Source organism: Diceros bicornis, chromosome 1 (genome assembly GCF_020826845.1).
Source record: "Diceros bicornis minor isolate mBicDic1 chromosome 1, mDicBic1.mat.cur, whole genome shotgun sequence".
In the NCBI taxonomy this organism is placed as follows: domain Eukaryota; kingdom Metazoa; phylum Chordata; class Mammalia; order Perissodactyla; family Rhinocerotidae; genus Diceros; species Diceros bicornis.
In genome coordinates this window covers 65,626,484-65,748,379 of record NC_080740.1, presented here as the reverse complement: position 1 = coordinate 65,748,379, position 121,896 = coordinate 65,626,484, and the positions used below count along the sequence as shown (strand labels likewise).

Here is a 121,896-nt window from a genome sequence, read left to right as displayed (position 1 = left end):
AGCGCTCCCTGCTGTACTTCTACTTCTAACAGAAGGTTTCTTGTGAGTGAGACAGATAAACAAAAGTTAGAAAGCAGCGGCCTCCAGTGGCTGATCTAAGCATTATTTAGATAATTTGGTACAGTTAGTGAAAAACCAGGTTTAGATTTGAGTCTTAGCTGAGGGTTAGGGGTTTGGTATTATTTTGAAATATCTAAAATGTTCTATAACTTGTTTCCTACATTTTACTGATCTCAGTTTTAACCTGGAGAGCAGGACACACTCTTTTAGTTAAAAGGGGGGTTAGCTGAGTTAAAAACAAGGTAATGAAGAGATGACTGAATGCAGTACCTAACATTCTTCCTCATGTAATAGCAAGAATTTTAAGTCTTGGAAGAGGGAACTTTGAAGACAGACACTGATTATCACTGGCACTGTTTTAGTGTTAGGAAAACTGGCTAGCATTCTTGCATTTCTAAGGACACTGATAATACAGAGGCAGCCCAGTGGGAATCAGGCACTTGGACTCTTGTCCCACCTAGCCTTAATCAGTTCTTGACCACGAGTGAGGAGTTTTCCCTCTCTGGGCTTCCATTAATCCCCTGTAAATGAAGCGGTTGGACTAGATAATCTCTAAGGCCGCTTACACCTCATAAAGACCATAATTATATATTTTATTTAGAAAGAGTTCATACAATGTTCCCACAGACATTCAGTTGAAGCAATTTGTTGAGGTCACTCAGCTAGCAAGTGGCAAAGCCATCCCTCAAACACAGGAGTTGCTCTAAAGCTTTTTTTTGCTCTTGACCCTGACCCTGTAGTACTGCATATGTCACTGCCATATCAGGCCAGTTTATCTCCTTGAGAAAGGCCATCTCCCGGTGACCCGATATTTGGGGAAGTTCTGCTGTTAGTGTTCTGCTGTATAGAGTTCTGCAAGTTGAACATCTTGCAGCTCAGAATTATAAAAACAAGAGATCAGAACTCGAATTACACTGGAATTTTACTTAGACACAACTGCACACATTCCTTTTCTGTGTAGTATTTGCTACTCTTCTTTAAAAAGAGGGATTCAAATCCAAGGCAAGAAAAAAGTTTTTAATAAACTTTATTTTTATATTCAAGATAAAGCATATACACAATTGAATGTGGAAATAAATAACTAGAAATGCTTTGGACACTTATTCATTTCCCCCTCAAACTCATTTTTTTTTTAACTCGAGTCTTTTTATTTATTTTAAGAAATATGGCAATTATAATACCAAGAGGAAAAAACACAAGTTTGTACAGAAACATATAGCCGCCTGACTATAGGGTTTAGTTGGTTTTAATAGTAACACAAAAAAACCACACAAGACACAAAGACTCTTCAACAGATTTACTCAAACAGCTTTGCTCGAGAAGAAAAAGGCACAGATTTTAAGAGGATGACAGTGATTATTAAGAATATGGTAAATGGAGGCTCAGCCAGAAAGTGACACTTTAGGAACTCTCAGGAAAAACGAACAAAATGAACTCTTCCCAATTATCTGCCTTCATTAAAATGAATTTTTAAATTAAATTGTATAAACATATGATATAAAGTTGGTACTTAGGAATTGTCTTTGTATATTTCCTCTATGTACAAATCTTTGTATACAACTTCAATGTTGCTTATACATTTCCTATATACCAAACTGAGCCAAGGCCCCCAGACTGCCTGCCCCGAGTCCCTGTGGAGCTCTCTGGCAGCCGGAGGGCCCCAGCAGCTTTCTGCCAGAATAGCTGGAAAGTAGGAGGGACCAGTTAAATGTAGTCATCTTCAACCGGCTCTCCATTGACATCACAATAGTGGATAAAAATTGCCACTACTCGCTGAAACACACCCTTCTTCATCTGACGCATCTCTGAAATTTCCTCTCCTATTGTTTCCATACAGATGTCTGCAGACAGCTGCCCTTTCCTTCGAGGAGCATAGATGGTGCCTTGGAAATTAGAAAGAAAAGAGGAAACATGTATGATTACCAGCATCATTTGGAAAGTCACTCTGATTGAGCTGGTCCATGAGATATGCCATATAGTGTAATGCAATGCAGCTGATGTATGTAGAGCTCATGGAATGGGTCCGCACTGGTTTAGTTATAGCCATGTTTGATGCCTAAGAAAGCACACATGATTAAAGGCCCACAGTGAAAATGCCCTAGAGAGGTCAGTCATATCCATGTACACATAGTCTGTGAAAGCCATTTCCTCATAAAATACTTTTTAAAAACGTCCCACAAATGGATATTCAAGTGTGCTAACACTTAGGAGAATTATATTAAAAAGTTTCTTCAAGTTTTCCCCCAAATATCTATACCTAAATCACAAGTTCCCACATACTAGCCAACAAGAAACAGCTCATATGTAGCAGGAGAATAATTAATACAACTGGAACAATTTTGAAACAATATACTTGACAAATTCTCCAATAAGGACGAACAAAATTATAAACATTTAAGTAATAAAAAAAGCTAGGTCGGAAAATCTGTCTGAAGGAAGCCTTCCCACCAACCTCCATATATCCCTACTAAGTCAACTGACTATCTGTTGTACAAATTTAGAGCTGTTTTTTCCAGGGTGAGAACCAAACAATAAAAGCAAATAAAAACACTTATATGGGAAGCGATTTAAAAACTACACTGCTCTTAACTCGCAAACAAAATATTAAGTATCTAACACAGTAGGATATACTCAAACTAGAGAGTACAAATGAAGTCAGGTCATACTTTCTTCATCATCTTCAAAATCGTATCTGGCGAAGCTGTTGGGTTCTGCTGCCCGTAGTGATCTCAACCAGGGGAAGTCAGAAATCATGGAATACGGAGCTCCATCGACAACACCTAAAACAAGAAGACAGATGAGCCGCACTACTGGTGTGGAGGTAACGACAGGGCCACACCCTGCAGTGCTTTGTAAGCAGAATGTAAAACGTGCTTTCATCCCTCATGGTAAACAAGCACTGGACCAGGAAGGAGACGTAGATCCCAATGCTAGCTCTGCCCCTATTGGGTCATGCCATCTTGGTCATCCTTTGCTTTCACTACGCCGCAGCTTCTCTCTCTCTCTCTCAAATAATGAGGTTGAGACAGCTGCCTTCAAGTCACTTCCATCTCTCAACTATAGCTAGTTTTAATTCTCTTCTACTTTTTGTTTCAACACTGCTTCTGATTGTTTAGGGATGGTAAAGACTCATACAAGGAAAGCAATATTTATCTGGTCCCTGCTACCTGCAGATATTCACAACACCCATTATTCTGATGAATTCTAAGGCTTTCACCCCTATCTTCCCTAGGGCATGTCTCTCCATCTAGTTAGTTAATAGCTATTCAGCTTTCCAACCATCGGTAAATGCTCACCTTCTAAAGTATAGATTTCTCTGCCCCAGGGGTACTTGGGGTACTTCTTTAAGTCATCTTCACTTCGTGTGGCTTCAGGAAAGAATTCATACTTAATGAGCTCTCTGGAGGCAACAAGAAAAATTAATAAAAATCACAAAACTGGAAATAATGCTGGGGCATGGGGTAGAAAGGAACTGTCAAATTTGTGTCAGGCCTAGATTCTAATGAACATCTCAGACAAAATATTAAATACCTAACAGAAGTAGGGTATACTCAAACTAGAGAATACATATCTAGTCAGGTCAAAATTACATTCTTCTCTATCTTCAAGATCATATCCGGTAAAGAAAGCAAGCCACTCTCTAATCAAATGTCTTATGTGTATAAGGTGCTTAATATAATGTCTATATAACAAATGCATGCAAGTCCAATTTTCTGATGATGTAAAACACACAGTTTTAAGAGCTCAATTTGATTTCTTTTCCATGCCCTAAGACTAAAGGAATGAAGTCAAAGGTACATGTACAGTCTGTTCTTGCAATTTTTTCTAAGTTTGAAAATAAAAAGTTATAGACACGTATGCTTCAGTTTTAAGTCCTCATTTCCCTCAGTTTTTCACCTATGTTATATTTTGCAGGTTTTGGTGCCTGAAAAGCCCAGATGAAATCATGTAAAATAAAGAACAACTAGGATTTCCCTAATTTTCAGTCATTTCCCTCGCTACGGGCCTCCAGGGGCTGCGGATTACTTACTGATTGATGTTTGCTATCGTGTCCATCCAGCTGCGAATGCGCACCTTATTCCGGACATTGGGAGGGTTACTGAATTCATGGATGATACATATGTGATAGGGGTAGGGACCACTAAACAGCTTCTGCTCCAGTGTGAGTGTGTCCACCTAGGGAAGACATCACAGAGAGGGCTTTGGACCAAGGAAGAGAATGCCTTAGAAATATATCTCCTAGAGCTTGAACAACCCTTCCTTGGGATTTCAGTTTTAAAATCTTTGGTTGATTTGAAAATCAAACAGTCACATTCAGCCCTGAACACAGCCTGCCATGCTGGGAGTGAGGCTTAGCAAATTCTTCCATCTAGCAAGCTCAGCGACTTACATCTCACTGTTGTATAAACGCCCGTTAAATCAGAGAATCTGGGCTCAGGTAACTGATCCCAGGAATCCACTTCTGAGTATGTCCTTTATAGGTTTAAGTACTGACTGCATCACAGAACTATGAATGTCTAGTACCACACACCCTCTTCACACTGGACTACTGCCATTCCTAAACACACATTTCCTTGCCCCCTTGTAGTCTTTGCTCACACTGCTTTCTTCTCAGGGAATGCCCTCTTCTCTATCTCTACTTATGAAATCCTACTCTGCCATCTTAGTGGCACACGTGTCTACCTCAGGGAAGGATGATGTCCTGTGCATTTTTCAGCCAGCAAACGATTTGTTTGTTGAATCAACTCTTTGGGGTCCAGGCTCAAATACTGACTGCGAAGGTTGTTTAATATTTCCTTTCAACTTCCTTTTGGCATCAAGCACAGAGTCTCACATACAATGTTTATTCTCTTATTTTTTTTTCCAGTTTTATTGAGAAATAATTGACATACATCACTGTATAAGTTTAAGGCATACAGCATGAAGATGTACATATATTGTGAAATGATTACCAAAATAGGTTCAGCTAACATCCATCATCTCATATAGATACAATAAAAAGAAAATGTTTACTCTCAATAATAATGATAATGATAATAATAGCAGCTACCACATGATTGGTTACTACACGCCAGCAACTCTTCTAGCACTTCACATGCATTAATTTAACCATCACAATAACTGTAGGTTTTTATTCTTCTAAATTTACAGATGAGGACACTAAGACAGAAATTAAGTAATCTGTTACAGGTCAGTGAACCAGAATTTGAATCAGGCAGTATGAAATCAGCATCTGTGCTCTTAACCACAGGCAATTTTTAATAAGTATAACATCTTGTCGAACAACAACTCCCCTCATCATATAACTTGCTAAAAACCCACAAAAGTCTAGCAGAGAAGCATTAATGAAGAAAACTGGCAAGGTAGTCTAGCTTGGTTAAAAGAACTCTGTAGAATCTTAAGAATCATTACTGTGGGTTAAGCGAATGAATAAATATCAAGTCCAAAAAGGCTGAAGACTAAAAAAAGAAAATACCACCACACCATATGTGTCATCAGAAAGGAGCGAGCGCGTTACCTGTTGCATTGGCCGTAGGTATATGATGCGGTTCCTCTCAGGAGGCATCCTTAGTATCTGGTCTAGTACCTGATCCATATTCAGTTTCTTGCACTGTGCATAGTCAAATCGGTTTACAATTGGTGCATTTTCTACTTTTAAATGTTTAAGTACCCTGCACCTGGTAGCTACAAAATGAAAACAATGGTAAGCTCTACAAACAATTTATACAAAGTAATAGAGCAATAAGCAGCCTATTTGGAATCATCTTTGGAGGACTGGCCCAGCTTTTATTAGCATAAATTACTGAAGATATAAACATCTTTAACAGAGGTCACACAGGTCAAGTATCACCACAAAATACAACTGACAGTTATCAGAATGACTTGAAAATGTGATTCTGTCTTGTTCAAAAGAAGGGGGTCAGCCTCATGCTAGAAGGGATGTTAAGGTATCTTTTCCTATCTAAGATTTTACTGGCAAGGAATCCAAGACCCAGGGAATGACCTGGATAAACACAAGAATTGTTTAGAAAATATTTATTGAAAACAATGAATGATGCTAACTATTAAATTATACAGTTTTAAGGGTAATGGTCAAATAAATCTGGAAAAATTCACATACATTATCTTACATTCGCCCACAGGAAATGAGCAGAGTTCATTTTAATTCCTATTACAAGTATAAAAGCAGAACCTTAAAAAAAGATCCAGAAATATTTGGATACCTTAAAGTTGTCAGTCCAATGTGGTAGCCACTAGCCACCCGGAGCTTGTTAAATTTAAACTAATTGAAATGTAATAAAATTAAAAATTCAGTTCCTCGGGCACTAGCCATAGTTCAAGTGTTCAATAGTCACATGTGGCCAATGGTTACCATACTGAACAGTGTAGATACAGAACATTTCCATCACTGGAGAAAGTTCTACTGAGGGTGCTAGTCTGAAACATGATTAAATATTCTTCCTGTTTAACATATAAAATGTGGGGTTATAGAGAAAAGTAATTGTGATATGATATAATAAACACATTTATTTTCTTTTAATTAAAAAAAATTTTTTTATTGAGGTAACTGGTTTACAACATTATATAAATTTCAGGTGTACATCACTATATTTCAATTTCTGTGTAGACTACATCGTCTCCGCCACGCAAAGTCTAACTGCCACCTGTCACCATACACACGTGCCCTTTTACCTCTTCCACTCTCCCCCCTCCTCCCTTTCCCTCTGGCAACCACCAATCTATTTTCTGTTTCTTTGTGTGTGTTTGTTGTTATTCTTGTTTTCTATCTTCGCCATATGAGTGAAATTTTATGGTATCTGGCTTGTAATATAATAAACACATTTAACTGCAATAGTATACCAACTTCAGAAAAATATCTCTTTCCTTTTTTTCATCTCAAATTTCAATTTGATCCAATTTTTATCACAGATTTCAAGCTGGTCCAACTCAAGAGAGAGAATCAGATGAAAGATATTATAAAACCATAAGGCCAATACACCTGATCTTTTTAACATTTCATAAAGACATCTACTATAACATCCTTGACCCAAATGTCATTATCTTCCTGAGCAATCTAGCCCTGTAGTAACTCTGATGTTTGAACACTGAGCAAGTCTCCTGCCTTTCAGACTCATTTTTCTCCTTCTGTGACATGGCAGGAGGAAGCGGAAGCAGCGCTGGGACAGGAAAGGAGGAGAGAGAGAAAGAGGACTAGATGGCGATAGGGTTCAGTGGTTCTCTGCTATAAAACCAGGCACGGCTAAGGTCAGTTCTCATCTCATTTAGCATCTCATCTGCCATTGACTTAGTCAGTGGGTGTCTAGGGACTGAGCTACTTATCTAAGATCTTCTGTCCCATGATAAGCTGAGCTGAACAATTTGGTTTAAGGGGAAAAGGCTGGGCCTGAGGCCATGTGATCCATCACTAAGTTAGAGAAAATATGGGAAGAATCATCAGAGTCAAGTGCAGAGGTGAAAACTGGTCAGATTCTCAGCACTCAGAGTAGAGGAAGGAATGAGAAGTCAACCAGCAGAGTGGGAAGGTTGAGAGTTAGATTCGCAGACTTTCAGAGGGTAGATGCTGACAGACTGAAAGCTCTTACAGTGCTGCCTTAAGCTAGGTTGGGCTCTCCTGCTATTATGATTGCTGAACTTCTGAAGGGCTCCTGTTCTGTTTTAGGAGGAAACTCCAATAGGAGATAGTCATTTATTAGATGTTTTAAGACCTTGTTGGTTGGAATGGAATAAAGTACTACCCCTTAAGGGTGAACACAGGGTCTAGGGTCCCCAGGTCTGGAGTTTTCTAGAACTCAGGAGAGAGGTAGTATTTAAATCTCAGTTTTCTTTCTCCTTCTTGGGATTCTCCTAGTTTATGACAAAATGTTTGATAAGGATTTCTTTGTTTTGTTTACTACCAGTATTGTAGAAGAAGTGCAAAGAAAAGAAAGCCCCTAAATTATTTGTTTGCAATACTAATGTAATACAAATTAACCTTTACTAGGCTTTTACTAGAGGTCAGACCCTCTACTGTATATGTACACACGTACATACGTACATACACACACACACACCAATCACTGCATTTAACCTTCAAAAACGCTTCATAAGGTGAGTACAATTACACACTTTACAGATTGAAGAAAAGGAACACGGAGAATATATAACCTGCCCAAGGCAAGAAACAAGTCAGATCTTCAAAATTTTACATGAATAGGTATCAAAAATGTAATTTTGAGTGCAAATGGAAAAATAAACAGATCATGTACAGGATACAGTATGTACCTAAAATTTTTAAAGCTTACACCAAATAATAGCCTATTATTTGTTCAGAGAGAAATATGTATACGAGTAAAGACAGGAAAGATAGACTGGAAAGACATATTAAATCCACAAGTACAGATGCTGGCAGATGATGGAATTGGCAATGAGGGACAAATGGGACTAAAAAGAAAAGTGGGGCTTGGACTGATGATAATGTGCCACGAAGTGAGGTTATGACTGATCATGGCAACCAAACACAAAGCAGTTTAGCACTTAAGGCCCAGTCATCACTCTCCTCAAAAAACATTTACACACAAAACATGTCCAATGTCACAGCTAGCAAAGGGCAGAGACAGGATTCAAGCTGAGGTCTCTTTGACTCCAAAGCCTAGACATGTTGTTAATCTACTGTGTCAGATCAGGATGCAATTCATGGAGGAAACCAGAGGGGAGGCTATTTGAAAAGACGCACCAAGTCTCTCTGTACATGGTCTCTCACAAATACTATAGACTAATTATTTGAAGGAGGACAGAATTACCAATAATCCAACATAATGATTCCTTTGAAAAAATAATATAGTAATGTTATTGTAGTATTTATGAGTTCTTAATTCTTTAAACTCATTCATGATGCTCTTGAATGACAAAGGCCTAAATACATACCATGGATGAACATCATCTTGGGACAGTCTTTTAGCACCAGATCTGTGATTCCACAGTTGGTCATAGTAACCCCAACAAGATTTTTGGATTTTAATACAAGGACCTACAAGGAGAAAAATTAAGAAGTTAGACATATCTTTCTGTACTTTTTTTTTTTTTAAGCTTAAATGTTTCCACTGGCACAAATGAGAAGCAGCTGTTACCAATTTCTTCTCTTTAGGACAAAGTAACTATATAAGAAAGGAAACTTTAGTCCCTTTACATCATTCAGGAACTTGGCTGGACTGACAGGTAAGCGAGAGTTTTTTTCTTCACCTGGACATGGTCATCCTCAATCACAGGATCACTGGTACTGGTAGACTTATCTGCCGTCCGCTTCCGCTTCATGGCATGACGTGGCTTTGTTTTGGCAACCTCTAGAAAAAGCAACAGGAAAATCCAAATTTTAGCCTTGCTTTCTTTCCTTCAAGAGAGCATATTCAATTGCATATGCATAAATTCCACCAAAGCAACTCTCCAAATCTATCACTTGGGTCCCAATGGAATACAGTCAGACTGCTATTTCCAACTGACTGTTCCAAAGCAAGATCGCCCTCCATTATCTCAAACATATCTACATGAAACAAGATCCCTTTTCATACCTGGGCTATTCCAACAATCTAATTAACATTCCCATCTCCAGTCACTCAACCCATCCGAAATACTACTGGTGGATTCAACTCAGCACTTCCCTGCTAAGTAACTTTACAGTATTTACTATTGCTTAGCAAATACGTTTCAATGCCTGACATTTGGAGCTATGCTTTAGCCCCACCTGTTCCCAATTATTCTATACCATATCCTAGTCATCTCCCATTGACAATGCCTCTGAAGTCATTAATCGTTCTAGCTCCTTCTGCCCAGAACACCTTTCCTGATTTCACCTTTTGAAATACTACTCATCCCTGAAAGGTCCAGCTCAAATGCCAACTGCTCTAACAAATCATCTGCATCTCCAAACATTATATATGGTTCTGTAATCCCCTGTATACTTGTTTCTCCATTTAAGCTAAAAGCTTCTTGAAGGCAACAACACTGTCTTATTTTATCTTTGTATCAATGTCAGCCACTTGTAATGAGCTAAAACGAATATTTATTGAATGAACTGGCACTCAACATTCACTGAATGAACGAGGGCATCAGTTACGTAAATGGAATAACAACAGCAAATATTTACTGAGCACTTACTGTGTGTCAGGCACTTTTCTAAGGGTTTTACTTAACTAATTTGATCCTTAGCCCTCTGGGATAGATTTTTTATTCTCCATACTTTACAAATTAGGATACTGAGACACGGGAAAGTAAAATAGCATGCCAAGGAGTAAGTGGTGGAACTAGGTGTCAAACCCAGGCAACTTGGTGGCAGTCACTGTGACAGAAAACCTGCAATCTCTTATCTGCCAAACCCTAGTTAGTAAAGCCCTAATTCATTTACTAGAATTGTTCTAAAACATTATAGTCTAATTATAAAATCAAATATGTTGATTTTATTTAAATACAAGTTCTAAATTCATCTATAAAACTCAATAAGCACATATATATTCTAAAACAAGACACTGCAAGTCACTGTCCTCATTTTTGATAATCATTCTGTAGCAGAGCACATTCTGAATGAAATAAGGTTGACCTTCACGAATTAAATCCCACCACACTGCTCTTTCAGATACCACTACTACATCACAAACATTCCACTTGGTAATTGTCTAACTTCGAACATGAAAGATTACAAAGAAAGACAGGGAAACAAGGTGCAAATATTGCAAATTCCCAAAGGCTTCGGGTTAGATGGGAAGTCTGGAGACCCAACCCAAGTGTTTTTTGACACATCAAAACCCTTTCCTCCACCATTTGGAATCTTTGTGAAACCTTACTATGCAAAGCAATTGGAAGCAGCTGCTTTGGTTGAAGCCTAAAAGGGAGCCCAAGAGTTCTACCCATTAAACTTCCTCCAAGGACCCTGAACCCAAGCAAAACCCTGGGGTTCTGGAAAAACATGAAAACTATTGATCTGGGCAACCCACTGAAGGCCTTCTTCCACAGTATTCCTGAAGAAACTTCATGCAAAATCTAATTATCTTCACTGACAAGAAATCTTCTAAAGGCAGCACATTTCACATGACAGCCAAAATTCACACACCTGTTACAACCAATAATAGGTCCTGGTTCCCTCTCTCAGTACCACAAAAATAAAAACAAACAAAAAACAAAAACAAAAAAAGGTCTTTTTCCATTCCTTCACGATAGTTTTCAAATAAAAATCTTCTTTAGCATCTTCCTTTTCTGATCCAATTTTCAAACTTCTCACCTTCCTCGATTGCTCTCTCCCCTCCTCTTTAACTGATCAGAAATATGGGGTTCAAAGTTAAATTTCCTGCTCTCCAGAGTTGCCCAATTGCCCAAATTGGCAATTTATATTTTCTAAGAAAAGTTATAAACCTAAGTCATACTTTATATGTAGATAACCTTGAAAAACAAAGGTTTCCCAATGTAGAAGGAAAACAGTTCATTGTGTTGGTTATTTTCTCATGCCTCCCTTTTTGTTTGGGGGCAATTCTTAGTGATTTCATACATCCATCAGCATCAACATACCTTATATGATGGTTATTAAGTTCCACTTATTAAGTTCACAATTATTCACTGAGCCCCATAATACCGTGTAAGACACTGTGCTAGAAGCTGGGAATATAATGGCAAACAAGTAGACACTGTCCCTGCCCTCATGGAGCTCAGAGTCTATTGGAAAGATAGTAAAACATGGAATTACAACATGGTGCAGTTAACACTGGTGTAGAAGGTGCTATAGAAATACAGAAAAGTAGACCAATCCAGTCTTGGGGTGTCAGGGAAAGAGGTTAGTATTTATGAGAACCATACCATATTAACCTTAAATGCTATTCTTTGAAAATCCCATTAGTTATTTTTGCAATATTTATTTTATAAAGAATTATACAGTGAGGTTAAAAACAACAACTTATAGGCATTTATTCCCCAAATAGGAATTCACAAGACAAATAACTACATTACCTTCTAACATGGTTTTAACACTACATAAGGCCATAAATTGAAAACCAAATAAAAAAATTCAAATGTTTTCTCTGAAGTGATTTAAAAAAGTCCATAACACTCAATCAAGTTTGTTCCTTTATTAGTTGGGATTTATTAGTTGGGATTTTTCTCCTTAAAACTTTTAAAGCAGAATGGCCAATAGATATCAAAAACACGCTAGATTAAAAACAACAAGTTGAAAGCCACCCAAATAACTTGTTCTTCTTTCTAAAAGAGATCCAGATAATGTTAAAAATCAGTACTTTGACATTTCTCCAGAATAACTGTTACTGAAAGTAAATGGACATTTGTATTGTTTAAAAAATATTAAGAAATAATTTGCCTACTAACACACATTAGCTACATACATTAGAAATCTTCTCAAATTGAAAAAAAAGTCACCAGATGACAGATGCAATTTACCAAAAAAAGTAAAAAACACTACATAAATGAGATTTTTTTTTTAATTCTAGGGAATTATTTAACCTAAGAAAAAGTTCTAGTCACTAAACAAGTCAGAGGAAATGGTAAAGGGGCTAGCGGAACATAAGGCAAAAAAGAAGTCAAAACCCCCTATGGTTAATATGAAGGATCTATAGTAAACAAAACAAAACAAAAACCCCCCAAACAATAACAACTATAAACCTTTACCAAGAGACATAAGACAAAAGGGAGACAAGACAGTCCCTAAATAGGAAGACTCAATGCTGTAAGAATGACAATTAGCTTTTCCGTTGATCAACGTAATGGAATTCCAAACAAAAACCCAGAAGATTTGCTTTTGGAGCTTGAAAAAATTATTATAAAATACCACTATAAAAATAAATGATAAATGCATGATTAGCGAAGCAAATTTTGAGAAAGAATAATGAAACAGAACACTGGAGTAGAATAGAATGCCCAGAGATAAACCTAAGTCTATCTCAGGTACATGATCAAAGAGTGTTTCAAAATGACAGGAGAAAGGATGTCAATAAACAGTACTGAGACAACTTGGTGACAATTTGGAATAAAAAAATGAAGTTAGTTTCCACAGATTAAAATAAAGAACTAAAATAAATAAATAAATGAAAAAAAGAATGAGAAGATGTGAACAATTATCTGAACCAGGCATAGGGAAGGCCTTCCACAGCATAAAAATAAAGAAATCACAAAGGTAAACATGTAGATCTGACTCTACAAATGTGAAAAACTGTGCAACAAAAGGTGTCATAATGGGGAGTTTCTTTTTTGTGTGTGTGTGTGAGGAAGACAAGCCCTGAGCTAACAGCCCGTGCCAATCCTCCTCTTTTTGCTGAGGAAGATTGGCCCTGGGCTAACATCCGTGCCCGTCTTCCTCCACTTTATATGGCACGCAGCCACAGCATGGCTTGACAAGCGGTGCATTGGTACACGCCCAGGATCCAAACCCGAGAACCCCCAGGCTGCCGCAGCGGAGCACGTGTACTTAACCGCTATGCCACCGGGCCAGCCTGGGGAGTTTCTGTTTAATGGGTACAGAGTTGCAGTTTGGGATGATGAAAAAGTTCAGATGGATGGTGGTGATGGTTGCACAACAGTATGAACGCATTTAATGCCAATGACCTGTACACTTCAAAATGGTTAACAATGGTAAATTTTATGTTATGTATAAAAAAAGGTATCATAAAACAATTAAAATTCAAGCTGGGAAAAGTATTTTTATCATATGGCAGAACTAGTGTTTGCAAAGCATAATAAAATCTTCAAATAAAACGTATTTTAATGAGTTTATACTACTATGATGTGATATAAGCACATAAATAATTTTTTTTTTGTCAGGAAGATCAGCCCTGAGCTAACATCCATGCCAATCCTCCTCTTTTTTCTGAGGAAGACTGGCCCTGAGCTAACATCCGTGCCCCATCTTCCTCCACTTTATGTGGGACGCCGCCACAGCATGGCCTGACATGCAGTGCGTCGGTGCGTGCCCGGGATCCGAACCCGGGCCACCAGCAGCGGAGTGTGCACACTTAACCACTATGGCACGGGGCCAGCCCAAGCACATAAATAATTAAGGTCTCATATTTACCTTACGAAAGCTTATTTTTGTTAGTTTAACTCCACATGATTCAATCAGCTCTATTTAGTATATAAAAAAAGCACTGACTCGGGCCCGCCCGGTGGCGCAAGCGGTTAAGTGCGCGCGCTCCGCTGCGGCGGCCCGGGGTTCGCTGGTTCGGATCCCGGGCGCGCACCGACGCACTGCTTGGTAAGCCATGCTGTGGCGGCGTCCCATATAAAGTGGAGGAAGATAGGCACCGCTGTTAGCCCAGGGCCGTCTTCCTCAGCAAAAAAAAAAGGAGGAGGATTGGCTGATGTTAGCTCAGGGCTGATCTCCTCACAAAAAAAAAAAAGAAAAAAAAAAAAAAAAGCACTGACTCTATGTTCTGGGGCTGATTTTAAGATTTAAAAATTGAGATGGAGAAAATTAAAATATATCAATATACATTGACAGGTATTCATGACAATAAAGGCAGGAGAGATTACTCAAAAATAAGGTCAGAAATATAAACAGAACTATGGTTAAGAAATGTGCTTGGGCCTGGCCCAGTGGCGTAGTGGTAAGTTCACAAGCTCCACTTCAGCGGCCCAGGGTTCGCAGGTTTGAATACTGGGCGTGGACCTATACCCTGCTCATCAAGCCATGCTGTGGCAGCATCCCACATACAAAATAGAGGAAGATGGGCACAGATGTTAGCTCAGGGCTAATCTTCCTCAGCAAAAAGAGAAAGATTGGCAACGGATGTTACTCAGGGCCAATCTTCCTCAGCAGGAAAAAAAAAAAAGAAATGTGTTTACCCCCCACCCAACCCAATGCCTTGGCATACACATTATAAATACTATTAATGAGATTTATATGGATATATATGTCTTGAATGTACCTTCACCAAAATAACTCTCAGCTACTCTACTGACTTACCTGCTTATCTCCTGGCAAACCTAACTGGAAGCAAAACTAGACTTCAGAAAAAATTACTAAGTACTGTAGAGGCAGCTATAGGGGCATACCCATATATGTTCCCCCAGCCCCAGGAACTTTAGGTCCTTACCTTTTGGCTAAGGTTTAAAACTTCACTAAGAGTTAAGACTTTCCCAAGTATGGGATGGGAGCAGAGTTTATCTATTGGGACTTAGACATCAGAATCAGTATTGTATTTAGGGTCAAGATACACAATTATATTTTTCTTAGAAGCTTAACTATCTGAGTTTTTCTCAGTTGGATGTTTTACAAGCTGTTTTGCATGCTTCCCCACCACCCTCCCCATGCTGAAAATTAGTTCAAAATCTGTATGATCATAGAACCCCAACATAGAATTCAATTTGTCAAACTGGCTTTATATCAGAAAACTTATGGAACGAGCTAACGCCCTTCTCAAGTCCTAACCTGCAATTGCTAATCCTGGCAGCATTGTCATACCTGACTCAGATACCAGCGGTACATGGGAGAGTCTGCTCCTGGCCCTTGTTAGGGGCCTCCGAGGGTAGTCTTCATTAGACTGCACGTCACAGCTCTCAGGCTGGGAGCTCCCCCTCCTGTCCTCACCTGTAGCCCCAGAGCCACTCCCATTAGTCCTCTCATCATGTGATGGGCCTGAAGACCCCCCTTGTGGCAGAGTCCTAAAGGAAAAGGCGGATCTCGTACCATCCGGGCCATTCACAACACAGGCTCGGCTGGTTGAAGGACGTTCCTCATCAGAACACCTGCTAGTTCTCCTTTGGGATTCCTGGGGCCTGTGACAGCAGCATCTGGGGCAGACAGAACTCTCTGCATCTCCCTCCTCCATGGCCTCAGAGTCCTCTGACCCACCGGGGGAGCAGACACACTGCCTGGACACATCCACTTCTGTAGGGCTAGGCTCGGAAGAGCCGCCGCTGTTCACCGTCCTTACAAAGTCGGGACTTTGAGAAGCAGTGCTGTGTGAGCTGGAGTTTCCCACTGTGTTGGCGGTGGTGCTGCTGCAGCTGGGATAAACATCCTTGTTTTTTTTCTTTTCAGGAATATCCCTAGCTGCTTTCATATCGGCTTTGATCTGCTCACTGGTGACCTGACAGCCTTTCTCACAGCTGCTTTCCTCGAGGGGAAACTGCTTCGACTGGCCCATCTGATGGGAGTTGTACCTCTTTCGAAGTGGAGTCTTGCCTTTTCCACTTACTGCTTATAGAAAAAGAAGAATGGCCCGAGGAAAAGAAAAGATTTCAGTACAAATTCTGGACAAAAGGCAAGAGTAAATTTGGAACAGGAAATAGTGAACACTAATTTTCCTGAAGTATAATGGTGACAACATCACTGAGCTGCCCAAAAATTCTCTATGGCTCCCTCATGCCCACCTGGTTTATACTCCTTAGCTCAGTCTTCAATGCTCACCATGATCTAATTACAAACTAACTTTCTCTTCTGGTCCCCTCTATATACATTCTACACTCCAGCCCAAACTCTTCTCTGAATATATCCCTGCCCTACCACCTGGGGGCTTTTGCTCCCACTAATTCTTCAGCTTTGGACTTCTGTTCAATCTCTTCTGCACCCCCACTCCAAAGCCACTGCAGTATATGCCCTGTAATATTATTATTGATGTTTCTGATCTGACTCTTTAACCAGACTAGAGGTTCCCTAGAGATCAACCATGACTTACTCATCTCTCTATCCCTCACAGTACCTAACACAGTACCTGGGGCACAGTAAGGCTCAATGAATATATAAAGGAATATTTAAACAAATAAGGTTTTGTCTGGCTGACAGATGATCTAGCTTCTAAATTCAGAAAGTAAACTTTCTAGGACGTTTTAGGTTTAAGTTAGCTGGTCACATTACTTTTCCTAAATTTCAGTTTCCATAAAAGCTCCTTTCAACCACAGTGTAAAGATATCTGAATTTTTAACAGGAATAAAGTAAGAGTTGAGTAATCAGTCAGTTAGTAAGTTATTCCAAGTCTAAACAATTGAGCTTTCCATATACAGAAGTGTATATATATTTCAGGTTCAGTGTTAAATGTATACTGAACATTCAAACATACTAAGGAGTAAGGTACCCAAGAAAAAACGAGTGGACAATTAAAAAAAATCTCATCTTTTGCTGAAAAGTGGTAAGCACATAGTTCTGAGAAACAGAGGAGAAGGAAAGACAAGGAAGAAGCATGAACCTAAAAGTTAAGAGAATTCTAATTTCTTGGTGAGGACAAAGGCAGAAGGCTGTTGACTAGATTTAAAGGGAGGCAGAGGTTTCTAAGAACAGACTTGAGGACTCCCTCAAGCACAACTAGCCACATCATTGGCTCAGCACACTGGACAGATGAGCACCTGGGCAAAGGCTGTTTTCTCACTGCTCTGGATGCCTCAGTCATCCTTACATGAGGCACAGGCCTCTTGCTAATCCCTGATGCCCTGATGCCACACCTTCCTAAAGCCTGCAGCGTGGGGCTCACAATGCTCCTGTCTTCTTTTCCTCGGGCCCTGATTCCACGATATTTCCCTCTGCTACACTTGCTCTCAACAGCATCACTCAGAATTCCCTCTCACTTGGGCTACTGCCTTTCTTGCCCCCTGTCACATTTCGTAACGAATGTTAACTACACCCCAAGTTGAGGTAGGGACACATTATATAAAGGCCAAGTCTGTGAGTTCTCATGAGGACTCCCACTGAATGGGGTCAGAGTAAGACATAATCTCTCACCTGACAATTCCCTGGACTGCAATGACTCTCCGATTTTTTCCTCACGCTCAGAGTAACGCCGAGCACCATTCTTAGGAATCCAGACTTCTTGGAGTTCCAGACTGTCCTCCTCATCATCACTCTCTGAATCATGAACAGTAATTGGGGTTGGTTTTACTACACGCTGAAGACCACTGGGTCCTAAAACAAAAAGCACAGACCAAAAGTTATTTTTTGCAGAAGAAAGGCTCCCACTCAAAGCGCTGTATCCAGGGATCTGGGATCACAGAAACACTTTAGCTCTATGTAGCCTCCCTCATCACTCGTTCTAATGGAATATATACTTGGATGAGATACTGTGAAAGTATTTGACCTCTAAAGCATTATGTAAACATTAGGTATGATTAATATGCCGACCAATATTATACATTTCTAAAGGCAAATTAAAACAGATGACCATATGGTATCCCCCACTTCAGGACCTTTACTATTGGAAAAAGTCACATAAATCATCCTAAAAATAATCAAAATCACAGTCATAATAATCATTTAAAAAATAAACTAAATATTTTCCCAATTTTGTAAATGTATAAATGAAGGCAAAGCAAATGAAGATGAACCTCAGACACCTGTGGGACTGGTGAGAACTCTCTCTGTTCTTAACTGAGTATAGGTCTATCTCATTGGCTGTAGCAGACACATTCCTGAAAGGCTAGATGCATGCTATGGTCTGGTTATTCGAGTATTTATATTTATGTAAAAAATGTTGTATCTACTTGGCAGTGTACATTGTAAACCTTTAGCTCTTATGAATCAATTCTCTCTGACAAGTGACTGATATTCACTCCATCAATAAAATGTAACGCTCCAAGGAACATTGCCTGTCTTTTTCCTGTCACATTGTACAATGCCTGGCACAGGGTAGGCACTCAATAAATATTTGTTGAGTAAGTGACTGCATCTGTAAAACACTTAAAACAAGGGTAAAGATATTTTCAATTCAAAGACAAGGTAGCATTCCATCAGACTAAGAGTGAGAAAACTAGATTCTAATCTCAATTCTGTCCCTTCATCACCAGCTAAGTGGTCTTGAGCAAATCATTCAAATTTCTGAAAGAATATTGGTTTCCCCATTTGTAAAATGAAGGCTTGTATTAGGTAATCTTTAAAGGCCTTATGACTCTACAGTGTGCCATAAGTCACCCAATGGCAAATGGAGACTAGATCTTGGTCTGTTTACTAAACCAGATCAACTTCTCTACTGCTCCTCATCCCCACCAAAATGATGGGAGAGGACAAGCAGAATATTTGATCAGGTTATTTATTTTCCCATCAACAATTTGAGCGCTTTCTTTCTCTATACACACACAAACACACAGGTGCATACACCAATATAGAAAGAGGAGTTATTGCTGCAGTTAAAAAAAAATCAAAACCAAACTTTAATTAGATATATATATATACACACACACCCATACATACACATGCAGCAAGGAGAACAACAATATCATAAGGCCTCAATAATAAAAAGCATATAACAAACCATTAGCTGTAATGTCAAAAAAATAATCATTCTCAGTGTTTTACTTTCTTCATTAGAGTCAGGCCCTAGATTTCAGAACCGTGAATACAGGAAACTACGTGATTACCTGCTTGTTCCTCATCGACATCCACAGGAATAACCGCCTGGCTGTGAGCTGGTATCTCACGTCCACTCTCAGCCACCACCTCTCCGTCTTCTTGCACCATGTCTTCCATCTCATTCAATGCTTAAACAAAAATAAACACAAAGTAAGACCAGAAGAGGTCTAAAAAAAACCACAATGGCAGGCAAAACTGTGACAGCTCTGAGAAATGAACAGCCCTGTGATTACTAGGCCCACTCTGGAAAAATAGCATTGTGCTTCAATAGACAGACATTAACAAGAAGTGTCCAATTATTCTATACGAGAGGAAATCACGGATGGGAAAGGACTACTTGGTGGAGAAATTCCATCACTGTAAGAGGAAAGCAGAGAGAAAGGCACACAGCTGAGAGAAGAGAGCACCATGTCCATTCCTGAAGATGTTACCAGGGATGGCTGTATGAGGCAATTGTTTGTCTCCCTCTAAGCTATTTGCTTGAAGGTAGTGAGAGCCAGCTACTGGAAGACCTTATGATCATCTTATAAGCAATTAGTCTTGTAGTATGTGCCAGCTAAAGCAGGATGTACTGGGCAGGCAAGCTCAAACTGTACGTTTCTTTTCGTACTCGGTAGAGGCTATGGTATCATTTTTGGCTAATGTGTGGCAAGGATAATTAACAAACACACTAAGTACATTTTTAACATTTTAATATCACTCAAAATTTTTATTTGCATTGAAGTCTTCATTACAGTGCCTATCACTGAATGGGGACATATGATTTGATTTATATTTTTCCAGAGGATAAGCACAGTGAACAATTTCAGACTGATAAGCTTCAATCAGTTTACTCTACCTTCGGAAGATAAAATGGTCACTTTTCCAAGAGGACCTAAATAAAATAATTCCCAGCTTTGTCAGCTTTTTACAAGATTAAATCCAAATCCCTCAAGTCAGTATTCAAGGTACTCTATCCACTGTCTTATTCCCTAAGCCTATGTGTCTGATCTCAGTTTGAGTTAGGACAACACCGCTACTATCCTTCACATCTATGGCTCGGGCACACTCCAGAGGGCAGCAGAGACTGTATCTACCCTGTTCAGTACTACATCCTCAATGCCTAGGGATGCTTGATAACTACTGCTGGGAAATACCCCACCCAATCATGTGAATGAAATGAATAAACCAACAAAAGAGAAAACAAGATCCTGTTCCTGAAAGAACTAAAGAATTTACTTAAGAAGGGGCCAGCCCAATGGCATAGTGGTTAAGTATAAGTGCTCCGCTTCGGGGGCCAGGGGTTCACAGGTTCGGATCCCAGGTGCGCTCCGATACACTGCTTGTCAAGCCATGCTGTGGCAGCGTCCCATATAAAGTAGAGGAAGATGGGCACAGATGTTAGCCCAGGGCCAGTCTTCCTCATCAGCAAAAAGAAGAGGAGGACTGGCATCGGATATTAGCTCAGGGCCAATCTTTCTCAGAAAAAATAAAATAAAAAAGGAAAAAACTACTTAAAAAAAAAAGAATTTACTTAAGGAGACAAGACAAATTCATAGAGTTAACAAAACAAGGCAAAATATGATTAAGCTAGAAAGACACCATTCAGGTAAATGCCACTAGAATATACAGTAGCAAGGTCCGAGATTTCATGGACACAATGGGAATATACAGAACAGCACATTCCCCACTTAAGTTTGGTCTCACATCCCAATTTCTTGCCCAGCTCTAGCCTTTAGTATCTACATTTCATTTAGTGCCAAAATGAGGACTGACCTTGCCTAGAAACCTTCCTTATAAAAGCCAATCAATTTTCTTCTTTCATTCAATTCTTATGAACAATTATGAACCGTCAGTAATTAATGTGTACATACTCTAGGTCAGGCTCTATGCTAAATACTTTTATATACATTATCTTATTTATCTCTTACAGCCATCTTATGAGGACATTATTACTAGTCTCATTTTTGCAGTTGAGGAAACTGAGGCTTAGAAACTGAGGCTTAAAAATTCTCATCACAAGAAAAAAAAGATTTTGTAATGATATATGGTGACAGATGTTTACTAGACTTATCATGGTGATCATTTTGCAACATATACAAATATTGAATCATTATGTTGTATACCTCAAACTAATACAATGTTATATGTCAATTATCCTTCAATAAAAAAAATAATAAGGTGTTAAGGGAAGACATCTCTAAGATTAACATTTAAGCTAAGACCTAAATATCAAGAAAGAGTCAGCCATGCAAAGATAGAGTGAGGGACATCCTAAGAAGACGCAGCAGTTAGCGCAATGGTAGGTGCCAGCTTGGCATGTTCAAGCATGGTGTGCAAGGTGGGGAGCAGTACAAGGTGAAGAAAGGCCAGATCATGTAGCACTTGATGGCCCGAATCAAGAAACTGGATTTTTTTCTAAGACAGTGGGAAGCTACTGGAAAGTTTTAAATAAGGGAGCAATGTTGTCTGTCATATGTTTTAAAAAGATTGCCCTGGCTGCTCTAAGAAACAATTTTAGTGGAGTGAGAAAGTAGGGAGACCAGCTTGAAAGCTATTAAAACACTAGGTAAAAAAGGTCTGGTACTGTGGTGGTACAACGGAAAAGAAGAATGGAGAATGATTGGAGAGATGTTTTAGAGACAGTCAACAAGACTTGCTAAAGGACTTGATGTTGTGGAGAGCAGGGAGGTGGTGGTAAAGAAAGGATAACATTTCAATTTATGTCTCCAATAATTAAATGAGACGGTGGTAGCTTTGGGCTAGGGAAGGTGCAAGTGATTCTTGGTTTTGATCTTTTTCTTTGTTTAAAATATTTTATCATTAGGGCAGTACATCTTTTTCAGAACAATTTTAACTTACAGAAATTACCTAAGCTATCTTTTAATCTAGTATCAATGTTTACCAAATGTTTTGTTCAGCTGAAATGTAATTTCAGCTGTAAAAAAATCCTGTTACAAAATATAATCATAAACCTTAATGGATGTGAGCTGATTTTACAAACATTTTAACTGGTGTCTTTTATATAAAACCTCATTAGAAATTTATAACCATCATTAAGCATTGTAAAATAAAGGAAAACTCATTGCATTTTAACAAAATAACTTGCATGCAACAATTTCTAGTATCACAAATACTATTTAGTGGTTGACAATTATCTGCCTCAGAACATAAAACAAAATGCATTTACTGGGATTTTTTTCACATTGTAGTTCACCCTCAGGCTTCAAAACTAAGGATTTTCCATAAATCAGAGGTTCTCAAAGTGTGGTCCCAGTCCAGCAGCATCAGCATCACCTGGGAACTCATTAGAAATGTACATTCTCTGGCCCCACCCTAACCTACTAACTCAGAACCGCTTATTGAGGCGAAGCCCAGCAACTTGTGTTTTAAACAAGTCCTCCAGGAGATTCTGATGCACTCAAGTTTGAGAACTACTGCCAAAAATAAAAGCTGCAAAGCAATTCCACTTAGTGGTTAATTTAAGTTAATTTGTGGGGTGGTAGTGAGGGAAAGGAGCAGCACACTATTTTTAAAAGCAGTAAGTAGGGGGATTATGTTTTAAATCAAGATAGAAAATTAGTTAAATGACGTATAGGCAAAACTACGCTTTGTGGTTATAATTACTTCAAAAGTAATTATATTAAAATAATTTGGCAATATACTTTAGCAATTACAGAAGCATGATTTTGACATATGGTAATTTTATTTTAGGCAAATGTGAATTGTTAGAAAATATGAACAACGATTCTTCTGTTTTAGAGTGCTGCAAAATGCAGGTGATAAACTTACATTTTCAGTTAATGTAACTAGCCCACAACGAAGCATTCTAAATCTTAAGACTTTTGGAGAACAAATCTAATAAAGGTAATATCCTTACCAAATCACAGAATTTCGGTAAATTAATACAGTACTCTGTAAAACAACAAAATCATACTTTTGTTGGAGTCATATATTACTTTAATGATAATGTTTACCAAAAAACACCATGAGCTACTAGAGTAGTTTGTAAGTAAAGCCACTTAACTTACACAAATTAAATGGCTTTTAAAAGTACACAATGCCCTTCTTTTAAAGTGAGTTACTTCATGCAAGCTGATGAAGTAAAATACAACAGGGCAATAAAGAGTGGGTGGTGCTTCATTCTGGGACTGCTCCAAAACCAAGTAGAGGCCCATGAATGAAAAGTTCTAAAATTCTACATTAAAGAAAGTCAACATGTCAACACGAATTTTAAACTAAAGCAACTTAAAAAATATTGTTAAATTTTGCACCTAAAGACTGGAGGCATCAATGTTCATCACTTTAACTAACACTAACACCCACTGATCCATTTTATTTTGAATCCCTGTATCACTCTATACTTTTTAATTTTTTTTAAATTTTTGTTTCTCTTTCTTTTATTTGAATTCTTTACACTCCTGGTTTTGATCTAAAGTCACAAAGCCTTTCTCCAGCTCCTTATTTTTATTTAAAAGAATCAATCTGGGGCCTGCCCAGTGGCGTAGTGGTTAAGCTTGCGTGCACTGCTTTGGCGGCTCAGGGTTCAGAGGTTCAGATCCCAGGTGTGGATCTACACACCGCTTATCAAACCATGCTGTGGCAGGCGTCCCACATATAAAGTAGAGGAAGATGGGCATGGATGTTAGCCCAGGGCCCATCTTCCTTAGCAAAAAGAGGAGGATTGGCAATAGAGTTAGCTCAGGGCTAATCTTTCTCATCAAAAAAAAAAAAAAAGCAACATAAAAAAATCAATCTGATATGTATCTAATAATAAATACAAATAAATATATTGCCAACTCGGAGAGACCTGTGGAACCTAATGTTTTACAGCAATCTTCATTTCTGTACAAATGCTGCCATCATCTTTGGTGTTTTAGGCTTCTTCTTGTCGAAGCTGTTTAATTCTTCAATCTTGGCATTTATGTAGCTCATTCCTTTGCTTCTCAGCCTTTAAAAACATTTTAAGATAGCGTATTTGACAATATTTTAAGATAGCGTATTTGACAATACTGTACCACAAGTATTTGGTTTATATGCAAGTCTCTTATCCACTGAAAACCTTAGATTCAAATGTTAGTAGATTTAAGCTGCATTGTTCTCTCTTAAACACAGTGTTCTTACACCTATTTTGGCCCCTGCTGTACCTGTTTTGGTCCCTGCTGCACCAATATGTGATTTCACAATGGAAAGTACTCTCCATTCTGTACTAAGAAGCCTATGGCCATGGAACTTTCCTGTGGAATCTGTAACCTGTCCAGTACATCAACTCCAACCACAGTTGGGTTCACAGGATTTAAGCAGTTTCTGCACTGCAGCTGCTATAACAGCTTCCCATGGATGATCTGTGTCCTCTAAAGTCCAGATCCTTATGGTGCCAGTGACCATAAGGCACTTGGGTCACAAGGTGAAGAGAGAGTACCTGACCTCGCTCCACCTTCTGTATCCCTAGCACCTGCTGGCTCTGCACTTTTGTTTTTGTATTTTGTGGGGAGGGTGTCGGGCAGAGATTTAGCCATAAATTTGAAATGCCTAAGAGTACTCATGTGGAAATAAAAAACATGAAGCTGGATATAACTGCAACTACTTCAAACTAGAAAGAGCAAAGCCAGAAATAAAGGTTTAGAATTCATTAGCATATAGTTGGTACTGAAGCCATGAGACTGAATGAGCTCATGTGGAGCAAACGTGTAGAGAGAACAAGGGAGATCAAGGACAAAAGCAGAATAGAGGAGGTGGTGCAAGCAAAGGAAACTGAGGAGGCATGTCTAGTGAGATAGGAGAAAAACCAGGAAAATGGTGTCCGAGATGCCTAAGAGAAGAAAATATCTCAGAAAGGCAGAAATGAGCAACAATGACAAATGCTGCTGAGATGTCAAATAAGATGAAAGTAAGAGAAATGACCACTAGCTTTCATAAGAGAGTCACTGGTGACTTTGCTAAAAGCCAAAATGGAGAGTTCTGTGGAGAACATGTGAGGTGAGAAAGTGAAGACAACGCCTACAGATGATTCTTAGGTCAGGACCTGCACAACCAGAGCTACCCTAAAGGAAATTATGCTCTATACATAGTATGCTTTCCATCATAAAAGCAGTTACATAATATCAGTGCACCCTATTTCTCATTAATTTCTGTGTCCAACAGAACGGGTGAAGGGACAACAACAAAAAGATGGCTAGAAGAGATTCCTTCTGCAGTTCTTAAGGGTCAACTGGGAAACTGGAGAATTTGGTAAGGAAAAAATTTCACTCCATCCTCACTCATCAACAGAGGAGCAGATGAAGCCTAATAACACATGGGTTGGCACACAGCAGGCGTTTAGTCAATATTAAAGAACTGGATGGATAACTACATAAGCCAAGCCCAATAGGTGTTTATTAGCTCATGTACTTAATTTGATGGGTGGTTGTTAAGACTTGATGATGAAAAGTATGTGAAAGGTGACCAATACAATGTCTAACCCATGACTGGTATTCATTTTTTCAGTTCTTGGAACATCCAAAAATGGTCCCCACGCTCAAGTTCAATGTACCTATCTATTGGTCAGGAAGATATTAAAAGATACTCCTTTGCCTAAATCCTGAAAGTTAAATCTCATTTAAGCCAGGCCTCTAGGGCTCATTGTACCCTAATTCCCATGGCATCTGTGAGTCCTTCCCATTCTGTAAGTACTCTTATAGATTCTATGATGGACAAGACACATCACAAAGACAGCTTTGAAGGAAGCAGATAGGCAAATTTCATCTACCCCTTCATTTGCCTTGTCAACTAGGTCCCCCAATGTGTACACTGACAAACTGAAATAAGGGGAGAAAGGAATAGAACAGTCAGAGAAATATGATCCAAAGTACAAATCATTTCTATCTGGAGCTCACAAAAGATCTGGGTTACCGTCGGCTGCAAACTGCTGCTCTCCTGGCTGCAGGTCTTGCCGGAAGTCGTTCTCCTCATCTGAGTCATCTGGGTGATGGTGATTGTTGTCGTGGATGTTGGCATTATTCTGGGCATTATTATCATTGTCGTTATTGGAGTTCTGGTTGCTAACAAGGGCCGAGGAAACCCCAATTCCTGTGCCTGCACTCAGACCAACTCGAGCACAGCCCTAAGGCAAGACAACACCACACACTTATTAATTCGGGTTAGTATAGAACAATTCATTTTTAATAGTCCTTCATTTCATCTTTACATAGAATATTTATATAGCACTTTATTTATGAACTACTTTCACATATGCATAAAGGACCTCATTTAAGGCTCATAATACTTCAAGTAAGATAGTGTTATTCGTCTTGATTTACAGATGATGAGATGCACAATGGGAAGAGATCAACCCAAAAGCACACAACCAGTAAGTGGTACAGCTAGGACTCGAAACCCAGTACACTCTGACCTCAAATCCTGAGCTTTCCCCCGTGAGAGTGGGAGGATAAAGTTTTACTTAAGTAGTTTTAAAATAACATTTTGTACCTCTGGGCAACCTCAGATTTCCCAGGATATACAACTGAATAGAAAAGATAGCAGCAAAGTGAAACATTTCCAAAATAAATTCCTGATCCTTATTTATATTTTGAGTTCCTAATTACAGATTTAATCTCCCAACTACTTACTCCAAGTGATAATTTTTGTCTTAGCCCAAATTTCCACCTTCACTCTTACCTTACCTTCAGTTTACAGAACTGACGGAGACAGCTTTCCACTTACTTTTTCCTTTTCCTACTCTGGAGACCCTTTAGTACTCATTTATGAGAACAAGAGCCCATGCATTATTATGACCTATGCCTTCACCGAGGCTGGAAGTAAAAAGTCCAATTATAACACTGTGTGAAGGCATATTATTAGAAAGAAAAAAAATCACTCAGGTTGTTTTGTTTTCTTCCTTGAGTATCAAAATAAACAACAAAACCTCTCTCAAATGTAGCTTACTTTGGGTGGTTCACGAAACATCTGGTCCAGTGAAATAAACTCCAGGCTGGGTAACAATTCAATAAACTGACCGAAAGAGTCCAACTTCAAAGCATGGCACCGCACTAAGTTGATATCAACCAATCGAGTCCATCTTGAGTGGTCTGTTGAAGAAATGACATGGCCAGAGAGAATTTAAGTAATACTTTCTCCATTACCTATGTATTTTGCTATAGGTCACAAAGACTTTCAAATCTTTTTTCTTTAAATAACTTTTCTCTTATCTTATGATCTCTAAAGCTTGATGACTCTAAACTATGATGTTTCCTTACCGAATTTCATTGTGAGAACCAGATGGCTTGGGAATCATTAACTTGAAACCAAGTCAGCCTTGATTTAAATGTGATCCACTCAACAACCTACATGCCTATTCAACGATAGGACACTAGTTAAAGAAACGTTGGTGCACTCATTCAATAGAACATTATACAGCTATTAAAAGAGTGAAGGAGAACTGAATATGCTTGCTGATAGGGAAAGCTCTCCAAAATATTCTTAGTGCAAAAAACAAGCTACAGGACAGTATAGACATAGTAAGGTCCTTTTTGTATCTATAAATCATTTTAAACGCTACACATATATAGGGTACACTATGTACAAAATCATCTATCCAGAAGAATATACAAGAAACCATGGATGTAAATGGTTACCCTTGAGAAGGGGAGACTTTTCATTTTGTACCTTTCTGTACTGTTTGATATTGTTTATCAAGTGCACGTATTACTCTTAGTTTCTAGTTTTTTTTTGTATGAGGAAGTCTGGCCCTGAGCTAACATCTGTTGGCAATCTTCCTCTTTTTGCTTGAGGAAGACCAGCCCTGAGCTAACATCTATGCCAATCTTTCTCCACTTTGTATGTGGGATGTTGCCACAGCATGGCTTGATGAGTGGTGCGTAGGTCCGCTCTCGGATGCGAACCTGGGCTGCCAAAGTGGAGTGCACCAACTTAACCACTACGCCACCGGGCCAGCCCTTACTTTTAGTTTTAAGTGTTAACAGGAGTTCTGAGTGATGGGATTATTTTTTGTTTTCATACTCTTCTGTATTTAAGAAAACAAACCAAAAAACCTAATAAATGTTATTTTTTATAAGTGATCTACACACCTGCTACAACCTAAAGTTTGTATTTCCCAACAACTTCTTGGTGCAGCTGGGCCATGGATAGAAGTCCACTTCTGGTGGGTGAGACATGGCCATTCTAATGAGTGACCTCAGCAGAGGCCCTGAGCCCTAAAACAGCCTGGAGACGGGCTATGTGAGGAGCTACAGCAACCCTGTGAGGCAACTCAGACAGCAGAGGAGTCTGTTCTGTAGATGTCAGTGAGGGGGGGGGGCTTGGTTTAGTTAAAGCGGATGTCACAGTGAAAATTCTCTAGCTCTGAATTTATTTAAAGGTTTGTGAATTTAGGTATTTAAGAAGGGCCTTAAGAGAAACAAACAATATTATTCCCTCAGGGAGGAATATGAACTCCACCCAGAAGGAAAAATACCAAGTGCAAAAGTCCTTCTAAACTAGGGATCAGGTGGGGAGGGGAGATCTAAAATAGCCTAGGACTTTAAGGCAATAGAACATTTCACTACAAGTTTATGTTTAATATGTCACCTAATTAAAGTTTTTTTATATATACCCACTTTGTTCTTTCAGATGATGTGCCATTTGAAGGTAATTCAGAGAAAACTACTATAATATCCCAGGCAACAATTCCCACACTCAATGTTATGTGCCTGGCCCATAGAAATATACATAAGAATCAAGGCAGTTGAATTCATAACCTGGACAGTGCAAATTTCTAGGCAGAGAATTTCAGTAGTTCAAAGAGGCACTGAATATACTTCGAATTCAGTTATCGAATTATATTCCCTGAACTTGTTCCCAGAACTTGTATGAACAATCCATGGAAAATATCTACATTTCACATTAGGAATGCAATTTATACCATACACAGAAAACAAAGATACATATTATTTCAATACTAACAAAATACAGCCATATTTAAGCCTATAGTACCTGAGATCCAATTGTACGGGTTATGTAGATGGGGGCAATTGTATATTGCCAGATATTTGATACAGGAAAAAACTTCATTGACCGCCTTCATCCCTATATCAGTGATGATACCAGGATTTTCTACCACATCAGCCAAACCATACTTCACCAGATCTGCATTAGCCATTCTGCCTAGAAAGAGAAAGCGATTTTAAAAAAAAGATTCCTCAGTGTCATGGAGTGTTGTCAATTCTTTATCTTAACATCCAGTATGATCACTCTCTGATCATTCTGTGTCATCTGTCTATAATCAAGTTCAGGTTCAGGAACAATTTCAGGTTAGGTATTCTGTACAAATGGTAGCAAAATAAGAATTTATGTTAAAAGTCAAGGGACAACTGGTAGGGAAAAATTATTTCCAATTGTTTAAAAAAGGAAAAAAGAAAGCAAAAATTCTTAGGGATATATTGTATTGGTTCACACTTACGGTGAAGTGTTAGTTTTACCTTTTAAAAGAAAATAAAATCTTAAAAGTGTAACTCTTCCACAGTATAAGGATCATGTTTTTGGAGTCAGGTGTGGCCACGTATAGAGAAGAATAAACTTTGGGAATGCAGATTCATTTTTAGAGTGCATGATATTAGTTAGTAAATACGTACCTATCCTCAGAAAGTGGAGTTCTAACTCAAACACACCCACTCTCTCTGCCACTGGGCTTTAGTGCCTACTGTCTCGTCAAAGATCAGGGGGGTGGGTATAAGCAAAAGAGGATCTTCCATTTTAGCATCATTTTTCCCATGTGCCTGCCCTTTACTCTCTGGATGGTCCACCTGACTATGAGCAATTTAGTTAGTTTATAGTTACATGTTCAATGTCCAGCAAGGTGCTGGGGATACAGCAACTCAATAAATGTCTCTCACAGTCCTTGCAATCAACTGACACAAAGTACAAAGAAATGCTTGCTCTGGTGAAGATGCCCTGCACATTACAGAGGTTTATACTTTTAGCCCACAACATGTTTAAAACAACCAATCTACTCCAAACTCTTCCAATTTCACTTTCCATATAGTTCATGGATTCTCTCCTATAATCTCAATTTTTGGTATTTCTTGCAGATTTCACCTAAATCCATTGTTTACAATTTAGCTGAGCATTTTTCTTTAGTCTCCTGGTAAAAACCTCTTTCTTGCCCTTTGGACTCGAAACTTGCCTTATGATCGGGTGAATCTTAACTCTGTAATCTGGGCACTGTCTGCATAAATGCTGCAGCCTAACATGACCAATCTATGTCTTACCTTCACCCCTTTGAGACTACCACCCTGCTCTTGGGGGTCTCCTGATTGTCACCCTCCTTTAAAACACTGATGACATCATCTAGGACTCATTTTTGTGTCTTTTTTCTTTAGCCCATACATCAGCTAAAAGTAAAAGCTACCATTTACTGAATGCTTTCTAAGTGTTAGAGATTGCAATAATAAAAATCCATGTTTTCTCATTTGTTAAATGGAGATAAGACCATTTCTTGAGTAGTCTTATCTCCATTCAACAAATGAGAAAACAGATTTAAGTAACTTGCCCAAGTTACTTAAATTAAGAAGGCTCAATCTCATCTCTCTCCCTGTGCTCAAAGCCCCAGTACTAGAAACTGCTCTATACTGCTTCTGGTTTTTAATGAGTTTGACATCCCTATCACCTTTACATGAAGCTCTGAGATGATAAAACTACATAAACAACCCTTCTCTAAGTATTCATCCTTGAGTCACTTTTCTTATATTCCTTATACGCAGCATCTGCTTTTCAGCACATACATTTCCCCAATCTGGCACTGTCACTTTTACCATAAATGTATGTGGGACAAAGGTGCTGTTTCTATTTATATTTTGCCAGATCCTTTATAAAAAAGGTGACACAAGTTTTACCAGGGGTCATCCTCACCTCCTGGAGAGATGCTTCAAAATCTAAATTACTGCGAAGGAAGAGATGAAGTGAAAAAGTGTAAGCAGTGACCTCTCACTCTTCTCTAGATAGTCTGTTAGAGGCACCTGGCACCTATTCTGATGCAGAGAATACTAGGCTGTTTTTGGAGTAACAGAGGAAAGTATGTATATGGCAGAAACGAGTGAACTGCAACAAATATGAAGAAAAGAATGGCTTATAAAAAGGTCAAAACTAAAGAGACTATTAAATATAAAAGAGACTATGAAACAAGTTACGTTGAAAAGTCTAAGATAGTAGTCAAAAGGCAAAATATTTTCCTACTGAAAATGTGTATTGAGGGGAAAGAAACACTACAGGGGAACAGCTGGTTATAAAGACAACTCTCAAAGACAATCTTTCAATGGACCTAAATGTGGCCATCTTGAAGATACAAAATTTGTCAATTTTTGAGATCTTGAGAAGAACAAAAAACAAGATTACAGACAGAACACGAATTACCAATCTAGTAATTTTGTTAAGTTACTACAAAGATACTGTAGAAACAGAGAATGTTAGCAACCTCATTCAAAACCAGAAAAGCTTGATATCAAATATATTAATTTTATATGAAATTACTACTAGTTTAGCATTTTAAAGCTATATTGGTGAAAAGCTGATCTTTTTCAAAGCTATATAGATTAAGTGATTCCTGTGTTAAACTGGATAGAAGATAATGATTTGATTTTTTAATCCTTCCCCTGTATTAATGAGAACTGCAACAAACAAAAAGTAAAAACAACAAAACAACTATTATTATGACATATATTAGAAATGAAAAAGGGCAACAGTCATGTTGTTTGACCTGGACTGTCCTGACCAGAGGAATTAAGCATTCTTATGTTCTTCTACAATGCAAATTAGATCCAAAGAAAAAATGCCATCTGGTTCGATAGTGAGAGTTTAAGGAAGACTTGTTTACATGGGGAAGAAACCAATTCTTGCAGAAATAAAAACATGCTGGTGGTGGAAATGTCCTAGCATGTCTAACATCATGTGGGAAAAAAGTCTGAATAATGAACTGACATGCATCAAACCCAAAGAAATGAATCCCCAATTGTAAACACATTCCAAAAAATGCTGTGAACAAGCCTTCCACAGCAATCGTCATTAAATGAATACTGACCATCATGTGCTCACACTATCTGGAAAATCCAGAACCCCCAGCGGGCTTATTATGGAAATGAAGAGCATGGGCAGGGAATGGGACCTCATCTGAGAGGACCATCAAAAGCTTCAAGAAGTGTGGCAGATCAAATTCAACAAATGGAACCAAGGATGACATTCTGTGAAAAAAAATGAAGCAGAATGGGAAAGAAACTTGGGCAGTAAAGTGGAGACAATATCAAATGTAGGTAAGGATCTTTTTTTGGTATATGTTAATCACTATATTTTCTATAATATGCTAAATCAGAGGCAATATGAAAAAAAAAATCACTGACACTTCAAGTTTAAATTAAAAGTTTCTTTTCCAAGAAGTGACAGCACCTAAGATTTTAAGTTGTCTTATATTCAGGAAAATACGGCACATCCCAATTCAGGTTTCAATTTGTCAAGTAAGTTCCACACAGCAATTCTAGGGAATAAAATAGGATAAATCTTACTCTGCAGCAAAAACTCATCTACATATCCCAGATGAAGGGTTTCAAATTGCGGGAACTCCAACTCTGCCATCTTTAGGGCAGAAAAGACGCCATCTTTGGTTAGGGAAGGCTGGATCCGAACTTCATGTAACCTATGAACAGAGATACATATCAGAGTAAAATGAAAGCCCTCAGAATCAAAGGTTCTTCCTAATGTAAGGCTCTAAAAGACGTTTATCTTACTAAAGTGTCACATGCAAACAATTCCCCCCCAATTAAAAAATATCAGAGATGATTCATTTAAAGGAGCATTTTGCAAAGTGTGAGCACATCTTAGGTGGTACATTAAGTTACATTAAATAATAATGAATCATACGGCAATAATTTTATATCCTTTCTAGTACTTTCTTAACCTGATTAAGTCAAGGTAAGAATCTACATCCAGTGCTAGTATTTCTTTAATATCTTTTTTATGCTAGCTGTTAAGACTCATTTTAACAAAGAATATAGTACTATAGTAGGTAACAATACCTACTTACTTGAACTTAGGAACAGTTTTATTTATATTCTTAATAGTCTATTGATGGAAAGTATTTTATTTTTGAATAAATTGAAAAACTGTTTAATTCAATTCAAATAAAATATTATAAAAGTAAAAGCGATATGTAGGAAACAGTAAATGTGGCATACAGTGATATGAAGATGTTAAAAATATAAAGGTGTTATAAGGTCAGGACTCTGAAAAAGCTGATTTAAAACACTGACTTCTGAATAGCAAATATCACCAATTACTAAAACAATTCAGAAAACCACAGAGGTTGAAACAATGGTTTCTGAGAGGGTTGCATCAACCAGGGCACCAATGCTGACTTCTGTTGGACCCTCAGGCACTTCTAGATAGTTGACTGCTTTTCTCTGAGACCACATCCTTTCAGGGCTTCCTGGGTCTGGGGCACAGCTCAACTGGTTATCATTATAACACAAGACTATAATAAATGATGCCCTACTGACATTTAAACAACTCCTTTGTATTTTAAATCCGAACAAGGCACGATCAAATTTCATATACACATTCCCCCAGATTTCTATAAAACAGGAAAAAACATACAATTCTAAGACAAAGACACATGTGAAGAGGAAACATACCTACGGGCAGCAGTGATGATGAGGTAACCAAGATCTACTTCAAGAGCATTTTTGCAAGCTCCCAAAACAATAGTGTGCAAATTTCTAAAACCACCTAAGGGAGAAAAGGAACAAAAACAATAAGCATTTCGTTTGACCACAGCACTTTTAGTAAAGCATTTATTCACACTCTAGATGATAATTGTTTAAAAGTAAATCTGTTTGTTTTTCCATTCAAATAAATATCTCAAGATGAATTATGATTACTAGTCATCTCCTAAAAAGAGATGAAAACAGACATTGTCACTCCAAAAAGACATTCTGATGGCATCCAAAAATTATTCCAAATTATTTAGTTTTTTAAGTAAGGATTTTCAGAAAGCCAGAAGCTCATGAGGGAATTGTAAAGAAAGCATCTTGCTATTCTGGCCAAAGTTTGAACCTCCAATATAAAATGAGACCAGCATTACTTTAACTTCACCTGTTTTTTTTCATGTTCTTGAAACATAAATACAGAGGAAAAAAGTACACAAATTATTAACCCATAGAGCTCAATGAATTTTCACAAAAGATTTGTTTTTAACGTTTATAAATACAGTCACACAGTATGTATAATTTTCTATTTTGTTTATGAGATTCATGCACATTGTTGCATATAGCCATAGTTTGTTCATTCTCATTGCTGCATAGTATTCCATTACATGAATATGCCACATTTTAATTATCCGTGCTATTGCTGACAGGCATTTGGGTTGTTTCCATTTTGAGGCTATTATAAACAGTGCTACTATGAACAATCTTGAACAGTTCTCCTGGTGAAGATATGTATGCATTTCTGTTGGGTTTAAAGCCAGGAATGCAACTGTTGATATGTGTGTGGTCAACTTTAGTAGATACTAAACAATATTTCAAAGTGGTTGTATCAATTTATACTCTCACCAGCAGTGTTATGAATGGTCCTGCTGTTCCACATCCTAGCCAACACTATTGTCTTTTTCATATTAGTCATGCACAGGCATAGTCATTTTAGTGCTTGTGTATCACACTGTGGTTTTAATTTGCATTTCCCTGATGATTAGTGAAATTTATCATTTTTTCATGTTCATTGGCCATTTGGATCCTCTTTTGTGAAGTCTTTTCTTTTCAAGTTGTTTCCCATTTTTCCTATTGAGTTGTCTGCCTTTTTCTTATTAATTTTAGGAGTTCTTTATATATTCTGGATACAAATCCTTTATCTGATATCATTATTGCAAATAGCTTCTCCCACTCTGTAGCTTGGCTTTCATTCTCTTAATCATGCCTTTTGATGAACAAAAAAATCTTAATTTTAATTTAGTACAGTTTGTCAATTTTTTTCTTGATGGTAAGTGCTTTTTGGTATCCTGTTGAAGAGATCTTTGCCTACCCAAGGTCAAGAAGACATTCTCCTAAGTTTTCTTTCAAAAACTTTATTTTTATTTTTCACATTTGGATCTACGAGCCATCTGGAATTAACTTCTATGTGAGGTATACTGACTCCTTAAGTAACATGTAAGGCAGAGTCATTCTTAAACATTTATTAGAGAAGAAAAGTCTCTGTTTCTCTTTTAAGACCTTTATACAAACTCTTAGCTTTTGGCACCTCTCTTCAGGTCTTCTCTCTAACGAATAGTTAGTTCCACTGTGGTCTTCTTTTCCTTTCTGACTTTATCCTGTTAGCTACAGCCATGGAATAAAAATAATGCTGTTGATCTTGACATAGCCTGTTCCATCCCCTTCACACAATGTAATTAAGTGCACTTACACCAGACTTAATTAACTACCAAAATGCCTAAAAATGTAGTGCTAAGTCATATTTTAACAGTATTAATGATAATGTCTATGTGTTACCAATGGTATTTGATGATTTTCCATTTATATTTTAGATATACAAAGTTAGATTTTTAGTTCTCAACTATTAATTATCTATCTAGCTAAACTTCTTGGTATTTTTGCTGCAATGAAGAGATGATTAACGTGAAGTGCATTCTGTTACATATCACTATTTAAAACATAATTAAGAGTTATTATTAAAGTTATTATTAAAACATAATAGAGAGTAAAATATTTTTTTCTTTTAAAAGCCATCATCTGACAGATGGATCTAATACCCAAGTGAAAAACAGGAAAACATTTTATATAGTATAAAGTATTCAACAAATGTTAGATATTAACATTACTAATGCCTGAGTTCTTTTGTAGGCCTAAGATGTCCAAGTCCAAAAAGGGCACTAGAAATCCCTGACAACATTTCTCAGAAAGATTCCAAATATAACACATGTATTATTAACTAAGTAATAAGTATTAACAAGCCAAAACACATGCCTTATCACTCTACTATTTATTTCGAGAAGGTTTAACATTGCATAAAAAGGAAATGAATTCTAGCCCACGGTCACGGTTACTTATTCTCCACCAAATACACCAGACGGAAAGTGTAATTAACTAACAAGCATTTTCTTTTAAAAAGACTCATAAGAGAAGCTATATAAAAGCTTAATGAATTTTTTAAATTGATTTTTAAAATATTTAGTAACTAAGAAACAAATACCTGATCTCCAACTGTCTTCAACTACATGTTGGATAAGACCTCCAAGGAACGGAACTCGAACCATTTCCAAATGTTCCAAGTTTCGGGCAGAGGCTAAGCCTGTTACTAAAGGGACATATTTCAAGGAGTTTGTGGGTCCTAGGGGGAAAAAAAACTTCAATGGAACAATGTAAATTGCCTTAAAAATGAATTTTCAAATCAGCAGCTGAAATGAATAACTTATAAATTCTGTGTCTGAAAATGACAGCCAAGTAGTTAGCTCTCTGCAATTTATACTTCCTATTAGAAAGGAAAGCATTAGCCTGTTAACCATATACTTATTCAGCATAAGGATTTCTCAGTAACATTGGAGCATTATCTAGTATTTTTTGTAAATTCTCTGAAGTCTGAATAGTTTTGAGCTCAAAATAACTAAAGGAGAAAAGCCAAGTTGAAAACTTGATCCTTCACTCAAGTAAACAGCTCAATCATTGAAACACCTCTGTATGTGACCAGTGTTGTATTAGGTGTTATAGAAGACCACAAAAGATAAGGTCCTATCCATCAAAGAGCTTGTAATTGACATGGAGATAAAACTAACATGAATTATAAAAGGATAAAAAGGTACAACATATCAAGTACAAAAATAAGATCTGTTGTACGACATAAAAAAGGAAAAAAAAGGAAGAGAAGAGGAAGGTAAGCTGGAACAGGCAGAACTTGAAGAATGTATACAAGAAAAAGGAGGAAGTGTTTGTCTCAGGACCATGAAACAATAACATAAGGAAAGACACTGAGGTGAAAACTGATATGACTGCATAGGAGACAGAGAATAGGCAGGCCTGACTATAAAAGAAGGTACATCTCAGAAATCAGTCAAAAATAAGAATATCAAGAAATAAAGATCAAAGTTATTATAAACTCTGAAGCAGAATTCCCACTTGACACTCTAGGGCAACAGATACACTGAAGATTTGTGACCAGAATAGTAGTATCAGAAAGCAGTGTTTTATGCTTTAAGACAGACCAAGTCAGACAACTATTTACAGTATGCAGAATGATTAGGAGAACAGAGACAAAGAGAGTAGACAGAAATCTATTAAAACAATTCTATAAAAAATGAAAAGTGTCTATAAGAAATACATAGAGACAATGTGACGCTTTTTTCTTTTTTCTTCTAACACAAATCATGCGCCTACTTTTTTAAAACAAGAAAAACACTTATCTTCACAAGGTGAATAAGTTACAAAACATAAATAGTAATAATAGCATAATATAATTTCATTTACAAATGTTGCTATGGAGTTTGCCTGAGGATATTTCTAGAATAGCATATGTGTAATTCCACCATAACTATATACCATTACCTGCACAGTTCCTCATGACGAAAGTTCGTAAGCTGATGCAAAGAAAGTCTTTGAATGGCTGTGGTTTAGTGAGTCTTACCCATTTCATATAAAGGTGCCTTAGCATTGGGATACAAGGAATTTCAGGAACATTCACCCCTAAAACATATATACAAACAAAAAAAGAATAAACAAGAAAATCACTAAAAGACTCTGTATTCTGTATATAAGTTCAAGAGTCTGTTTTTCAAGTTGACAATTTATCCTTCATGGATATTTTCATCAGAACCAATTACCTAATTAAAGTCTATCAAGTTTGGCTTATTTAAAATACGCTTGTAAGGAACAATTTAAGCAAACTATAAACAGACTACTTTGTTATTTCTTTAGAAAAGGCATATGCGAAGATGGGATTTAAAAAGGATTTCCCCCATTTTATATACGTAAGTTTTTCTCATATCTCTATAACTCTTCCAGGATGCATTTCCCTAGAAGATGTAAAATGAAAACAGGTTACTGAAAGCAAAATTGTGAAGATGTGGAAGGAACACACAAAATTACTATTTGACTACCAATGCCCACTGTCCCACCAGTGGGAAAACTAAATTTTTCAGCACAAAGGCAGGTTAGCTGGCTTTAAATATCATGGTTTCTGGATGATATTCAGAGACAGAGATTAAAGCTGTTTCAACAAATGTATGAATCTTAAGATTTGTAAGTGTGTAGTAGAAGCTAGTCAGCATGACTCTGAGAAAGTGGGAAACCTGTCAGTCATTTATTTTAATTTTTCAAATTGATAAAGGTATTTTGTCCTTCTGATCCATAAGTGGCTTAACATTAGGAATCAGACTTGCAGAGGAGCACGTCTGGAAGAAAAGGGAAGTAGAGTGGGAGGGAAAGTCAGGAGATAACGGAAGAAGAAAGATGACAGATAACTTGTAAATTCTAAATGAAACCAAGCAGTTTGAGGAACTTGCCCAAGAATCTAAACACTGTAGGCTAGAAAAAGCCAAGGAAGTGACACAAGTCTCTGAGAGAAATCAAAGGATCCAGGGTACTGATATTTAACAAGCAGTAGCTGGCAAAACCAGTTTAATGCAACTTTTAAACTTAAATCAGTAGGAGCTCTGCTGGCAACAGCAACTAGAGAAAGCAAAATTGGAGCACTTGAATGGTTGGTTCTTTAAAAGCTAAATTCTGAAGAATGTTCCTCCTATAAGGATTACTTCTTAATCTGGTCCTCCCCAAATAGCACAGTTAACTTTAGCTTTGAACTATGCATACACATTGCACGGCAACAGATGGGAAATAAAACTAGGGATGAGGTCAAAGGGAGAAAAGCAGAGGAACTGAGGCACAGAGTGAGACTCAAGATACAGAATCCACAAAGGTAGGTTTAGCATCTACCATGATGGTGGTAGTTCTAATTAGGAAACTCAAGGTAGCAAGGGTGAGATAGACGCAGACAAGACAGTTATATCCTATTGCCCAATCCACATTTTGCCCCAAACCCATTCTGTAAACAAAGGACACAATTACCTGTCTTTCCCAGCATGTTCATTAATTTACTATACACATTTGTATCACCATCACAGTGTTAAACTGTTGAATTAATCAAAGTGAATTAATATTTATTGAATTAGTACATTTCAACAAAATTTACCAAGTACTTATATTTGCAATGAACTGTGACAGGCATCGTGGAAAATATAAAGATATAAAACACAGTCTCTGATTCTACAGAGCTTACATTATAAACTTGAGATATTACAGAATCCCTTATTATCTAAAAATCCAATTTCAAACTAGATATCCAAGTCCCTAATCAGAACCACTCTTTGATCTTGTAAATGAAGGGGTGCTAGCGCGCTTTATTCTTCTCCCATAATTGCGCACGTAAGTCTGATTTAAGACCTATTCCTTATCATCCCCGCTGCTCTCCCTTTACCACCTGACCCAGTTTCAGAAATTTCCAGTACTTCAGGATCACCCCCAATACCTGGAATAATGCTTGGAACATAGCAGAGACTCAATATGTATATCTTAAATAAAATATTTAATAAATAAATATTACAAGTCAGATTATAGTATCAGGATTCCTCCCAAATTGCTTTCAGCAATCTAAGCCAAAGATGACAAATTAAATTTGAAAAAATATCTGCCATTATCATTTACCTAGGTTGAAATTATTGGGATATAATCTCAAAGAATATTTAGATGGAGAATACACACTGTGACCAATGCAACTAAGGTGCCTTTGGAAAAAGACACCCCTTTCCCAACTCTCAGGGACAAAGAGAAGTGGAAGAGTTCTCCATTGGTTCTGGGCTGTAGAACATAGGGGAAATTTTCTGCTTGGAGAAGATACAAGTAAACTAAGAGCTATCTAGGATTTTTCATTCTGCGATGTTCTAGAGGTGAGCTGTATAATAAAGTAGCCACTAGCTACATATGACTATTTGATAAAATAAAATAAAAAATTCAGTTCTTCTGTTTCCCTAGCCACAGTAGGTATCATATGGAACAATACAAATATAGGACATTTCCAACATCAGAGAAAGTTGTATTGGAGAACTCTCCTCCAGAGGGTAGAAGTAGGACCAAAAGGTGGATATTAGAGAACAGGGCAGGATTCTGGCTCACTGAAAAAACAAAAAAACCCAACAACTTTCCAAACTTGTCAAACTGTCTTCAAAAAGGGAGTAGATTGGTTGTGAAGTAGTATTTCTCTCACCACTCCCTCCCCACCGCAAGGGCTCTTTAATGAAAAATTGAAATTTTTATACAAGTCTCACAAGCATTTCTTTTGGCATCATCAATTAACAAGGCCATTTCTAAAATTCTCATTATTCCCTTTCAGTGAATACTCCTAAAACGAAACTCCATTTCAAGGAGTCACAAATGACCCAAGAAACATGTACTCACCAACTAAATGTAAAGTTTGTATTTTGGCTCCTATAGGAATTTTCAGTTTATTTTCAGGAGGAATTGGAAATGCTCCATTACGATTACGAAATTTCCCCAAAATATGAACATGTGGCATATATGTCCAAATGGATTCTACCAATTCCAAATGAGAAGTTTCCACACCCTAGAAAATAATGCGAATGCAAGCATAAGAAAGGCTTTTAATTTAGCATCCAAAGCTTCTATTTCTGTATCATAAGATGCTAAGTATGCAACGGAACTTAAGTTTGTTATGGATGAAACATGTATGTGAGTGAACGTGCTCTATCATTCTTTTGATTTATTATTTTATCAATCAGTTGATGTCAAATGTTCAACCAGATACACTCACCACTAAGTTTGGACACGCCTGCAAAGCTTCCAGAACTCCTGGAATGCTAAAAGCCTCATGGCCTCGTACCCTTCGCCTCTCAAGGTATCTAGGGTGAAGGCCATATAGCTGTTCAACGTCTGGCATCTTCTTCAATAGTGTTAGAAAACTGGAATCTGTGAAGCCTGAGAAGTTCAGAATCATTTAGAGCCAAGTTCATCTTTCTGCTTGTCAACATTTACCAGGCACTTGTAATTTTTATCAAACGTTTAAACAACAACAAAAAAGGAGGTTTCCTTTTTAAATTTTCATAAGGCTAACATACAGCTGAACAAATGATTAAACAGAAAATATATTCCTTTAGTGACAGAGGAAATATGTCAGAAACTCCACTTAGAATCCAAGTGAATACCTTACAACTGAGGCTTTTAATTAATTATTGCCTTTTTTGTTGTTGCTGCTGCCTTTAAGGCACAAAAATCTTCAACTAAGAATAATACACTTTTAATCCAGATAGCTTGGACCCATTTGATTGGTGGGTGAGGATGCACCACCTACCTGTCCAACACCACCCTCCTTCTCCCCTAAAGACGCTCTCTGGTCCAGTAAAACCTCTAGGGCTCTGCACACAACTAAAAAACTGAGTAAGATATAATCCTCATCTTCAGGAAGTTCCCAGTTCTAACCTAAATCCTATCTCAAATTAGATTCTCTTAGTCCATCCATTGCCTATTAATTACTCTGTCCTGTGTTTAACTATCACTTCTTGGACATTTTAGACAATTCATTCTTCTGAAAGAGACAGATGCAAATTAGCTAAGAGAACATAAGTGATCCAAATTGAGAGGATGCTGAGCTGAGAGAAGGTTATTTATCTGAGAGGTCAGTTGTGCTCCATAGTGGGAATCAACCAGATGGGAAGAAGAGGCAGGTTACTTCCACAGCAGGAGCTGTTGGTGAGATAACGAGGGAGATAAGGCTCATACAGATGATGCTTTATCACTGGGGCTTGTTGTTTTTAATGAAGGCTCTCAGAAAGCCAACTATCTGCTCACTAATGACAAATAAAAATATTAACTCTCGAGAATAAAAATAAAGCCCCAAATCACTAAGTCTTACATACTACAGTTTTCTGAAGTTGTTCTATTTGTACAGCGCTAGTCCAGATGATATGTTAACTTTAGAAATCACAAAACTGAAGAGTAAGAAGGGACTTCAGAGATTACTTGATCTCTAATTATAGTAATTTCTTTTTAATATCTTGTGTAGTAACCTTTACTGACTGAGCCATTCAACGTGTTAACCATTTTACATGTTTTCTCATCTTTTCTCACAACTCAATGAAAAAGGTAAAAAATGAACTTGAAAGAGTTTAAAAGCCACCAAGTGGCAAAGCCAGAAACCAAAAACCAAGTCTGCCCATTGCCAATGTCCATTCTCTTTTGTTGTACGTTACATATTGCCACTCACCAAAAAATGGGTAGAGCTCAACCTTCTTTTCAGAGATAGTGAGAATCCAAACAGATCACATATGTAAACAATAAAGTACTACATAAAAACCTTAGCTAGCATTTTTATTTAGAGAATTAGGGTTTAAACTGCAGAGAATAGGCCAGGGTAGCATTACTAAGCAGGGTTAGTGAGATCTTATTCTAAGCTAGACCCTGTTTGCTTTGACTCCCTTTTATATTCACTGCAGGGATGGGAAACCTTGGGCTCACAGATATTTATCACAGTCTGAAAGAAGTCAGCAACGTGCAAACAAATTCTTCACTAATCTGATAAGGGGTAGAGATGTTAATGCTAGGATTGCATGACATGGGAGTTCTGCTATCCTGCCTCTTTATATAGTGCATTAATCCCACTTCCAGAATTCCTGTTGGCCTAACCTCTGTTAAAGGAAATTTAATATAAGGAATGACAATCATTTTCACACTGCTCTAATTTTTTTCTTTCCTGCTATAAACAATCACTCTCTGGAATAAGACAAATCCTTTTCCCTTAGGATGGTTTCTTTAAAAAATTTGAAGACAACTGTGGTTTGCCTCCCACCAAGCTAAGTTCTAGCATCAGGTCTTTGCGATGTTCTTCCCAAAAAGGTATATATTGATAACTAACTCTAGCCAACTGATAAGAGTTATCGGTTGACGGATGACCCTCGTGAAAGGCTACAGCACCCCAAACTGTAATATTCCACTTTTCCAGAGGTAGTCTGTCCTGTTCCACACAACAGAACAGAACAAAACAATGACCTCCTCAGCACTTCACTTGTACTAAGCACCCCCAACCCAGCCTCATCACATTTTCAAAACATCAGGATCTGGATACTGTTGACGAAAGGTGGCTAAAAAAGACATTCAAAATTGCTTACCAACAGTAATTAATAGGCGCTAATTAATGGACTGGTGTTAACTGAAAAGAAGATTTGGTTGGCCCTTAATTTAATCCCTTTCAGGTGTGCTCTACTTAACTAAAGTCATCAACTTTCTTTTCTGATGGTTTCTTTACCTGATGTCCATTTGTTGTGGTTAGGCTACTAATTTTGAGTTCTTCACCTGCAAGGCCAATCAATGCCTTATTTAAGAATCTCCAAGACCTAGTACAGGCCTTTTGAAAGAAATGAAAATTTCAGAACTGCAATTTCTGCGGCCTACTGGAGCAGCTTTACAAAAATAGATAAATATTTGTTTAACTAGATGGTGACATTAAGGGGTAGAGGAAAACTATGAAAACCTGCATTGTAAAACAAATGACAAAATGACACTTTTTCTAATGTGATACACATATATTTAGTTAACCAATAAGTATTCTCCAATGATATATTTGTGGAATAGGCTGATGTAGTTCCTTAAGGAGTAGGAAATGAAAACAACATACCATTACAACAGTAAACCCTCAGGCAAAAGGCATTTTATCAGCCTAAACCAACCTACATAATTTAGATAAAATCCTGCCTCCCTACCTACAAGGTGACTTAGATTGCCTATCTCAAGACAATAAGTAACATTTGATGGAACATTATTATTAGTTTCCGGTAGGGCTCCACTGTCTCTTACAGGCTAAATCCACTTACCACTTGGCATGTATTCCCACCACCGCCCAGCACAGAGATCCACAACCCTCACAACTCTCAGATATAGGGTCACTGCTTCCTTTAGCTTCCGAGAAAGACATTCCATACACATGATATCCTGCAGAGGGAGGTACCTTTGTGAGAGAAAGAAACTCATATTTACCAAGTGGGTAAGTACTTCCTTTCACTGACAGGTTATTTTTTTCCTTCCTCCATTCTCTTATCCCTCAAATGAAATCAGACCATAAGAATATTCGCAGGGTTTTAAGATTAACATGCATGTATAGCTTTTTACTAAAAACAGCTAAGTCAGCAAATACTCAAGTATCGAAATAAAGTATTGAGCTCCATCCATATGCATACGGCATTTGATAAAACCTTTCTCCTTTTAAGTTTTTATGGACTAATACAATCGCAAAAAGAAAAAAAAAGAAATGTAGGAAGGAAAAAAATAGTGCATTTCAAGGCATGATGATAAGGGAATGTGAGAAAGATCAGGGAGAACTGACTAATTTGAACATGGCCAATATTATTTCATAGCTTTTATAGAATACATTTCTTATAGTGCTAAAAAAATTCCCCTCTGCTCCCTCTCAACATCATCCCTGTCCCAGAAACTCTATTTTCTCCATCAACAAATACGTATACTCTTTTTATAATACAGTTTTTTCCCTAAATCTTTTACCTTTTAGGTCACATACTCTGATAACAGTATTGCACAAGCATGAAGTGAGAACACCTCATCTGAATTACAACTTCCTCTTTTCCAACCTCCCCTGTTATCTCTTCCTTCCTGAAACTTTTCAACTACTCTCTACTTTTGTTCTCTTTCCAATAACACCTATATCTTGAAAGATCAGAAAATCTCATCTCTCTCTTTCTCTCTCTTAACATCCCTCCATGCACACCTAGATTAATTTAAAAAAAAAAAAAAAAGGTAAAAACTACCCTTTATTGTGCTGGTATTGTGTCACAGACACTGTACTGCAGTCATTGTGTCACAGCTTTACCAGGCAGGTTGTTCTTTGTTTGCCACGCAGCCCTCCCCGAATTATTTTTCTTCCCTTCTCTGCTCTGCTGTGTTCCCTGCCCTCTAGCTAGTAGTTGACTTTGGCCAATGGAAGGCAAAGGCTTTCTGCTGTTTCTAGCTCCCTAGATGAATTCTTCACCACATCTTATTGGTTCCCTTAACCTCACCTACACCTCTCTAAACAGTCCCTTCATTAAATTATCTTCAAATTCCAGGCAAGTGTATCTTGTTTCCTGCTGGAATCCCCATCGCTATAGTAGGTGCTAAATTATTACTCCATTTTACAAGTGGTGAAATTGGCTCAGAAAAGTTAACCTGCAAAAAGTCAACAGCTAGGTAAGAGGGAGGAAGAGCAGGAATGTGAACACAGCTGGGTCTGAGTCTAATTCCTAAAAATTAAGCTAATTCTAAAAAGAAAAATCCAAGTATGCCTGCTAAATATTTCTCTGCTCCACTTTTTTCTACCTCTGGCCCCTCTCCCTTCCCCTTCAAAACTAATTAAATAAAGAGAATCAAATTTTCTACAGAAACAAGCATTACTAACTTAATTTACAGTCTCCATAACTTAGATATAAATAGGACAATTTTCAGAAATATATGACTACACATTTTATAAACAATTAAAAATACTGAATTTATTTTCTAAATTAAGTTTTGCCACTGAAACATTTTTTTCCCAAATCATTGATTGTTATCCAAAGTACTTGCCTCAGTTAATACCATACTCCCTGAAATACAAACAGTTCAGTAATCACTTGAAGATGATGTTACATCATATTTGTCCTCAGAAAAAGAAATGTATTTTTTCTTCATAAATAAATAGTCAAAGAGCCACAGTACAAAAGGCAGATCAACTGCATTCTAGAAAAGATGTGTTTAACATGGCAAGTACAGCAAAGATTAGGTTCTTTTAAGGAAGCCAGTTTTTCTTGTTTCATGAAAATGTGCTAAGTAGTTACTACACAACCACAACATGAGTCCTCAGATAAAAACTTGAGAAGCCTAAAAATAAATCCGTTTATTTTTAGAATAAGCATTTCATACCAAATTCAAGTACTCCGCTTAGTTCACAGTTCTTCTTACATTCTGCCAATTCGCTGCATATTTTTTTTCATTATAACCAGGGTAACACCCTTTTACTTGATTCCTCCCTTCCATTTGAATATTCTGTTTGAACTGCAAAATGTTATCTGATCCACTCTCAATTTAAAATACGGTCCAATTTGTTCACAATATGTCTTACCATTATTCAACAAATCTAACACACATCCCTAGAAACAATTTTACCTATGCTTTCTTCTAGAATTTAATAGTCAGATATGAGAGAGAAAAACATGCTTTTATTATTTTCTCCAAATGGTTTTTCAGTTGTGACATCATCACTGAATAATTCACTCAGCTTGTCCTCACTGATGTGAATACCAAGTTTATCATAAACTAGATCCCCAAATATATTTGAATCCACATATGGAGTTTGTCTGTTTTACCCAACTGTCTGGCTATCTCCTCCAATACTAAATCTTTAACTATTGTATATTTTAGAATATATTTGAACATCTAGTAGGGTTAGACTGTTTTTCTGAAAAATTTTGGCTATTCTGGAAGACTCTTTTCTGCCAGATGAATTTTAGTATCATTACATTACGTTTAAAAAAAATTCTGTTACTTTAATTGGGCCTTCTATTCCCAGACAGAACTGAACTAACAAAAACTACACTGGGTTACAGTATAACAAACTGCAGAAAATAAAAGACTAATACAAATTTATATTAGAAAAGAAAAATAAACTGCCCATGGTTCCCTAAAGTAACTCTGCTATCACTGTTTCAAAACTTCTTAATCTGCAAATATTCAATAATTTTTAAAAATTCAAAATAATTTTAAGAACTTTATATATGAAAATTTCCCCTAGGTACATAATCTAAATTAATGGAAAACTCACATGCTTAGAAAAGATAATTGCAATTGTATAAGAGAAAAAGTGGAAACAATCCAGATGTCAGACTACAACGGAAAAGGCAATTACCGTGCCAGTCAATGGACTAGAAAGCAATGATTAAAGCGATAATTATGAAGACCACGTAGCAACATAAAAAAAGGCAGAATACAATCATAACCATTAACACTTACCAAGCACTTATGCCATGGAGTGTGTTAAGTGCATTAAAAGTATTATCTCACTGAATCCTTATAATAATATCTTTATATCTATCATTGGTCCACAGCTAGCAAACGAAAGACTCAGGATTCAAACTCAGGTCTCTAGCTCCAGAGACCAAGTATGTTAGGATTTGTTTATTTGAATGGATAATGACTGAAAGAAGAGAGTAGGGGAAACTGGAATGACAGGAGTTTTTTGTGTTTTGGTTTTCTTTTTGGTCTCTTTAACTGTTGTTATAATGCAATTTGTATAAAAATATAATTTTAAAAAAAGATTTTGGAAAAATGTACCATAAAACAACTTTAACGTGTACACTGCATATAGTAATGAAGGGCATTATTCATAAACTTTTGTTTCAATCACTTACATACATGTGTATACTGAGTAAAATGTGTTTCTCACTGTGGGGTGTAGTCAAAAATGTCAGAAACACTGCTTTATGTTGTACACACATGGTACTGTAATAATAAAAATCAACAAATCTATCAGTCAATGAGAATTCCAAGAAGCCTGGAATGTTAACCACAGTCTACAGGATGGCTGTCCAACAGAACTTTCTGCAACAAAAGAAATACTCTCTATTTTCACCGTCTGTGCTGTCCTATACAGTAGCCACTAGCCACATATGGCTAGTGCAACTGAGGAGCTGGATTTTTAATTTTATTTAAACCTAATGCCACATGCAGCTAGTGACTACCATCCTGGACAGCACAGCTCTACGATTTGCTCCTACTTACACATTCCAAGTAGGTGAAAGTCAACCAAACAAAATCTTACCTAAAAATATGACAAAGCACTTCATGGGAAAGTTGATTCATATAGTCCTTTGTTTCATCTGATATTGCTTCCTCAGGGATTTCATTATTCATGAGACATGTTTTAACACTTTTCTTTCGTGGTCCCATTGCCGTATTATCTCCAGTATCAAGGAATAAAGCTCTCCTCTTGGTTACTTGAGTTCAAAGCACCTGAAAGCAAGCAGAGAACAGAGTAGACTAAAGTATACCAAACTCAGACGCAGAAATTATCCTGATAAAATCTAAGTAAAACAATGTTTATTTTAAAATACAGACAAAGGTAGTGCTATTACAATGGTACAGACCACATTCAAATTAATAAAAATATTACACAAAAGGCACAGAACATCTTTTTCTGAAGAGTAACAGAGAATACTATAAAAATGTATTATTTAGAATGAGAGAAATCCAAGGAATGAGGAGTCCTGGATTCTAATTTGTACCCTGTTGCTTCCTATGTAATTCACTCAATTTCTCCATGTATCAATTTGTTCATATGTAAAGTAAAATCACTAAAGTAGGTAAACAAAACCCCTCCCAACTCCAGGAGCTTGTGATTCTAGGACTGCCCCTAACACAGCAGACGGTGGAAGAGGACTCTTGGGTTCAAGTCCTGGATCTGCCACAAACTACTTCTATGAACTTGAGTCACCTTTTAAATTCTTCATTCTCCCACCTATAAAGTGAGGGGATTAGACTCCACCAGTGGGTCACAAACCCCTTTATGAATCTAATAAGAACTACAGACCTTCTCCTCAAAAAATAAACACAATTTTATATGTAATTTCAAAGGGAGAATAAAACCACTCTTCTCCCTCTCCCTCTCCTGTAAATATTAAGGAGCAGAGGTTAATTCACATTGTATCAAATGTATGTTTTGTTTGTTTTTAAAATAAGCTTTAGTGAAGGAGGAAGAGAGGGAAGGAGGGAGAAGGTGGGAGGAATGGAGAGGAGGAAGAAGGGATAAAGTCAGATGAGCGAGGACCCAGAGGTTTTTTTTTTTATTTTGTTGATCAGGTTAAGAGAAAACTAAGTGAAAACAGTGTCCTTTAAATAGCGTTATCAATTATCACTGGTAAAATTCTGAAAAATTATTTGGACTCAAACTCAGAGAACTCTAGCTCAGACCTCAAACTTAACCATGCTACAGTGATGCACAGAATTGCTGTTCCAAATCAGTGGATCTCTAGATTAAATAGTGTTTGCTCCCCTTTATGCACCAACTTTTTCTTCTTCTTAACTATAAACTTTTACTGTTAAAACTTTCTAAAGTGGACTGCGTGCTTCTATTTTCTTGGGGTTGACTCAATAAAAGCTTAACCTTTCCTTGATGACCTTATCAATATGAATATACATTATACTCTGTGATGCCTCCTCTCAGGGGCTACTGAAGTATGTGGAGATCCTGGGGGTCCTTTGCTGAGGCAGTAAATGGGAGAAAACTACAAGGCTAAGTGAACTCGCATTTCTTGTGCTTGTGCATGTGCATGTGTTCTGGTCTCTTCTTCCCTCAGTGAAAGGTTATGTGCTGTTACTTCTGGCAGGTGTCAGCATGCTTGCTTCTCCCTGCACTCCACACACACACACACACACACACACCCTCTAATTTTTTACTTATAATCAGCTATGGCCTGGAAAACCAAAGAAAAAAGTTTTTAGAACTGTGTGTGGATTAGTATCAACAGGCATCAGTAGTATCGACCGAAGGAATTCTGCAAAGAGTAGGGACATGAGCTACAGTGCACTGAATTTGTGACATCCATTTTGCCTTCTCAGAGGCTTATTTATATGTTGTCCATCACATTTTGGCTAATAGACCTCTGGAGAAATAAAGTTTATACTCAGAACACTCCACAAAAAAAAGTTATAACTATACTCATCTGCTTCTGATTATAGCATTGCCCATCTTTTCCTATTTACTGCCCTCCCCTCTCCAAATGGATCTTTCCACCTTATGATAGCTCCTGAAACGGCTCTAAAGTTATTTTGACCTAAGCATCAAATCCAACAGCCTCTCTTCAGTGCTCCCCCATCCAACCCATTTGTAGTATGGGGCACTGCTGACCCCTTCTTCTTTGAAACCCTCTCATCCTTTGGCCCCCTAAGTGATATTCTCTCAGTCCTCTTCATTCCTCTATGACCACTCCTTAGCCTCTTCTGCCAATTCACCCTAGAACCTTCTTCTCCCTGGGTAATTGTATCCATTCTCAAGGCTTCAGCTACTATAAATACACTAAAAAAAGATTTCTACTTCTGGCTCCTATCTTTCCTGAGCTTTGACCTTTATTTCCTCTGCCTATCAGAATTCTTCATCTCAATATCTTGAACATCCTTCAAAAACATTATGTCCAAACTGAACTCTCTCCACAACCACAAACCACGTCCCTCCCCAAACACACACACACAACACACATACACACCTGTTCTCCCTACTGTAGTTTACCAGATTCGCAAATTAGAAACCCTGAAATGAGCCTCAATACGTCATGATCTTTCACCTCCCATAGTCACTTGATTGGCTATTCTTATCAATTTTATCACAACACTGCTTTTGCATCCATTCCCACTGGGTTGCAGACTTCTATCAATCTTCATATGGGCTACTGCAATGGCTTCCTAAATGATGTCCACCACTGTATCCCCAGGGCCTGGAACAAAGCCTACCACACAGTAGGCCCTCAATAAGTAATTTGCTGAATAAATGCTTATCATACCATACTCCACCTAGAAGCTAGAATTATCTTTTTAAAGCATTCCTCTGAGTGCATGTAAAGTGAAAAAAGCAAGATGGACAATATGTCAAAAGTATTATCCCACTTGCATAAAAGAAAAAGGACAACTATGCCTGTGTTTGCATGGGACATTTTCGGAATGATTCATGACAAAATATTAACAGCGGTTACCTTGAGCAGTGAAAGCAGAGGTTTAGGAAAGTAAAAAAAGAGAGTTTTATGTTTCATATTCTTCTCCATTGTTTTAAAATTTTAGATTGGTCATGGATATTACATTTCTTAAAAAACAAAACAAAAACTAAATCAGTCTACAAGGAATTCTAGTTTCCAGAGGATAAAATCTTCCCAATCTGCCTCAAGCCCCCTTTCCAATCTCATCTTTCAATCCTTACCACTTGCTCCTCAGGAAACTCACTCTAGCTGCACAGATTATCCTCAGTTCCCCTGAACAAACACTGATCTTTCAATCCTAATAAGCTATTAACTCTGGCATCCTTCCCTTCCCTTTCTTGCCTAGAAAACCACTAATCTGCCTTCAAAATCTAGTTTAAATGTTAAGTCCTCTGTGAAAATTCCTACTCACCCACAATCTGAGCTCCCTGTGAGACTTAACATACTCTTCTACTATAGCAACTTATGTAGAATTTTATTGGTCATGTCTCTGCCAGGAAAAGGAAAAAATCTCAGTCTCTGCCAGGAAAAGGAAAAGAATCTCAGTCTCCTGCCTCTAGGTGATAACAAGTCCTTGCTCATAATAAATCCTCAAATGTCTGATGTATGACTATCCCTCAGTCTTTCTATTATTCCATATGCATCCAGTAGCTTCGCGGCTGCTAAAAACCTTTTCATGCTCCTATGAGCACTCTGTTTGCTATCAAAATCCTATATGATCTCAGCAACAAGCCTCTAACACTGGCAAAAATGCAATCAGATTTTACTCCAGTAAGAACACGTAACAAACAGCTACCGTGCAGCATGCAAATGCTTCAACAAGACTATTAACCAGTACAGACCAATCCAACCACGAATTAATTCTCCGGCTATCATATTTTAGCACATGCTTCACCTTTAAGAATCCTCACAACTCTAACCATTCACACACACCATGTTCTTGACTTTTCATCCTTTAAGTAAAAATCTTTCTTAACCCTTTTCCCTTCTTTTTCTTCACCAAATCCACACCACTTAATAATTTACACCCTCATTTTAGGATTCCATCTTTTATTATTCCTTATTATTTTGCAGTGCTGGGGTTTTGTGTGAAACAGATTTAGTAGCCCCAGTGCACAATATATACTTGAATTTTTAAACAAAATAGACTGCCCCTTAAATATCACTGAGGTTATAAAAGTTCACTTGTTTAGAACTTGGAAAAATATTTACTCATAGATATGATATTACACAACATTATCTGAGGTTAGGTCTCCACCAAGCCCACAAAAATCTATGAAACCTACAATATGCATGAATACTAACTAGCTAAGGGCCTAAGTTAGCAGGACTAACAAAATTTTAGGTGAAATTGTATACATATTTCCCATATCATGCCTAGAATTGAAGATCTGGTCACACAGCTCCTACCTGGCAGCAGATGGAATAGCAATATCCCTGCTCTAAGCCTTTGGTGGGGAAGGGCTTATGGAGATGAACATTGGGATAAAGGGTAAGATCTCTATCCTACATCTAGGGGCTTAACAGGTCAGGACCTAAAGCCAGGGGAGATCCATCAGTCCTTGCCAGTCCAAGTAGGTGCCCCTGGAGATGTTCAGGAGGTAAAAAGCTTCCTCATTAAAAGACTCATTTATTTTCCTTATCACCACTCAAACTCTATAAAGGACAACAAAATTGTTTCAACTCAAGTTGGCTTCATCTTCATTTAAGTGAAATACCTAGCTAGGCTATGCTGACCATTTCATCCCAGCTACTGAGTAAGAGAGGCCTGGTACCCCTGTATGGGAAAAAAACACCAATCAAGACATGCAAAGTCCCAAGTGATGATGGTGTCTCTCTTGTATGCGCACTCTCTCTCTTAACTGCTTTTCTTTTAGTGGGATGAGGGATAAAAGCAAGTGAGAATAGAAAATTGCCATGGCTAGCCTTCTATGTCTTGGTTTCTTCCTACCCCTATCTCCAAAATATCACCACTTGTCACTTGAGAAACTCAACAAGGTAGGAAGGTCCAAAGCAGCAGTAGGTTAAAAGTGAAGGGGGAAAGGAGGGAAATTCCAGTTATCAGCAGTAGATAAAGATGACGCATTGGAGTTGGCCTAGCAGTGGAGTCATGGAGGGTAAGGGAGAGGTGAGTATAAATAATAGGTGATTACAGATATGTGAGCCAGCCCAGTGGTCTAGCGGTTAAGATTCAGCGCTGCCGTGGCCCGGGTTCATTTCCCAGTCAGGGAACCACACCACCGTCTGTCGGTTGTCATACTGTGGCAGCTGCCTATTGCTGTGATGCCGAACACTATGCCACCGGTATTCCAAATACCAGCAGGGGCACCCATGGTGGACAGGTTTCAGGGGAGCTTCCAAAGTAGTAAGAAGGACCTGCCCACCCACTTCTGAAAAAATCAACCATGAAAACCCTATAGATAGCATCAGAGCATTGTCTGATATAGCACCAGAAGATGAGAGGAGACAGAAAAGACCAGGCAGGTTTCCACTCTGCTGTACAAAGGGTCGCTAGGAGTCAGAAATGACTCAACAGCACTCACAGCAACAAATAAATATGTGAAGACTATATTTTGTAGCACTAGGTTATTCCCAGGGTTAGCAAGTTCTGGAGGCTCAGACTCTAAACCCTAAAGAAATGTCAATCTGACAGCATTATAGAATCCCAGAATGTTAAAAGTTGAAGGGGCCCTCAGAGACTGCCTAAACACAGGGTTCTTAATTTTTTGTGGGTTACAAATCCATTTGAGACTATGATGAAAGCTGCACATCATCTCCCAGAGAGAAAAACAAAACATACCCAGACTCATCCACACAGAATTACATATACAATTTCAGTGTCTTCCCAGGCACATCAAAGCCCATCCAGAGGTCCCTGTCCAAGACTGGCTCCCTCAATTTTCAGATGGACAAACAGAACCAGAAAGGACAAGTCACTTGCCCAAGGGCACATATTAAGTATCAGAGTTCAGGATGGCATTCAGACTTCCTAGCCTACACTACACACCCCACCACCAGGTTAGTCCTCTGTACCTTGGCTGCCTCCCTGCATTCCAGAGCTATGCCCAGTGCTTGGAAACAGGCTTCTGGATGCTCTGACAGAACTGCTGGGACTGCACTCTCCTTCACAAATTAGGGTTTGTGGTCCCTCTAATTTAGGTTCCCACACAGCAGCCTATAGTAGCTCTGGGTATCCTTCAGTCATTCTGTCGCTGTCTGTTTAGCAGATCTTAGCCACAGGAAGCATTGTTTTTGTCCTGGCAGACCAAATACATTCTAAGTTAACAAGCCTGAATTGTTTGTGAGTATTCTTTAAACCAGGGTTCTTCTATAACACAACTTCTTTTAAGCATGCTCTTCTCCTTCCAACCTGCCAGTTTGAAGCTCCCCCCATTCCAAACAAAACTACACTATCCTCTACTAATTCAATTCATGCTTGTTGCTCCCAAATTTATCCCTATCCTTTCATACTAAACCCTCATGGCTATGTTCACCTCTTGTAGGGGAACACCAACATTTACTTGCTTGCAACATCAAGTTATTTTCCTTTTAATCCTCTATTTCCATTATAGAGGTTTTAACACATTGTTCACAATTCTGACAATCGCTGATACCTATAAAAGTCATATATAAATCCACTCCTTTACTCCCTAAATGTCACAACAAAAAATCTTCCTATACCTGTTCCATCTTGTCAACATCCTCCTCCATCCCTGACTTACTCTACTAACTACTCCCTTCCTCAAATCACACCAGGCCCTCCACGGTAAGTGTTTGTTATTAATACACTCTACAGGGCAGAGATAAACTAATTTATCTTACAACTAACCAGAAAACTTAGGGACCTCTTATAAAATTTTGACAATTCTGAATCAATTTCTCATTCTGTAATTAATAACAATTCTCTGGAGAAACTCCTTTTCTTGATTGCTATTATCTATTCATCCATCCACCCATTCCCTCACTCATTTATTTGCTGCCTACTAAGTGTTAGGTGGTGACAGTCTTTCTTCCCATGAAGCTTACAGTCTCAGAGCGGACACTGATTCTACCACCAGTTTCTTACACCTCAGTCATTTCAGTTACTAAAACCTAAATTACCTTTCACTACCCTCACCAAAAATATTTCTCTCTCATTTAAAACTTCCCAACGAACTCAATCATCCTATCTTGTCAAGGGCTTCCCCGCCCTTCAAGTTTCTAATGCCTTTCTTTAGCTTCTATTGGCTTCAGCTTGCTCATATCAAAGTAATCTTGCACGGCACTTAATTTGACCCCATTCCTCACACCATAGATCTCGTATGTCTACGACCTAGGACAGCCTCTCTTGCCTAAAGAAACACCCACCACACCCACCAAGCTGCTCAGATAAAACATAAGCAAAAAAAGCCCCAGAATTACAGGGCTGAAAGGCTCTAGGAATTATCCAGTCCAACTCTTCATTTTCTAGATAAGGAAAGCGAGGCCCAGAGAGGTAAGCTGGTTTTCCCAAAGGCCCAGAGCCAGAAAGTACCAGTACTGACGCAAGGATTCAGGTCTTCAACTCCAGTTCAAGTCCAATTTCATTTCACCATATCACTTTACCTTACTGAAATCTAGTTTTTCCTTTTTCTCCTACCCTATGCCTTAGTATCTTTGTTACTAAAAATAAAGTGTGTATCCCTAGGCACACAGTCACTTAAACAAACACACGCACACAAGTCTATATTCTTTACCCAAAGAGTACATTAGAATCACAGCATCACAAATTTTAAAGAGAAGGAAGGAGCCTTAGGGATCACCTAAACCAGTAATTGCCAAAAAGACAGTTAAAAATTACAAGCACAGATTTTTGAGCCTATACAACTAGATACATAATATGTACCCTCCACATTCCCTTTTCCCTCACCCAGAAAATCATGGCCTTATAGAGCCGTTATTTTATCCCTCAGTTGTGCTAGGAGGATGGGAAAGGGGATTAAGAATCAGTGACCTAACCCAGCTCCTTCATTTGACAGATGAGAAATCTTAAATCCAGAGAGAGGAAGGGATTTGCTCAAAGTGAACCCGCAAGCTGACAGCAGCTTTAGGATAAAAGACAAGGTCTACTCTTCACATGGGCGTGTTTCACACTGCTGGTACAGGTTTACATAACAAAGTCTTCAGGACAGAGCTACCCACTGCACAGGAAGCACGAGAACCTTCCTAAGTGCCCAGCTGCCCTTGGCCGGCTTGGTGTCTGGAAATTAACATGGTAGACGTCTCTTATCAGTTAACTCCTGGCAATGCAGGATGCACGGAAAACATGCTTTTCAGATCTGTCGCTAAGGAACGAGTCCTTGAACGGGAGTTGCGAATTTGACTTGCAGAGCTAGAAGGGGCATCAGAGGCATCTAACACATTCGTTTTACAGATACACACATTGTGGCACCGAGAGGGTAATGCATCTGGGCAAGGTCACACAGTGAGTCGGGGGATGAGGTAAGACTAGAAATCGGGGCTCCCGATCTCAGGGGTGGCGGCCTCTCAAAGACGTAGTATTCACTGCGACCTGCTCAGGGACATCCCTTCAGTACGCTGACTACAGGCCTTCCTCCATTTACTGGCTTAAACACTGACTTACGTTAAAATCGTGGAATTCGTGACGCCCGGAGTGGGATGGGGTTCCAGAAGTTGCCCAGGCCAAACCCCCCATTTTGTTGAGGAAATCGAGGCCCGGGGGGGTTCTGTATGCTGGAATCTTGGACCAGGTTCAGATAGGGTGGCAAACCCCGCAACCAGGGCCTAAAAGGCCGAGAACCACAAGCCCCATCGCTGCTCTCCTGGGGGCTCTAGGCCCGAAAGGGGCCCGAGACCCAGAGCCCAGGCGGTCGGGAGCCCCACAGCCCCCATCCGGCCGCCTCCGCCCCGCCGCACGGCCCCCCGGCCCTGCGGCCAGCCTCCCGTCCCCGGCGCACTCGGCCGCCGCCTCACCTACGCCGGCCCTCCGCCTGTTATTGTGGTTGAGAGGGAGGGAGTAACCCGTCAGGCACTTCCCGCGGCCCCCACCGCCGCGGAGCTTCCGCTTCCGCCGCCGCTCGGGCATTTCCGGAGCGACCTCTTCCGGGGCTGGGCCCGCACCCCGCGGCCATGTTGGGTGTGGGCAGGATGCGTCGTCGCACGGTAGCCATGTTAAGCGTGGCATTTCGGGAAGGGCTGGGGCCGGGCCTTCTTTCACGTGAGAGCGTCGCCGCGCCGGAAGTGCTGACTCTGACTCTACAGTCTGGGGTTGGGTGCTGGGTCAGCTGATGCAGCCTGGCGTTGGATAAGCCTTTGGACCTGCTGTTCGTGATTTGCAAAGTAATTAACGGTATTTTACAGTTTCCAAAGGGCTTTCACATCAGTGTCTCATTAAAAACTACCTAGCACTCTGACATATGGGCAGGAATCACCTTAATCGTGCTGTTGTTGTTGTTAATGGATAAAAATTATCTTCAGAGAGCATAATTGACTTGCTCAGTGTCACACAACTGGACTGAAACAGGTTTTTACCCTTCAAATCCCGCCTTCTTGCCTCTACATACAAGTATGTAGAACGGGCTAAAATACCTAGATTAAAATAGATACAAATACCCCTTAGGAAAGTTAGTGTGCACTCAAGCTATATGAGACACGATTTGACAAGACATAGGAGTGACTAGACGATTCTGCTGGAGAAAGGAATGAAGATGGCTTAGGGGTTCCCCTGGTCCTTCCTATTCTTTTCTTGATTGATACCAAACCTATCGGTTTTTCTCTCCTCCCCTACTGTGGTTTGGTGCTGTACGTTTCAGCTTGTCTTAGGCAGTCGCAGTTCTAGCTATCTCATTCCATATGTCAAACCATGTTTCTTGATCTGGGGCTCTGGGAAGAAAGACGAGACAACAATAACAAAACAAAGCCTCATCATATTTATATACTATTCATCTTAATCCCAGCTTTCATATTACATTCTTCCTGTAAGGGAAGATAAAATCCTATTCCCATGTTACTTGCTTCTGTCAATTTCTTTCATATTTGAACTTAAATAAATGAAACAGTAAAACCTGGGCTTTTCCTGTTTCCTGGACTGTTCTGAAGAACAAATAGGAATTGTATGGGAAAGTGTCTAGCACTGAGCCTGGCATAGATAGAAGGCATTCGATAAGGTTTATTTCAGTGCAATCGGTTTGAATCTTTAATTGAATATATTCCTTCTTTTGATTAGTATTCCTCCTTTGGTAAAAAGCACTATGGTGGGGCTAGAAATACTCACAAATAAGATATGTTTCCTACTTCAAGTTTAGAAAGGGAAACAAAAGCATACCTACAAATCATTGTAATAAATGCTAAACAGAGATATTTTCTGAGTGCTATGAGTGCCAGCTGTGTATAACAACACGTAAAACTAGTTTAGTTTTAACATTTTGAGGTAGAATATGTAATGTGCATCCCTTCATCTCCAAGATTTTTTTCTTCGCTGGTGATGTGGGTTTTTGTTAGGGTCCTGAGTTAGTGTTCCATACTCATACAGTGGATCGTTGGGGGACTTTGAGCTCTGCAGAGAAGTTTGCCCTACACTAAATGGCCCTGAACCACTGTGAGATTTTTTTCTAAATTCTTAATCTCCACTTTCTAATTAAATTTTAAAATACTTCTCACTTCTCATACTCTCATAAGTTCTAGCACCAGCCTCTATTCTCCCTTGAAACTTCTTAGGTCCTTAGACAACAGATACTGCCTTTGTTAGAAGGTCTGACATTTAAGAAAAGAGGCTCTGGTTGAGGATAGGGGTTGGGGTTTGTTGGGGCCACTTCTGTGGCTATGGAGCCTGTGCAATGCACAACTACAAGGGGTGCCATGCACACTGGGGTCATTCACATTACCCTTGGAGTTGAGTAATGTGGGAGAACTCAACTATAAATTTAAATACAGGCTTTTTAAGAAAAAAATTCTACTTCAGCTATTTTGACTGAGAAACTGTGTATTTAGTGATCAGCAATGTAGGCTTTAGAACCAGAAAGATCTGGTTCAAGTGTGAGTTCCTCCACTTACTGACAGAGAGACCACGGGCAAGCAGTTCACCTCTAAGCCTCAAGTTTATCAAGTAAAAATGAACATGATTATGGTACCTACATAACAAACCACTGCAGAATTGAGTGGCATAATACAACAATTTGTTATGATCTATCGTGATTGTATGGGTTGACTGGGCTCAGCTGAGCAGTTCTAGCTTGGGGTCTCTTATGCATTTGCAATCAGATGTCAGCTGAGACTTTACTAAACTTCACGCTCAGATGGATATTACATTGTTGGCAATTCAGCCTGGAAGCCCTCTAGGGGCTCAGCTAGAGCTATCCATCAGAGTGCCTACATATGGCCTCTTTCTCTGGTTTGGATTTCTCACAACAAAGCACTTGGGCTCTGATAGGGAGCACTCAGCGATAGAGCACAGACAGCAAGCTGTTCCAAGCAGTACAGGAGGAAGCTACAGGACAGGACTTCTTATGATTTAGCCTGGGAAGTCCCAGAGGTTATTTCTGTCACATTCTGTTGGTCAGGGAAGCCACTAAGCCAGCCCAGATTCAAGAGGAGAAGAATAAGACTCCACCTCTTAATCGAAGGAGTCTATGCATGAATGATTCTCTACATGATTTTTGAAAATTTTTGTAAAATTTACCACAATAAATAATATAATATAAAATTAATAATATAAAATTTCCCATTTTAAGTGTATAATTCAGTGGCCGTAAGTATATTTACATTGTTGTGCAACTGCACCACCATCCACCTTCAGAACTTTTTCATTTTTCCAAATTGAAACTCTATACCCACTAAACAACAAGTCCTATTCTCGACATCCCCAGCCCCTGGCAACCACCATTCTACTTTCTGTCTCTAGGTACCTCATATAAGTGGAATCATGCATGTTTGTCCTTCTGTGTCGGGCTTCTTTCACTTAGCGTAATGTCTTCAAGGTTCATCCATGCTGTAGCACGTGTCAGAATTTCCTTCCTTTTTACCACTGAATCATATTCCATTGCATGTGTACACCACATTTTGTTTGTCCATTCATCCATTGATGGACATTCGGGTTGCTTCCACCTCTTGGCTATTGTGAATAATGCTTCAGTGAATATGAGTCTGCAAATATCTCTTCTAGATCCAACTTTCCATTCTTTTGGATATATACTCAAAAGTGAGATTGCAGGATCATATGGTAATTCTATTGTCAATTTTCCCATAGCTGTGCACCATTTTACATTCTTACTAGTGGTGCACAAGTGTTCCAATTTCTCCACATTCTTGCTCTCATTTGTTTTTTGTGAGGTAATGTTTGTAATCTATCTAGAACTGTGCCTGGCATGCAGCAAAAACTCCACAAAGGTTATTTACTATTATTTGATTGTTCAAAGGCCTCTTTTCCTTCCTTTTTTTCAGCTTTAGTTGAAGTTGCAAGGGCTGAATTATGAGCCTGTGATAATCTAACGTTCACTTTCACAGCATCTTAAATTTTCTCAAGTTACATAAGGAAATCCTATGAAAGGATGTTGTATGTAGGAATATGCATAGAGAATTGCAGTATCAAAACCCAACACAAGGTGGTAGATTAGGCCAAAAAAAAGAAAAGAAAAGAAAAACCTGCATGGGAAGCTTTTATAAACACAAACTCTGAGTGAGCAGTAAGCAACAAGGCCTTTTGCTTTTCATTTTTAATTTGGACCATACTGCACAAGATCAAGATTATGTCACAAGAAAGTGAAAAGATTAAGGATGAAACTTAGGAAACTCAACAAGCTTTCTTTTTAACAATTAACCTTATTGTGTTTTCCCTGTCACTACATCTAGTGCAGATCTTTTAGCCTGATCTCTAGAGATATGAGAGTAAAGAAGTTACTCTTTAGAAAAGAAAATCATTTGAAATGCCAAGAACTATTTGCCATTAGCCAACATTTACTAAAAGAGACTATATGAGACCTGGGAATATGTCAGACACCAGGGCTGCAGAGGTGACTAGGAAACAGTCTCTGCTCCTAGGCAGGCTGGGAGACATCACCTACAAAGAACACATCAGTGAAATTTGGAAAATCCTGGCACAGTGGAATGCCAGGCTGCTGCCCGAGCAGCACAGGAGGCACTGAATGAGTCCAGGCTGTATGCAGCTACACTTGAAATAATTGCAAACACCCTCTTCAACTCACTTTTCTTCCCGCCATGGGCTTCTGTGTCACCACTTCTTAATTGTGTCTCTCTGTCTCATCATCCTGGCTCTAGCCTCTCCCACGCAAATTCTTATTTTTGTTGTGTTATTTGTTTGCATGCTTTTATTCAGAATGTCACTCTACCAATCATTTTAAAAACATCATCAAATTTAATCCCTATGAACTCTGTGAGGTAAGTATTGCTTGTCCCATTTTATAGGTAATGCAACTCAGGTTAAGAGAGGCTATATATTTTGCTAAAGGTCACACTGCTAATAAATTGCAGAGAATCATTGTGAAATTTGAACTATCTGACTTCAAAACCCACATTTTTAATTACTAAATTTTACATTCTTGTAATTATTCCCCCAAATGACAATCTGATTAATTTTCCAAAGCATCCTGAGGATTGTGTCAATGGCTTCTTTCTGCTTAAACTTTAAATCTTAAAGCCTACGTTCGTATTTTGTTAATCTAACTTCCAAGGCCCAATGTGCATTGGTTGCAGCCAACCATTTCAATCTCATTTCCCGTCACACAGCATGTCCCAGCTGCCAACAGGACTCACTGTTTCCCCTCACATTTCCTATGACTCTCCTGCCCTTGGCTGAGTGAATAAGACGCCCCCCTATAGGCAGAGGGTGAATCAACCTCATTCAGCTGTTACAAGGAAAGAAATGGAAGATGCTGGTGAACCGGGCCCATGTGGGTGAGCCCAGTACTGGGACAGAAACTGATGGTCCTTAAATTCCAAAAGTAAAAAGGAGAAGACAGTTGTAGTTTTCAAAAGCTGGTTGCCTTTTGAGCCTTATGTGGTTGATTCATTCAGTCAACAAATATTTCCCGAGTGCTTGCTCTGGGGCCAAGCATTGGACTAGGTGCAAGGAAACAATTGTGATGAGGAGTGGATATGTTTCTACCCTAAGTTTGGTAAGGGGAGACAGACAATCAAATAACGTAAAGGTGAATCAATTTCTCAAATATAAACAGATAGGTACATAGTTAAGTTTTGTTGAATGAAGGAATTAGTGAATGAATGGATAAATCCAATATACTCTATTTTTCCTTTTAAGCACATCAATTGTTTCACAAACAAAACCTTCCCAAATAAGTAAATGTTATAAGTCTATTCAATTAAATGTATAAATATGGCAAATGACAACTTCTCCTCAAAATGACAGTAATATTTACAGTCAATGACATTCTTATTCCTTCAACTTAAAATTCTAAGTTTAAATCAATACTCAATTAAAAATTTAAAATTGGAATGATAAGATTCATCCATCATATTCTTTAACATGCTACATTTTCTTAAAATATGAAAAATATTTTCAATTACGATTATGTATAGACTATTTCTTAACACAAAATAATAATATAGATGTGATTTCATCCTTATTTCTATGCTTAAATTTAATCTTTTGGGGGATTATAAGATGCTTAATCACGTAAAAAAAGATTCTGTTTTCCATATCTGGGGAATGCAGTTGCATATTGATTGGAGGGGTGTTTGGCTGGGCCCCGGGATTCACTTCTTCCCACCTCCAACCCTTTTCTTTTGGCTCATGAGCTGCAAGGACAAATGACTAGGGTGAACGCAGCCTTTATCTCGTCGTGTAGGTGGCATCTGTAAGGGAGATGGTGAAACCAGCATGTAAAGAGATTCATAGACTACTAGAGGGCAGAGGCGGAAAGTAAGACTCCCAGTGTTGCTCCAGTCTGGATGCTGCTGTGCTTGGATGAAGACCCACCCTGGATCCTCCCAACTGCACAAACTCACGTAGTTCTAATTTGGCCTAAGCCAAGTTTCGGTTGGATTTTCATCACTCTGAACCAAAAGAATTCTGACATATTTCCTACGCTGTGTTAGCTATTATCCTCGTCTATTACCCCAAACCTTCAGAAAACATTTGTTACCCTGAGTAGCCTTGAAAGTACTTGAGGAATGAAGGAAGATGGGGAGAGTCTAACATGCACCAAAGTGGTGGAGTGCGAGGCATAGGTATCAAAAGATGAAATGAGGGGCTGATGGAGAACTCTGCAAAATGAGGGATACAGAACAAGTAGCAACCATGAGAACATAAACGCCCTGGGGTCCTCTGAAACTGGGAGGACACCAGACTTCCCACAGTTTGTAGAATAGGAAGTCGAATCATTTTGTCTGGGTATGAAAGTGTGTTTTCCAGGAGGCTTAGATCTCTGGGTGATATTTCTGTGCTTTCTACCAAGATAGTAGTGTTTCAGCTCCTGGGAGTATTGTAATTTATTGTGATATAAACAGGCTATAGAGTTAACTGTAGTAAAGGCAGGAAAAATGACAGGGGATTAAGCTTTGGGCAGGCCTGAGGACAACCTCAGATTCAGAGGAAGCAAAGATGGCCTCCAGAAAGGGTAATGTCAAAGCACCTGTTGTTTTTGCTTGACTTGTATTCATTTCTCCTGGCAATAGTGCCTCAATATTCCTTTGGGGAACAATTCTTTGTCTTTTTCTAGTCCATATAGTAGGGCTGCCTCTCTTCTGGCTCCTGCAGTTCCTTGTAATTCAGTCCATTTCAATGAGAGTTCAGCATGTTTGTAGGAATCTTATCCCAACTAGCCTAAGAAGCCTCAAATCTTTTGTTGGAAACTTTGGGAAAGGAAAACTCTCTTCTATTGAAATTGTAACACTAGAACTGGCAGGGTCTACCCCGGAGATGCGGGTGGAGTGGGGTGGTCAAGGTCCAGCTGAGAATGAAGACAACATCAAGGAAAGCAGAGAGGAATCCAAAAAATGGAGAGAAAAATTTCTGGCAACATTTTTTGACACTCTAGATCTAGCCATGCCTGAACTCAGAGCTCCCTCTGGACTTTTCAGGTACAAGAACCCCGGAAGTCCCCTCTCCCCTTTTTTTTTACTTTAGTCACTTTGAGTTGGATTTTCCTTTGGGTATTATTCTTCCCAAGAAGTTCAATATACTATATGTGGTTTTCCCACTAGAGGGTGTAGCTCACTCATGCACTAGGAGCAAGCATTGTTCAGAGACTAGTACTGGCAGGCAGGCGTTTACTTACAGAGAGACCTGTTGGCGTGATGCAGGGTCCCAGCCACAGAGCCCATGTCCCTGATAGGTCCCTTGTCTAGAAGGACTGGGAGAGCAATCAGATGACCAAGGTATCACAACAAGGCATAGGAAATGGAATAGGCCTAAGGTGCCAGGTGAAGACTTCATCTCAAGAGCCATGAAGCTTCCTTAGTCTTAAAAAGAAAAAGATAAGGGCTTCTTGGTAGATTTTGTCTTCTATGCCAAATCTGATTGACAAGGCATACCTGCATTGCTATGTTGAGAAAGATTTTGAGGCCACATCCAACTCAGTGGAGTGTGCTCTGATTGATTACTGAAATCTCGTGTGGGCATGGGCAGAAGTTGGCAGGTTGGATGTGATGGATTATTTCTGTCTATGTGTGAGATGTTTCTCTATAGGAGTACTATCGGCATTTTGGATGGGTTAGTTCTTCACTGTGTGGGACTGTCTGGTGCATTGCAGGGCCTTGGTCCACTAGCACCACTCCAGGCATGGTGACAAGCAAAAATCAAGTCCTCACATATTTTAAATGCCTTTTATGAGAATAATACTGCACCACTTGAAAATCATTAGGTTTGACCAAGAGTGACTTAACTTGGATTTATCTGAGGATTGAACTAGAACTTCTTAAATTCTTCAAGACTAAGGGGGAAAAATGGGGATTTGTTTTTAGATTCTAAAACCGGACTGATTTTTCCATCAATAGAGGATAGCAATTGAGAATGGGAATGGGAATGAAGAGTCTCCAGCAAAAGAAATAAGATGCTTATGGGGACGGGGAGTCAGGTAGAACCTGACAGCAGGTGATTAATATGTCATACCTGGTTGAGGGAAGGGTAGAGGGAGCCTCAGCTGTGGGGGAAGGGATGTCTGTTAAACATCAGTGTCATTGGAGGGTTCCGTTGTCTTTAGGTGTTTCTTTGATCATAGTGTTTTCTTTATATGACAGCTCTCAGACAATTGCCCTTCATTCTATACCTCTGAAGCCACTGAATAATATCAGCAAGTATAAATTATTTTTGGAACAAGGTAGCATATGAGTCAATGAATGAATAAATAAATGAATAAAATATTCCCTACCCCTTAATTTAACAATTAAGTATCACCTACTTTCCTATTCTTCATGTCCCTGTCAATGCCCGTGAACCGAGAAGGGAGAAAAGAAGCCTTGAGCAATAGGCATGATACTGTTGCTACTTTTAAGTTTTGCATTTGTCCATGTCCTCCAGCCAAAGACCACCAGGAACACTTTAGTTGAACAGGTTGGGTTTATTATTCATTGCCATGAGGGAGAACACACATGGGAAGCCATAGGGCATCTCAGTAAAAGGATATTAGAAAGGATTTATTGTAGGAGGTAGGATTGTTAGGTTAATTAGGGGGAAATTTAAGGAAGACTGGCTTTGCTCTGGATTGGATGCCCTCAGGAAGCAGTAGTCATTCTGTGATTTGGTATCTTAAAAAGTCTTATTTAGAAGGAGGGAAGAATACCCAAAGGCTAAAGTTGTAATTGGGAAAGAAGCAGCAGTCACTCATATTAGCATAGATAGGAAATGTTTGGCATTTTGTAGTTTGGATAATGTTCATGTTTTGCCGTGTGTCCAGACATGGTTATGGAGTGGCCTTGTCTTTGTCTTGATTCATCATGATTACAGAATGGCTTTGTTGAATATTAATGTTCAGATGTTACGGTGAAGTTGTCTGCATTAAACAGAAGAACATCAAGGACTAGCTGTGAGTAGGAGGCCAGCCTGTAACAGTGCCAAGGTTGGCTCCTGGATGTTATGGGTTGTTTTTCTCTTTCTCACATTTTATCATATTTTTAAATGATCCTGTGTTTATTTGTTCCCTCACTGGATTGTAAACTGCACAAGGGCACAGACCCATTTTGATTACCACCGAGGACCCAGAGTCTAACCAAGTGTCTCAGTCTCATAAGTGGTTAAAGAGTATTTACTGAATAAATGAATGAATTGTCCAGTTAGCCTGTCAGACTGTAAGTTGCACAAAGTCAGGGGACACTTCCTACTCAGCTCTGTATTTCTAGAACCAAACACAGCTTTGGCGCATCTCATTAACTATATCTTGAGTTAAAGAGGAGCTTTCCAAAGGATAAGATTTATTGATTTTTAAAAAATAAGGTAATATAATGAATTTCGCTTTTTGAAGGAAAGATGATGCTCAATTCAAATGAGTTCACTCATGACGAACGAAGGAAAAATCACATCACGTTCAAGAGTTTTTGGCCTTTCTGCATTTTCCTCTGTGTTGAATTTTAAGAGTGAATTGCAAAGCTCTAAGAGAAATTGATATAAATATTTAGAGACCGTTTGTATGAAATATAACCTTTCTTCCTCCTAGCCTAGTTGTACTATAATAGGGATTTTAAGAAAAGAGAGGCCTTGATCTGTATACTCCTGACTTGCAAATATCCCATAACTACAAAGATTTGCCTCTCCCCTCCCTACCCACTTCACCCTGGAGACCTCTTTATTTTGTAATCGTGGTGAAAAATTATTAGAGCTTTTAGCAAATGTGTAAACCTGTATGTTAAGAAGTAGAGAGAGGGGAAGACAATGACTCGCTGAGGAACGCTGGGAAAATCTTTTCACTTTTCAGAACCAGAATTACCTTATCTATAAAATGACCATAATTATGGTACCTACTGAGATGGGCTCTTGGAGGCCCACTGTGAAAGTGCTCTATGAACTGCAAACAAGAAGGAGTCTTATTGTTGGGGGCAAATCATGATGGTGAAGAACAAGGTAAATATAGCGTTGTGGAAAATGTGAGTGAAAATATTTGCCTTCTTCAGCAGAAATGTAATAACGATAGTAAGCCAATTACTACATTTTGTGCTAAATTATACTCAATGGACTTTTGCTATCGCATTTTTCATGGAAAAGTGGTCTATTTTTTTAAAAGTTTAACAATAGCCACTAGGAGCTACTGTGAAATAATGAAAACATTATCCCTCTTCTGTAAATACTTCCTATATGACATTGGGCAAAATAGTTAACTTTGGAGTCTTCTTTTTATGCATAAAAAGGGAATAATCTTGTCCCTCCCTACTGTGCAGTATTGGTATGGGTCTCATAGGTGCCCTGTTTAAGATAAAACTTTCTAAGTTATAGCAGGCTTATAATCATATATTATTTATAGGACTAGCCTAAGAGTGATAGTATCTTATTCTTTCTCTCTCTCTCTCTTTTTTATTTTTTTGCTTTCCCTCCACCTAGCAGTGTCTGGAACTTACTACATGTTCATTAAACATTCATGAGACAAATGAATAAATATGAGAAATTGTTTTGAAAAATCTTAAAACTCTGGCCAGATATAAGATTCTAATCATGAGATAAGATAATGTGAAGTTAAGCTTGAGGGCTCTGGATGTTAGATTCCTGCACTTGTTTCTTGGTTTCTCCCCTCACGAGCTGTGATATCTTGGATAAATCCCTAAATTTCTCTAAGCCTCAGTTTCGTTATCCATAAAATAAAAGTTAATACCAATACCTACTTCATAGGATTGTTTTGAATATTGAATAAAGTCATTTCTATTAGCATCAAGCACAGTGCCTGGCATATAGTAAGCATTAAATTAAACTCAGGTGTATTTATAAGTTTTCAAAATATCCCCATCATGTATTCTCTTTAATATTTTATACTTCTCTGTATGTGTAATAAATATATTTTTCAAAAGTTTGATCATACTGTATACATCATTTTATATCCTTATATTATATTTTAACTTAACATTGTGTCAGGATTATTTTTAGAAAACTTAATATGTAATGTCTAGTAGGATTTTTTTTTATCGTAAATGACTTTAAAAGGGTGAGCCTTCAAGCAAAATGTTCAGCCAGAGGTTTTTAGTGTGCTCAGGGAGATCAACCTTCTGACTGCCCCAGGATGCAGAAACAAATTATCGGGCAGAGCCTGAACTGGAGCCTGAAGGATGGAGGGAAGCACGTGGGCAGTTAGTGTAAAGATGTGGTTGGCCCCCTCATCTTATCATGAGCACACCCTGTACCACATTTGGAATGCCTTGATAATCTGAGAAGGAAGCAACTGCAGGCTAAAGGAGATAAGTGTGAAAGTTGGGGGCTCAGATAATTCTTATGTGTGAACTCTCTCTGAAATGGCTGAACGTGAGAAGCAGAATGGATTTCTCAACTGGCCTAGGAGAAAAAGAGGATTGGTGGTAGGACATAGGTGTACCAAATATCAGGGAGAGGCATGGACAAGGATATTCAAGTGGCAGTACCACAAAGGGAAAAGGAGTGGATTTTATTTGAGAAAACTGTACTTCCCTCCAGTCCTGCTATTGTCTTTGACAATGCAGAGAACTATTTGGGAAATAGAAACGTTGGAAAATACTAAATTTCTTCCCTGTAAAGTCAGAGGCATTGGAACATTGATATTTGTAGCATTACCATAAACAATGACTTGATTGCTTTCCCTAACTTTGTCCCAGGAAGTAGTAATTACAGATATATTATAAATTATTAAAACCAATCATCTATTATTAGAACATTTAATTTTTTCCTAGTATTTTACTCTTAGAACTATTATGATGAATAAATCTATTATGATGAGTAAATTATTCTCTGACAACATCTTTAATGCTTTCTAAGCATAGGACCCAGAATAGCCAAAACAATTTGAGAAAAAAAGAAATTGAAGAATCCACCTTTCCTAATTTCAAAACTTACTGCAAAGCTGCAGTAATCAAGATAGTGTGGTACTGGCAGAAGGACAGACATATAGACCAATGGAACAGAATTTAGCGCCCAGAAATAAGCCATTATATTTATGGCCAATTGCTTTTCAACAAGAGTGCTAAGACAATTCAATGGATAAAGAATAGTTTTCAACAAATGGTGCTGGGACAATTGGATGTCCACATACAAAACAAGGAATTTGGATCCCCTACCTCATGCTATGTACAAAAATTAACTCAAAATGGATCAAAGACATAAGTGTAAAAGCTAAAATTATAAAACTCTTGGAAGAAAACTTAGGAGTGAATCTCCATGACCTTGGATAAGCAATGGTTTCTTAGAGATGACAACAAAAGCACAAGCAAGAATAGATAAATTGGACTTCATCAAAATTAAATTTTTTTGTGCTTCATAAGACACCATCAATAAAGTGAAAAGACAACCCATAGAATAAGAGCAAATATTTGCAAGTCAGTATCTGATAAGAAACTTGTATCCAGAATACATAAATAACTCTTACAACTCAACAATAAAAAGGCAAATAATCTGATTAAAAAGTGAGCAAAGGATTTGAATAGACATTTATCCACAGAAGATATACAAATGCCTAATCAGTCCATAAAAAGATATTAAACATCGTTTGTCATTAAAGAAATGTAAATCATAACCAAGAGATACTACTTCACACCCATTAGGATGGTTACCATAAAAAAAATGGACAATAACAAGTGTTAGTGAGGATGTGGAGAAATTGGAACACTCATACATTGCTGATGGGATTGTAAAATGTCACAGCTCCTTTGGAAAACAGTTTGGCAATCCCTCAAAATGTTAAATATAGAGTTATTATATGACCCAGAAATTCCACTCCCACGTACACACCCAAGATAAATAAAAAGATATGTCCACACAAAACCTTGTTCATGAATGTTCATAGCAACATTATTCATAAAAGCTAAAAAGTATAAATAACCCAATGTCTTTTCATGGACAAATAGATGAAAACAATGTAGAATAGCCATACAATGGAACATTACACAGCCATAAAAAGACATGAATACTTGATACATTCTACAACGTGGATGAACCTTGGTATCCTTATGCTGAATGAAAGAAGTCAGAAACAAAAAGCCACATATTTAATGATTCCATTTATATTAATTGTTAGATAGGCAAATCCATAAAGAGGGAAAGGTACTAGCGGGATGGTAGAACGGATACAGGTTTATTTTTAATGAAAATTATTCTGAAATTAGATAGTAGTGATGGTTGCGCAACTCTGTGAATGTACTAAAGACCACTGGATTATATACTTTAAAGAGTGAATTTATTATTCACCCTGCTTTTAAATTAAAACCTTAAGGATAAATTCTTAGCACTGAGAAGTTATTTTTCATTTCTCTGAAAGCATAGGATCCTAGGGAAGAAGGTAGATAGTAAGTTTGAAGGGAGAATGGAAGTGGAGAGCTAAAGATAAAATTGGGAGAGGGAGTAGCAATCACCTGTACAGTTTCTGTTCCCTCTAAGGAATCTCAGTGTGTGCCATGGAATTATCATGACCACCACTTTGGAAGCCCAGGAAATGAGGCTTTGAGATGGTCTGGAAGATACTATTGTGTTGGTTGAGGATGACTATGGTATAGGTTATATGGTCTGAGTGGAGTTATATGGTTATAAGGTTATATGGAAGGAGAACGAGGGGCTAGATATGAAGGCAAGTTGATGGTAGGGTGACCAACTCTTTTGATTTGTCTGAGACTGCCCTGTTTCAGCACTCAAAGTCTCACATCCCAGGAAAACCCTCAGCCTCAGGCAAATGGAGACGGTCAGTCCTCTGGTTGGAAGCAACTCAACAAGGACACGGATGGCTATTATTTACTAAGGGCCTACTACATGACAGGCATTATGCTAAGCTCCCTTTATGTCTTATCTTCTTCAGTTCTCACAGTCATCCTCTCAGGTCATTACTGAGGTTATGTGTCCTAAATCATGCGGTTAAATAGAGGAGCTAAAATTTCCAATCCAAGTCTATCACATCGGAGTCTTCACTCTTAACCACACACTCAATTCTGAGAGATTGAGCCAATGCAAGTAGTAATTTTTTAAAAAATTACCCATAAAGGGTGCTTTAAGTTTAAAAATGCTTTTTATACCCATTTTCTTCCCCCCAAGAACTCATTTATTTACTCATTTATTCATTCAACAAATACTTATGGTGCTTACTTGGTGCCAGACACTATGTTAATTGCTAGGAATAAACCACAAACCTACCTTCTGACTTCATGGAGCTTATGTTTGATGATGGGCCAAAAACAAATAAATAGAAAAATATCTGGGAGTTATAATAAGAATTATGAAGGAAACAGAAGCATATTAACATGGAAAATATCAGAGGTAAATCTATTTTAGGTAGATTTAGGTAGGTCAGGGAAGGAAGAAACATTTAGGCTGAAACTCAAATGATGAGGAAGAACTAGCCCTGTGAAAAGCATGGGGAAAACATTTTTGTAGGAGAAAACAGTTTGCCCGAAGTTCCTGAAGCAGGAAAGAGCTTCGTATGTTTGAAACTATCAAGAAAGAAGCGTCAATGCGGTCAGAGCAAATTTAGCAAGTGAAGTAGTATATATATTCTCAGATATGTAGATAAGAATTTGAGGTTTGGAGTTATGAGACTTCTCAATATCACTTAACCACAGGGGCAGGGCTCAACCCAAGGTCTTCTGACTGAATGCTGAGACTTGTTGCTTTAATCTCGTCTTGAAAAGGGTGATTTTTCTTACAGCTAGGATTTTCAAACATTTTAGAAACAGAACCTTTTCTCACATAGAATCTCATATTGAAACCTAATGCTCAAAACAGATAAAAGGAGGCTTCTCTGCTGGAGCTGGAGGAGACCACTGAGAATCTCAATGGGTCCCTGTGACCCTCACCCTCCCTGGGTTCAGCTAGTGGAGCTGAAACTTCAATGACATTGTTTTTAGTTTACACAGTCACATCTTGAGGAGGTCACACAGATTTTCCAAAATATGTAGAAGTATCATCAGTCAGCTACCCATTAGATTCTCAAAAGAGGGTTCTGTTTTGGGTTTGATGTTTTCACTTACATATTAGCGAAGCAGTACACGCAGGAATTAGAATACGTAACGTTATTAGAGGCACATAATGGGCTGACTCTTATGGAGCATATGTGTTTCTCTTGTACAGACTTCCTTTGATAATAACCACATGGAGTATCCTAAAACAAAACTCAAAGGTCAAACTCTCTATCCTTTAATGATCTCTTAATGGCTTCTAATATACGTGCTTGGGTGTTTTATTTTGTGCAAAGAGGAGATAATGATAAAATATGTCTTATTTTAAACTTCGAACATCAAAGCTTCCTTATCTTAAATTCAGCAGCCAGAGTCTTTGGGATTTCCACTTTGAAAGGCAGCTGAGGCTCTAGAGCCTGGATCCTTGGCTGTGTAATATATATCTGTAATTTGTTAGAAGGGAACGAGACCATTCTGAGAAGTAACAGAAATGAATATAACTACAGTCCGAGAATGGTGACAACCACTGTCTAGGTATCTCTGGAGTCATTTTAGTTCATCAAAACCCCCCTTTATCAGTGGTGCCTGGATCGGGACAACCTGTGTGGTCCCCCTCTAGCATGGCCTATAGTCCAGTCCTCTGGGGATTAAGAGGCTGAATAGTGAGGGAAGAAGCTACCAGGTTCAGATTTTCCCCAAATCTCCCCATTTTGTTTTGTTTTCTTCAATACTACCAGAGTTGGAGTAAACTGGACTTCCAGGACCTTGAGTGACAGAGTAATGTACCTACAGGCAGAAGGGGGACTTGGTAAATTCATGAACATCTTGTAATGAGCTGATCAGTAAGGAGCTGCCGCAATTTCCTACTCCGTTGGTTCAGATCACAGCGTAACCCTATATCCAGTATATCAGGCTAGTGCCCTGTCCACAAAACTTTAATAGCTTCCATTACTTACAGCAGTGTTTCCTGTTGGTTTATCGTTCCTTCCAAATTCATGTGGCATTTTTCTTTAAAAATATTTTTTGTTGAACTGGCTGCCTTTTTAAACTTGACTACTCACCTTAGATTGTGCAAAGCATAGATATCCATGATATCTTGGATTTGAAGTTGTAATTATATACTTTTTTCTAACATACATTAAAGAAAAGCTATGATTGTTGCAATAAAAGATATCCATTGGCATATTAACTAAAATCGTCACTAATACTATTAGAAGGTACTCAAATCACTCTTTGGGAAAGACTGTTTATGTCTCTTATCTCCTCTTTTAACAATTAAGCCTACATAGTTTGTTTGCGAAGCCTTTACAAAAGAATTAATTCTTTAGCGGGTTCTTAAAAGATGAAAATAACTTCTAAAATTGGATATGAATATGGAAAGAAGGATAATTTAATTAGAGGGAATTATATAGACAAAGACAAAACTGGAATAGCACGGACCCCAAAATAGTTTAAGTTAACTAGAACCTAAGGTGAGAAAAGAGGAGTTCTCCTTTTAGAGAGAGAAAGAGGTTGAGTTAAGGAGGGTATTGTAAATCATGCAAAAAAGTTTATCCTGAGGGTACCAGTAGTCATTGTTTTATGGAGGGATGTGTCTCAATCAGATTTGCATTTTAGAAGGCTCATTCTTATGGTTGTGGAGAAGATTAGTGCAGGGATTAACGAATTTTTCCTATTAAGAACCAGGTAGTAAATATTTTATGATTTGTAAGCCATAGAGTCTCTGTTGCAACTCCTCAACTCTGTTGCAGCCTGAAAGCAGCCAGAGACAATATATCAACAAACAAGCATGACTACGTTCCAATGAAACTCTATTTTCAAAAATAGGTGGCCAAAGTTTGCCGATCCTTGGATCAGACTCAATGCAAGGAGATCATTAGATGGCTTTTGTAATAATATGGGCAAGAAGTGAGAAGGACTTGAATGGAGGCAACAGCAATGAATTTAGAGGGAGGAAAAAAATTAAAACACAAAAATTAGGGGCTTTAATTGCTGATGGTACATAAGGAGATGAAGGAGCAGTAAGAGATAGGGATGAGTCCTGGATTTCCCCAGGATCTCTTTTGATAAAGAAGTTCAGATTGAACCATATGAATTGCCATTATACCATTATGGTCAAATATTAGCAGTTTCATACAGTTTTACATGGTTCAACCTAATAGAAATACTACAAGCCTAATATTGGAAAAATATTCTTATGCAAGAAGTAGCAAACTTACCTTATATGCGATGTTACCCAAAATATCTGAAACGAAAATGTTTAGAAAAAAGGATCAAAGAAAACTATGTTGAGATGTGAACACTTAATTAGCCCATTATGTAATCACATATAAATTAATAACCATGCAAGTCATAGAGAAAAATGTAGCTCTTTCACACAAGTTTATCTGGCCATGCCTGATTCCCAAACATTGTTTCCTTCCTCTCATCCTGCCTGGAACACTTCACGTCCCATCTGAGAATTCAGCCTTAGCCTATTCCTAGGTTTCATGCTGACTTTATTTATTTATTTTTTTTTTTAAGATTTATTTATTTATTTTTCCCCCAAAGCCCCAGTAGATAGTTGTACGTCATAGCTGCACATCCTTCTAGTTGCTGCATGTGGGACGCGGCCTCAGCATGGCCGGAGAAGCTGTGCGTCGGTGCACGCCCGGGATCCGAACCTGGGCCGCCAGCAGAGGAGCGCGCGCACTTAACCGCTAAGCCACAGGGCCGGCCCTTCATGCTGACTTTAGGCGGGAGAGATTTAAACCCAAGCTTTGTCCTCTTGGACTCAGCATATTGTCCACTGCTGGGCTGCTCAGACATGGTGTAGAACCCTTGTAGAGAAATGTCTAGTTCTTGATAGTCATCTTGGCTACCTGCTGACAGAACCTGCTTTCATTTTTTATTATTGCCTGTCTTGAATATATTCTTTTTCCAAACTCTGTTTCTAAGGAAGCCTCTTCCTTTGTTTGACCTCTGTGTCAATAATTGCTTGCCCAAGCTTGTTAATGATTCCTATTACCTTCGTATTTTATATTCTACTTCATAGCTTTGACTTCTTTCAGCTGCTGCAGCTGATCCTCCTCCCTGCCTCCCTGTCTACCTGCACCATCCTGCCAGCAGATTTAGTTTCACCTCCTGGGCTTCCCTCGTTGGTATCGTTTTGCTGGAAGATTATTAGGAAGAGCTGAGCCCTCTCTTGAGATTTGATAACGTCGAGTTGTGCTGTAATAGTAAGCCATGTCAGAAACTGACACTGCTTTGTATGGAAGGCAGTTGTGTGTGTGCATACACACAAAATACCAGTGTGTGGGGGAAAGTATTAGGAAGAAAAGGGAGGAGATATGGAATTGATTATCAACTCAAAAGACCAAATTATTTGTCAAATATTGATTATACTTTTCATAGATCATCCCTTATAATATCTCAAGTCAGAACCTGTCTGTGGCAGAGTTCTTGGAATATTAAAAAATGTATTCAACCACTGACATTCATTTTAGTTGAGGTAGTGATTTCTTTATCTCTGAAAGAAAATTCAAAGTTTCAAAAATCTCTACATCTAGAAAACAGTTATCATTGGCTTATTACTTCCCTTGGAAGATCAAATGTTTACTCCCTCCCCAACTTTCTTTGACAAATTCTTACATGAGAAATAGCCAGCAGCCAAGACAGCCACAAAGAAAGTTTTCATCTTTTCCATAAGGAACAACGTGATTCATCCACCAGAGTTCCTTCAGTCAAGAGTTTCCTAGCAAATCCTCAAAGACTCAGTTCTCTTGATGAGCAGAGGGCTATGGCCCCAATATTAGAACCTCGGACCCCATTATGAAGTCACTTTGCAAATGATCTGTTTACATGTGACACCAAGGGCAAAGTCACCAGGTCAACAAAGACCAAGAAGACGTCGAGGGGAAAATATTTCATTCCTAGCAGGTTGTAGAGGTGTGGAATGACAGAGTGATTTAACGTTGTTTTGTTTGATTGTTCGGTTATTGTTCAATTCCACAGAAGTGCATTCTGTTTTTTTAACTAGCAAGAAGAAGCAAATGTCAAAAAGATGAACTTAGAATGAGAAATTTTGGGGGACTTTTCAAAATTTACATCTGCCTTCAACACCTGCTCCCTTCAACCCAAAGATTCTGATCCAGAGTGTGACCCAGACACATAAAACACACACAAACACACACACACACACATTTAAGTGGGATAGTAGAGTCTAATTCACCTTTTTAATTGAGAACCAATGGATTAAGAGACCACAATTTTATACTAAAGACCTAATTTTCTGGGTCCTTTCCACCCATACTCCCTAAAGGCAGTTATTCTGTTTCATTAGACAATCTGTTTATCCTTTATTATTACCATACCTATTCCTACTTCCCTAATCATAGCATCTACTGTTTCATATTTAACATAAAACATAAAGAAGTAACCAGGAGGCATACATGGAAACTCAAGTCCATTATGTGTGATTTCTATTATAACATCTGGCTTGCATAACAGGGCAAGGGCTTGGAGATCATAAAAAATCAGTAATTCTATACTGAAGGTTGTGTTTTGACCAGGTGCAATGGGCCTGAGAACATACTGTTACCAAAACAAAGACATGAGAAAATCAGGCCTAACTCATAAGGAAGGAAGTCTTCTTTAAAAAATACCACCAGTTCTCAGATTTCCCAGGGATACCAGGTTCTTCTCAGTGCTAGGGTCTGAATAATAAAGGTGGATAAACTTAGAACAGACAATTCTTTCTATAGAGTCACAAAGATTCTTTACTTGACTAAACTTTAGTCAGGCCCCTGAACTTTCTCTTAGGTCCATCTGTGCAAGTCCTTGTAAAATCTAGTTTTAGCAAGGACCCTGCCAAGTCAGTTTAACCAGAACTGCCTCCTCCCCCTGTGATATCTGATCACCTAAAATATCTGATCACATTCCTTATCCTCCACCATCCCCTGGGGAGTTGTCTGATCACATTGGCCTGCCTTAAGCAAGAATCCTGTTGGATCAGTTTAGCCAGAATCCTCCTACCCTTGATGTTTCTTCTTCATCCACTGCCCCCAACCCTCATCCTTGGCTATAAATTCCCACTTGCCCATGGTGCATTCAAAATTGAGCCCATTTCTATACTGAGATCTCTCTTCCCCTATTGCAATAGTCCTGAATAAAATCTGATTTTACCACTTTAACTACTATCCAGGTCTGGTTTTCTTTGACAAGAGCAGTGGGGTAAAAAGAAAAATTGAGTCAAGAGACCTGGGTTCTCCCTCTGTCTCTGCTAGTAGTGCTTTATGGGACAAGAAAGTCCTCCTCTGTTTCAGGCCTTCAGTTTTCCGTCTGTGGAAAAAACAGCCTTCCTAGAGGACCATAATCTTTTTTTTTAGATTTTAAGGCATAATGTACTGAAAACTTAGGAAAATATTCTCCAGTCAGACCATATTTGGGGGTAATATGTTAAGTTCTACATATCATACTTGAAGTGGAACTCTGTAGGGAGATCAGGGTGCTGAAGGATCTGGATACCAAGTCCTATGAATGGATGAAAGAACTGGGATAATTTACTGTGGAAAATTGAAGATTCAGGAAGACATGAGAGTGTCTTTAATCTCCTTACGGCTTTCAAGTACAAGAAGAAGAAGCTTGTTTTCTGTGTCTCCATACAGAGAATAGGACTAATAATAGTGAACATTGCGTTATTCCTCATAACAACTTTGTCAGTTAGTACTATTAGTATCTCCATTCCATAGATGAGAAAACTGAGGCAAAAAAAATGGTGAGGGAATTTCTTCAAGACCACAGAGATAATAAATTTTTTTTTCAGCATTATTGGGGTATAATTGACAAATAAAATTGTAAGATATTTAAAGTGTACTTTGTGATGATTTGATATACATATACATTGTGAAAGGATTCCTCCCATCTAATTAGTTAACATATCCATCACCTCACATATTTATCTTTTTTGTGTGTGTGAGAACATTTAACTTCTACTCTCTTAGCTAATTTCAATCATACAATACACTGTTATCAACTATAGTTACTAAGTTATACATTAGATACTCAGACTTTACTCGTCTTATAGCTGAAATTTTGTATTATTGGCTGAATTCAAGCCTGGAAAATCTGGCTCCAGACCTCACTAACTTAACCACTCTGTTATTCAGCATTTTGGCTCGACATAAAGAGTTCATTGAGGACAAGGATGATCTTACTCATCATTGCGTCTTGGGCCCCTAGCCCAGTGCCTGGCACATGATACATTGATAGATGTTGGTTACAAGATTGTGAGAAAACAATTTTCTAAATGCTCAAGATGCCTAACAATGAAACAAGCTGTGTTTTTGAGGCCCAAATTCCCCATCATCAGAGCTACGCAGACAGAAGCAAAAGTTGAATGACGATCTCTCAGGGATATGGAACAAGAGTCTTCTCTGAATGGAAAGTTGAAGAAAAAGATCTTCAGTCTTTTTCAAGCTCTGAGATTCTGTGATTCTATGATTTCTTGATAGTCATAAAAATGCATTTTCACAATGTTTTCCAGGTGAAAAGTATATCCACCCACCTGTGAGGTGACAGTATCTCAGAATTCTCTGGGCAGAAGAAAGTCATGAGGCTGCTGTTGCCTGGGGAAGGGCTAAGGGCAGTGGTGAAAGGGAGATATACACTGAAGACAGAGGCAAAGGCAAGGACAAAGGGACAAGAGGTAAGTGCTGTTCTCCTGGGGTTGAGGTGACCAAGGGCAGCGAGGTGGAGTCAAGACAAGTGACCTAGTAGCGTCAGCCAAGCCTCCTGTATTTACATTATATTCAAGCAAGAGAATTCGTCTTGATTATTAAGTCAACTATTAGTGATCTGAGATGTTAAAATCATGCGAGAAACATTTGCTGAGCTGTGAGAAGGCTTCATTTAGGAGAAGAAAGCTTAGAGCCAGAATGTAGAAATAGGGATATAAGACCTCAAATCCCTCAGGGATAACCCCAATTCTGCTGGTCTAGATTTTAAAATACTTAAACCCAGAAGAGCTTCTTCAGACTCACAGCCATGACAAATGTAGATTCTCCTTGATATAGTATCAATGACTAGGTCTTATAAAGTTCAAAGGAGTCAGCATTACCAAATACTATCCATGTTCCTGTAGCACCTAATGGTTTTCCAAGCATATTCTAATAATAATAATAATAGCAGCAACAACAACAGCATTTATACAATTGAACATTGTTAACATTGTTATATGTTCTGAGCACTTCCCTTTCGCATGTTATCTGTTAATCCTTATAATAGTTTTGAAAAGTAAGTATCACTGGTACCATATTTAAACTTTTACAAAAGAGGCTCCCTTGCCCTGGACCCCCAAATTTTAGAGGGCTTCTCTCTGGCTTTTCTCTAGCCATGCCTTTCCCCACAGGGCTAGGAGCTTGCAGGTCAAAGACATATGTCTTGCACAACTTGTAATCCCCTTCTAGACTATACTGTGGCACTCTGAATACCTGAATTCCCTTTCCAAGCAGACTTGATCCTGCTTACAGGGCCTATGTAAACTTCTTCCTCAGGTCCATTCCTCCAAGGCAGCCTGTGTTGCTGGTAGGCACACCGTTCAGCCCAACATGTGACCTGGGGTGACTGGCGGGGTTTGAGTCAAGTTTGGACATACAGGCTTTGGGGTGCATGTCCGTGTGCGCAAGGCTCTTCATTAGGCATGTCGGAACTAGGGGTAGAGCGAGGAGGCAGACTGCAGGCCGGGAGAGGGACCAGTTCCCTGGTGCCAACTTTTCCCATGCCACTACATTCCAGAGAGGAACTCTACGGAGTCTGAGAATTTTAAATTTCAGCCTAGACTTTCATGTTGCAATGAAGCTAAATTTGCCAAGGTGGGAGAATATAATTTTACTTAAATGTGAGTTAGTTATAAATTTTGAGTAGTTGGACTAAATAAATAGTAGACATACAGTACATGGGCTTTCATTTTAATTTTTACGCTGAGCCTCCAAATATTATGCATGGGCCTGAAGACTACTCCCATTTAAAAAATGTGTTAACAACTCTTGAGATGATAAGTGATTGGCTTATGATCAAAAAGTGAGACTAGATTTGAGGCCCGCAGTCTTTGACATGAATGCCTGTGCCCTTTCTACCACCCCACGTTTCCTTTCACATATATTCTGACATAATCCTCACTTCGACTCTGTGAAGTGAGGTTACTTCCGTTTCCATTTTTGCAAGTTGATGAGGGCTCTGAGAGCTGAAAAAACTGATCCAAGGTCCCCTGGCGCAGCAGTCATTAACCCAGCTTTTAGCTCCAGGTCTAACATGTTTTCCACTGTTTTATAAGTAACTTTTGAAAAGGTCAAGAGCTCAAATTGGTAAGTATTGTCATATGTTGTGCTTAGACGATGGGAATATTTCCAAAAATGCGTAACTTGGAAAAGAGAAGACTGAGCATCAGCCTTGAAAGTCATTTAGAAACCTATGATAGTTTGTGACTGGGAAGAAGAAACAGACTAGGTATGTGTAGGCACTGCAAGACAGAACTAGAACCCATGGGTAGAAGCTAAAGGGAGAGATTCTGATTCAACAGAAGGAAGCACTTTCCAACCATTAGAAGCTTTCAATTGTGTCCATGTCAAGTTAATGAGTTCTCCATTGCTAGAGGTATCCAAGTAGAAGCTATCAGGCATGTTGTAAAGACAATTTCTGCATTCATAGTCTGGATGCCTCAGGGTTCTCTGAAGTCCCCTAAAAATTCAAAATTCCAATACTCTGATTCTGTAACCAAATGGCCTTTAGTTGAAGACTACCTCCAGGGTAAGTGGAAAATTCCAAGCAGCCTCAGGGGCTGTGTTGAATATCATCAGTACAATCCTCCCTCCTCCCCACTGCTTTGTGCCCTGGGACACTAACTGGTATGGACTCCATCAAAGGGCCCCTTTGCCCTGTAGCTAGTGGCTAATTTCATCCAGTGTGGGGTGCAGCCAGAAGATCAAGGAGGAAAGCTCCCTCCCTGTAGGGTCTCCACAGACTGCTTTTCCCTCAGTGTGTCAGGTTCTGTCAGGCCATCCTTTCCACACAGGCCTCCCTCTTTCTGGGTTCCCTCCTGTTTCTGCTTCAGGCCTAGGGATGATAATGGTCACTAGCTGCAGGTTACTGGAAGGTTCCCTGTGATTTCTGTATACTATGCCTATACGTTGGTAAATAGTCCCCTAATTCAATTCTCCTCAAAGTAAACAATTGGAGTGTGCCATCTGTTTACTGCTTGACCCCAAATGATTCACAATAAGCTTCTCTAGCCTGAGGTGACCACAGTTTTCCTAAGGAGAAATCTTGGCTGCTATTCAGTACAGGACAACTTCAGAAAAGTCTCCTCCCTGCAAAAATGAGAGTCCAAAGCCCTTGGGATATTGGAGAAGGAAGAGAAAGGCTGAGAAAGGAAACAGCCCAGTGAAAAGCTGGTAGTTACTGCATCTAATGTATACTTGACACTTTGGAAATGTTTCCCACTCAGAGTAGAATTATGCACCAGATGCAGCCACAACAAATTTTCCCCATTCTCCAGCTTGGCCACTGACTTAGCTGGTGTACTGGTTAAGAGTGTGGGTTCTGGAGTCTGATTCTCTGAAGTAAAACCCTGACTAGGTCACTCCCTGGTGTTGTGACTTTGGGCAAATCATTCTCTGAGCCTCATTTTCCTCATCTAAAAATAGGGATAATAATAATATATACCTCTTAGAATTGCTGTACAAATTAATTTATTCATGAAAAGTGTTTGCATTGCATGGTAGCTGGCAAATGGTAAGAAGGAAATGATATTAGCTATTATTTTTTCTTAGGCCTACTGCAATTCTGGAAACCTCACCTTATCACAGTCTCTGACATCAATTTCTTGCCTATGGGGAAATCAAGTAAAAAAATCACACACTCAGCCCTTTTAGCAACTAATGCCTGTTCCTTTACCTGGGACCAGGGTTTAGGAACCCCTTACGGAGGGAGGGAGGGATTATTTTATCAGGATATTGAATACACAGCAGGGTTCAGTGAAGTGATGTGGTGGTTTCAGGGTGGGTTTTCTAGGGTAAGCTTCAACATTAGTTCAACACTTATTAAATGACCTCTAAGTGTGTTTAGATTCTATTAGGTCATGAAGGCAGACAATGATTAAGACACAACCTCTTTAAGAGGTCCATACTCTTGTGGTGGAGTTTTGCTTATCAGAAGACAATTATGTTTTAGCGTGGCAAATAACATAGAAACGTATATGACATGTAATGGTAGCATCAAAAATGAAGACAGCAAATACTGTTGGAGGAGAGTGAGCCAAGAAACCATCAAAGAAGGGACTCTAGCTGAAGGATGGGTAAGAGGTCTTTAGTCACATTTATAGAGTAAGGCCCAGGTACTTCAAAAGTTTTCTCACAGTGTTCTGGCCTAGTAATTATTTCATTCTCAGATTGCTTGTGATATTTAGTGTCTGTTCTTTAGTATTTATCCTATGGATTCCTGTATTACTATTTGTTTTTGCAAATACCCTCTGTGTACCTGGCTCCCAAGCCCAAATGCAAGCTCCGTAAAGTCAAGAAACATCTCTTCCATTTCTTTGTTTTTTTTGTTTTTTTTTTTTTTTGTGAGGACGATCAGCCCTGAGCTAACATCCATGCTAATCTTCCTCTTTTTGCTGAGGAAGACCGGCTCTGAGCTAACATCTATTGCCAGTCCTCCTCCTTCCTTTTCTCCAAAGCCCCAGTAGATAGTTGTATGTCATAGTTGCACATCCCTCTAGTTGCCGTATGTGGGACGCGGCCTCAGCATGGCCGGAGAAGCGGTGCGTCGGTGCGCGCCCGGGATCCGAACCCGGGCCTCCAGTAGGGGAGCGTGTGCACTTAACCGCTAAGCCACGGGGCCGGCCCTCTTCCATTTCTTTGAATTCTCAAAGAGTATTCATTGGAGATTTTCAAGTGAAGAATAACACAATGAAAATGCTGCTTAAACCAAATTATTGTTCACTCAATAAGTATTTATTGGGTGGCTATTATATTTAAGGTACTATGCTGGGTACGTCATGTTTCCCCAGCTACAAAGAAAACTCAGTAAGAGCAGGGACAGTGGCTATTTTGTTCATTGTTGTACTCCCAGATCCCAGCACAATACCATGCATTTAGGAATTCAATAATTGTTTATTTGATTAATGATATGTGCAAGAGTTTCAAGGACGATCAAGGCACCCTCTTTGATCTCCAAAAATCATACGATCAAATAAGGGTATAAGATATTTCAGATCTGGTCTTGGACGAAAGAAAAGTAATGGAAGGACAGAAACTGACCCATTAGAACATGCATAACTCTATCTCGATTCACACCCTAGGCGATTCAGCGCAATCTGCTTGGGAGAGAGGGGACAGAGAGTCCCGATCCAGGGCAGTTCTCAATGTTATACTTCAGGGGAGATCAGCAGCTCCTGGTAAAAGTACACTTCCTAGTTGTCTAAAGTCAAGGCTGCAATCTTGTTATATATAAAGCCTTTCCTTTCTTTTTTCAGGTTTTACTAAGAATCCACATGAACCAAGAAAACCATAAGGTTTATTTCCCTAGCCTGGGTTAGAAAAAAAGCATATGTCTTAGACCCTTTGAGCTACTGATTCCCATTGTTGGCCAGGAAAGAAATTTCTAGCAAAACGTGGCTCTATAGTAGTCTACCAGCCATTAATTGTGACTAAAGTAAACCCCAAAGATTTAATTTCCATGCCAAAAGTTTTAGAAAGAATTTCCTTTAGGTCCATTTTACTTAAAAGCCGTTAAATTTATAGTGGGACATGAGATGAGCCATCCTTTTCCTGGGAAATAATTGCCCCTTGTGCTTAGAATGCACTACAAATTATTTCAGAATTACTTCACTTTCCCAGCTGTAGGAATTCAAGTTTATTATTACTTGCTTCATGGAGCGACAATAAAGACAAATGACAGATACTAAGTGTGTAAGCATTTTCTTAGCATCAAATTTCACCATAGTGACTTAGAAAACTTGTTCCTAATTGTCAACAATTTTAAAGAGAATGACTGTAGCCCAAGAACACCTTAGTGACTGATGTAATGCATTAAAGAAAAACATCTTTCAAAATTCATCATACTCAATTGATATCCTATAAGTAATGATTTTATTCATTTTTGTTTTTGAGGGAGTCAAAATAATTTATAAACTTTCTTTTATTCTAGATTATTACTTATTTTATTTTTTGGCAAGGGGTGAGGAAATCTGAATAAACTGCCAGATATATTTTATGCTTGTTTTCTGTCATAAATAGTACATTTTGGAAATAATTAAAATGAAAGATATTTACTTTCTAAAGTTCAATTGTAATTTTGTTGTATGTTTCTTCATATAGTACTAATGTGTTCTTTAAAATGACCATTTTAAAATTATTAGACTAGTCTACGTAATTTATTCTTCAAATTCTCCTTTGGGGCTCCTAGAACAAAATTGTCTTAGGTTTAGCAAAACATTTAAACCATTTGCCAGTTTTTAACATATAGAACCAAAAATGTGGCCTTTTTCTAGCTGTCAGAGCTGTCCAGGAATGTGTTTTGCAAACTAAGAGGGAGTGAGTTTCCTGCCACTAGAAGTATTCAATGTGACTTGGTAGGTCACCTCGTGGGCTTGCTGATGACAGACTTTAAGCAATGGATGTGTGGATGGGATATTTTATGATTCTCTGGCTCATCTTAGCAGCCAGTTTATGCTGTAGAAAAAAGAACATGATGGATCTGAAAACCCTATACATCAACAAAATACTATTCTTTAGAGCAAATGTATGACAGATTAAGTCCCCCAAAATACCTTTTAAATGAAATTTATAAAACTTAAATATAGGACAAAAAGCCATTTATGTATTTCACTTTGGAGCAAAAATGTTAATTTTAGGAATAGGTTTTGCCTATAGGTTCATAACTTTTGATATATGATAGCTCCTCCTGGTGGCAGCTTCTTATAAGAAAAATATTTTTATATCTTTTAATAATATATATTAACTGTTCTGAGCTATTATTGATTCTAGATATTGGGCTTTTTCAATTAATTCTGGCAGATTCTAAATACAAAAACCTGCTCCCTCTCTGTCTCCTACGAGATACATGAAGGAGATGAACCTCTGAATTGCTCAACTTCTCAAAGCTCTTGTTCTTTGTCGGTAAATAATCACACCTACCTCATGCATTTTTAGTGAGGAATAATAAAAGCAATCAAGCATGTTTAGTGCTTAGTATAGTGTATTACAAATAGTAAGGGCTAACTTAGTTATTATGTTTAGCTGTGACTTCAATTATGCATCCAGATGACTGCAAAATCTGCACAGGTATCTCTTAGCATCCCAGAGTTCCCATTCTGAATTTCTCCCCAATTGTTGAACACTTCTACCTGAATATTCTGCAGAACCTGCAACTTTCACGTGTCAAAATTAAACTCATCTTCTTCCCCCTAACCTGCTTCTACCATTTATTTATTCTGCTTCTACATGTTGTGGCCCACTGTTTTTCAGGTATTAGGATGGATGCTGGAGTTATATAAGATATGATGCTGGCTAAGGAGAACCACAGACTAGTGGAGACGAGAATTACAATATTTCTTGAAAAATGTAAGCTAGCATTAAGTACAAAGGGTTGGAACACATGGAGAGCAACACATTCTGCACCTAGTTTTATAGAAGACTGTGACTGAGAAGTCATAACATCACCATGTAACCAATTATCCAAACCATAAACACCATCAACATCCTAAAGATTTGACTCTTTCTCATCATCCATATCAGATAGTTTGCCAACTCTTTTTCAGTTCTATTACTAAAATTCCTCTGCAATCGTTCATGCTCCACTTTATCCTCCTGGTCACTAGTCTTGTGCAGATGCATATTATAATTTCCAAATATCTCCTAACTTTTCTCCTTTCCTCTTTACCCCCATTCTCCACCCACTCTCCCTCCTCCATAGTTCACCAGAGAGCTGCCTCCTCCTTTACTCTCTCCTTGTATTTCTCAGCATCTGTTCATCTCATAGCTAAGCAGAGGCAGTGTGGTGTAGTGGTTAAAAGTAGGGACTCTGCTGCTAGAATTTCTGGGTTCAAATCTTGTCTCTGTAATCTTGGGAAAATTACTTAACCTTTCTGTGACTTACTTTTTCCATCTGCAAAGTATGGTAGAAGTATCTACTTTATATAGTTGTTATGAATATTGAATGAGTTTATACTCACAAAGCATTAGAATAGTAGCTGGCATGTAGAAGGGGCTATATGTATTTGCTATAATTATTTTTACTACTTCTGGCATTCTTGCTTGGAGAGTGATTTTTCTGAACAGATCTGGTTAGAAACTGCCTGCTTATAATGCTGTGCTAATGTCCACAAGATGGAAGCTGAATGGCTCAACACCACACACATTAGTCTTCACTACCCCAGGGTAACTTCAAAGTCCAGTCCCATGACCCAACCTCCACCCTCTACCCTCTGCCAAGTACTATTTGCTTTAGGCTTGGCGAAATTCTCACTGCATCCAAATCAAGGTCATGTACCTTAACGCCTCTCCCTGTTTGCTTAGAAAAAAAATCCTACTTCTCTCTCAAGACCAGCTCACCCATTCATCCCACAAACACTCTGTTTTCACCCTCTTTACAGCCTGCATGCTTCCTAGGAAAGAAAAATGGTAATAGCTGACATTTATGGAACTCCTGGCTAATTGCCAGGAACGCTTGGAAGACCCTGAGTGTGGTTTACCTTTTAATCCTTGCAATCCTTTGAGGTAGATGCTATTAATATTTCCTTAAGAAAAGGAAACACAAACAGAAAAAAGTTAAGTAAATTTTCCAAAATCATATAGCTAGTAATTGATGAACCTATTACTTGAACCCAAGTCTGTGACTTCAAAGTACCTATTCTTAATTTCTATGCTAATTTATTACTCTCTTTTACTTATGAGACACAGCCTCAAAGAGAATTAAGGGTGTCACTTAGTTGAAAGTTTTTATTACCACATATGAGAATTCTTTAAAATATATTAATAATTTTCACACTGAATCAAAGTGAAAGGGTTAAATCATGTTCTTCACCCCCTGATGAGTAAGTAAAGAAACATGATATTTTGTAATAATACTAGCTAAGGGGCTAGCCCTGTGGTGCCGTGGTTGAGTTCGGTGAGCTCTGCTTCAGCAGCCTGGGTTCACAAGTTCGGATCCTGTGTGTGGACGTACACCACTTGTCAGCTATGCTGAGGTGGCGACCCACAAATAAAATGGAGGAGGATTGGCACAGATGTTAGCTCAGGGCTAATCTTCCTCAAGCAAAAAAAGAGGAAGATTGGCAACAGATGTTGGCTCGGGGCGGCTCTTCTTCACCAAAAAAATAAATAAATAAAATAAAATAAAATAATACTAGCTAAACATCCTGGAATTCTTTTTTTTTTTTTTGTGAGGAAGATCAGCCCTGAGATAACATCCATGTCAATCCTCCTCTTTTTGCTGAGGAAGACTGGCCCTGGGCTAACATCTATGCCTGTCTTCCTCCACTTTGTATGGGATACCGCAACAGCATGGTCTGACAAGCGGTGCATCAGTGCGAGCCCAGGATCTGAACCCGGGCCGCCAGCAGCAGAGTGCGTGCACTTAACCGCTACGCCACGGGGCCAGCCCCCATCCTGGAATTCTTATTATGTACCAACGGCTATGTTTAGCTCTTTGCAAAAATGATAGGATTCAAGCTCACAGCAATTCAATGAGGTAGGTATTATAATTATCCTTATTGTATAAATGAGGAAACTGAGGCCCAGAAAATTAAAATGATTTCTCCTAGTCATACAGTAACAAAAGCTGAGAACCAACAGAATTCGGTCTGCCTCTAAAGCCAGTACACTAGAACACTATGCTCTATTGACTCCATTTAATAATGGTTTGAATCTAAAATTCTCTCAATAAAACCAGCTTTGACACTTAAAGAGGTAAATACTCAGCTACACAACATATCTCCAATGATTCTAGATAAATGATTCTGAATCATATCTTTTACATATTAAAAGATTTATGAAAGAGCTTCTGATTTTGAGATAGAAAAATTTATCCCAACTTTGAGGTTGCATAAAAGTAGTAGTTAACACATGTTGTGAATGACCATTTCTCTAATCAAGCCAATTGTTTTTGGAAAAAAATCTGATTTTTCCTTCAGTTCTTAGTCCGTACAAGCTCACATAGTGTTCTCTTCAAGGTTTTGAATCAGAATAATAATCAGGTTTGAGGATTGCCCTTTTGGAGTAAGAATGGAGTACAGGAAAAAGGACCTTGGACTGAGAAGATGATTACCATAACGAGGGAGTAGTTTAGTAAACGATGCCAGGCCATATTCAGTGCTCAACAAATATGGAATGGACAAATAAATGATATATTTTTAAATTCTTAAAATCTTGTGTCAGTCATATATGATAAGTTGAGTCAATGTTGATTTCTACTCAATAAAGTAAGAATATTCGATTGACTCAAATAGGTCAAGAATGGGCTGTTTTTTTGAAAAGAGAGTTTTTGCATCAAAGCAGAAGCTAGATGATGATCACTTCTCTCGGATCTCATAGGAAGCTTTCTTTTATAGTTAGGAAGTTGAATTAGATGAGCTTTATGGTCCACACCAACTCTGAGATTATGTGATTCAGCGATTCCTTGATGGAGAGAGAAAAATGCATTAAAATAAAAACAAAAACAAAACAGACTTGCTCATCTTTGTGATGAAAGAACCTTGGAATTCCCTGGACACAGGTTCTCAGTTGAAATTTCTAAAGATAAATGAATGTTCTGGGACCAAGAGGGACTATTGGTCCCATGATGCCGAAAGTGGCCAAGGGCAGTAAGGTGGAGTCAAGAGAAGTGACCTGTTATTATCAGCCTAGCCCATTTGAGCCTTGCATTATGTCCTGGCCAGATGTGTCATCTCTATTAAGGAAGGCTACTTCCCAGAACAGGACCCTAGAACAGGTTTAAATGACTCAATGAATCATGGGAAAGATTTCCTTGTGAAAGATGATTACATGATATGACCCAAATTAATGCATTTGGATGGTCATAAACAATTCTTAGTGCTTTTATGTATATTATATTATTTGATTCACATGTAAGTCTGAGTTGGGTAGTACCATCATCTCTAGTTTATAGAGGAGGAAACTGGGTCTTAGAGAAGTTAATAACTTGCCTAAGATACCAGAACTAGTAAATGTCTGAAACAAGTCTTCAAGACAGGTTCCTGGGTTCAGTACTCACTTTCTGCAATAGCATCATTTTCATGTGAGGCTGATGCAGTGATCAGCATGGCTATCAGCACCAACTGTCTCGGCCCTTTACTCAGAGTCCTCATCAACTGGAAGCCTGCCAGCTCTGGTTCCAGACTACACACAAAGCAGAGGAATCCATTCACTGATCTTGATTGACAAGTCTTAACCAGTGATCCATGCTCTACAGAGAACGGCTTTCTCAAAAGCCCCCAATTTTGTGGTGCAGGTAGAGCTAGTGAGAGAGCTAGCTGAATATCTACTGGGAATACCCCTAGTCTCTGTGGGAAGCTGCTTATTAAAGTTTCCTAAGGGGAAGATCACTGGTGTCCTCAAGCACAGGAATGAGGGTCCATGTGGGTATCTTTTTTATTTTTTATGGTAAGTAACATTGGCCCTGAGCTGACACCTGTTGCCAATCTTCCTCTTTTTGCTTGAGAAAGAGTGGCCCTGAACTAACATCTTGTGCCCATCTTCCTCTATTTTGTATGTGGGATGCTGCCACAACATGGCTTGATGAGTGGCATAGGTCCACGCCCAGGATCCAAACCTGCGAACCCTGGGCCACCGAAGCGGAATGTGCCAAACTTAACCACTGCACCACCAGGCCAGCCCCTCATGTGGGTATCTTAAGAATCCAATGGTGCAGAAGCTGCACTGACTCTGATGTTTTGGCCATGAATGTTTTGTCGCCAAACAGGGTTAACCCTAAGAAGCCAAGTACAGTTTGACGGATCAAGAGCTAGAGACCTCCACTGCCTTCAGTGGAAAGGGACATTCTTGGCTGGTGATATCATCAACTGCACTGCCATTGTCCAAAGGAAGGGCAGCATTTGCAGTTCTCTCTGTGCCAAATGTTAGGAAGTAACTTACTTATCTTGAATCAAGATTTCAACAAAACATTCTTCATTTACGGTGTTTGCTAAATAGTACAAGGACTCTTGACTATGTAAAACAACAATTTCAGAGAGCCATTCCGTGGCTCTATGACAAGACCACTGGCAGCTCCTCTTGCCCTTTGAGTTCATGAGCTAGAAGGCATTCTCTATAACACCAGTGGACATAGTGAATGGCCTGGAAAGTCTGTGTGACAGAGAACTCACGTTATCTCCCCGTAAATGAATAAAGACCGCCAGTATCTAGTTGAGCTGCTCTGGGGATTGGGAATATGATGTTGCCTCAGACACACGGTATAGCAATGTTTAAGAGCTTGAGTGCTAGAGTCAAACAGAGCTCTTGTCAATCATAACTCTGCCATTTCCTTTTCATTTTGGACAGCATATGTGTCATCACTAAACTTTATTTTGCTTAAGTGAGAAAAAAGTAGATTCATTCATTAACTTACTACTCTTTTTTTTTTTTTGAGCTCCTATCATGTTCCAGAATTAAATTAAGTGCTGTTTACCATGGTGAATATTATAAACACCCTCATTTATATTTCTATAAATTTATTATTAGAATTGTTTTGTGAATTAAATGAGATCCTGATGTAAAGCATTTATTATAGGACCTGGTCCAAGGTTTTCTTCAACTAATATTAGTAAACTCAGGAGGTACACAAGAACTACCTTAAAAACACCGAAAGAGTTCTTAATTAGACTTGTTCTCTGTGGCTCCCAGGACTATATTTAGGACAAATGAAGGGGTAAATAATATGGGGTAAAGCTAAGCTTGATAAAACTAAGAAATTTGGATAGTAAGAGTTCCCCCTTAATGACTGCCTCAGGAAGGAGCAAGTGCCTTCTCTCTCCAAGGGTCCGAGAGGAAGCTGCATACACATATATAAAGTTTAAATAATGACAACACCACCACGAATGATCATATGTCTCTCATGCAGTTTAAGAAATAGCACAAGCTGTACCTTTGAAACCTTTTTTATTACCCTTTCCTAACTCCTGTTCTTTACTGCTATTCAGGCTGCCAGCTCCCATCTAATTCTACCCATCTCCCTCTCCTCCAGCAAAGACACTTATGCAACCACAGACCCTAGAAACACTTCTCCATCTGTGGAGGAATTACGGTGGTTCTCCCATTCTCTGCCATTTGCTAAATAATACTGGTCCCTTTCGTTATTTCCAGGCAACACAGAATTTAGTGTGGGACTCTTAATGCCCTTAGGGTGTTGAATACACGGCTTTCAATACGTTCAACCTAAGTCTGTTTTGATGGTTTTTGTCCTGACAGTTTAAAAATTACATATAAATGGCAGGTACTGCCTACTATATGTCAGGCAGTGGAGAAACAAATAAACAAATATCCATTTTAGACACAAAGATGAACAGGATCCAATCCCCTGCTCTCAGGGTACTCAAAACCAGAAGATATTTTTTTTTCTCTCTCTTTTTTTTTTTTACCAAAATTGAGGATAACCTAAAAAAAATCTTTCCAAAGTCCTTGATGGGAGGTTGTGTATTTTCCTTTCATTGCACTCAACTACTTTGCTGACTTCTGTGGCTGTAACAGCAATGATTTGCTCTAACAGAGCAAATGAACTGAGGTTCACTATGAACAGAGGTTCATAGTGCTGTCTCTCAGAACTGGGTTAGGCAGGGGTCAGGCAGGGATCACAGGGTGGGGTTGGGGAGAAGACAGTGAGGGGCCAGAACCTAAAATAGAACCACCCATTGTGCTTAGGAGACAAACTTAGGACAACCACAGATTTTTGTTGTGAAATCATTCATTTATTGTTTGCTAACTATGTGCCAGGCACAATATTATATACTGTATGTACATTGGCTAATGCCAGTCTGTTAGGAACTGCTGTTGCCCCATTTTGAAATTCGGGAACTGAACTCAGAGGTTAAACCATTAACTCAAGGTTACTCAGAGGTGGCAAATCTAGATTTGACCTCAGGGCTCTCTATCTCCAAAGTCTCCTATTTTTTTTTCTTTAATTTCCTTAGTTTTTTTTTTTTTTTTCCTGCATTTAAAAAAAATTGAGGGGCCAGCCGCATGGCCTAATGGTTAATTTCAGCTTGCTCTGCTTTGATGGCCTGAAGTTCAGCTCCCAGGGGCAGACCTATACCACTCGTCCATAGCCATGCTGTACTGGCGACCCACATACAAAATAGAGGAAAATTGGCACAAATGTTAGCTCAGGGCGAATCTTCCTCAGCAAAATAAAAATGAAAAATAGAAAAATAAAAAAATTGAGATATAATTGGCATGTAACATTATATTAGTTTCATACATACAACACAATGATTCCGTATTTGTATTTATTGCGAAACGATCACTATCTTAAACCATTATATTCTATAAGCTTCACAAATAACTTCAGTCTGACAGGGAGGCTGTTAATATCTAAAGGGTGTGGCAGGAAACAGATGGTAGTTTAGGCAGTCTATGGGCCTCATAGATAAACAAGAAATAACTAGAGCCCAGACAGGTTGCCAAAACAGAGCTAGGGTGACCAGGGAGGTGAGCACCACAACAGAAGTCAGCTAACACTTTTGGACATCTGCCTCTGGACTCTATTTCTAGAGGTAAAGTGGAGAGGAGGGAAAAAGCAAGGGGCGCACCTAGAAGTGCAAAGAACCAGACGGTCGGGCTGCTGGGCAGATTACACGGGTAGAGGCCTCAGAATCCACTGTGGTCAGAATCGGGGTCTCACGCATGCGTAATGAGATTCAGGAACTGGACGCAAGGAGAATGAAACCCGAAAGCCTGGCTTACTGTTTGGTGAGTCACGCAGGGCTTGGCTGGCACTGTCCTTAGTTGTTTTAACCTGGGAGCCTATTTTTGAGCATTAAATGCTTCACGTCCCAGGAAACAAGAGAGTAGGACTCTGGCAACTGGGAATGATTGGATAGTTTCCTGAACTCTCCAGAAGCATCTTTGGGAAATCCAGTAGTTATTTTCCAGTGTTTAAGCTGGCACTCTTAAAAAACTTAATTTTATATTGACTCAGCCTTCCTTAAGAAACTCTGAACAGTTTTCAGGATGTGTGCATGCGGATGTTTGGTTACGGCATGTACATTTAGAGATCTGGCTTCCATTTCCTTGGTCTGAACTCTTATTATGGTTAATTAAAATTCCAGAGTCAATCCTTCAGCTTGACTTTGATTTCTGAGAGAGACCTGAGTTACCTGTTCCAGAAGGACCAGTTTACTGAATGTAGTAAGGCCTGCTTTGCTTAAATATGAGGAAGAACCAATTAAAAATGAAACAGAGTGAGATTTCCTATAATTTGAGTAGGCTTCACTTCTAGCAACAGGTTTTGGCAACGTATTTAATTGTTTTTATTTTATTTGTGCATCTTTAAAATTTTATGGAAATTTTATTCTCATGTTACAAATGACAAAGATTTGCAAGAGATGACTGTAGAGGACAGGACTGTAATGAGGGGTTTTAGACTGTGGGTGTGCAAGGTAACTGCCATCTAGGTCACTCTCCACAATCTCTAGAAAGGCATTCATTGCTCTTTCTTATTTGTGTGTCTGTGGATTCTTTTTATGGGAACTTGAGGCAACAGTTCGGAGTTCGGGTTGTCACAGAATGCAAACAGAGTGCTCTACGTTAGAATGCTGTACAGTCTAATGCCTGAGCCAGATCAGGAGTTGACCTCTGACTGGGGGGTTATCTGGGGTAAAACACCATAGTTTCCATGCTTACTTGTTGATAGAAGTCAAATTTAATTCATTTTAATTTAATTTAGTTAATTTATAAAGCATTAACTGAACACCCTCTTTATATTTTCACTTTTCAGGACTAAGTATTGCACAGGGGTGTTTTCCTAGCCTGAGAGAGAAGGAGGCATGAGTTTCAGGACCTTTGAGTTCCTGGTTCCCACTAGTGGTCTTAATTGGCCCCTTTCCTCCGAGGATGAGGCCTTAAGATGTTCTATTAGACATCACACAAATCTAGAAGACTCAACTCTTAAACAAAAACAGTCAGACATATATTTATTTCACTTAGGTCTACTTTATTCTACGAAGAAGTCAAGACATCATGGTGACAAGATGAGGCAATGTGGCATAGATTATATGGGATAAAAAATGTGTCTTTTGTGAATTGGAATCGTAAGATAGATTCAACACTCTCCAAAATGTACAAATTTAAGTTTGTGGTCAGTTTTCCTGTGGAGAGAAAATGACAACAGATGAGAATAGCTGAGGCCACAGGCATTTCATTAGCATTCACACTTCACCAAAGAACCTAAAAAAGGTACCCAAGTCTCTCCACTTACTGATGTTTCTATAAGGAGTGACTACAGTTTAGGAATATTTTAGCAACTGGTGCTGATTACATAAGGATGATGCTCAAATATATAACAGTTTATATGCCTGAGAACATATTTTCACGGAATTTTTTTATTTAAAGGAGACACACATTTAGAAGCCTCTTTTCAGAAAAGATTGTAATTTTTTTCTTATTAAAAAAGAACAAGAACAATATGCCATACATACCAGATGTTTGTTTTCATTCATGTATGTTTTGTAAATACTTAAAAGGAACTGTATGTTTCTATGTATTCTGGTACATCAGTCATCATTTAATATTTTTTGAGCTGATGCTACTATAACTTGCAGATGATTACTTTGTAACCTTTAAACTACTTTTGGCTATTTGATTTTCCAAATTTAATTTTTGTTATAGCTCCAACATCTATTGTGTTGAGAAATAATATTCTGAAACAGAACAAGTTCTTGAGGTTTTTCAGATATAGTCCCCTTTTATACCAATCGTTAGGGGGCTCTAAGATATCCAAACTTAGTTGTTGAAGCTGAACAGTGAACACGGCTCATTCTAACAGACGTGGACTGGCCTGCCTATGAGGAGGGATGTTTCTTATCTCTGGAAATAAACATGCATAGACTGTGAAGTGACTTGGTGACTTTTTTGTCAAGGGAGTTTAAGCAATAGATTAGTAGGTAGAAGTTGCACTAGATGACCCTTAAGTTTCCTTCCAACTTAGAGATTCTAGGATTCTCTGATTCACTATTACTGCCAGAATATGTAGGGATACAGTGACACTAGGGACTCCCACATCTTATAAATTGTGAGAATTCTATTCATTAGAGTTAATGGGAGATGATTCCTATACTCCTTATGCCCTAAACTACTTCTTCTAATTGAGGTACATTTGTCTTAACACATTAATTTTTACACTTTAAATATAGAAAAGAAAAATATTCAATACTTCAATACTTACACAACTTCAGAACAAAAGACACAATCATTGCTATAAGTTTGGCCATCAGATCCACAAATTGGGGCATATAGTTGATAACACATTCTCTCTTCTCCTGGTGGTAACTTTTTAAATCCACTGCAATCAACCTGAAAACACATATGAAAAAGCTTCAATTTCTTCTATCAAATCTTTATTCCCAGGATTTAGGATTTTCCAAGGAAGTTCAGAGGGATTTCAATGCATATATTTCTTATTCCAATTGTTCTCAAACCCTCTTGAGATATATCCAGTATAAAGATCTTTTGTTATATCAGACATAAAATCATGAGCAAGCCCTGGTGATCTAGTGGTTAAGATTCAGCACCCTCACCGCCACGGCCCAGGGTTCATTTCCTAGTCAGGGAACCACCCACCTGTCTGTTGGTTGTCACACTGGCAGCTGCATGTTGCTGTGATGCTGGAAGCTATGCTGCCAGTATTTCAAATGCCAGCGGGGTCACTATGGTGGATAGGTGTCAGTGGAGCGTCCAGACTAAGACAGCTTAGGAAGAAGGACCTAGCCACCCACTTCTGAAAAAATTGCTGTGAAAATCCTATGAATACTAGTGGAGCACTGTCTGATACAGCACTGGAAGATGAGAGGATGGTGCAAAAAGGCTGGCTAGGGTTCCACTTGGCTCTACACAGGGTTGCTAGGAGTCAGAATCAACTCGATGGCACTAACAACAAATAAAATCATGAGTGATAAACTTCCTTATGGTAGCTGGTAACCCAATCATGATTTATTTAAAAATAGAATCTTACTGCTCTACTGGCTGATGCATCTGTTGTCAACACACACAACATATTCATAAGTGCAACCATCCTCATGGGAGCACGCAGAAGTGTAATCAGTTTTCTACATGCCCTGCTATCTGCTATTCCTTTCATTTAAAAAACTATCTGAATGCAAGTGTGAGATGCATTATAGGGATAATTACTACAGTTTCAAGAACTAGGATATCACTGGCAACTTTTACCATTAATGGTCGGTAACAAATTACTTATACACTTCACCAGCACATAGACTGACTAATGTATCTTAACATTGTAGTTGAGAACCACTCTTCTAAATTCCCGGAGCAATACAAGCAAGTTGATGAGCTGCCTGTGGGAGCAAGTACACAATTGCCAAGAAAGAATTTTCTGGGTTTTTAGTCTATGAGCAAATTGAAGAGTGTGGACAGTAAAGTCAAAGACTTCGGAATTCAAATCCTGACTGTATCATCCTGACATTATTTTACCTCTCTAAGTCTTGCTTCCTTTATTTGCCAAATGAAGGTTATAATAACTACATTGTCAGGTTAAAGTGAAAAATATATAACTGAGAAGATATCTGTAAAATACTTAGCACTACATGGCATGGAAAATACTGAATAAATAATAAGTATTATTTTGATCCCTTGGCTTCACTTCCAGGCCTACACAAACTTTGGCTCTGTATAGAGGACTGTACATTTCCAGCTCTTTCTGTCCTAGAGTTCCAGCCATGATAGTTTACTAATTGCTGAATATCTGCACTTGGATAGTCTGAAATGTGCTCAAACTGAAAGTTGAATTCATCTTCCCCTTCTGATATGTTTCATTAATTAATTTATTCATTCCTTCAGTTACTATATTCCATACACCTTCTAAGTTTTAGGGCTGAGCTGAGTTCTGGCAATACAAAAATTAGTAAGCCTGACGTAAGAGCAGGAGGACCTTGGAGGCTGTGGAGCAGCGTGGACATTGCGGTGCCCCGTGATGAGTGGATGCTGGCAGGTTTTCACCTCCTCTCCTCGCCTGCTCAAGCCCCAGTGCCAGAGATAATGTCATACTCACATTGTGACCAGGAAACTAGCGTGACTTAATATTCCTTAACCCTTTTCATTCTCAAACGGCTACTAAATCAGGAAGGATGGCTTGAATTCAGGCCTCTTTGACTCCAAAATTTGTATTATTATTCTATTATTTTCTTTAATAGGTAAAACAAAAAACTCCTGGTGTGACCTCTGCCTAGGCCCCAGGGTCTTACAGCTAAAAAGCAGTAGAACTTAGACTAGAGCCCAAATTGCCTGACTGGTGGTTTAAAGTTTTCATTCCCACGCCTAGAGCTTCTCAACAATAGTCACTACTTAATGTGAGTTATGAAGGAAAGCTTAAAGTAGACTCTTCATTCTCTGAGATAGAGAACAAAGATGTGTGTGACCTACTTAAAAAGTGTAGAATCACGACTTGTCCTTTTGAGCTTTACAGTGTGCTGGGTACTATGCTAAACTCTTTTCAAACATTATGGCGTTAAGTCTCACAAAAATCTTATGAAGTGGGTACTGTTGCCCAGGCCGCCCAATTCCAGAGAGCTGGAATTGAAGCCCAGGACTTTATTACTCTCGTGGGATGCGAGGTGGCTAACCACTTTGTTCTTCCGCCTCTGTTTTAGAAACGTCTGTCTACAGTGTTTGAAGTAAACGTTTTGTTACTTAAGTAAATCTTCAAATATGTAGAAATTTAATTAATGCATAGTATCCAATATTTTCTTATTGTTACTGGCTTTAAAATTACATAAAAGTATGACAGGATGGGGTACTGACCTCTTGACCTCTGTTTTTGGCACATTCTACATCTGTAAGAAAAACAAAGACAAGAGAAAATGAAATTAAACTCTGGAAGAACCTAATCTTATTAGAAAAATAGGCTTTCATTTGTGTTTCAGCTCTCAGCCTGTCATAAAAATATGACTCTCTTCAGAGCTGTGCTTCAGCATATCAAAGGTTGAAGCTTTAACACAGATTTTTTAAAAAAATTTTTTGGCGCAGGATTAGAGTGTAGCCAAAAGGATGGAAAAGCTGCTATAATAATGAGGAGTTTGTCTTATTCTTTCCTATCTCATAATCAGAGCTTAGGAAATATTGAAAAAAACAAGCAAGTTTGATATTTAGAAAGTGTCTGCTATTAGGTAGCAGGCATGAATGGCAGAAGTTGGACCAGTGGTTGAAAATTCTAGGGAGGCAGATTTAACTCAATAATGGAAGAATAATAATAGTTCATGCTGGGGTCAGCCCTTGTGGTATAGCGTTTAAGACTGGCCTGCTCCACTTTGGCAGCCCAGGTTGAGGGTTCAGATCCTGGGTGTGGACCTACACCACTCCTCAAGCCATATTGTGGGAGCAACCCATATAGAAAATAGAGGAAAATTGGCACAGATGTTAGCCTAGGGCTAATCTTCTTCAAACAACAAAAAAGAAAGAGGAAGATTGGCAACAGATGTTAATTCAGGGTGAATCTTCCTCGCTGCACGCCCCCCCCCCCCCAAATAATAATTCACTCTACCAAACAATGGATTGGACTGTTTTATGAAGAAATGAAGTCCCCATAAATGGTGATATCAAGTCAGAGCAAAGTCTGGATGAACACTTCCCAAAGAAGTTACACAAAGTGTTTATATGGATAAGAATTTGGGCTTAGCTGACCATTTAGGTCCACTCAGCCCCTGAGATGATATGATTTAGTGATTTATTGATGGAGACAAAATAAAAGTTTGAAAATTGTTTCTCTTATTATCTATGGTAATAAGTGGTGAGCATATCCCAGCATTCTGTGGGCAGAAGATGACATGAGCTATTGGTATTAGGGCAGGGGCAGGGTTATGAGGGAGATACTCACGAAAGTTGGTTGTAAGTGCCAGAACCAAGAGCAAGACGAAGGCTGTTCCTCTCATGTTGCTGAAGTGGCCAAGGGCAGTCAGATGGAGGCAAAAGAAGTGACTTTCTGGCGTCTGCCCAGCTCAGTTGGGTCCTGCCTTATATATTGTCCGGAATTCCTGCCTCAACTGTGAAATAGCCATCTTCAGCAACAGAATCCTGGGAAGAAGTCAGAAACATCTACCAGGTATGCAAATTCTTTTATTGTGAAAGACAAGTGACTGCACTTGATCTTTTAATAAATAATGAGGCTCATTTATGCTGGCATTATTTCCTTCCCTCTTTCCATGCTTAGAAGCTTGAGTGCTTCCACATCTATTATACAATTTGGTCTTCATAACAAATCTGTCAGATAGTCGTTACTATTTTCTTTGTTCTACAGATGAAGAAGTGATGTCACAAGGAAGTAATTTGACTGAGTTTAGCACATATTGTTTGCTGTACTACTTTTCCCAGGAACAGTCATCAGCATGGCAGCTTTATAGGTTTTGACATTTTCCTAGGTTCCCCTCTTTCCTTTTCTCTTCTCCAGCACCACATGGAAAATGGTGCCAGTTGGACACCAGACTGCGCACAGAGGAAAGGTATCAACACCCAAACCTTGATTCAGCAGAAGAAAGCAATGATTCATGCTCTTTTAGCAGGGGGATAATTTTCCCAAGAACCCCCCATTTGGGGAGATGGTACAATGAGTTAGCTGGTGAGCACTCGCACCACATTTACCTGCCGCGTAGCCGGTGGAAGCTTATTTGTCAAGGGACCTTGGGAAAAGGGTCTTCTCAAGGCCAATGATAAAGAGCTATGTGATCATCTTAACAAAGAATGATTTAGTGTCTGCAGTGTCTCTGAAGCTTTGGCCACGATTCTCTAGTCCCCAAACACAGGCTGATGGTTCAAGAATGAGATGTTAACTTTGCCCTGAACCATAGTTACTTACATGGCCAGTGACATCTTCTGCTGGTACAGTCACTTTCAATAGACAAGCCACCAATCATTTGGCTATGGATTAAATGAGTTTAATATTGCTTTCATCAAACCATGCTTCATTTGAATTCTTTAATAAAGGCTACAAGAACACTTATTTTGGAATTTGCCAATTTTCAAATAGAGCGACTCTATGAGCAGACCTTGGAAGCAACTCTTGCAGTTTCCCTAGACAGAGTTGGATGACACAGTCTACAATGGAATTAGCGCCAAAGACTGAGAGATTAAAATTCATAATTGTTTGCCTTTGAAATGATAAAGACAGCTGGAACCTGTGCGGGGATGGTCTGAGGGCCGGCATCATAATACTACTGAGAGCTGAAACTCTAAGTCTTGCAGAGCTGAATTCATTGCCAGCTCCACCATTCGCTATGTGACCCTGTGCAAATTATTTGACTGCTATAAGCCTTAGTTTCTTTGTCTTCATTTGATCATTCGGGAAATATTTATGAGCATTTACTCTGTCTTAGAGACTGTATTACAACTTGGGTGTACCATGATTTATGAAAAACTTTGCCACTGTCCTCATTGTAGCTTGACAAAGACTCCTTGGCCAAATGTTAGTTAGGCTTCTCTGAGTCCTTTTCTTCACTATGTCTTGACCTTGTCCCCTGCCTCCGCCCCACCTCATGTCATTGGCCTGCCCAGCCCTGTTTTAGCATAGAATCCTGCTAAGTCATCCCCCTACCATTGATATTTGATCACCCTTGATTTCTAAACTAGTTCTTCATCCCTCACCTCTAATGTATAAGTCCTTGGCTTGCCTAGAGCAAAATCCTGTTAGGCGAGTTTAACAAGGATCCTCCTATCCTTGAAAACTCATGTTAGCAAATTTCCATCTGTTGACTCCCTCACCCTGCTCCCTGGCTACAAATCCCCACTTGTTGTATTTGGAATTAAACCCAATCTCTTTCCTCTATTGCAATAGGGGTATTCAAGACTATAGCTTGAATAATGTCTTCCTTACCATTCTAACAAGTGTCAGATAACTTCTCTTTAACAAGCTTACAGAATAAATATATGCAATAATAGCACCATCATCCTAAGCTTGTTGTGAATTTTAAATGAAATTGTATATGTAAACCACTTATTCAGGGTCTGGCACATGGTAAGCTCTCAACAAATGTTAGTATTTGGTGACAGTGACCATGATAATGAAGACGATGATGCTGACAGTTATCTGGAGAAGAAAACATTCAGAAAGTACTCAGGAACTATCTTAAATAAGCAAATTATGTATCTTTTTGGCCTTACTGGAAATAATAGATCTTGGCATGATAGAAAAAGGAACTTAGTGATGATCAGAGATGTTTGATAATGACTAGAGGTAATGAAAATCTTATCTTTTAAGTGTCCTATTGGAGGCCAGGTGACTACTTGTCGGGAACCCTACAGAAGTGATTCCTTTACTGAATGTGAGAATAGCATCATCCATATTTTTTTCCAACAGATATTCATAAGTAAGCTCTCATAACTAAATCACAATATTACAAACAAATTAAGCTTTTAATATGTAAGTTACTCTCAACATAAAGAATTTGTCTCATTACCCATCTGGTTACCTATGCGAAAAACTAGAAATCTGACCAAGCTGTGCCTAAGTACATGCAATTAAATACCTTCATCTCTCTCGTTAAACATTTCCAATTAATCACCAAGTCTTTGCTAATTATGCATCCAAAAATATCGAATTCAGTTTCTTACGTTTATCACTTTTGCCAAGGATTTATTGAAGTCTTCAAAAGCTCTAATCTGGAAATTTTTGCAGTAGTCCAGGTGCAAGATTCTGTGGGCTATACTTAACTAGGGTGGGGGATTTGGAAGCAGCGAAAGTGATTAGATTTTGAAGATATTTTGACAGTGGAGCCAACAAGGTCTGCTAATGGATTAGATGTGGGTGTATTCGAGAAAGAGAAGAAGCATGGAAGCCACTGAAACTTTTGGTTGGAGCAGCTGCTGAATAGTGGTACTGTTTCCTGAGATGGGGGCTGCTGCTGGAGGAGCAAGTCAGGCAACTGAGATTGAGATTGTGGTTTCAGACACGAGCACGGTAAGTGTTCAATGTATATTTTTACAAATTGAGAAATTGTGTTCAATAACTAATTCTTATGCATTTTTTCAAGTTCTGTGCCTTTGTACTTGCTTTTCCCCCTGGAATTCCCTGTCCCCCACATAACACACACTTACTGGAATGAATTACAACTCAAGAGGAGGCTTCCTCAACACCCTAGGCAGAATTAGACTTACCTTTCTCTATGGCCCCGTAGCAATTTAGTAACGTTTATGAAATACTAACCATGAATCAAGCATTATACTAATCACTAGGTATACAGAGGTATAGTCCCCGCTCTCAAAGAGCTTACAGTATAACAGGGAGTGGGGGAACACACCCACAAACTATTCAGTACAATGTGATAAATAATATTATATACAAAATGCTGTGGAACTATAGGTAAGAGAATGGTGGGCAGTCAGGAAAAGGCACTAATATTTATTGAGTGTGTATTTGTCATGTGAAAGGTATTTTGTGTTATTTCATTTAATAATCACAACAGCCCTATAAGCCAAGCATAAGAGTTTAAGTACTCACACAAAGTTTTACAGCTTGCTTGTGACAGAAATAGTTACATATCAACCCTTGACTCCTAAGCCATTTCTCTGCCAAACCAAATGCAGAGGAGGCTTCATAGGAGGGATAAACTTGAGCTGAAGCAAGAATGATGAAGGCCATTCCCAGCAGAGGATACTCTGCATGTACTATAAATACAGAGGGCTGGGGGAGTTAGAGGCAGTGTCCTTCACAGCTAATGCTAGGAGAGGAGACTGGACAGGTAACACCGTGCACGGGAGTCTGGATTTTATCCTGTAGGCAATGCGTAACAAATGAAGGATTTTGAATAGAGAAGGAATGAGATCAGATTTACACTACAGGATGATTACTCCAATATAGTACCTAGTGTAGACTTATATCACAGCATTTATTAGACTGTATAATTATTTTCTAATTCAGGTTTATCTCCCCCTCTAGAGTTCGAGGGGGAGAACTCTAGAACTTTAACTGAATTCCATTCCGTTTCCTGTATTTGTGTGTGTGTGTGTGTGTGTCGTACTGACTTTAATTTAGCCTTATTTATTTTAGTATCTTTAGTGCCTAACATAGGGTCTGGCAAATGGGAACATTACATAGTAGTAGTTGAATTAATGAAAGAAAGAAAGACGGAGGGAGAGAGGGTTGAGACTAGAATCAAAGATCTTCTAACTCCAAGCCTTACGATGTCATTTCTGTGCCTAGTTTTCATTAGCTTTAATAAAAGATTTAAAAAGCTCTGTGTAAGTAATGACCAGTTGATCCACTTTTGTGGAAAAAAATCACGATATTGCTACTTTTAAAGAAAAACACTGATCCACTGGTTATTTCAGCATCATGAAGATACAGCCAACATAATCCAGCATCCAGCATTGCAATATTTTTGGTATCAAGGAGAGCCTCAGATACTCAATGTATCACATACGTTTCATTTCTTTCTAATTTCTTTAATTCTTCTACTTAAAAACCATAAATAAAGATGAATTCAGTTTCCTCAATTTTCATTGTGGAGTATAGAACCCAATTGTGTTTTAGGCACGTGGAGCCAACACCAAGCGTAGGTAAGAAATTATATTAGGATTATTTGTTTGCAAACATGAGGAAAAGCTAAATGACCAGGGCAAAGTTAGGAGAAGCACCAAGGCAGGTCGGGAGCCTTACAAAGGTCATCACAGGCAGAACCTCTGGGCACTGCCAGGTGAACAATTCAGCACCAGTGGGAGAGAGGGTGAGACATCGTGATTGACAGTCCCACCAAATGAGAATAAGAATTAGGATAAAAAATGAAAATAGATAACACTTATTAAGAACTTCTTAATGGTCAATCACCTTTCCAAGAAATGTGTGCATATTATCTCATTAAGTCTTTCAAGAAGCCTATGAGAGAGGTGCTGTCTTTTATCTCCATTTTACAGATGAGGAGGTTAAGTAACTTGAATGCATCTATATTTTTAAACTTTTCTTTTTTAACAGCAAAATACTTTCATAACAATAGCAATAACAGTAATAATATGTACTGAGCACTAGTTATGTGTCATGCACTGCTGGAATTGATGTATGTATATTAACTTATTTAAATTTTAAAACAATTATACAAGACAAATACTATTACTACCAAGACTTTATAAATGAAGGAAATGAAGCACAGAGAGAATAAATAAGTTGTCCAAGATCACGGGAGTGAGTGGTGAAACTGGACAACCTTATATAGAAGCATAGTAGATTACACAGATGTCAGAGGTGCTCTGTTACTTGACGAAGGAATGTGGGAGCTGGGTTTGCTAATCCCCTTCTTCCCATGATGGCCCTGAGTCACACTCATCAAGTCTCCAGGGCTCAATGGGATAATTTAAAGATCACGGGTCTAGATGGGAAGTTCCCTAATTCCAGCATTAGGCTGTGATCAAGTTTTAGTTGTTATGGTGCAAAATTAGAGAAATGTTTAATGTCACTAACTACTTTTTCTTGAGGAAACCTATTTAAGACCCCTCTTTAAATTTTTAAAAACTAATTTTATTACCTTGCAAGTTACCCAAGTGAGGAAAACCACTGGTATAGATGATCTCCAACATCTTATCTCTGATCTTAAGTTTCTGTCATTCTCTGACCTTGAGAGAAAGTGGCTTTGACTTCTTGCCTCTCTTTCCAGAGATCATGTCAGAGAGAAAGTGGAAATATCCATGTCATGTGAGTTATTTAGCAGCCTCTTTGTCAGTCTCAGGTTTCCCTCTGTAGTCAGCCCAACTATTCAATTTAGTAGAACTTTAGAATAGTGGAGGGCATTTTGCGAGGAAAGATTCAATAGAACTTCATATGCAAAGAAGAGAGGGAAAGCTTGTTTAATACTCATAATTTGTCCTTGAGAAATCTTCCAAAAAGCCACGTGAAGTTGAACCCCTATTATTTACAGCTACGCCTGCACCACCCTTTCCAATTATAGTCTTCCAAAGGTTTCCCCTCATCTGTCATGGAAGCTCATCTAGTACAGGTTCTAGAAGAACCTATAGGTGTTACTATTTCCATTTTACAGAGGGGAAATGAGGATCAGAGAGGTTAAGTAATTTTTCCAACATTTCTGATTAAATGACTTAGTTTGCATTGTAAGGCAGACTAGTCTGTCTCAAAAACCCCAGCCTTGAACTCTTACACAATCCTGCGTGTCTAAGAGGTGTAAGCCAACTGGCAGGACCAGCTCTCTTAAGGGCATGGCTACCTAAAGATACCAGACCAGATAAGTAGCAGTCACCTAAGGCCCATCATAGTAATAGGTACCCTCACCAGGACTTCAGAAGGAGAAACAAATTCAGTGAGGCAAGGACTACCTGAGGGAGCTGTCTGGATCAGAGAGCCTCAGATACTTGGCTCTGGTTATAAGAGTGTGAATGCAGAGGGGAGAAGAGAAGAAAGAGAGGATGATCTAGAAGGAGCAAGGTGACATAGAGTCCCTTGGCCATAATAAGGGACACTCAAGATCAGGGAACAAGGCAGTTATCTGAACCGAAGCCCAAGAAGAGAACTGAATCTCAAGATTGTAGACACAAGATCTGAGGAGGACGAACATGAAGGTCACTCTTGGAGGGTGTCAGAGGACTGGGCTGAGTGGGGCTATAGTTGCTTAAACCTCGTCTGCTTCTGATAAGGACTGGCCCCGGAGTTTGGGACCTGTTCATGTGTACACAAGGATTGAGTGTTCACTTCTGGGAAGAGAACCGTTGCAGGATCTGGGAACCAGGAAATCCTTACCACAAAGTCACCTGAACTCCTCGGAAATGTCTTTTAACACAATGGCAGTCCTTTCCTCCTGTGTAAGCAAGACCTTTAAGACAGTCCTGAATTATGCTGAAAAAAACCTTAAAAATGTCACTATGAAATTGAGGTTTCTTTTCCTAAGGAATTCTGAAATATTTTCAGTATATATTGGGAGTGGGGGAGGTGAGGAGAGCCTTGTAGTTTATTTGAGAATTTACTTAAGAACTCAGCCCATGTAACATAAGAACAGGTTTATCAGGTTACTAGTACTTGCATAAGGATTAAGAATACATTTTTATTTTTATTTTTTTATTTTTTTTTTTGGTGAGGAAGATTAGCCCTGAGCTAACATCCGTTGCCAATCCTCCTCTTTTTGATGAAGAAGATTGGCCCTTGGCGAACACCCATGCCCATCTTCCTTTACTTTATATGTAGGATGCCTGCCACAGCATGGCTTGATAAGCGGCGTGTAGGTCCATGCCCAGGATCCAAACTTGTGAACTCCAGGCTGCCAAAGCAGAGTGTGAGAACTTAACCACTACACAACAGGGAAGAACACATTTTTAAATTTTAACTTTTTATTTTGAAATAATTGTTGTAATTGGAGAACAAAGAACTTCTCATGTACTCTTCACCTCAAAATTCCATTCAAATTTTGCCATCTGTGCCAATACTGCCTTTATACTAAAATGATCCAATCCAACAAGACGGAATATTGTTAAGATGGCAGTACACCCAGTCAAAGTCTCAGCTGCCCTTTTCAGAAAAATGGATAAGCTGATCCTAAAATTCATATGGAAATACAAGTTACCCAGAACAGCCAAAACAATCTTGAAAAAGAAGAAAGTTAGATGACTCACATTTCCCAATTTTAAAATTTACTGCAAAGTTATAGTAATCAAGACAGTATATAGTAGAATTGGGAATCCAAACATAAAGTCTTCCATTTATGGTCGATTGATTTTTGACAAGGGTGCCAGAACAATTCATTAGAGAAAGAATAGTCTTTTCAAAAATTGGTGCTAAGACAACTGGATATCCACATACAAAACAATGAGGTTGGACCCCCTACCTCATTTTATATAAGAAAGGATAACAGAAATTAACTCAAAATGGATCAAAAACTTAAATGTAAGAGCTAAAACTATAGAACTCTTAGAAGAAAACATGAATCTTTGTGTAAATCATTGTGACCTTTGAATGAGCAGTGGTTTCTTAGATATGACACTGAGTACCAGAAACAAAAGAGAAAATTGATAAATTGGACATCACCAAAATTAAAAATTTTCATACTTAAAGGACAGCCCACAAGAAGGGAGGAAATGTTTGCAAATTGTATATCTGATAAGGGACTAGTATCCAGAATATATGAAGAACATTACAGCTCGACAATAACCAGACAAATAATCCAGTTAAAAACTGAGCAAAGGATTTGAATAGACATTTTCCCAAAGAAGATATACAAATGGCCAACATGTTCATCATCATTAGTTATTAGGGAAATGCAAATCAAAACCAAAATGAGATACCATTTACATCCATTAGGATGGCTAAAATTTAAAAAAACAGATAAGATGTTAGCAAGGATGTCGAGAAATTAGAACCCTAAAACGTTGCTGGTGGGAATACCAAAGGGTGCAGCTTCTTTGAAAAACAGTTTGGTAGCTCCTCAAAAAGTTAAATGTAGAGTTACCATATGACCTAGAAATTCCATTCCTAGGTATTTACCCAAAAGAATTGAAAACATATGTTCACACAAAAACTTGTATATGAATGTTCATGGCAGCTTTCTTCATAATAGCCTGCAATTGGCGACAATCCAACCATCCATCAATTGATGAATGATTGAATGCAATATAGCCATAGAATGGAATATTACTCAGCCATAAAAAGGAATAAAGTAGTGATACATGCTACAACATGAATTCACCTTGAACACTTTGTGATAAATGAAAGAAGTCAGAGAGGAAAGACCACATATTATATGATTCTATTTATATATGTCAAGAATAGAAACTCTATAGACAAAAATTAGATTAGTGATTGCCAGGGGCTGGAAGGATGGGACAATGGGAGTGACTGCTAATGGGTATGGAGTTTCTTTTTGTGGTGATGAAATGTTCTGGGATTAGATAGTGGTGATAGTTGCACAATTTTGTGAGTAGACTAGAAATCATTGAATTATATACTTTAAAAACAAGAATTTTAAATGGTATGTGAACTATTTCTCAATAATAGTAATAACAATGATGATAAAAGGTCCATTCAGGATCATGAATTGTAATGTCCTTCAGTGTCTTTCAAAGCAGAACACTTAAAAGGCCCTTCCTTGGTTTTTGAAAATTATAGACTAGTTATTTTGTAAAATGTTTTTTAAATTCGAGTTTGTCTGATGTTTCTTATTGATTATATTCAGGTTGTGAATGTTTGGCAGGAAAATCCGGAAGTCACCCTATGTTCTTTGCTCTGCATCCTTTCAGATAGTATGCATGATGCTGATTGGCCCTGCCACTAATGATGCAGGCTTTGATCACTTGAGTAAGTTAGTGTCTGCGAGGTTTCTCCACTGTAAAGTTAGTCTTTTCCTTTCAAAATTAATAAATATTTTGTAGTGATATTCCTTGAGATTATGTAAATATCTTATTTTTCATTGAAATTTTACTCATGATATTAAGTGAGGCCATGTTCAAATGTGTGTAAACTTATATGTTCAAACTACACATTCTCCTTTTCACTTTGTGTTCTAACTGTGTTCTAATGAACAGAGATGTTCCCATTTCTCAAACCAAGAAAAAAAACTGAAAATTTACTGGTCATGTATCTTTACGCTAACCTGTCAAGCATATTGCAAAGAATGTGGTATATGTGTTTAGGACTTGGTAAATGTTGGAGAGGGTTGGGCATAGAGATCATAATCATCCCTTTTATTTCTATAGGACTTTATAGCTTACAAAGCATGTTCACGTGCTTTTCTCATCTGACTCTCACAAAGTACTGGCTAAGTTACAGATTATTATTCTCTTAATTTTATCATCAAGGAAACAGATATTGTGCACACAAAACCACACACCTGAAAATGTTCGGGCTGAGGTAAGAGCCGAAGCCTTCTGTCCCAAGGTTCGTTGTGTTCTCCAGAGCTGCTTGGTGGAGTTTTGTAATGAAGACAATGATGGTGAGGATGATAAAGATCCCAGTGATGCAAATGCTAATGAGTACACAGAGGAGTCAGTAAAACGGAATAAAGTTATTTTTTCTCCAAGGCCTAACCTTGGAGAGGTAATATTTAAAAAATAAATCCACTTCTCATTCACATTGATGGTGATCTAGCAGCTTCCCTTGTGGTGAAGATTTACTTTTCTCTTACTTTTCCTGGCGGGGAAAAAAGGAGAAAAAAGGAAAATTAATACATATGCCATAGGAAGAAGTACATATAAATTCCATTGATGTTAAACAGTTTATAGTGAAAAGCAAGAGGCTTCATTGCCAACATCACACCTCAGTGGGAGCTAATTTTAACCATTTCTATTTTAAGGTTGTTACCATCATAATTCTCAATAATATACTTATACTTCTATTTCTTAATTTATTAACTAAAATAGTTATTTATTGACTCCTATCAATGGAAGAAAAAATTGTTGATTTACATTACTTTCCCATTTTTTTCCTCTTCGCAATTTTTGATAGGCATATCACGACTTTTTAAAAAGCTTGCCTGTTACCTTTATAACTTTAAATAACATGTGTTAGTCACTACTTCTATTATCCTCATCATTAGACAGCATCTCATAACCCTATAAGAACTTTATCTGCCTCTATACACTTCCATCAATCAGCTTTTCTCTCTGAAGACTTGTGACCTCTACTTTTATTTTCACATTTTACACATTAAAAATACAGATGTTCTGTTCTGAATATCGTAATTTATTCTATTGTTTGACTATAGGTTGATTCTAAAATCTGAAGAGCAATAACTATTTTTAAACATCATTTTAAATACTAAAGTGATTCTGGGAATGTATCAATTGTAGGCCAAATCTAGACTTCAGTTTCAGAAAGACTGGAAATCTTTTTTAGGTGATGAGTTTTAGTAAATGTTGGAAGAGAAGGGCCGTATTACCAACGCCTAATATTTGCTTTGGATGGAGTATGGACTGAAGAACGGAGGCTGCTCAGGTCTGCAACGAAGCTGGATGTTTCCTAATCTTCTTTACACAGTAGGATGTATAGAACAAATGTTGGTTAGACTCTGAGCCAGCAGAACCATCTACCACTTACAGGTCTGCAATTGTATCCATTGTTCCCCTTTGGCAGTGTCAGGGAGGGGGAAAGTCCCCCTTCTACTGTTCTTACGTTCTTATAGCAGGACTAGTAATAAAATTGAGAAAAGGCCAGATTAACAGAAGAAAAACCCAATTTAATATGTACATACTGGATATCATAGAGAAATGATGCCCAAAGAGTGAATAAAGCAGGCAGTAGATATGTCTTTTGTACAAAGAAACAATCAATTTGTGAGGAATGACAAGAACAAAGAAACTTAGGTTTGAGATACATAATTAGTGAGGAATTTAAGCAGAGTTAAGGCTTGAGGTAGTAAATTAACAAGGTTTGTTTATATAGGCTTCTCGGCCCTGAATTGCCTAGATCTGGTGATAAGGAGGTAGGGAGAGCACCTTTCGCATGGGAGATTTAGTTCCTGCTTTCAGGGGAAACAGAGAAGAGGGTCAAAATGCCATTTCTTGCATTGGCTGCTTCTTAATTCAAAATAGTCAATATGGCATTGTGGGATATTTTGGGGTGGCCTGCCATGGACCCCAACAGGTGCTCCCTTTATCTCATCTGGAAAGTGAGGCTGAGTATGTCTACTTCATGACACTATGTGAGGCTTAAATGAGACAGTGTATACGAAAGTATTTTGTGAACTATGAAGTTTTACAAATGTTACGTACTGGATCGTTTCATAATAGGAGTTTGATTCCCAGGAGTCATGAGATGTGATGGATGAAATTCTGGAAACACTATTTGGGACCTGCATTAGGAGTAGCAGACCTGGGTTCTTGACCTGGTCCTCCATGTGAGGAATGAGGCATTTCCAATTTTTGGAGCTCACTGTTTCCATCCATAATATGAGGCTGTTGACTGGCTCTCTTCCATCCCTCACAATCAGAAATTCTAAGCAGAGGTGTGTCTTTTGCTCATATTTTGTGTCATGGTTCCGTTGATATCTTTACCTAATCTTCATGCATAGTTGGCAGGGGTTGTCATAAATTTTCCATCTGTGCCACGCACAGGGGCAAAGATGAGCTCAGAGTATAGGGGTATGCCCATGCCATGATCTTTATATCTATCACAATCCAACTGCAGGGAGAAAGAGAGCTTTCACGTAGACAGAGAAATGAGCTTCTTAGCGTTCAGGTCAGCTGAGGAGAAGTGAATGAGGTCAGAGGGAGAATGAGAATGACTGAGGTAGCCAAAATTTGAAGGAAGCAGAGGAGAAGGGAGGAGGTTAGACAAATGGAGCAACATGGAAATCAAGGCTCCTGAGAAGAGAGAAACACCTGAAGATAGGTAAGAAAGAATCTGGTGAGGAGCACCAGAAAAATGTAGGTGTTTGTTTAACACAAGGTAAACAGTATTAGGTGCAGGGACAAATTAAAACAGGGAAAAGGAAAGACAAGAGAAGCTGAAGATAGGAGAGGGTGAGAGGGACAGACACGATGAGAAGAACATAGCAGACTGGGAAAACAGAGGAGCTGTGGGCAATTCTGGTGAGGGGCATGGCCCCACCCACAGGAGCAGGTGTGAGCGGCTCAGGAGAGAAGAGTTGTTGAACAAATGCATGTGCTTGGGATCTCAGAACAGGGAAATGAGAGCAGCGGAAAAATGGGTGGCAGCTGAAGAGATCCAAACCGCCAAGGCCATTTGACCACCTAGTCCAGGCTCCTTCACTTTCCAGATCACCGCTTCTCCTTTCTGCTGCTTTCACTTCAGCAGCTCTGTTTGTCTAAGCTGTTTCCTTATCCTGTTCTGCTTCTTCAAGGTTTCCATGGTTGACTTGACCATAATCTGGCTTGACCTTGACTTTGAACTTGACCTTGGACCTGATTCTGATTCAGACCCACATTATCCCAATCATCCTGACCATGTTAAGTGTGTCCTGATTATGGGGACAGTGTCTGTAATTCTGTGATTATATAGAACTAACTCTAGCAAAAGAATATAAATAAAGGCATGACCAACTGCTTATGAGTCTTTTTATATTCACTTTATGGAGATGGGAAAGGGGCAGCCACCCCAACTATGGATTCCCACTCTCTCCTTGAGTCTATGAGGAGATAAGATTTCCACAGGCCTCCTTGTATCTTTGGGGCAGGCTGCAGGTGGGCTGGACTATCCTCTGTAATCTTTGGGCCAAGAACGTTTCTGGAGCAAGTGAGGGGAGAAGTGAATTTGGGGAGGAGAAAATGAGAGCCATGCAAGTATATCAAGGCCCGATCTGGGTTACTAATTTCTTGTGAGCTATGCCCATTGATAGAAGCTGCTTCAAAGTGCTGTGGTCACATAAATATCCTCTATAGAAGGAACTCTAGCGCCATAGCTAAGAATGAATTGTATATCTTTGTATTTAAAATAAAAATGTACAATTTACCAATACTGTCAATGTTTTCTTGGTGAGCAGTGATATACACATTTAATAAGTAAGGAAGGCAAATCTTAGAGAGGATCTCAAGCAGTGTAGTAGTCAGACCCAGGGATGTTCTGTTAAGGCTACAGCAGGAGGAGTAGCAAAGGGAGAGACAAGAGAAGAAAAATTTTGCTATGCTTATGGAAAGAAATGGGCAGAAAAATCTTCCCTCTGGGGATGACTTGTTGTAATGAAGGAGGTTTCCTTTCAAGGAACTTTGGAAGAGACCAATATAAAGAACCACTATGTCCATAGACCAGTTCCCAGTGGCAATTACTGATTAGAGAAAATAAGGATTCCAAGAGGGGATGAGGCATTCACTGGTATTTGTGTGTGTGTGCACGTGTGTGGATTTGTGCATGTGTGTGCATGTGCATGCGTTTCTTGGAAGCCAGGGGGATTCTTTGTACAAAACTTTCTCCTGAACAACAAGATTTATATGTTCTTCAGTTTTCTTTATAAACTGAGATAATACACCCTGATCTAAGAAACAAATACAAACAAAGTAAAGATAAACTCTTTGGGGAGAATCTTTTATTGAGGTGAAAAAAACAGCCAGTCAGTCAGTGAGGCATGCATTTGAAGGAGAACCCAACAACTCTGTCCACTCAACAAAGATGACTTCGAATCCGTCTCTGCCCCCCTCACAGAACATTGGCCAACAAGAGGGAAACGGCAGTCAGAGCCCGGGATGATGAAGACGCCGATGAGGGTATCATCGCTCTGTATCCATGTCTATGGTGAAGTTAACAACTTCCTTCATGAAGAAACTGAACCTTCCCATTGCTTTTCCTATGGGAAGACACAGTTAGAAGATTTGTCCACACAAGAAGAAATTTTATATAACATTAGAGCTGAAAGGAACTATTGAGATTATGAGGCAGATCCTCATTTTACAGACAAGGAAATTGAGTCCCTGAAAAGGAATGTCTTTGCCCAGGCAGTTTCTGGCAGAGGCAGAAGCAGAAGCAGAATTTCCCCAGTCCAGTGATACTTCTATCCCACCTGCTGCTTCCACCATCCCAGAGCCTGGGCTGATCATCCACTGTCTTAAAACAACAAAGAAGGTGAGCTTCTGACTCGGGAGGTTGAGGGGGCCTGCCCCTCCCCCTTTGCTGGTCAACAGGGCTTGTGATGAAGCTGGATCCTACATTAGTGAGGAGAACTTCCAGCACATTCCCCTTCAGAGTCCTTGAACACAAGCTAGTTTCTAGGCCAAGGTCCCGGTGTGTGTGCCTGTTACAGAATCTTCCCTTTCCTAAACTAAAAGTTTCCAAACAGGAATAGATATGCAGACATATCCTTCTGCGTTCAGAGCCTAACCTAATATTCTAACTTGTTAAGAAAATCACAAAGATGAAAAACACAAGATCTAAGATAAGTAGTCAAAATCCAGTGGTCTAAAGAGAGTTAACAGTGAGCAAAGCGGACTTGGTGTAAGACAGTAAATGGTAAGTTGCCTATTCTGCACCAAGGAAGTGACATCCACCTAGTTATATTGTCTTCAAAAACACTGTGCAGGCCGAACAAAATACTTCAACAAAACATTTCCATGGGGTTCCGGTCCAAGCAATGACAGCTTGCATCTCTCTATTTTAGATTAAAAAAAAAGTCTGTATAGTAGTCTTATTCTCCCTGTCGCTCTAAGGCTACAGATATTTAGAGCTGCTAGGAAACTGAGGATGATAAAGGCCTTCTAGCCACAGTTTGTTTAAGAATCAAGCTGGATTATAACCATTAAGTCTTTTAGAAGTCATGGAGGATAGTTGTTTTCAATTATTTTTTAGTGTGGAGTGCAGGAACTTTTCTTCCAACAACGTATTGTGTGTAACTCCACTAATTAAAATAGTCAAAAGCTGAACTTGAGGTTGGAGACCATCCCAAATGCTCCCTTAACCCTTTGGTGGCTCCTGACTTGCCTATCCAGAAATTCGGGGCTCCAGGGACACCAATTTGAAAACTCGTGGTCTTGTTGGACTCTCTCAATTGACAGACTGGAATTGGAGGTTCTGTCGTGGAGGGACCAGTCCAAGCTGGCAGAGCAGGTGGCCCAACCTTAGTCTGACGGTGAGGCACTCAGTTTTCTGTTTCTACCAGCTGCTTCTGGGGGGTAGTAAATACAGCTTATAAAGAGTTAAGCAGGCTCATGGAAAGAGGAGAGGTTTGCAGTGGAGGACACTGGCTCTGGCTTCGTTGTTCTACCCACGAGGTACTCACAAGCTCTCGGTACACAAGTGGCATTCATTCCCATAGGTGATGTAGTCAGAACCACAAACAGGCAGGTATGTGATGGGGCAGGGGATGGCCGCCACTGGGTACTTCTTGTAAATGCTGCAGTCCACCTGCGACAGACACAAGAGAATGTCCTGCTTTTCTCCTGGCCCCTATGCGAGGCTATCTTGGCCTCTGGTGTACGGGAAGCAAAATACCATCCTGCAAGTCCCAGCTCAGACACATATTCGCATGCTGCTGTGTCTACTTCTATTGGTAATAATATTACCACTAGGACAAATACTAGTCATACGAGCACAACTTCTATTATTGCTAGTACAGTTAAGATTTCCTGAGCATTTCTACGCCAGGCATTAAACTTAAATCTTACATGAATTTTCTTTGTTTAATCTTCAGAACAACTGAATAGGATAGATTCTACTTTTAGCTCTATTTACAGATGAGGGAAACTGAGGCTTAAGAAGAGAGAACTTGTATGTATAGTCGTACCTAACTTGTATAATGTAAAAGCTCGTAAATGGTGGGGCTGGGATTTGAATTCAGAGCTAATGCGATTAACCAAGGTAACACTGTCTTTCCTCTCACATGTTGTCCCTTCCATGGAGACTTCACCAACCTCTCAGCTGGAAGTCCTCTCTCTCTCCCTTAACTCTGAAATATTTTTTTTAGGTTATGCTTATTTCTATGTATGTCCTATTTCATCAACTGCCTCTGGAAAGCAGAGGCTATTCTTTATCTGTCTGCCTCTCGCTTTTACCCCCACTAAACATACTGAATTAATCTTACATATATATTCCATAAATATTTGTGGACTAAATGAAAGCCAGTAGGAATTGAGATTAAAATGTAATTCAATATACTCACTGTTGTTGAAGACAGACTAGCAGCTTCTGAAAGACAGATACAGATGGAAATGTTAAAAATGAAGCAAAGTCTTAAAATCTCATTAATTAATGTAAATTTAGTCCCATAGATTAAGATTCTGTAGTTCCTCTGGCAATGAGTCTCAGCCCACATCCCTTCCTTACACAAAATTCCAGCTGTTTGCTGAATGGCCAATGGGTTAAATAAGCCCTTGGTTCAGACAAGATAGTTATCCGAATTTCCTCCCTTTATTGACCATGGGATGCTTCTGGAGCTCCCGGTGTCTTTGATAATGATTCAAAGTCAGAGAGCAATCAGAAGTATAGTGGTCACCACTCCTAAGAGCTTGGAACACCATCTTTGATATTCCTTCAGTCTTAATTGATATAAGAGAATTTAACGGAATGTTTTTAAGGGTTTAGAATCTGTTCTAACGCCTAATTTATTTAAGTAATTTTTCACCATATAAAAGTCTAGTTGCTGACTCCTGGGCTTTGGAGAATTGTGTTTTATGTTGATTCTCCTGGATTGACCTGGTGAGACATCCACATTTTTCTGCATCTTTGCACTGAGGAATAGTATCTAGTAATACCGACAACTTCCAATGTCCTTATGAAATGGTAGACCTGCGAAGAATTTAGTTCATTTTTTTGTTCCATGGATAGAAATAAAAATCCTTGAAAGGGACTACACTAGACTCAAATCCCCCAACTCCCACTGGGACATCAGATTCTCCTTCCCCAGGCTACAGCAGTTTCTGTTATAAACCAGTACATTTTAAATGCACATGACCAGACCTTTCTCTCAGATGCTCACATCCCAGGAAAGGTTAGTGGAAAAACAATCTTAATGGCTGTGCAGGGCACTATCTACCCTTAACTCACCTAAAGTGCTGCAGAAACAGGTCACTGTGCAGAGCAGAAGGAGACCCCCAGTGATCTTCATAGTGGAGATGGCAGAGGCTGAGCAGGGCTCTCACAGCAGCTGCATCAGCCATGCCCTAGGAAGCGCTCATGTTTATATGGCAGTGCTTGGTTTCTCCACCTTTCCTGTGAGGTCATCCAGAGTCAGTGTCAGCTCTAAGAGGCCTTCAAAGCACAATGTCACACCCTGGGTGGTGTGGGAGTCACTTAATTCCTACTTCCTATCTAACAAACTAATTGATTATTTGAGGTGAGGAGTATATTTTTGCCTGCCCCAGAGGTGGGGAAGGTTACTTAGAATTCTGAACTGCATATAGCAGAAGAGATTAAGTACAGGCTGCTTGGCCTAGTCATGAAATAAGTGAAAATATCAAACTTTCTTTATTTCACCAAAATGGAGGATATTAAACCCAATTAGACAGATTGCACTTACATTTATATTTTGGTTCCTGGGAAAATATTGTTTTATTTTTGAGGCAATGAACCTGTGAAGCAAGGTGGGATCTAGTGGAAAGAACAGTGACCCTAGCGTTTATGAGGCTTAAAGAAAGGCATTGACATTTCCCAGCTGTGTGATCTTGGGTCAGTCATCTATGTGCCGTGAGCCTATATCAGCCAAGAAGACCTGGTTATGTTGTACTAACATATAACACCGAGATTTCTGTGACTTTGTACAAGTTTATTTGTTACTCAAACTACACGTGTACAGTGGTCAGCTGATGGTGTTACATTGTCTTCGGTAGATCCCAGTGGACAGAGTAGTCACTATCTGGAATATCGTTCATTGTCAAGGTGAAGTGAAAAATGCATTCTTCAGGATTTCCCTTTACGGCGATGAAATATTCCATCCCAGAAGTGACCCCACTGTCACTTTCCCTCACCATCATGTGGCCTGACCCAACCATAGAAGTTACAGAGTGTGATCTTACCTTTTCCCTTGAAGGCCAGAAGGGGGAGAACTGGAAATAGTTGGCAAATGACTCAGAGACAAACCCAGAGCCTTAGCTTCATCCCCTGTCACGTGGGACCTATTGCCAGACACAAGAGAGTTCACATAATTGGAGTCATTTACGTTAAGTGTGTTCTAAAGTGCAGTGTATTCAGTTGTTATTGTGATTGTTATGGTTATTAATGATGAGCCAAGAGTCTCGCCGACATTAGATTGTAGACTGCATTGTCCAAGCACAATGGTCCAAATGGCTGTTGTTTGTCTATAGAGCTTAAGGACGTACAGCTGGGGGAAGGCAGTAGCCTCCACTCTACCAGTCCTTTGCTTGGCAGGTTTGATTTTGTACGTTCTGAAACACAGCATCTACAAAACATAATAAGTTAATAACAAATGACATTGCATGAGCCCCTAAAATTTCAACTTTCACATCTGTTTGGGAAGCAGTATAATCTAATAGTGAAGAATATGGGCATTGAGCCGAATGGATCTTATTTGGAATCTTGTTTTTAATAAATATTGACTATGTGACTTTGAGTATACAGGTTAAGCTCTGGATATTTTAGTTTTCTTATCTGTGACATAGAAACAATATTTACGGGGGGCGAACTCAAGATGGCGGCGTCAGCAGACTCGGAACTCACCTCCTCCCGCGGACACAGCCAATTTACTACTACTTGTGGAAAAATTACCCCTGAGACAGAACTCAAAACTGGATAAGAGGAACTCCTGCAACAACGGACCATCCTAACTGAGGTGGAAGAGGCAGAGACTCCCTTCTGGAGAGGAAAAACGCCGCCTTCACAAGCTGCCAGCTTCACGGCCGCCGGGAGCAGCGCACAGGTACGCAGTCTCCCTGGAGGCGCGGGGCCCTGAGCCGGGGAGCGCCCCCGCTGTGGGCATTTTGTGGACCCAGCACAATCGAGACCAGCGGCATAATATCTGACTTTGCCTGCTACTAAAACATTGGGGAGTACCCCCAGAAAACCCGGTTCACAAAGAAACTAAAACCGGCTCTTAAAGGGCCCGTGCGCAAACTCACCCGTTTCAGAAAGCATCCTAAAATCACCAGAAAGAAAGGTGCACAGTTCTGTGGTGAAAAGAGACTCAGCTAATAGGCCCCGAGTGCATCTCAGTGAGAGGTGAGACCTCTCCAGGGACTGGGACATTGGCGGCGGCCATTGTTGTGGCCTGGTGTGGGCGTGCTGACACAGACACCCTTGGAGTTCTCCCTGAGGCCTGCTAGCCCAGGTCTGCCCCACCCGCTAGAGCACCGATTTAATCCAACTCTGTCAAGGCAGGCAGCCCACCCTAGAGACTGGCCCCACCCAACAACAAGCCCTCAGGCAACTTGTGGGCCTGCATAGATTGGTGACTGGATTCTCTGCAACTGAGCTGACTTCAGTGGGGCAGGGCGTGCACAAGGAGCAGGTGGAGAGTGTAAGGCAGTGGCGGAGTGTGTGGGGCTCCTGCCATGGAGAGACTGGGTCCGCTTCGGGAGGTCGGGGCGCGCACACGGGGCAGTACTGTGTTGACTGTGTGTGTGGACCTGTGGACGGCAAGGGCTTGTCAGCTGCACAAGACGTGTTTCTCAAAGACCCACATAGGGGTTTTGCCCCACCTTCCAAAGCCTGAAACAATTGGGTGCTCCTGTGCCTGAGGCCAGCCCCACCCAGCTGCAATCCACAGAGAGCTGACAAGAGACCTAATAGGCTAGAGACTTACAGCAATTGTAAGGCCCTGAGCCTAACAACCTGCCATGCTGGGGGCCTACTCACTTAAAAGAAACACTGCAACACAAATGTGGTATTAGAACTTGCAGCCAACTGTGCTGGGGCTCCCCACACCTGATACTCCCCACACAACTACAAACAGCTGAGCATTACAACAGCTGACCAGGAGCATAACTCGGCCTACCTGGGCACATACAGGGAGAGCAAACAGGCCACAACAGAAGGACATACGTAGCCCACATAGGGGTCACCCCTGGTACATTGAGAACTGAGGGAAGCACACTGGAAGCCTCCTAAGGCATCACTTACATAAGGTCACCTATCCAAGAGCAGGAGATGTAGCTGACCTACCTAATACGTAGACACAAGCACAGGGAAAGAGGCAAAATGAGGAGGCAAAAGAATACATTCCAAGTAAGGGAACAGGACAAAACCCCAGAAAAGGAACTAAGTGAAACAGAAATGAGCAACCTACCCGACAGAGAGTTCAAACAAAGAGTGTTAAGGATGCTCACTGATCTGGGGAGAAGAATAGATGAACTCAGTGAGAATGTCAACAAAGAAATGGAAGATATAAAAAAGAACCAATCAGAAATGAAGAATACAATACTGGAAATGAAAAATTCACTAGAGGGACTCAAAAGCAGAGTAGAGGATACAGAAGAACGGATCTGTGAGCTGGATGAAAGAGTAGAAGCAATTACCCAAAGTGAACAGGTAAAAGAGAAAAGAATTAAAAAGAGTGAGGACAGTCTAAGGAACCTCTGGGACAACATCAAGCCCACTAACATCCGTGTTATAGGTGTCCCGGAAGGAGTAGAGCGAGACAAGGGGGCAGAGAATCTATTTCAAGAAATAATAGATGAAAACTTCCCTAACCTAAGGAAGGAAACAGACATCCAGGTACAGGAAGCACAGAGAGCCCCAAACAAGATAAACCCAAAGAGGCCCACACCAAGACACATCATAATCAAAATGTCCAGAATTAAAGATAAAGAGAGAATCCTAAAAGCTGCAAGAGAATGTCAAGTTACATACAAAGGAAACCCCATAAGGCTATCAGCTGACTTCTCAGCAGAAACCTTACAGGCTAGAAGAGAATGGCACGATATATTTAAAGTGCTAAAAGGAAAAAACTTACAGCCAAGAATACTCTACCCAGCAAGGTTATCATTCAAAATGAAAGGAGAGATCAAAAATTTCCCAGACAAGCAAAAATTAAAGGAGTTTGTCACCAAGAAACCAGTGCTACAAGAAATGTTAAAGGGACTGATTTAAGGGGAAAAGGGAAGACCACAAATAGGAAAAATTATCTAGTTCCATGATAAGAGGGAAATGGATACAAATGCACAAAAAAGAGGTTGGATATGATATCAAAAACATGAGGGAGGAGGGGAGTTAAAGAGCACAGCTTTCAGACAGAGGTCAAACTAAAGTGACCATCAATTCTGTATAGAAGAGGAAAGGAACAGAGAAGGACTACTAAAACACTGAGAAAAAAAAAAGTTAAAAAATGGCAGTAAGTACAAACATATCAATAGCTACTTTAAATGTCAATGGACTAAATGCTCCAATTAAAAGGCATAGGGTGGCTGATTGGATAAAAAGGCAAGACCCATATATATGCTGCATACAAGAGACACACTTCAGACCTAAAGACACTCATAAACTGAAAGTGAAGGGATGGAAAAGATACTCCACACAAATGGCAATGAAAAGAAACCTGGGGTAGCAGTACTCATATCAGACAAAATAGACTTTAAAACAAAAACTGTAAAAAGAGACAAAGAAGGGCATTACATAATGATCAAGGGACCAATCCAACAAGAGGATATAACACTTGTAAATATCTACACACCCAATGTAGGTGCACCTAAATATATAAAGCAATTATTAAGAGACATAAAAACAGAAAGAGACAGTAACACAATAATAGTAGGGGACTTTAACACTCCACTTACACCAACGGATAGATCATCCAAACAGAAGATCAATAAGGAAACATTGGCCTTAAATGACACACTAGAACAGATGGACCCAGTAGATATATACAGAGCATTCCATCCAAACACCGAAGAATACACGTTCTTTTCAAATCCACGTGGAACATTCTCCGGGATTGATCACATATTAGGCCATAAAACAAGTCTCTATAAATTTAAGAAGATTGAAATAATACCAAGCAGCTTTTCTGACCACAACAGTATGAAACTAGAAATCAACTATAGGAAGAAAATCAGAAAAGCCACAATTACTTGGAGATTAAACAAAATGCTAATGAACAATGACTGGGTTAATGAAGAAATCAAAGAAGAAATCAGAAACTACCTGGAGACAAATGAAAATGAAAATACGACATGCCAGAACTTATGGGATACAGCAAAAGCGGTTCTAAGGGGGAAGTTTATAGCAATACAGGCCTATCTCAACAAACAAGAAAAATCTCAAATAAACAATCCAACAA

At 38.9% G+C, this 121,896-nt stretch overlaps 2 protein-coding genes across 6 annotated transcripts; both read right to left on the bottom strand.

Annotated features, from left to right (window-relative positions):
* Nucleotides 1–1,342: 1,342 nt before the first annotated feature.
* On the bottom strand, nucleotides 1,343–57,155 carry FBXO38 (F-box protein 38). Of its 5 annotated transcripts, none has more exons than XM_058543556.1 (22): nucleotides 57,078–57,155; nucleotides 48,203–48,393; nucleotides 44,235–44,368; nucleotides 41,183–41,346; nucleotides 40,810–40,975; nucleotides 37,906–38,043; nucleotides 36,560–36,697; nucleotides 34,012–34,105; nucleotides 32,887–33,017; nucleotides 29,330–29,500; nucleotides 27,284–27,426; nucleotides 26,252–26,462; nucleotides 19,390–19,509; nucleotides 17,762–17,941; nucleotides 15,509–16,243; nucleotides 9,301–9,401; nucleotides 8,986–9,088; nucleotides 5,579–5,745; nucleotides 4,091–4,236; nucleotides 3,357–3,460; nucleotides 2,727–2,840; nucleotides 1,343–1,943 (listed from the first exon to the last, which is right to left on the bottom strand). In XM_058543556.1, exons 2-22 carry the CDS (start codon nucleotides 48,328–48,330, stop codon nucleotides 1,765–1,767), a joined length of 3,567 nt encoding a protein of 1,188 aa, XP_058399539.1. In that variant the 5' UTR covers nucleotides 48,331–48,393; nucleotides 57,078–57,155; the 3' UTR covers nucleotides 1,343–1,764. The 5 variants fall into 5 exon arrangements, with proteins under 5 accessions (XP_058399539.1, XP_058399529.1, XP_058399548.1 ...); XM_058543546.1 differs by lacking the exon at nucleotides 57,078–57,155 and adding an exon at nucleotides 56,728–57,009; XM_058543565.1 differs by lacking the exon at nucleotides 57,078–57,155 and adding an exon at nucleotides 56,728–57,008 and having other exon boundaries at nucleotides 15,734–16,243.
* Nucleotides 57,156–94,406: 37,251 nt separating this feature from the next.
* On the bottom strand, nucleotides 94,407–99,246 carry LOC131407662 (serine protease inhibitor Kazal-type 9-like). The gene is made up of 4 exons (XM_058544413.1): nucleotides 99,192–99,246; nucleotides 98,120–98,151; nucleotides 95,529–95,656; nucleotides 94,407–94,452 (listed from the first exon to the last, which is right to left on the bottom strand). Exons 1-4 carry the CDS (start codon nucleotides 99,244–99,246, stop codon nucleotides 94,407–94,409), a joined length of 261 nt encoding a protein of 86 aa, XP_058400396.1.
* Nucleotides 99,247–121,896: the final 22,650 nt, after the last annotated feature.

What these genes read in the sequence shown, in the direction of transcription:
- FBXO38 (XM_058543556.1), bottom strand. Translation starts at nt 48,330, where the DNA reads ATGGGACCACGAAAGAAAAGTGTTAAAACATGTCTCATGAATAATGAA. An exon ending in ATCATCACTGCTGCCCGTAG is followed by an intron (nt 33,018 to 34,011) that starts GTATGTTTCCTC and finishes CTCTGTTCATAG; the next exon opens with GTTACATGAAGTTCGGATCC. An exon ending in CAAGATGATGTTCATCCATG is followed by an intron (nt 5,746 to 8,985) that starts GTATGTATTTAG and finishes TTCATTTTGTAG; the next exon opens with CTACCAGGTGCAGGGTACTT.
- LOC131407662 (XM_058544413.1), bottom strand. Translation starts at nt 99,246, where the DNA reads ATGAGAGGAACAGCCTTCGTCTTGCTCTTGGTTCTGGCACTTACAACC. An exon ending in GGCACTTACAACCAACTTTC is followed by an intron (nt 98,152 to 99,191) that starts GTGAGTATCTCC and finishes TTTTTCTTACAG; the next exon opens with ATGTAGAATGTGCCAAAAAC. An exon ending in CCAAAAACAGAGGTCAAGAG is followed by an intron (nt 95,657 to 98,119) that starts GTCAGTACCCCA and finishes ATGTGTTTTCAG; the next exon opens with GTTGATTGCAGTGGATTTAA.